This window comes from Trachurus japonicus, chromosome 3 (assembly GCF_045865225.1).
Source record: "Trachurus japonicus isolate A0001 chromosome 3, Traja_1.0".
Classification (NCBI taxonomy): Eukaryota; Metazoa; Chordata; class Actinopteri; order Carangiformes; family Carangidae; genus Trachurus; species Trachurus japonicus.
The window spans coordinates 23,912,564-24,056,742 of record NC_140909.1 but is presented as its reverse complement, the minus strand read 5'-3'; the positions used below and the strand labels follow the sequence as shown (position 1 = coordinate 24,056,742).

General features: G+C 41.0%; 1 protein-coding gene and 1 long non-coding RNA gene across 3 annotated transcripts; one reads left to right on the top strand and one right to left on the bottom strand.

The window, feature by feature from the left end:
• Positions 1-28,010: 28,010 nt before the first annotated feature.
• Positions 28,011-130,966, top strand: cdh8 (cadherin 8). Of its 2 annotated transcripts, none has more exons than XM_085767402.1 (12): positions 28,011-28,471; positions 30,571-31,086; positions 66,780-67,074; positions 99,037-99,156; positions 106,336-106,503; positions 106,766-106,953; positions 112,806-113,053; positions 120,933-121,069; positions 123,790-123,911; positions 124,648-124,765; positions 128,396-128,647; positions 128,803-130,966. In XM_085767402.1, the coding sequence occupies exons 2-12, from the start codon at positions 30,829-30,831 to the stop codon at positions 129,294-129,296; spliced, it is 2,400 nt and encodes a 799-aa protein (XP_085623528.1). In that variant the 5' UTR covers positions 28,011-28,471; positions 30,571-30,828; the 3' UTR covers positions 129,297-130,966. The 2 variants fall into 2 exon arrangements, with proteins under 2 accessions (XP_085623528.1, XP_085623536.1); XM_085767410.1 differs by having other exon boundaries at positions 28,023-28,471; positions 128,809-130,966.
• On the bottom strand, positions 68,421-75,897 carry LOC146990004 (uncharacterized). The gene is made up of 3 exons (XR_015034727.1): positions 75,791-75,897; positions 69,681-69,810; positions 68,421-68,736 (listed from the first exon to the last, which is right to left on the bottom strand). It is a non-coding gene; the product is annotated as an uncharacterized LOC146990004 (long non-coding RNA).
• Positions 130,967-144,179: the final 13,213 nt, after the last annotated feature.

Below are 144,179 nucleotides of genomic sequence, written 5' to 3'. Positions count from 1 at the left end.
AAGCTGCCACCCCTTCCTCCACTGATGTGCTGTGTTACAATTACAAGATTAATGGACAGGGTGGATTTTGGTTCACAGGAATTAATTGTGTCTCATTTTACTCCGTTGCCCCAACAGATGAAACAATCAGGGCAGTAAACCTGGTGGTGATTCTTGTCAACAAGAGTGCAGATGTAAATTAATAGATGTTCAACAGGCCATAACTTCCCAGAGAGGGCTGGGCCAGATCAGAATGGTGTATATGTACACAAAGCCCACTCAGCATACAGCATAAACACATTTTTCATTGGGTTTCTCCTTTACTTTTTCCCTTGCAATTAGGGCAATGTATATTATTACCTTCATTTAAATTAACAGCTTAAAGGACAATTCCGGGCAAATTCAACTCTGGGCTGTATTTTCCTAACATTTAGGTCTAAAAGAAGGAATGTGAAGATTTTCAGTTTAATTCCTCCTGTTTTGCGGTAGTTGTCTGTCCCCACATCGCCACGGCAGCTATGAATGGAGCAGATTGAAGTTCCACTGCTTAGGCTGTTTACATCCCTCAAAACCGCAATTCTTTTCCACAGACAGCATCAGATGGCTAGTGCACCGAGAAGTTTGTTTACTTCAAGCGAGTCAAGAGTTGATATTCCACGGGAGCTTCCGACTGCATGTAAACACACCGAGCGTGTCAACTTGGGTCTCGCGCAAGACTTAAAGCTAGTTTTACAAACATGTTGGCTTGCTTGAAGTTGGCCATTGTTGCCCTCATGTAGGCTATACAGAGCAAGAGGTTATAATACTCACAATGTCTAGGGCACTATCAGTCATCTCTATTTTCCTCCCTCTGCTGAGGGGGGAAGCCCCTCTCCCCAGCTTTATTTGTAGATTTACATAAGTCTATGAGCTGCCGGCAACACAAATAAAGTTTTGCTGCTAGGTTGTTCAAAACAGCAAAACAAACCACAATTGATTAACAGCTTGAAAATGTAGCTTTTCTACCTACTTAAAGCTTGTTTAACAGGTGGTGTGACGGAGGCTAATTGCTTTTTACTCACAAAGGTTGCAACTACACTCACAGGGCTATGACCACAGTTGTTGTTAACTCCAGTAAAAATGTAACTCCTCCGTGGCCTCCACCACTGCCTCCATGCTCTCCCTGGTGTGTTTGTGGGTGTGTGCGGGAGGCTCCAGCCTCACACTAAAACACAGCAGAATTTTTTTTTTCCTCAGGCTTCAGGTTCAGGCTTTTACGATATATTGCACATTTTCATATTTTGATGAAAATGAAAATACCAGTCACTCATGAAAATATAGTAACAAGTAAAGATTTGCCATCACAATTAGGTAGGCTCAGGGCGGCATTTGGTAGCCTCGTAAACCAGCCTCTCGCGGAAATGCATTTCATTTAATTCCGAGGGAGAGTCTGGCCTCATCCCCCCTGTAAGCGTTTGGGGTGGGCGGGAGCTGGGCGGGAGTAGTAGCAAAGACGGTTTACTAGGTGCGTTCGAGATGAGCCAGGCGTGCGCAGAATCGATCGCCGGTGACCAGCGCACAATGCATGCCGGTTAGATTTGTGTCCGACTTGATCCCAACTTGCTCTGACGTCATGCACGCGCCTGCAACGATAACCTCACGAGATCAAGGCGACCGCAGTTTTTAGAGCCAGGCGCCGCAGTTGCTCTCCACCGACTGCAACCGCCTGCAAGCCTCAGGGCATGATGGGAAACGCACCGGATCATGAGCTGATTGGCTCTTAGTTAGGACTGCAAACACTACGTGTTGTTGTATAATGCTAGATTATATGAATCTCATGTTGTAGGCCTATACTGCTTAAAAAAATATTCACACTGAATCAAACTTATATCCTGAGAAATATATTGGTTATTTATTGGACAATTGCAGTACAGCATAAGAAATATATACTTTGGTGACTTCCTGTTTGTATTGACGGCGGCTGGAAACTGTCCGACTTGACTGCAGCTTTCTGTCACCGCCCCCTGCTGCTGCCGCCTGCTCTCGCCGACCGTCCAGGCGAGGCGCAGTTCATCTCGAACGAGCCTAATATCTTTGGTAGTAGCGTTGACAGACAGCCCCATTCAGCCAATCAGCAAGTTGGTGTAGTGACGGGGCGTTGCACCAGTCGGTCCCTGATTGGCCAACGTGCTTTGTCAATCACAGCGGCGACGCTGATTGGCTCGGCCTTCTGAGGGTTTCAGGCCAAACGCTTACAGCGGGAATGAGGCCAGACTCTCCCTCGGAATGAAATGAAATGCATTTCCGTGAGAGGCTGGTTTACGAGGCTAGGCATTTGGCTCACTCGGTGGAGCTGCCGCCCCGTGTTGGGGCTGTGGTCCTCGCTGCAGGCGGCCCCGGTTCGGGTCCCGCATCGGGCAGCCCTTTCCTGCATGTCGTTCCCCCTCTCTGTCTCCCCGTTTACTGTCTCTCTCTCTCCACTGTGCTATCAATTAAAGGCATTAAAAGCCCAAAAAATATACTTAAAAAAAACAAAAAAACTATTAGGTAGGCTACATTTCCAGGATATAAGTGACAATAATGAAATTATATATTAAAAGGGAAATTTGATAAACTGTTGATGAAAGTCATGTCATAAGAAAATAAAGAAAAACTAAAGAAAAAACAAACACTAACCAGCCCTTCACGTAGAGGTGGGCAATATATATTTTGCCTATGATATTATCGTAAATGTTGACAATGTGCAATTTTCCATCGAGTATTTATACTATCTCAAAAAGAAAACCATAGACGGTAAAGGAAAGGTGCATGTCCTCATTCGCCAAATTCATGCCTCAGAAGCCAATCAGTGGGCAGGATTCAGTCACATGGTGGTAACGTGATCTCCCACAAACTTATCCCTGCTGCTTTTAAGCCTCTTGACATGAACACAGACAGGACCAAAAACATCACTAAAGCAACTGGCATCTAGCCGAAATTAACTGTGTAAACCAGCATTGATGTTAGTTTCTTGTTAGTTTTTTTTTATAATTGTTGCCAGTTGTCAAGCAATTTTTTTCCCCCTCTAGAATTAACGAATGTCATCATAACACTCCTAATGCACTTGTTTTATTTTTTATTCTTTTTTTTTTTTTAAACTTTTATAACAGAAGATGGTTTTTAGTTTTACATTCAATTAGTGTCTGTTGTACCAAACCATGACCCCCGAACTGAGGTACGTACAGAACCGTGACTTGTGTGTAGCCTACCGTTACACCCCTAGTGTCTATCCACAGATGTTTTGGTAAGCGAGTAGAGTTTTACAGCATTTTTTATAAAAAAAATAAAAGGATATGGTCAGATCACTGTTATCAGATAATTGAAAAAAATAATCGATATATATATGTATATTTTGCCAATATCGTCCACCCCTGCCTTCACGGCACACAGACCATAAAAACAGACCGTACAAGGCAGGGTAAAGCAAGAAAACCACACACTCTTGTATTGGTTTTGGATTTAATTTAGTGTTCTCATGGAACATTGTAAGACTGACCAAGACTACCTCACTGCTATAATTAGTTTCATATAATTTATTGGATCAAACCATCATGTTGACAAACCCACAAAAAACATCAGATAAAGTAGTTTGGCTCATTTTGACCAAAGGGGTGCCAGTGGTATCCAGCCTGACAACTCAAACTTCAAGTCATCCAAACAATAAAGTGAACATAAGAGCAATAAAACAAGCAGCAACACTGTAGCATCACAAAAGCATATTCAACAAGTTAAACTGGATTTCAACCCAAACTATTTTAGGATTCCCCCACACTCAAATCGCAGTTTAGTACATTCCACTTTCAAACGAACATTTGCCGGCGGGAAACCCAAAGAGGGTGACAGCTTCTGTTACTGCAGCTTGATTAATTACTTCGCTGTAATACAGCTAAACTAGAAGATTAGCCTACTCACCACTTGGCTACTTTTTCATGTTTGCTGTCGACCAGAGCTCCGCCATGTCTGGAAACTAAATGAAATAAACTCAGGAACCGTGGGTACATCCACTGGACTGGATTCTCCTGTTGACCCGGACGTATTTAATCCAGCACTGCCATGACGCCGACTTTACAACGCGGTCAGAAGCTGGTGTTCCTCAACCTGTGGACCACTGGGCCAGGGGGCTCTCAGACTGTAAGACAAGCTGAGGCTGCAGGTAGGATTGACTCTTCCTAGCTTTTTGAGAGCTGTGATTGGATTGTTGCTACATTGGGCGTGGTACTTCACTGTGGGATAGTAGGCCACAGTAAATAAACTCCACACAGACCTGTGTGCAATGGCGTCATTTTAGACAGCAGAAAAAGAAAAAAAGAGGTGGATACACAAATTACAAATGAATGTGAATGTTAATCTGTTAGGTGGGTAAATGAGTAAGCATGCACATTCTTTTTTTTTTTTGAGTACCACCTTTCCCAAATAATCAGAGTGATTTATGTTAAATATATATCTCGATTATTTTTTTCAAAAACAAAAAACAAAGCAATAGCAAGGAACAGTAGGCTACCAGTAGGCTACATGCCTATAGGCTAAAATCACAGCAAATAGACACCTAATCACAGAATGGCAGTAAAAGCTAATCAATACATTGATGCAGGTAGCCTATTTACAAGCTATCTAAAAGCTTGTCTGAATAAAAAATGTTTTCAGCTGCTTTAAAAAAAATAAATAAAAAAAAAGCCATACAAATCCCAATATTACAACAAGGAGAAGGTACTTTTTAAATTAGGTGTAACTTAAAAAGCCTGGTCACCTCAGGCTTTATTGTGGGTAGGTGGGGCAGCCAATATTTTTTTGATGGAGAGGTCGGCAATATCCTGGGGTGTTTGACCATGCAAGGCTTTAAAGGTTAGCTCCAGTATTTTAAAATGGATGCAGAATTCAGTTGGAAACCAGTGCAGAGAGAATTATTTGTGATCTCTATTGTATTTATTTCTAGCCAAGCAGGTGAAAGAAAAACAAATATTACCACATGAGTTGGTTGAATAAATGTCAACAGACAAATTGGTCAAAGATGATGCCTACATGTTGACACTTAAACCCTGCTGCTTAATGTTTGGAATTATATTAGTTTGCTGCCATTTGCTCCTCCATATCAAATTTTATCAATTACCGTATTTTGTCAATAATATGTCACACATTATTTAGAAAAAAATGCAGTGTTTTTTATGGCCTGCTCAGTATTGCCAAAATTCTACATTGGAATTTAAATAATAGAAATACAGCAAAAAATAAATAAATACATTTTTATGTTTTTAGAATAAAGTATATTTTTAAATCCACTGTAGGTGGATAAAATAATATATTATTATTCTTTTGTGGTTACACCATTTGACATTTTCAAATGACATGTCTTACTTTTGTTAAAAAATGGTTCATGAATACACAATCTACATTTTAACAAATCTGATGCATGCTTTAAAAATAGTTTTTTAAGATATTTCTGAATTGCTCATCTTGCCAACCCTTATCTGTTACCGACCCACCAAAGTGAATCCAACAGAAATACTTTGACTGATATTGTCATTATGGTCTTTTCGTTTTACTACAGTTGAAGGAGCAGTTAACCTTTGTAATCATCAAGAGCTGTGAAGAAATGCTGTGAGAACTGACCAGAAGTGGTCTCTGGTAGTGTAGAGTTACCCTCAGTCTGCTTCTTCTAATGCTATCACCTCTTTTCTTGGACTGAAGATTGCATACTAATCAGTTAGCCTTTATAGTTGTTGGACTCATCACCTTTTGATGTGGAATCATAATCTCAGTTTTGTTGTTCTCTTTGTGACTGACGGACCAGATTTGTGAATACTCTGTTTCTCTTATAAATTCAAACATAACTTGTGAAGAAATTACTTTTCTGTTTCACATGTGGTATCATTGAGCCTTCCTGCTTAGTCCCTGACAGAGTTAAAAGGTGACTTCATTGATTTTCACTGTTTGTTGTTTCTACTTTGAGGAGGCCATGTACTGTATATGGACGGTATTAAATTCCCCCTACCTTGTCTTCATTAAGATAAATCTCTGCCTGCAGCTGAAAAACTCCTTCAGATGACACCATCTGGTTCATTGGAGTTCTTCAACCTGCTCAGACTACATGCTTTACTTTTGTACTATCACCTCTAAGGATGGTCTTGGAGCACAAAATTAGGGACTAGAAGATGTCTCTGATATGTCATTCTCTCAGTGACACCAATGAAAAGCTAATACAAAATGATAAATGTTGATGATAAATGGTTGGACTCAGTACTCACTGTTAGTATGCAGGGTTTTTCCTGCATAGAGAATTTGGTTGTGCCCTAGCGTGTGTTCTGCGTGTAGGGATGGGCGGCTATGAGCTAACGTGTCCTTTTTAGTTCATGCTCTCCTCTCTTGTTGTCAATAATCACACATGGGGAAGGTGCTGCAACCAAACTACACAGCTGTTTGCCTGTCACTCATAGCATCCTGGATGTTAATGTCCCACATCCTTGAGTTTTACAGTTGCATCTCAATAAACTACAATATCATGGAAAACTCTATTTCCAGGTGCTCCAGGTACCACAACCACCTCAATTTCATCCAGGAAAAACCCTGACATGGCTTAATGTAGAACTGTGAATCAGATATGACAGTGTTGGGAAGCAGAGGCAGCTGCTGGAGCTTTGTTACAACTTTGTTGCAACTGCAGCTGTTACAACCCAGGCCTGTGGCCAGGGTGGGGCACTCCACTGCACCCATGCTCAGGGATGCCTGGTGCTTTTTTTGCATGTGGCAGATGTGCACTTATGATGACAAAACAGTGCAACAAATGTCACCGTGTTCCACTTCTTTTTCTTGTTTGTTTACTTCCTGATGTCACTGATTCCACTGAGGCTGAAGCTTCCCTGGTTTGATGAAGAATATAGATTAAGGGAATTTGAACCAACAGCATCTAGAAAGGGAAGGGGTTGAGAGATGGGCCTTAGCGACCATGGTGGCTCGCTGTGTGTCAGCAGTGGTGTCTGTTTCATTGTCTGCTTCACTGATATATACACACCAATAGAAACAAAACTTAAGTTGCCACACTGTATGTGCTTTGTCTCTTTTCTATTTATTACTCTTGGATGAAGTTGATGGATGAGCACAAAATCAACTTTTTGGTCTCATGTTATCAGCTGGAAATGTTTTTCTTTTTTTTTATCTCTATAAAGGGAGAAGCAGGAGTAAAAAAATTGTAACTCAATTGATATGATTTTATAAGCAAAATAGTTTTTAGGTTACAAATACAATTGTGGTTACATTAACACATTAACACCCTTGACTAGAATTACATGGAAATGCATTGAGACTGGTGATGTTCACTTACATAGTAGCTTCAATTAAAACCTAAGAGGCAGAACATTCTGAATATCAAAGGGACTTTGTACTATTTATTTCCATTTTCCATTTATTGCATGTCTCTCAGTTGCAAACACACTGTTGTGCTCTTATTGTCATGCATTTAAATGCTAATGAGTTGGTGTTTACTCTTGCTCTCTTCAGACAATATACGGACAGTATATATAGAGCTTTCCTGCAGTCAAACTGGACCAACGTTTTTTTGATCGTGATCGTTTTGTTGCCAGACTCCAGTTTGTACTGCTTCAGCACGGGGAAGATGATGAAAATGTGATTTGTTTTATTGAGTCATGTGCAAGGTTATAGTATTGGTTTAGGGTATCTTCATATTATAAGGCAGTCCTCCAAGGAAAAAAAACAAAAAAACAACTCAACTTCATCCATCTTATTCTTTGTAAATATAATGTGTTCATCTCTTGTATCAGCCTGGTGGGTTTTAAGTGGTGCATCTTTTTAAGTTATATTTATAGCTGATCTGACAGAGCTTTTGTCCTGTGACATTAATAATTTTAAGTCAGCATATACTGAAGTTCTACAGTTCAATATGATACCATACATCTTTAGCTGTCATTCAAGGAAAAACAGAATAGAAATTCTTAAATTGGACAGTCATAGATAACAAAATAACAAGTATCCTGCATAGTCTGCTTTATGTCCTTCTGCTAGGTGCAGCAGTCTTCATCATTCTCCTTTATTTATGTGCATGTCAGCTGCTGCAGGTAACACATACCAGAAGGACTCTCACCAGGTGACTGTGGAACTGCTCATGAAAACAGAACACAAGAATAAACAATCCCAATGATTCATTCCCACATTGTCTATATAAATACAAAACAAGTTTTTATTATGCAAATTGTCTTGAAAATATATCATAGTACTACAGTATTACAAACAAGATTGCGTAGGGTAAATTTAAAAAAAAAGTATATAATCATTAAAAAATCATTAACTTTGAATCATCTCAAAACTAGAATTACAGCCTTGCAGTTGTCCGCCTCTGCCAACCAGCCAAGCTGCAAGAAATATAGTGGGTCTCCCCTTCCTGAGTTTCAGTGCTGAATTATGGCCAGAAGTGTTACAGAACATTATGGTGTCAAATGAAGGTGACCTTTGACCTTTAACTCTTAAATGTCATGACATTGTTATATCTTTACACAGCTAAATTGTGTCATAATTACTAAATGGTTTTCTGAGACATAGGGCTGTAGTTTCGTAGACCAGATCACAACATAAACAAATACCATGTGTAACGGGGATGGAATCAGAATAGCCGTGTGAAAGGACGCATTGCTGAGCTCTGTGGCCGGCTCTTGTCGGCGAGCGTCTCTCTCTTTTTTTTTTCTTGAATTTTCTGAGATGAGAGATGCCGAATATAGACTCACGCTCTGATGTCTAGGCTGTTTGTGGTTGGCTGAGAGAGATGTGAACTCGTTAGTTTGCATCACGTTTTAATCTGTGTTAATTCAGTCAGGTTGAGTTTCCATTACGCATGCCAACCCCCTTTGATCTGACATCAGATGTGACAGGACAATCTATATAGATTTACGTGCTTATTAGTTGCATTAAGTAGTGGTTGTTATGATTGATTATTTATTGCATTGTATTGTGCCTTGTATTCTGGAAACCTGTCTGTGAGGTCTTGGTGATGTGTGCGCACTGTGTGCTGGTCAGCCAAACTTCCACTGCATGGCCTGCACTTCGCCTCGCGCCGAGAGTAGACCAGGTTGGAGCTGGCAAGCTTTCCGCGCACCTTCGGTGCAGCTTTTTGGCACGAAACTGTCACTTAAACTTATATAGCACTTTTCAGGTCACTTGGACCACTCAAAGCGCTTTACACTGTATTGTCACATTCACCTTTACATTCACCACACAAACATTCATACAGCTCTGTTCAAAGACAATCAATACCCACACATTCATACAGTACATCCAATGATACATCGGAGGGAAATGTGCATCACCAGTGTTGGGCAAGCTACTTGGAAAATGTGAGCTAAGCTAAGTTACTCTACATGAAATGAAGCTTCACTACACTGAAGCTACCCACCAGAGAAATGTAGCAAGCTATGCTACAAAAAAATGACAAAAGTAGCTTAGCTACATCAAAGCTTTTTTTTTTTTTTTTACATCAAACCAACTTCATTCCAAGTCATTGCTCTCTAGTGATCAAAAAAACTTTAAGACAAACAGATAGGCAAAAAATGTTCATTAGTTTAGGCTATTCAAAAAATAAATAAATAAAAAAATAATAATAATATTTGAGTAACAGCTTCTCCTCTTGTCATTTGTCCTACCTCTTCCTGCCTAAATGCCCTACACACACACACACACACACACACACACACACACACACACACACACACACATGTTTGATGTTTTCTGACTGAATTGTGAGCTTAGCTGGCGATTGTTGTGTTAGCTTCGGGAAAATACCTTAATGTGAATGTGTGTCCTCAAACCCCTATTTGATGTGTTGGACGTTGAGCGCAGCTTAATTTTTGGGTTGCAGAGGAAGCATGCGAACGTGTCGGTAATTGTTCTCTGAGGACTCGATGAGAAACATAAAGTTACGGCCCTGATTCACTCTCTCCCTCCTCCTCTGTCACCTGCTGCCCTGCTGCAGCAGATGGACATCAGCAGAAGGATACGCACATGACGTCACTTGGAAGCGGTGCGTTTAAGGTCTAGAAATACCTGGGGAAATGTAGCTTCTGTGGACGCTACCGCGCTACTGATCAATAAATTTATTAATTTATATTTAAAGGAAAAAATGAAAAGATGGTTGCACCAGATTTAGCTCCCAGCTAATTTCCATCTGTAGTCCCTACACATAACATGCAAGTAATAGGCTACAATACACAGAATACAAGCTATTATACAAAGATGAGGCAGATACAGACTGACAATGGATAACATTTAGACAACAACATGTATGAATGTCTTGCAGTGTCTTGCCTGAGGGGGGAGCCGGGAATTGAACCACCAACCTTAATGGATGACCCGCTCTACCTCCTGAGCCACAGCCTAGATTAATATTTATAGGATCAACACTCACTTGGCTATTGGTTATTCTCAACAGTCTTGCATACTGTAGGCCTACCTGTCTCAGGGGCCGTGTGTAAAGGGCACCGGTTTCTCTTCATTCACTTTCATGGGCAGGTGCCTCGAGCCAACCCTGCCTTGAAGATTATGTTTCTATCAGGCTTGTCATATGACTCATGACTGAATTTTTAAACTCAATCCTGATACCCAGGAAAATACTTTATACTTAGTATCATTTTCTATAACATGGGAGGAAAATTTTATTTTAAAAAAAGGCAATTATTTGATAACAATTAGAACAATAACATCAAAGACGGGCCGGCTGGGGCCCTTCTGTGTGGAGTTTGCATGTTCTCCCCGTGCATAAGTGGGTTCTCTCAGGGTACTCCGGCTTCCTCCCACAGACCAAAGACATGCAGGTTAGGTTAATTGGCAACTCTAAATTGTCCATAGGTGTGAATGAGAGTGTGAATGGTTGTCTGTCTATATATGTTAGCCCGGCGATAGACTGGCGACCTGTCCAGGGTGTACCCCGCCTCTCGCCCAAAGTCAACTGAGATAGGCTCCAGCTCACCCGTGACCCTAGTGCAGAATAAGCGGTATAGAAAATGAATGAATGAATGAACATCAAAGACAACACACATTAACAGGGTGTCACTGGGACCATATTCTTTGGAGGCTGCATTTGAGGAGTAAAGTGAAGTATCCTTCAAATGTGGCCGACAATTGCAGCCTTAACCTCCCAGCAACTGCTGGATATTTTGTAGCCAAATCTATCCCACAGTAATCTTTAATCCACTTGGGTTATTGCATAGAGATGGCAGAAATATTATCATAGTTGTACATTCTATCTCAGTGTCCTTTGTTGTTTGTTGGCGTTCTTTGTTTTTAAATTTGTTTATAAATTTGGCATATTTCCCACTCAGTATGGTTGCTAGGTAAGCGGAGCTGAGCTTCGGTAGGCCCAGAAACACAGCACATACTCCTTTTCGGAAGTATCCCACAAAGCTGTGTTACAGTGTCCACACAAAGCCTTTGTACACAATGTCCTCCAGGATGCAGCCCATGACTTGAGACGAAGCTCATTAATAAGCATTTTTCTTGTCATTTACCTCATGTAAAATACTTCCAAGTTCCAACTGCACTTCTGTGTTTCTATTTTGGAGGACCCTTCAGCAGGGCCGGAACTTGCCATGTTAACTTTATGTTTTATGCCAGCAACATCAGGCAGCTCAGTGCTGTAAACTTCAAGTAGTGTTCATGTGTTCAACTGCTAGTGAGGGGAGTGGTTGTGTGGCATTCAGGTTCTCTTCCTAGCAGAGACCGGACATTAAGCACCATTGTGTCACTATCCTTCGCTCATCTAGACACTTTTTACTGCCTCCCTGTGCACTGTAGTTTTAGTGCATCTGCCATAGCAGGCTGTACCTTCTGACACAAAATGAAGATCCCCTTCCCAGAACTGCACTGTCCTCAGTATGCAGGTAGTTGCTGGCTGCTGTATGTACTGTTCTATGACTGTCACAGCAGAGACTTGGATCCCCATCCAGGGCCACATCTGTGGTTATATCTTGGTGAGGGAAAGTGGTTTTGGTAAGGTGAATAAACGTACTGTGTCTGAAGTCACTGTGAACTTTCTCCTAAACCAGACCACAATTGTTACATAACCTAAACATAACCACAACAAGTTTAATCAGACTGTGTCACTACGAGTGGATATTGTACTGGAAAATATTTTGCCACTTGCCAGATACACAAATTAATGACTTGTCCTCATTATAGAAAATGTAATCTGGTAATTATGGTACACATGGAACACATTTGCTGTTGCAATCTAGTTGTACAGAAGCTTAATTTTCAGGCGACAGCATTGTGGGAGTGGTGGAGTAGATGGTGTTTTGGCTGGAGCAGCCATCTGGGCTCAAACAAGGGTTAAAGCTATGGTCTACGATTTGAAAGACGATGAGAAAGATTTAAAAATAAGGAACGCCCCCCCCCAGCTCGTACGTCCCTCCCCTCGGAGCCTCCTAACGACACCCCCCCTGCACAGCAGAAACCAAACACAACACCAGCTTTGAATGTGGAGTAACAATGTCGGAATCACAAGTCACAACTTCCACAAAAAAATACAAACATTACGTGTTCAACAAAAACTTTGCTGTTTCAGCATTGCTTCTCAGGCTCACATTATTGGCGGAACTTTCTCTCCATTGATCCAACATTAACCCGATGTTTACTTTAATTGTGTTGCATCTCCTTTTCCTCTCTGTCTTAAGTGGTTTTTCAACCTTAAAATAATGTTTCTGAACTCATTGAACTGGTAGAAAAATGACTAATAGGATGAATGGTGCCACCGCTGCAGCCTGAACTGAGTTGCGTTGGTGCAACTGCTGCACGCTGCAGCTCCGCTGAGCTCCAGAGCCCGAGTCTCCCAGCTCCTCTCACCCACACACCAGCGCCCCCCCACAGGGCGCTGGTGTGGGGGGGGTGGCGGCGGCAACGACCGTAACGTCTGACTGGGAGGGGGGTGCGCGATCGTAGCGGAAATAATGTAGTGGCAAACAAACACTGCATATCTCCAAAATCTGGCAGGTTTCCAGGATGCCTAGTAGCCTATTCATTGTAATGTAACAAGTGCCGATGAGAACCGGTGTCAAAACGGAAAAAAGGAAGAAGAAAAAGACAATCGATCACGGACTTCTTGATCAATTTTCCATGGCAACAAACGAAGCTTCGATTTTTTTTGGGTCAGCCCTACTCCCAATTGGGCTTAACTCTCAGCCATATTTAAGGGAGGGTCATTCAGCTCCCTGGAGGTCTGTTCTAGCCTGGTGTAAGCCTATGAGGTTGCCAGCTCTAGTGTTTGTTGTTAGTAGGGTTTCTTTCTTTTTTTTTTGAAAAAATGCCTTTTTCCGGCACCTGAAGCATCGTTGGCTCCTGTTTCCAACCTCCATCACCTGAATCTAGATTGCCCTGATCACATTTACTTGGAAAGGCTGCTCCGGTCCCTCGCAGTGCTGTAAATGTAAGCACAGGTACCTGCTTTGCAATTGTGCTGTCTTTGTGTATTCAGCTTCAGATGTAAAAACGGGGTGTCACACACACTGTGAATGATTTTTCTACACAGCATTCTGCTTTGTGTCTATACACAGATATTCACCTTTCTTCTCAATGTCTTTGAGTTGCATCATTGTTCACAGATTTTTTTTCTATATTTTTTCCCCCTTGTTCCACATACAGTTCTCTTCTACAAATATACAGACTTGAATTTCTACTGCAAACTTATTACATCTGTAAGGTTGATGTACAACTGCAAACTTTGGCACTTGGCATTATGTATGTCTGAACACAAGCTCTAAGTTTTTTAAGCTTAATTTGAGGCAGTGCAGCTGGATGCTACTGATAACATTTGAGTGAGGAGCTTACAGTGACACATATATCGATTGGCTTTGGTAAACTTGACTTAGTTTTCTTGACTGATGTTATATTATACTTTGCTTGTACTGAATACAAATACAGTTATAAACCCCCCAGTCCACCATTGTCTTCCAAACCAAGCTGAAATGAATGTTACAGACTTAGAGATTTTTCACAGACTGCCACAGTGTCCTTGCCGTTTTTGTTGTCAAATTTTGTTCATTTGCAATGATCTCCACAGCTCACCCCGTGCACCATTTGTTTGAACTCCCTTCACTGGTACAATCCAGTTGGGACCAGATGCATAAGTGGTGGACATGCACAAAAATCATGCGTAAGCAAGTTATTTATACAGATTACAAAGATGTTTCACCTCATGTATTCCTTTGACCGTACATATGATTTTCCAAAGCGATCCAATTAACTGTGAAGAGAAAATATAAGTAAGGAGAGACATACAGTAATATTACATCAGGAAAAAAGAAACACAGAGCTTGCATTCATTAGTGTAAGTTTTGATGCTTACACAGACATAAAAAGTTTACAATTCAGAGAGGGAAATAATTGTTATATGTTCAATATTTCCTTCAACATAATTCTATGTCCTTATTATTTATGATGAAATATTCCACAAACAGTTAATACTATATATAGTAATCACAATTTTAAACACCTGTCAGGTCTGTCAGCCTAACTAACTGAGACCTCAATTAAATCCCAATAAGTAAAGTAAAACAGGTCTTTATATTTGGAGAAATTGTATTAAAATCTACTGATTCCTTTTTTTATTCCGTTTCACCATCTGTGAAATGGTGTTTCTTCTCTGTGCTGATAACCTGTGCCAAGGAAAGTATTTTTTTAAGCAAACTGGTTGATTAAGGGAGTGTCTTCATCCATTTGTGGCTAATGGTGGTAGTGTAATGAAGCTCGTACACGTGTGCCCAATTTTTCAATGAGTGAGATGACACTTGCAAAGCAGAATCATACATATGCATGTGTCTTATAATTCTGGATAAAAAAATGTATATACATACAGTATATCTGTTTTAGCATGTAAGCATAGGTGTAGTTATGGATCTACACATATTGTTACAACTTGTTAATGAACAAAAGCCGATCAGCAACGAGACAGAAGGCTGGGCAGAGCAAACCTGTCAGATTAAGCTGTCGCTAGCCCAGGAAATAAAATCTGTACTTGTCTTCCATGAACACGTCATTACCAGCAAAAGCTGGCATCCAAACTGTCTGTAAAATAAGTTGCCTAGGACAGTCTGGTATGCAGGCCTACTGCATGCACTGTATTCTGGTTGTTTTAGGATTTTATCTTTCATAGTGATTTTCAGTATGATATTCAATATAGAAAAGAGGATATGTAGGTAGATAGCTGGGCCTTGAAATGTATCAAATATTAAAATTTATTTTTTGGGGAAAAATTATAAATCTATCTAAAAAGACACTGGCCTTGGGTTTACATCCACCATGAAGGATGTTTTACTGCCTTCCAGTCAGCGTAAGTCTTAACACAATCCCCCCCTCAAACAGAGAATCTCCTAACCTGGTCAGCCACTGGCTCTGCAGTGTTAGGGAATGTCAAGGATCCTTTGAGCCATTTTGAGTTTCCAGTGATGGATATTGGCAAACAGCTTGCCTCTGTGAGTAAGGATAACCTTCCATTTGATCAATCTTGCACCCGTCTCTAAGACTATACCCTCCAATAAATCAATAGCCTAGATGTGTTTGTCCTGGTGCTTTCCATTCTCCTCAAGCCCTTTCCATACGCTCCTTTCCTAAAGTACCTTTCTTTCCTTTTGCTACTTTTGACCTGTCGTCTTTGATATCCACATCCCTTTGTTCTTCTTTTACATCTTATTTTTTAAGCTTATTTGTTAGACATGATCTAAAAGCTGTTGCAAATTGCGCTTGTGTGCTAATTTGTCATGATACAGTATTTTGCAGTATTTCCCAGTGTTTGTCATCAAACAGTACTTCACACTTGGCTGTCTGTTTTGGTTAATTTTATAGAGAACAAAGGAAACTCTCTGTATGCAGCAGCAAGGGAGAAGCCTTTTTGGACTGTGAAAGCTACAAGATATAGAAAACCAAACACAGAGGGAATTTGATTGAGAGTTGGGACAAGTGGCAATTTATCATCAAACAATGTAGTAAGGCACTGAGAACATCAGGACTTAGGGCATTTTTTTCCATTAGGATTATTCCAGCCTGGAGATGAAAACATTTTTATTTTTAATTTCATGTTAGAACAGAGTCATTATTTTGTATTACTCATAGGAACAAGTCTGTAGATGCCACAATTAAATTTCCTGAACAAAACACTTTTAATATATCTTTACAATCCCTGCAGGATTGCTAGTCGCTTGTCTTTCTCTCCTAAGATTTAGTGGAAGGGGGTATTTTCTAATGACTTCAAATAATCTCATAGAGCGTCAGACCCATATACCAATTATTAATTAGAGACTGGCAATCCCTCTGAGATTTTGTCTTAGTACAAGGAAAAAAAGAAAAGAAAAAAGAATTAGGTAGTCCCATAGTGGCTAAGCTGCAAGCCATTCCTAGTCCATCTACAAATGGAGGGTGTATTGCCAAGTATTCACAGGAGATGTATAGATACACACATCAAAACATCTTTACTTAGATTATATATGTGTGTGTCAATACAGTGACACTGATGTGCCATTCAACTGCCTGTCTCTGCATCAATGCACAACTCAAATTCTTAAATGTCTGTTGGAAGCTGGCAGCACTTGGCATTGTACATTAAAGTAAGTAAGCGGAAGTAAGCGATCCGGTCGTTTTGGCTAATGCTGCGTTCCAGGCAGGCTTTTGAAACCGTAAATTACAGCTTCAAGTCACAACTTACGACTTTGTAGCGTTCCAGGCAACCCGTAACTCGTGTTTTTCCGACCTGTTGCCTGTGAAAGTGCACTATAACGGCCACTCGTAATTTCCGACCCGTGAACTCGTACCAGATCGAACTGGTACGACTTCACAGGTCGGAAAGACACAAGTTACGGGTTGCCTTGAACGCACCATAACGTCTAGTCGGCCGATGGAGTTAGCAGCCCCCGCCCTCGTCATGGATCTATTGGTCCTCGTCCCTACGTCACCACATTCACGCGCATCCCACACAGCCCTGCATGCCGTTCTCTCTCCTCATTGGATAAAACCTGTAGGATACGAGAAAAGTTTTCTCCTCGGCTCAGAGCAGAGCAGAGTGACTGACAGACCCGTGTTTCGGTCCTAACGCTGCTGTTCCTTTCTCTTCAGCCTGGTGTTTGGCTGCACTTTGTATAAAAACAGTTCAACATTGGACGATCTAACCTCCATATGAGCGCGATCAGCTGAGACAGAGCACAGTGGATGTGGCACTGATCGCACGTGTGTATTTAACGGCAAAAAAAACCAAATGGAGCAATCAATTTTTTTAATTATTTTTTTTTGCCGTTAAACACGTGCGCCGCCAGCGTCGTAATCTAATCTGTTAAAGGGACAATGAGGAGTTTTGGAAAAGCGAAGCGTTTTCATACTACATTTATGAGCCTCCGCGCGCACCGTAAAATTCTTTGACCGGCGCAAGACGGACTCATGTTTTCATTCATCAAGAATTAAAGTCAGAGGTTCAAAGAGGTTCACATACCGTCGTAGTTCCGACCATAAACGGCGATTCGGCTGCGTTATTCTCATGACTCGTTGCGAAACCGAAAGTAAGGAAACGCTGGTTGGCTCGACCAGCGTTTCCACCACCACTAATAATAACAAAATAATGATAGAGACAAAATTATATATTTATCGAAAATGGGCCCATTAACAAGTGTGGGTAGCGGAGATTCATCCACATTAACGTGAGACTTTTTTATAACCAATTAGAACACGGCTCTCTTGAATACTCGATTCTGATTGGTCAATCACCAATATTCTGCGGTGTTTATTTCTCGATAGACCACCGCTGAGCGGACCGTTGCTAGGGACTCCATAGCAACGGCCGACTCTGCATGTCCGGTCACGGCCGCTGTTTTGCTGAGCCTCCTCCCGTTCGTGCATTTGAAGCCTTTGATAATCAAACAGTGGATCGATGGATTACCATACACGTTACGATGTATTTTGTGTAGTCGTACCTGTCATGAACAAGAGATTATGGGGTGCGTTTGTGTCGCGGAGCTACAGAGAGGAGAGGAGCTGTGACACGGTCAGAAGTTCTGATGCAAGTTTACTTTTCAGCCACGATGTGGAAATAAGGAGCCTCCACTCTCCCTGTAACAGGTTACAAGTCGTTTATCTAACATCACTATTAGTCCGAAGCTATTTAATGACGGTAAAAATGAAACCCTTCAGGTTGTATGAAACCAACATACAACCTGTCGGGGTTTATTTCTCCATAACAACCTCCGAACTATACATTATCCCTTACATAGAAACTCCTCGTTGTCCCTTTAACAAGCGTCAGTTACGGTCAGTCTTTGGAACTTTGGCTCAAATGGTGCGCAATCTAGGCTCCTACAGCTGGCAAAGTGACAATATGAACCGTTTTGAAAACAAAAGTGAAACTGAAAAATGCGCTCGCAGCGCGATCCAGTAACAGGCTGTCTGTGTATCATTGGTATGGAGACAAGTCCCGATATAAACGTGTTGACCCGACCAAAACACATACTTAAAGGATAATTTCCGTTTTTTACAACCTGGACCTTATTTCTAGCATAAAATACAATCATTTACTCACCCAGTCAACTTTGGTGTCATTTGGAGTCGTTTTGATGAAATTAGCCCCAGTGGAGCGGCGCGTATATCCGTATAATGCGAGTACTCGGGGCACCCAAGCACAGCCTCTATATAACGCATTATCTGCGGCGAAACTCGTTCATTTCACCAATATTTTGTTATGATATGCTGGTGCTATTCCCCTCCGAGCCCGTGGTGGCATGTTGTTACATCCTGCGCCTGTAGGTTGACCTACTAACCTCCGACCTGGATGATGTCATCTCCGACTGCGGTGCAGTGTGGAGCGACTACCTTGCTACCGCTAATGCTATGGTTCGTTTCTGCATGTTTCTGACTTGTCAGAACAAAATGAGCAGCTGGATGAAGTTCAGCTTCCACAGGCTTCCTCTCCGCAGCCTGGACTCACTAAAGCTCCGGCTAGTTGAGCTAAAAATGGACCCAAATGCCGAAGCGGAATGATTATTATCAGAATCAGCCGGGCAGCGGTCGGAGAGATGACCATCCAGATCAGAGGTTAGTAGTCAACGCCGGATGTTAATAACATACCACCACAGGCTCGGAGGGGAATAGCACTAGTGTATCATAACAAAATATTGACGAAATGAACGAGTTTTGCGGCAGATAATGTGTTATTTAGAGGCTGCATTGTGTGCCCCGTGTTCTCGCATTATACGGATATGCGCCGCTCCACTGGGGCTAATTTCGTCAAAACGACTCCAAATGACACCAAAGCTGTCTGGGTGAGTAAATGATCGTATTTTATGCTAGAAATAAGGTCCAGGTTGTAAAAAACAGAAATTATCCTTTAAGAAATAACAGTTCGGGGGCCACAAATAGGTGGCAGTAGCGCTGGTATAGGTGAACAAGAGGTGACCCAGTTTGAAACTGAAAAAATTGTTATCACGTAAATCACATATCGTTATCAATAAATCATTCATCATTCAAAGGTATTATATTTATGGATGTGAAGCATGTAAGGGCCTTTTTTTAATTTGCTGATTGGATTTCTGAAACTTTCCAGACTTTCTCAGTCTACAGCTGCCTAATTTCAATGAAAAAGATACATAAATGCAACACTATTAACATTAGCTGCCACTGCAAGGCCCATAATGTTACTTGACATTGTGAAAAGCTGGAGGTTTACTATAAAAAACGACAACATAGCATATTTTTAATGTTATGTCTAGTCCATTACATTTTAGCATTGTCACCCATCAAATTTACTCACTAACATCTATATTGCTCTCTAGAAGTAGCCACTAGCCAATGACAAAACTGGCTAACTAGCAAACAACAACATATGATAGAAATGCAGTCAATGTATCATGCAATGAAAATGGATTAGTCCATCATTACAATGTTAGGCCTACAACTTTCCGTTAAGAATATATCATATTGGTATCTCTGATTAAAGCTTCAACTGAAGTTTATTGTTGCATAGAAGCAAATCTTTGAATTGAGTGTAAAACTCTCTTCCAAATGTGACCCTCTTGTTTGAGTGTGCATCCCCTTACAACCTCCTGCTTTAAAAACAATCCTCTTATCAGCAAGGAAATTCATAAGATCCTTCCCAGTCTACGACCTGACAGATGGCAGAGCTCATCTCTCATCCTCGTTAACCAAGTGGCCAGTCTTCTTAATGAGCACTATTAAAGGTAAATGCCATTACTGCAGCACTCTGTCTATTCATTACAACCATCAATGTGCATTGATGTCTGTCTTCATCTAATCATAGAACTCTTCTGCGAGCACTTGTCTTCACCTCCCTCTCACATTACACCGGATTAATGTCAGATTTCTTCCTTTTTTGCCACATTCACTTTTGCTATTGTGTCCCTGTGCACATGAAGCATCGCACCTTTCAGCTGATGGAGATGGAGATACTGTACAGCCATGACTCCAAGACCTGCCTTAAAAACACAATGCAGTTTACTGAAACACACTTGCCTCTAATCAAATCAATGTGTACAAATGGGTTTGTCAATTTCAACTTACAGTTTCTATCTTGATATGTACTTCAGAACTTTGAACAGGTTACTTGTGGATAAACATTATTGCCAAACATTGAGTGTCAAATGTATTTTCAAAAATGAGCCATGACAAAATTATACTCCTGGGCAACCATGGCAGAGGCTTGGGTGGTTGTTGTAGACTGTATCTAACTTTCTTGGTGCTCTGGTAGTCATCTTAAGACTGGCATCATCACTCTGCAGGAGTTTACTCCAAACCGAAACATCTCAACAAGATTGATTTTGTACAGATGTTCACGTCCATGGAGGAATAGTCCGATTTACTTTTGTGATCCCTTGACTTTTCTTTTTTGACCTCATCATCAGGTCAACATTTAACTTCTTGCTGCACAACATGACATAATTATGTCAGTCTCCATCATAAATAGTCATACTTCTTTAACTATGCTGTTTGCATTAACTAATGTATGGACTGTCAACACGTGATCAGCAGCACTACTGGGGGCATGTAGTCCTCCCACTAGGCACCCAAGGAAAAAGGAAAAATAAATTCACGACACAACGGCTGAATGAGAAACTCTTGCTAGTTGTTTTCATTGTCTGAATAATCCTAAGTGTTAAAGCAGAAGTAAGCATAATGTTTGTGTTAATATAAGTCTTACTGTAAATAGTTCTATCTTCTGACAGCAATCACTTACATAGAGTGTTTGGTCCGAAACACGGGTCTGTCAGTCACTCTGCTCTGCTGTAAGCCGAGGAGAAAACTTATTGTATACTTCTTTGTATCCTACAACCGTTATCCAATGAGGAGAGAGAACGGCATGAAGGGCTGTGTGTGCAGCCAAGGGATGTGCGTGAATGTGGTGACGTAGGGACGAGGACCAATAGATCCATGACGGGGGCGGGGGCTGCTAACTCCATCGGCTGACAAGAAGTTAGCCAAAACGACCGGATCGCTTACTTCTACTTTAAGTAAAAATCCTTATTCAACTCATGACCCCCCCTCAACACCACAAACAGAGTTTCAGAAGATCTTTGTTTTCCAACATCTGTTCTCTGTTCTGTTCCCTTTCAATTGAATGTTGTTAATGGATTAACTGAGCTTAAAGGGACAGTATGTAGCTTATTTCGCTTTTTTTTTTTTTTTAGCAAAAGTCAAATATTGCATTCATAAATACGTATTTAGTGAAGTCTAATCACAACCGCATACAAATGAATGCTGTCTCGTTGCTTAGAATAAGTTGTTTACAAATACATAGGTGGCCGGTGCACCCACCGGAGGCTGTCATGTTGCATCGCCATCTTTGAATACGGTACGCGAAAGCGGACAAACTTGGCTCAAACACTCTATTATTGAGTGTCTGTGACTAGGCTTGTGCCAGGAGGATGATCGACGTAGTTGTTTTTGTTTTTTTTCTGCCGTTATAAAACACACATGGTGCTAGCTGAGCAGCATTAGCAGCTACGTAGATCTTACAATGTTGAACTGCTCTTATACAAAGTGCAGCCAAACACCAGGCTGAAGAGACAGACAGCAGACAGCAGAGGCTCCTCCGATAGCAGCGCCGTTGTTACAGGTGATGCATAACGTTACCGTATGTGTCAGAGTATGTTTGTCCTCTGATCTTCCTTCATGGGACCGCACTACGTAACTGGCACATCCTGTAAGTCCTCCTGTGTAACTTTTTGCTGTGAAATATGACTGAAGGCACGAGTGGAAGTCTGCACGTGTGTTCGGCGGCCACTGTCACTTTGCCGATGGGAGGGGTGAGCAAGTGAGCGCTGCAATCTGAGTGCTGGATGTCACGGTTTAGCCCCAATACTACATACTGAGTCTTTAATGTTTCAGATATCCCAATTTAACATCTGCTGGTCCATCTTGTCATAATTAATTCAATTAGCATGTTCCATTCCCTGTACAGTATATTGCATGTTAAAATGACACATAAAGTTGTTTGTAATATGTAATATTTTGGGGCAAGTTTATTTAGACTTTAATGATCATTCCTGATGTTAGGGATTCTTGCTGCTCTTCAACCTTGGATACTCATTTGTCCCCCCATTCCCTCTGCATCTCATTACATGCATACCCTAATGAAGAAGGAATGGAATTACTGTTTGTTTTATCAGCAGGGGTCTGAGGACTGTCCTGTATAATTGGGAAGTAAGTGGAATAGATATGTGAATGTGAATAAATAAGCCAAATGTAATTAATGAGGACCAATGATTCGACCGGTGATAATTAAATCTGCTGTGTTTTTCAATTTGCATGATTAACATGTTAGTTAACATTATGTTGTACCCACACGTTACAGGTTGTTCATTCTCAAAATGTCAACATATCAGAATTCTCAACACTGCACTTAATTATCTTCAGGAGCTTTAAAACTATCAGCTAAATCAATTAACTTTAATCTGCAACCAATTAAAGTGTGACTTTTAGGAATGCTAATGTGCCACATGCTGCACTTATATCATGGCCTTCTCATACACAGACGTCACCAAAAATTCCTCAGGAACTTCAAGTGTGGGGGGGGATTGCTTGTGCACTCTGCATAATGTCTGAACAGGAAGTGTTTAGGCACCAGGGATATATTTTGCTTAATGTTTTCCTCATACTCAACTCAAGTTAAGTTTTATTTTATGCTGTGTTTTATGATTCAAAAGAGGTCAGGAATGATTTGCATATTTTGACATTTTAAACAATTCACAGCAGCTCAAAAAAGGATAAAAAAAAATAAAAAAAAACCTGCCTGAAATCAGCTACAGTGGGTTTTGAAGGAGCTGAATGGAAGGAACCAGTCTGGGTACTCAATTGTGCTGTTAATATTATACTGTCAAATGGAGAGGACAGCACTTGACAATGAAGAACAATGAGTATTTCCAAGCCTTTCATGTCCAGCAACCACTGGCATATTGAGGAGGGCACTTTTACCGATATGCTATTTTAGTGTTTTATTGACCAAGACAGGGGGATGAGGTAAAGTGAGGGAATAATAGGAGGAGGAGGAGGACGAGAGTCATTTTGGACACAGAGCTCTTCCCACCTCCTACCTACTCCTAACACCTCGACTGTATTCTAACTCACTGATACTGTGACGCTAACCTTTCTTGTGCCCTAATGATTGTGGCAGTAGCCCAAACATTAGTGAGACATGTTGGTGACTGGAGGGAAACTACATTAGTTTCAATCTCTGCACCGCCTGGGAAATCCAGGGAGCATTGGTCCCAACGGTTCCTTCAAAGCTGCAATGTGATTTTTTTTTTTAAGCATGGAAACGGCACCAGATGGTCGAGCTATATTGCACAGTTTTTTCTAAATGTGAACACTGACAACACCTCGATTGTTTGGAAGTTGTCGTCTAAAAAAAAGGCCATGACTTTTCTTTTTCTCACCTGTTATCTCTATGGCCTGAAGACTGATAAAGTTAAGGCAATTAAAAACACTTGGTTGACAAATCATGGTTAAAAGAAACCAGACTTTAAGAAGTTGACAGTGCTGACACTGCCTCATGGCATTAAGATAATATCATGTAAATCCCATCTCTGCCTTTGAGAGAGAGAAAAAAAAGTTTATGTTTGAGCTGCACCAATTAGTTGATTTAATGGATACATTCATGATTAATAGGTTGACAGAAAATGATTCAGCAACAAATCTGATGAATAATCAATAATTCCTCTCTTGCCCAAAATGTCTTTGTTTTTAGCTTCTCCAATGTGAGCATTTGCTGGCCTCTGTCTGTCGTGATTGATGAATTTAGACTAAAGAGGTTTAGGCATCTTTAGTCTTTCTTTTTTTCCTCCTTTTTTTCTATCTTTCTTTCCTTCTTCCTTTGCTATATTACTCCTATTATTAGAATTTGGTCAAACAAAATAACTGAGAACTAATAAATGAATTAAAGATCGCATATTACATAAGATGTCTTGGTTATCAAGCAGCCATAGAGTATAATACCAGTAAAGTATAAAGGTGCTCAGTCCAAAGACAAATGCACACAGTCACATTAAGAAACTGAGTCTTAGAACTACCTACTTGGACTTCTTTAACTTTGTGATGTCACAACAAAGTAGTCACCACTCTCAGACATGCCCCCCATGGGCCCACCATCTAACCTTACAGGATTTGGTTTCTCTGAGCATTTTGCAAGCCCACAGTATATATAATGTTCCAATAAGCAAGATTTACAAAGTGCTTCAGGTTATAAAAAGTAATGGATTCATATTTAGTTGGATCGGGGATACACTGATAAATGGTGGAGCCTAATGTGCTTCCAGATCATGGATTATCAATTCATTCTAAATTAGCAGAGCCAGTATTGTGGATAGTTGGATACTATATGAGAGACACTGTTAGTGTTCAGACATTGTTTTTAAGTAATGGAGGATGTGCTGAAACTTTTTTTTTTTGCTCCAAAATAAAAATAATCATTGAAAAAGTCAAAATATGTATCAGAGACAATAGTTGATTTGCTTTTGCTATTGGAGAGGTAAGAGGGGACCTTACTTGGCAATGTCTCTGAATTGAAAATAACAATGGCTGACTTGTATTTCTCAGCTGGGAATCCAAAATGATGTGGGGGTCCTGAAATCATTCATTATTCACCCGACCTCAAGAGGTTGGTTGTAGGGAGAATGTAAACATGCTGTCACTTTTCTGATTGGGGCATCTTCTCAGAGTTAAATCTCTTGCAGCATATATTGTGGATGGCTTTGGCCAGTCATGAGCCAATTGTAGCTGTCAAGATGAGGGTAGCAGTCACACAGCAGGGGGGGCTCAAAAGGAATGACAGCAATGAAGGACAGGCAAAGCAAACTAAAGAAGGAGCATCAAGCTAAAAACATAGTTTACGCTTGCTGCTTATCACAGCCTCAAGCTGGATGTTGTTTCAAGGTAGACTGCTCATCAAGATGAGTGATGCCTGGTGACTTGGAAACATGGCCAAATTAGGGTGCAGGGGTGGCAATAGTGCTCGTGGTGGTGAGGTTATTTGTGTACCTGCTTTACCAGACTTCTATACTCTACTGAGAACACTGGGGTTTGAATATCCGTAAATGTGGCCAAACTTGTGTTTTAAATGAAAAGTCAGCGAGAAATGAGACATAAGAAAATTAAAATCAAGCATTTCAAAGGAGGTTAAATCGAAAGCAACTGGACTTAGTTATTTGTCTAGGAAGACGTTTCACCTCTCATCCAAGAGGCTTCATCAGTTCATGTACGCAACTGACCAGGCTGGGACTGGTCCAACTATCTGGTGTGGAGACTCACTATTTAACCTCTTGTGTGGGCGTTCACAAGGGTGATGATGTCACTGGTTCCCTTTTGTGCTCCAAGTGCCAACGACAGTCGTTAAAATGACTGCCTTTGATGGAAAGTTTGTTTCGACTTCGTTAGTGCCCTATTGTGTTATAACGACAGTCGTTGGAGTCACTTGCCACTACAAGAGGTAAATAGTGAGTCTCCACACCAGATAGTTGGACCAGTCCCAGCCTGGTCAGTTGCGTACATGAACAGATGAAGCCTCTTGGATGAGAGGTGAAACGTCTTCCTAGACAAATAACTAAGTCCAGTTGCTTTCGATTTAACCTCCTTTGAAATACTATGACCTGGGCAAATGAGAATATGCACCGGCTTAAAATCAAGCATCAAAACATCTTGACGTGTTGTGCGGTGCTTAAGACACAGAAGTCTGTGGCACACACAGCAACAGCTCTGTGATTAATACCACTGACAAAGCAGTAACTAATGATCGATTGAGGATGCTTGGGTTCTAAAGACCATTTCCCCTTCACTTACTTTGCCTTTTTCAAAGCCATCTGATATTTTGATCACCGGCGGGGGCCATGTCAGTTAAATTAATTACTAATTTAAAGCTGGAACCTTCTCATTTGCACAAAACTCTGCTCATAGAGGGAGATTTTGAATGACTTGATATTTTCTGATTCTCCTGACATCTGTAAAGATTTCATCATACCATGTAAAGAGAGCGTCATGAATAGCAGTGACGCTGACACATCTTTAAAACAATATATATTCTTGTATTAAGCATAAATTAGTGCTTTGAAGTTTGACACTTCTGCTGTGTTGTGCTAGGTACAGCAGTGCATGTGTGTCAGACAGAGCTGGAGGATGATTAGACTGCATCTGAGAAAAATAATTACATCATGCCAACGGCTTCAGTTACTGTCATGTGCTCTTTGACTGTTTATTTATCTTTAACACGAAGTGATTTTAAATGAACGCCTCCCCCCCTGGGCGGTCCTCTTCATACATTTAACTCTATCTACAGTTTCCCAGCGTGCTCATAATGTCCGTCAATGAAATCTTCATTCATATCGAGCAAGAGAAACACAGCCTAACATTTACAGGCTGATGTATTATGCAGCAGAAGCTTTTAAAAAAGATGATTGGAGAATTCCCATCTGAAACGCAGCTGCAACATCAAAGCGTGAGTGGGAGGAAAAAATTAAATGGTACAGATATAAATAATGGTGGACTTGATGTCTTTGCTAATTGGGATCTCTGGCACTCAGGTCAAAAGGCCTCCGCCTGGCGAAGCCTAAGGGGAACTTTTCTGTTGTGTCAAGGTGCCGGGGTGCAACAACATGTCGTGCTCTCAGTCAAACTATTTCACTCTTTAACTGAGACTTGTTATCAGCGAATATGCACGCCGTGTGCACTTCAGCACTACGGTGGAGCCGGTGGGAGTGTGACGTCATCGCCGGAGCAGAGAAGACGCTGAGTGTGTGTTTCGATGCTCAACTGGAGAGATTCTCACAGCTGAGGGGAAAAGTCATGTGTCGAGTGTGTGTGTGTACATGCGTGCGAGTGTGTGTGTGTACATGCGTGCAAGTGTGTGTCAGACGATGCACGACCATCCTCTCCTGACCCACTCTTAGAGCCCCCCACCCCCTTCTCAAGGCCTGCCAGGCTGCTGCCAAGTAGCCTCACAAACACTAGAGGGCTCTCTCCATGGACAGCAACACGGGCACCCCCTCTGCTGTCACTCACACTCTGCTGCACTCACACACAAACACTCACATTCTGCTATGTAATGATGAGCATGACCTTTACGCTGACTATCTTAATAAGACCTGTGTAACACTCTCCCAGCTCCTTGTATTTCAATAGTCTGAGCTTTAGTGTTTCTTTTTTTTTTTCCCCACACATAACATTCCCTCCCTTGTAAATTCATGTGTCAAGAATACCAATCAACTGAAGCACAGAACTGTCAGTGGAAGAGAGAGGAAACCGAGTGAGCCTGAATGGATACAATAGTTCTTTACTTTCCATTGTGCCAGCAGGGCCACAGTGTGCGTGTCCATCTGTTCATTGCTTTAACCCTATCAAATGACAGTGTAAATGAGCAGCCTGGGCTTCGTTTCACTGATCGCTTGGCCCCCTTTCATTCCACTAATAACCGAGAGAACTTACGCGTCGCTGCCTCAACAAAAGGCAAGAGTTAGAGCGCGGAAAGGGAAACAGAGACGCGAGGAGAAGGACTTCACCTGCACGCACCTTATGTGATATATATCTCCAGCTTTGGCAATGTGAGACGATAACCTCTGCGGCGCGTCCGTGCCCGTGCGGAGCGGCGCGCGTTCATTTGTGCGCCTGTTGACCCGGCTCCTCATCAACCCAATGAGCGCCGTGGAGGGGAGGCTCTCTTCGCCACCGCGCATCTCTCCTCCATCTCCTCCTCACTTTCCCAGTCGGCCAGCAAGCCTGTCGGAGCTCTTAACTAACAACCCCAACACTGTCACTCCGCCTTGAGAAAACTGCAGGAAGGATTTCTAGCCTCACGCCTCTCCGCATTTTACCCCCCCTTCCTTTTGCTCATTGTGCCGCCACCACGAACGAAACGCTTTGGACTTTTTTTTTTTTTTTTTTGCGGGTTGTGAATGGGGGGTAAAAAAAATAAAGCCATGAAATGATGCAGCAGCGGAGAAGGATGCAAGTCTCACTAGTAAGTATTGCTCTCCATCATCATATATATAACCCTAACAGGTATCACTGTTGGGCAGCGGTGTTTTGTGGATGGGCTTTAATAGGACTTCCCTTTTTTAATCCATCGCGGGGCTGAAAGTGCATTCATTCCCCGGCGCATTTGCATGAGTGAGATGACACGGAGAGACAGACCAAGTCTACCGAGAGGTCTGCAACTTCGGTTACCTTCTTTATTCACGTTTCACTTGTCTCTGTCGCGCACATATGCTGTCAGTGTATGGTTTATTCTCTGGAAACTGGACTGCTTATGCGCTCCGGCTCCACGTTTGGCGCACCGAGATGGACTGACGTTAGTGTCATCAATGGGTATAAAACTTCAGAAGAGAGGGAGAAGGGAAGAGAGGGCGAATTTCGGGCATAGTCGGAGTATGTGCGGTGAACTGTCACCGAGCTACAAAAGGCGAACATGCCACAAACTTCATGGAATCATTTGCGGTTTCATATGTCTCGTCGGGTGGTTGTAGAAACTAAACCACGAATTGCTCCCCGTGTGCGGACTCCAACCTTGGACAGCTCCTCCGCTGCCGGCGCTCGGTTTGTCTGCAGAGCTTTCTGGACCGGCTGCTTTCTGGCGGGGAGCTGTCCTACCCCCGTGGTGCTGAAACCGCTTGCTTAGTCACGCACCACAGTGACTTGATAATAGACAAAAAGAAAAAAAAAAAAGAAAAGAAGGAAAAACATAAATATGTGTCAGATATTTAAGGGGGAAATGCAACATGGCCTTTAATTTTATATATTCACATTTATATTCTCCTCTTACTCATTTCCCCTAAATATTTTTTTTTATTTATTAACAGTGTCCTTTTAGGTCGGTGCCTGTAGTTGGAGAATGTCACAGTAACTCGGATCTCTCCACACTTTATGGTGTTGCAGTTGCCTTCAGGTGGAATACATTACAGTTTATTGTCCTTGGAATTGCACTGCTGGAATCATGTATTACTCCACACACCGGCATATGACCAGAGTGACAAACTGCGTGTAGTAAAAGTTATCAGAACTAACACTGACACTGTGCTGAAATCAAGCCATTCTGTGCAGCGATAGCATGTCCACCTGCATCAGTTTGAGCAGAGGACAGCTCAAAGCCAACCCTTTGTGTCTGCTTTTTTTTTTTTTTTATCCCTCTGGTTTTGCATTCTAGTGAGCAATGCAACATCAGTGTGTTGTACAACTCAAGTGACCAAGCTGAGTGAGATGGATGTTAAAGCTTAAACTGACTTTGATTAAAGGGCAAAATTTACATTTCATTGCATACTTTTGATTATATGTCACAGGAGTGTTGTATTTAATTTGACTGTTGTTTGATTAGTGTTGGAAAAAAAGTTTATGTGCAGCCTTCTAAGAAAGCAACAACTTAAGTCTGATTTAACACGTCTAATACAATGATTAGACTCTACGTACTTTCACAGTGATTTCATCAGTACAACTATGATATCAGTGAGCTGCAGCGCTGTTGACTTCATGGAGCTCACCTGCAACCAGCCTTTCTATTTAATACTGTCACTATCGCTTGAATACACGGGTTGTCTGAGGAATTTGATTGCAGCATAAAAGGATTTTTTACACTCGCAATGTATTGTCAAATATTAATCATAAGGAACATGTAATTTGCTCACAATCTTTCTAGGATAATCCTCAGAACAACAGATTAAAGCAATGCAATCTGATGTGGTGGGCTCAATAACCTCAGAATACGCACATACCAGTTTTGTTGTGCAATTGTAGCAGGATGATACTAAAATCAGACTGGAATAAAGGGTCATGGTTGCCACAGACAGATCATGTGTGATGATGAAGTGACATCTTAACTTCTTCTACTAAAATGAGAATTTCCCTTCTAGATTTTTATTATAGTCTTTTTTTCATTTTTTTTTTTTACCTTTCCGCTTGCCTGAGAAGCACATTTCTCCTCCTTCTATCATTCTGGCTTGTCTGATTTGTTCAAATGTTTGTTTGACTCCACTTTCTTATTCCTACCTCCCTCTTTCCTCCCCAACCTCCTGACAACTGCTCACAAGACTAAAAGACATCTAACAAACTGTGATTGCTCCCTTATAGGTCTCCCCCTCGGAATAACACCAAATGGATTCTGTGCTGAGCGCCTCAGCCCCTCGCCAACTGCTATGGAGGCATACCATGCAAGTGACCTTTATCACACCATGAATGCAAGCTCTGCCGTTCAAAGAGGACACAAGTAACCTTTTCTTATTATCTGAGGAGCTGTTGATCTAAAGAAAGTAGGGGGAGACGAGACACGGCGAGAGAAGAGTCTCGTAAAAACAAACAAACAAACAAAACAAAACACACAAGGACAGGATGCCAAAGCGGTCCGAGGAGATGCTCATGGATCTGTGGATGTCCTTGCTGCTGGTGTGGATTACTTGTGTTCCCTGCGTGTCTATGTCCCCTATCATAGGCCAGTCCAAAAGTACACAAACTGGTGGGTCCGCAGCAGTGGCGAGCGGTCTTGGCGAAGGACAAAGATTACTGAGCCGCGCCAAGAGAGGATGGGTTTGGAATCAAATGTTTGTGCTGGAGGAATTTTCTGGACGTGATCCAATTCTAGTTGGCAGGGTGAGTGTGCTGTGATTGTCAGCATTATATTAAGCTCGCTTATCGTGTGGAAACATTAATTTGGCCATTTGAATGCTCCCTCCATTTTTTTTTCATCCCATGGGCAGTGGGAGGGTTTTGCTTGTCAAGGGGAAGCAGAGATATGGGGACAAGAGAGAGGGTGAAGGGGGGAGGAGAGGGGTGTGTTCGTGTGTGTGTGTGTGGTGGTGATGGTGGTGTGTCTCAAAATGCTTTTGGAAATAATTAAACTCCCATCAAATATTGGTGGCAACATATTTTTTAGCTATTTTGGATGTCCTTGAAAACCAAGACACTGTAGCAGTCACGCATTTTGCTATGTTAGTTTTTACCAGTTACTCTCCACACTAAATACAGATGCATGCCCCCCCCCCCTTTAAAAAAAAAAAAAGAAAATCTCCCATTATGGCGCACATCCATTTTTTTTTCTGCCAAGGCATGATTTACAAATTGTGCATAGCCCGGATAAGAGAGGGCTATTTTAGTTAACGGTAGTTTTATCCATTGCGGCGCTGTAATGAACAGAACTGTGGGCTAATCCTGCGGCTAAGGGCCACCTGCTCCCTGGCCTGTGTTGAAGTGTCAGGCAGGTTTCGGGGAAGGGGAAGGCTGCTGGCCAGCCTGGCCAAAGCAGCTTGTTCACAGCTCATTGCTGGGAACTCACCTGGGGAGAGTCAGCCTGGCAGTCACGTTCGCCTCCCCCCACCCAGAATATCACCCAGCCACACTGGCATGGGCCAGAGTGCAAGCTATCAAGCATAATATTTGATCTTGTTCAGTAATAGCTTTTGCAAACAGTGTTTTGGTGCCTAATATTTGATAATTGGTGGGTATGCCTTTCTTGTTCATGGCATATTGCCATTGTGATACACTGGAATATTTTTTTTCAGCTCCAGACATGGCACCTGACAGCACTCTAGTGAAAAGAAAAAAGAAGTGTGTTGCATTTTTTGTTGCGTAAGAACAATAAGTTACATCTGATCCCAGTCAGGTTTTTAATTTGACTTTTGCGTCAGCCTTTTTTTTAAATCTTTTTTTTAATCTCTCTACATTGTCATATGGCTGCATCAATTAAACATTTGCCACCATGTGGGATTTGCACCTGTGTTTTCTAAATACCATACGAACACAAAAATGCTGTTAAGTGATGCATTAATTTTTCAGGCGAGTCAATTAGGCAGCCTCTGCTGGATTTGACAATGGCTGCTTGTCAGAATGCTGAAACAAACAAACACTCACCGGGGCCACAGTGACCATCCGTCATGAGCTTGAAATCTGGAGGTTGGATTGCAGCTGTGAGACACTGAGTATCAAAGATTTGACAGGTCCGCTGGCAAACTGTAGGCTGTGTAGATATTTCACTTGCAAAGATTTTCTTAAAAAAAAAAAAAAAAGGCCACACAGAACACAAGGTAACAGAAGATGCTCAAAGTTTCAGTCCATGATTCCAAGCTCACACTCAGTGCACTGTGTACCTCTGGTCTGAGTGTGAAATGATCTGCAGATTCTTGTTCTGCAACAGAGGATTTGGTGGCACAGAATCAAGCTATTCTCCAGTCATGAAGGATGCTCTCTCTCAAGGTCTCGGCTAATGTTTTACAACAAACTTGTCTCTAGGATAGGTTACTCATAGGTGTACGCATCTTCGTGTTGAAGGACAATGCAGGGATTGGGCACGAGGTAAGAGGAAGGGGGGGGCAGCTCCGGGGCAAAGAAGAAGAACGTGGCTTGCCTTTTTGCGAGGCGATGATGATGGGTTGCGTTCACTGCAAGGTTAAGTGCTCATGAGTATGCCTGGCAGAGCAAAGATAAGTCCTATGTTAAACCAAAATGGCACTGTATTGGTTTAAGAGTATAAATCTGCCCCCCCTCCCTTCAGTACCTCTGTCTCCTTTTTATTCTCCTTTCTCCGTGTTTCTCACACTTAATTAAAGAATGAATCAAATGGGTGGGAGGCGTGATTCAAATGGGTCATACAGCTCTGTGTGTATTTTGCACAATTTCCTCCACTGTGCGTGTGAGGCTGCCTGGTGTCTGTGGTTGTGGGCTGATTGTCAAGGAAAGTCCGGGCTAAGATTGCACTCTTTCCATCCCATGGTGTGTCTGTGTTTAATTTTTTTTTTTTTTTTGCACTCTGAGGCTTAATTATAAATGCATCCCCAATCTTTGTCAGAGACCGGGCTCCCCTCAACTACCCCGACACTGGGACTGAGAGTGAGATATGGCGTTTGTACGAGCGATGGGGAGAGATTGTGCCATCGATTTTTAACAGCGTGTCATTCTCTGTGTTCTCTCTCAACAGAGACTATTAGCATAAATGCAGGGTGGAAGTGGGTGAGGGGGAGACTGAGGTGTGGAAGAGTGAGAAGGACGGCCACGAGGTGTGACAGCACCCTTCCCTTTTTTTGCTGTTCTTCTTCGGTGCGTCGTTTCGTGACATTGTGATTCACCGAGTGCTGCGTTCGTCAGCCCCCATCAGTCCCATTGGCGTCGGGGAGGCAGACATGCAGTACCTGTTAAAGTGAAGCAGGGGAGACAGCTGTGAAAGCTTGTTGCTCGGCTGTAGCTTAAAACGAACACGGTGTTGGAAGGGATTTCGGGATTACTCATCATGAGTCGGGGACGGTTTAGAAATAACCCGTCATTAAGAATAGAAATAAGCAAATGGGGTGCAAAAGGTAGATAGGCTCTGAAATATCATTCACATGGACTGATTCAGGGGACACATTTGCTCATTGTTGACGGCGAGTGGGAGATGCCACTTGAGTGAGTAAAGACCACTGGAAGGCAAGGAGAGGGTAATTTTAGGCAAAGTAGCTCTTGATTTACTATTGCACGACCATAATGGAAAGGTGTAGCCTGGGCTTTGAAATGAAAAGTCCTGTAGTAAACAAGGTGGAGGAAATCGTGCAGAAAATATCTCCTCATTGTGGCATGAAGCCTATTTGAATAGTCATCCATGTTTCCACAAAAGTTTGCCCTTTTAATTAAAACTATTTCAATTATTCACACAAAATATCTATTAAAAAAAAACAAGCAACTAATTTACATCAGGCCATTAAAAGCAAAACAAGAAAAGACAAACAGTGAACAAATTGCTGTGTTTGCACCAAAGCAAAGCAGAATGTGTTTTCTTTGTAGTGCAAGGCAGATTGATGGTTAGCGCTGGAATCTCTCACAGCCTTGGACGTAACTTTTCCAGACTCCTTTACTTTCCTGGGGATCATTTAGCATGTGATATGTGTGTGTGTGTTAGGATTAATAATGATGGATTCACGTCAGAGGAATTGTAGTGCAGATGAGGTAAATTGACTGATCCCTCATCCCGTTGTCCAACACTTTTATCCGCCACAGCATTGTATGTGTTTTTCCACAAAGAGAATTGATAATCAACCATTAATATTCATCAATTCAGGCTGAACTGCAAGATTGCAAGGACTGACAGCGATACAGAAAGAATAAAGGCTTTGATTATTGATTCAGCAAAGACAACGGATATGTCCATAGGAGAAAGAAAAAAAGCTTTGTCTTTTTTCATGTATGTGCTGGGGGATGGAAGCACAAGCTTCATTCTTCCAAACAAGCTGTTTGACAGGATCCCCAACAAGAGGAGCCACAGTGGTATCAGATCGGTCGTGAAATATGAGTCTGCAGGGGTTTTTCTCTACAAGCAGCACAAGTGATTTTCTGTAACATGGGTGATGTCCCCCACCCCAAAAAAGGTCTTTTTCTAGTACCGACTTGTCTGAAAACCTTCAATCACTCCTTGTTTTCCCTGTACATGCAGGTGAAACTGATAGGAGGTCAAAGCTTACATTCCGAACGAAACAGTGTATTTGTGTTTATTTACTGAATTGTGTATCTGATGGCTTTCTATGTTCTAAGTTAAGATTGAAGTTTTGTTGTTGTGTGTGTACATATGTCTCTCTGTTTGTGCGTGTTTACCACAGTGATCTGGGCCTGACTATACCATCTTTATCTGGGATAGTTTTCCGAATTGAATCCAAACCTTTTTGTTGCTTTTGTTGCTTTTTGCACTTTGGACTGCTAGTACAAGATGTGGGACATCAGTCTATAAATACTGATGCAAGCCTCTTCTGCTCGGCTGGATTGCCTTTCTCTGTCTCTGCCCCCCCCCACCTCCACCTCTGCCTCTTTCCCTCTCTCTTTCTCTCATTCCCTCTCACTCTCTTTCTCCGCGATGGGGTGATTATGGAAAGAGTGACTCTTGAGCCCAAGTAAGCTTGCCTCCAGGGCTGATGGGGTGTGGTACAATGACATTGTTAAAATTTCTCCAAGTGTTTAGCTTTGGCGATGTGAGGCAGCGAGGCAAAGCTAAGACGAGATTGAGTCCTGAATGCAGCTGCCGGAGAGCAGCCTAAGACTCCCAGGTCCGGCTGGGGGCGTGAGGGGGTTCCATTGGTGGTTTACAACAGATCAAAGGTTGATCCCCCTTCTTGACTGAGTCGTGCCAACGTTGCCTCTGATTAGCGAGGATCCCCCAACTTAATCTGCACATACTCGGGGCTTCAGCAATTGAGCGGATATAAGACTACGCCTTTGACTGATGGATGAGGAGTGGGAGTTAATGAGAATATTAGCCGAATTATTGCCAGTGATTGATAGCCATTATGACACAAAAATTATACGCATTGGCTCGGATATAATAAATTCTCCAATATAGGCCAAATTAGGCACAGGTTCCTGAGCAGTAGTGAGAGGGTTGAATCAAAAAGCTGTCATTAAATTCAGGGAAGGAAAGCCCATCAATGTTTGCAAGACTTAATTTCATTCCATTTGGTTTCTCACACCCACAGCAGCTCCTGGAATGCAGCGCTGTGATCTCTTTTCAGGCAGCCCCACAAAGATCCATATTGAGCTGCAGTCTAGCAGCAGCTCCTCTGTCTCTCAGCCCTTAGATCTCCATTCCCTTCTCTTGTGTAATTTAGAAAAAAAAAAAGAAAAAATCATGCTAACATCTCTCTGTCCTCTGCTTCTTCCTGCCTTCCTCCTGCCCTGTTACTGCCCTCTTCTCTACCCCCAAGGCTCACCTGTACAGTATATCACTAATGCCGGCAGGACCATTATATCAATGGTCCATGGTCACAGTCTTTCTTTTCCTTTCCAATCTCTTCCTCTGTCTCTCCCTCCCGGTCTGTAATAAAACACTGGGCCCAGCGGTGGCTCTGATAGAGCTGTGGGATCGCATTAGTGCTGCCCTCGAAGAGCTTGACAGGTTGTCTATGGCTTTGTGTTGTCGTCCTGGTTCCCATTAACAAGCTGCGTATGTCTATGTCCGTCCGTGTGTGTGTGTGTGTGTGTGTGTGTGTGTGTGGGTGTCATACACTAGCCCATTCAGAAGTGTTATAGACTCGAATGAGAGGAGCACACACAGTTTTGGATGGCGCATATTTAGACATGAGGGTTATGTGTATAACGGTAAATACAGTGTGTCCAGGAAGCTTTATAGCTGCGGTATATTTTCAAACATTTGCAGAGGTGTCAGCGTGGACATATTTGTGAAATATTTATCACTGTGTTTTAGGCTGAAATTGCTGCCTTGAAATCTGAGGCATTTCAAAAATACAGGTGAACTCATCCTCACTGGCATTATTACATTTCCAGCAAACACATTGGCATTGCTCGTGTCTTGAATGTTATTGCCAAGTGATTTTGTTTTTACCAGTCTGTCAGTGATCATTTAATGGAAGCACTGTCGTGTCTACTGACAGTTTGCCATTGGCAGATGTGTCCTTTTATGGAAAAAAAAAAACAAACAAACAGAAAACGCTCATTCTGTTTCCTTCTTTATGTCTTTTTAAACACACCCACGTGCTATAACCATGGAGCATACACAGCTCTTTTCTTCCCCTTCACATGCACCTCGTAACTTCCTGTGCGTTAAATTGCATGCTGCATTTTCATAAGGGAGATGAAATCATGTTTCAGTTCAGTGTTCAGTGTATCGCAAGGAGGCACATGACGCGTCTTGTCCGTGATCCGGCGGAAGCTCTCTTGTGTACATGCATCAGCTGCAATAATAATTTAACAGGAAAGCACATCCATTCACATGACTTCGGAGTCCCCTCAGCAGAATAACAAGCTCGCCGCTATCGTTCACATCTGTGGCTCAGAATCATTAAATCCATGTTGTACAGTGAGCGGCTCACATGGGGGCCCCTTTCCTCAGCTTCTGCATCAGTGCTAATTCATAGCAAATGGCCCTTTTGTGGTTTCACCTTGAACCACGTCACTGTGATTAGCTCTTTCCCATGTCAGTGTTTGTCAGTCAATGGTGTCAAACTCTTTGGGGTGGAAATCCAGAAAAACCCCCGCCCCTAATTATCCTTGCACATACAGTACACACACACACACACACACACACACACACACACACACACACACTCACAACCTTTTAACTGCTTTCCCTCTCCTCTCATCTCCTCTGCTTCCCTCACTCCCTGGCTCACTGGGCTTGGCCTGGGCTGGCTGTGCGGAGGTGGAGCGCTTAGCAGGCTAAATTATCTGGCACTCCGCCTTGAACTTTGCTCTAACTAATTTATAGGAATTAAAGCGGTTCACCTCAAATGCTTGGCTTGGGCAAAGCTTTGGCTAAATTAGGCTGGTATCTTTTTTACCAAAAAAAAAAAAAAGAGGGAATTTTCTTTGCTTGGATTAGATCTTTTTCAAAGCATCAAGAGATGGATTTGCAATTTAACAAACTTAAACCTCTTGGCTTTTCTGCTGTGTTGAAGTTAAAATGATGTTTATTTCTCAGACAAAACATCAGCTTGTGTGTAATCATATTCTAAACAGGCAGCGATAGACAACTAAATTAAGGCAACATTAAAGAGTCTGATGTTGGACATTATGCTTACTTATGAATCCGGGCTGTGTTTTGCAGCCAGAACACTGGCCAAGCATCAGTAGCAGTAAATGAGGTTACAATTATTCAAATCTGATTATTCAAATCAAAAGATTATGATTATCTGAAACCTGCTAATTGGCCCTTGCCTCTGACATAGCGGTTGTGGGCACTAGCCACGACAGCAACAACAGCAGTGGTACCAGCTAAAGATTTCTGCTCCCTGTGCCAGTGTGCTCTTGTGGGCTCAATGTTTGGCTCAACTCCCTAGGCAGCTCCTCTCCTATGGATAGAGCCCAGCGTATGTGAAATGCTGCAGGCGGCTGCAGGCGGCTTATCCCTGCGCCTCTGCTCCCATACACGTCCCATCAGCCAAACTGGGACTGCCGGAGTAATCTTGTTAAGAATGGATGTTGTTATTGTGCGGCTGGATGTGCATTTGGCTTCATGGTTAGCTGAGAGCACACGTGGGCTGGAGCGGGAGAGACAATGGGGAGGGAGTTTTGGATCCGGGGCGGGGGGGTTGGTGATTGCAGAGAGGGAGGGAATGAGTGCCTATTTCTGGCACTTAAAAGATGACAGTCCTCAATCCTCTTTCTCTGCCTCTTTACTTTCCCTTCTCACTCCTCTCCTCCATCCTCCCCACCTTTCTCACCCGTCTCATACCACATAATAACAACAAAACGGCCTCTGTAAGCAGCGGACGTGACATTTACTTGAAGTTCGTGTCTTCACCTATAACAGGTATTAAAGATAATGATTATCATCACTGCTGGGTGGAAGGCAGTCACCTCAATCACTGAGATGACAATAAAAAAGAAAAAAAAAACCCACACACAAGATGAAGAATCAATGGCTCCATCCATGCTCCCTCTGCTCTCTCAATCCTAGCACTCCTAACACTGGTATCTGGGTGCCAACAGACTGTGGCTTTGACCTTTCTCACAAATGAATTATTTCAGTTTAATGATCCCTTCTGCAGAAAGAACAAAAAGATAGCTGAAATAATAGCCAAGGGAATAGAGGATAGATGTAAAAAGGGCAGCACCCACACACACCTTATACCTTATGATCCTACCTTGCTTCCACCTTTACCTGTCGAGACACCTGTATCCATCTAATAATGCTGATAAACTTTGTTTGTGCCTCCAAGGTGCATGTGCTACATCTAGCCTGAGATTTATAAATGAACTGACTTCAGGCGAAAAGAAAAAAAAATCTATATACCCTGGATGTAACAAGCAGGTGGTGAGGATGGAAATGCACACACACACACCCCTTTGTGTATGTGAAAGTGACACTTTCTTCTTTACTCCACCAATGTTTGATTAATTCTTCCTTTTTTTCCCTCCCCTGTCGGATCAGAAAAGGGGGTGGGATGTGGAGGGGGAAGGATGGGTAGATGCATGAAAAATTCAAAACGTTATAATATAAAATCCAGATGAATCATGAATGCTTAATGGGAATCAGGGCCGAGCGTGCAGGATGTTGAAATTGTTCTCAAAGAATCCCAGTGTATGCGCGTTGTCTGCCAGTGCAGCGTGCACAATGAGGGACACGGCATGTTACGTCTCCTCTCTCAGCTGCTCTCTCCTCTCTCGATGGCGACGAAATGAGGTGCTCAGGGAGACTGAATAGAGGACGCCAGAAACATGTGAAAAGCTTTTAGGGGGCTAGAGGCCGTCTGTTATCGAAGTCTGGCTAATTGCCTTTATCCTAGCCCCAACTGCTTGTTGTTCTGCTTGTGGATTGGACATGCACCACTGGTCTATCTGATGAAATATTAACAAATCTTTGCTAACACCCGGTCTTCTTTATTGTGTTTTAATGAAATGCAGAGTTTCAAGAAAAACTTCTGCTATTATGAATAATAGAAGATCCAATTAGTGGAACATCATCACAGATGAGTTTGATGAAAGGCTGGACTGGTGTAATGTCAGAGGAGTGTGAACATTTAGTTATCAAAGTATTTGAATTTAGCAGAGTTGTGTAGGTTGATCACTTTAAGGTTTGATGATGACAACCGGGAGATTAAACTTTGTGCAGCACTTTAATTACAAACAAAGATCTGAGCTTCAGCATAACTAAAAACCAAAACAAAGTTCCTCTCACTTTTTTTGAAAAGGAAACATATATAAGGACGATATTTTGTATTTTATTTATTTATTTATTTTTTCAGTTTGTCATTTCAGGATTTAACCATTTTAATACATATTTGTGGAAATGGCACCTAAACTCTAAGGCAGCATATGAGTGATATTTTAGAGCAAGCGTTGCTAAGAGACTCAAACCTACTGACTTAAACATCACACAAGACATGTTTCCCCCACTTTTTTTTTTTTTTTTTTAACGAGCACACAGCTTCTGTTAGTGCCATTAACAATTTAAGCTGACTGTACCTTTACAACATTAACCACTTGGAAAGGCCTATCGTATGCTGAAGTGTGTATTCCACACTGGATCAGAATCCCTATAGATGGTTGCTACAGTAAATGAACACCTGCTGAGTCACTGGCACCAATGCAGCAACACTGACAGAACCAACGCTAATGTAAAAGGCATAACTTAAAATAGCTTTTTGTAAACTTTGTTAGTAAACTTTAATCTAGAGGGAGTTCAGCATCAAACCTAATTTCTTTACTAACTAAAAGCTGACTCCTGAAGTTGGCACAGCAAGTAGCTAGCCTCATCACTTTCTGATAGAAACTCACTGTAACTTGCTCTCTGTACTGAAGAGGTACAGAATTATATTATTAATTATCCCTGTTTGTATTGTTTAAATGGATCAATGAGCAGTGCTCATGACAAGCAACGTGACCGCCGCCTGTTCACAGGAAGAGATCATTTTCAAAAATGCACAAATAGCCCCTCTGGGACTACATTTTATATTTTTTGGTCTTAACATACACAGATTTCTTGGCTAAACTGAATGTAAAGTAATTTCATAATTGGTGTGATGCACAAATAACTGTCATAAAAAAACAGCCATCCATTTCATCTATACTTATCCCCTTCAGGGTGACAGGCGGCTTGGATTCTGTCCCAGCATGCATTGGGCAAAAAGGCAGGGTACACCCTCACAGGCTGCCAATCTATCACAGGGCGAACACACTCACAGACCAACACATTCACACTCACATTCACACCTACAGGCAATTTAGAGTTTCCAGCTCACCTAACCAGTGACTCTGTGGGCAGAAACCAGGGCAGAATCAGTGAGGCCATACAAAACCCCCACAGTACCATTTATAAATATTATGTTTGTTTTGTCTTTTTTGGCAATATTTAAAAGAAAGATAAAAGCAGCTAAATGGCAGTTCAAATAAAATTAAAGCTTGATTCATCCGTTGCTTTTATGTGAACACAATTAGGAATCTTCAGAGTAAAGCATTGAAGTGAAAATCCAAGAATAACACATTGTCAACAATATTTTCCTTTGAGGAAATTCTCTTTAAATACTGAGCACTAAAAACAAGAAGTGTAAAGATACTTTCAATTCCACAAAAACAACGGCGCTGTGTCTTGGAGGGAAACCCCCGCCGAGTCTCATGAGATGACTCTCCTCGCCTCTAAGAAGAGGAGCACTGCCAAATGGCACAGTGCCCTTTTATGTTACTTTCTGTGCTTTATCTGCATCATGAAGCTCACGTCGCTGCTGTTAGCCCGCGAAGACGAAGAGCAGCTGTGGTGAGGCAGCAATATTTTAATGGCTCCACAGATCTTTGAATGGTTTGTCATCGGGGGGAGAACGACCTGGGCCAACCCCAGAACCATTGTAGCCTCCATCTGGATGGAAGCAGTCACACAGGTCCTCATTTCCCTCCATCTCAATCTGTGCTGCACTCCCAGTGTTTACAGAAGCCGGCGCCCGCTTGAATCACCACTTGCCAAGATGTGGCATGTTTATCAGTGTCTCTCTCCGCACACAGTAACACGCCGGCACATAAACACAGATGCACATGCAAACACAAACACACGTTGTCTATGTGTCTCGTTGAGTGGCCAGATAAGAAAACATGACATTATCTTTTTAGTGTGTCTGTGTACCTCTGCATGCACATACACACGTGTTTCTTGCCGTGCGTGTGCGTGTGCGTGTGTGCAGTCAAAATGCTAATGTCATATCTGTCTTGATGACCTTTTCTTCTTTGTTGATGCCCGGTGTTTTTATAAATACCATGCTGATATCCCGGGATGTGTAATTACCGCACCAAAGCAACACGCTACCTCTTTATTAGTTTTCTGACAATGGCTTTCCTTGTCACCGCTGAGTGCTGCGTGTGTGTGTGTGTGTGTGTGCGTTTTAGAGTGTGTGAGGCTCTTCTGTTGTCCTGTTTACACAGCTGAATCCTCGCCCTCTTGCTCCTATCTCTCTCTCTCTCTCCCTCTCTCTCTTTCTCACACACACACACACACACACAAACAAACACACACACGTCCGATAAAGACAATGGATCGAGAGTGTGATGTTGCTTCTATTTATACATGAGTTTAGCTGAATAGTAGTTATAATAACCATAATATCCCATCCCAGTTTTTCATCCAGAGGAGCTTCTTAGAAATGATCTCTAGGGATTCATAAATGGATCATATCCAGCCCAACACATAGATGAAATTAGGATGGAGGGATTTAACCGAGCAGATACCTGAGAGTGGTGTATTACTTCAACAAACACCACATCAGACGGAGGCAGCATTCAGATCAGATGTCTTGAGCAGGATTTCTTCACACGATGTGTGTGCTAACATTTACAATGCAAAAATAAGAGCGGGATTCCTGCCTTTGTTGCATCACCGGTGCGGAGGGAGAATGCATGTCAAAAAGGTCTCTGTGCATACGTAATTGGATTGTGCTCTGCACAGGCTCGGCGTTTGTCGATAAGGATCACACTCCCCAGGTTCGACTCCGGGGATTAGGGCAGAGGCCGTTTGATCTCGATGGTTTTGCATAAAAATCACAAGTCTCCTGAATCCTGTAGCAAAGGAGCTGAGTTAGCTAATTGGGAGGTGCTGCCGCATGCATGGACTTCCACTGTAGCTTCATGTAGTGTCCTCAAGATGCCTTTGACAACGCTGCAATTACAGTCAGAGTGCTTTGTTAATGATGCTTTCAGAGTAAGGAAGAATAGAGACGGGGATTTGAGTCATAGAGCAATTGATGCACTGTTACCATGCTTTCAATACAGCACACACACACATACAGTACAAACCCAATACTGTGTGCATGCATGTGAGTGCCAAAAGTATCTTATCCCAATCACAGCAGGCAATCAGACAAGAAACGAAACATATCCATCATCAAATAAGAGCTGTGGTTAGCCTCAGAATATGAAAGTGTATCCTGAAACACTCTGGAGCTGCATTCAGGGTCCCCTGCGTCCATACTGGGTCCACACGCGCCTAAGCAGCCAACGCAGCAAAAGCAGAAAGGGGTGTGCCAGTTACGGAACATAATTGCTACTAATGACCATTAGGAGTTTGGTTTTCATCCTCCAGGGGCTGTAGAAAAGGCCTTTCGTCTTATCAGTTGATTAGAAGCAAATAGACGGGGCCGGATCCTGCATATTAAGTAAACAGGGGGCTAAAATGGTGTTACTCTATCAGGGGAAAGCCTAATGGAGTGGCGGGCAGCTCATCCTCCGCTAATGCCCGGGCTGCAACAAATGGACAACTGCTCACAAACCTCCGCTCCACTTGTCAGATATTGGGAGCACTTTTTTCTTTCTACCACCAGCTGGGAAACAAAAACAACAACAAAAGAGTGTAGCATCAGTACAGAGCTTCAGTTTATTTTTCTGCCTCTGTTCAGAGCCGGCCAATAATAAGTGTCTTTACCACAGAGCAGCACAAAGATTCTGCAGAATTTAGTTAGACCTTTGTGTTACTCTGGAGTAAAGACACTTGTGCTTTTCCAGCAGCAGTGCTTGTATCCAACTGTCAGGGATGGCAGCAAAGTTTCTTTTTGTTTTTTTTTCCCTCTCCGTGAATTTGCATTATGCAAATGAACAATTGATATGGATCTTCTCCCCTCCGATGAACATTTTGCACAGCAATTTGCCAAGCAAGTAATTACTTATTGACAGAATGATATTACACAGGAAATGGCTGCATAAAATGGCAAACTCATCTCATTGAAATGGTGGCAAAAAAAATAAATATGAATAACAATAATAAAATTAGAAATCATCAGTTAAATGGACATGAGTTATGGTGGCTCGCAGTCATCACGGCTGTTCTCACTGCGCTCTCTTTACCACCACCTGTGGTTGCACTCTGGGCTCGTGGCTTTGCATTTTAATTAATTCCAAACATTATTAAGGATCCAAATTCACTGTCTCACTCCACTGCACTGTGCAATGTAGCTGAGCTGCAGGAATATCAGCAATTATACATATTGTGATGGAATATTTATGCTGTGTTTGTGTAACCTGCATGTCACATTGTGTCGTGACGAGTGATAAGGCCTTTATTTATTTATTTGTTTATACATTTATTTATTTAATTTCAACTGAGGAGTTGGAAAACATTTTGAGGTAATTTGTCAGAGACTTTCCTTATATAAAATCAATAAGCAGCAAAGCATGCATTTACAGTTTCTAGATTTATTTAGCTGGACATCATGATTTAGTTATTTAACACAAGATTCACTGAAATTATTAAATTATGAATTAAAGGCTGGATTCAAAAACTGTGTAAATGTTTTTTTGTTTGTTTGTTTGTTTTTTCAGTTTCCAGGCCTGTTTTCAGCACAGTGCTGTAAGGCAACACCAAAGCAACCAAAGACACAAAGCATGTCAACATTTTGACCTCTAGTAACCTTGAGGAAAAAAAAGTCACTCAGGTCAATAGGTAGAGCTCTCAATAGATCTGTCAGCAGTGGCAGAAAAATGTGCCTTATCTTTAAAACAACTGATTCATAGTGATTTATCTCATGGTTTTATTTCCCTTTTCTCTGTTTCCACCTTAATTGCAGAAAATAAATAATTTCCCAGCACATTGATGTTGGTGTGTTTGCGTCAGCGCCATTCCAGCTCTAATATTGAGCATCCCAAGAGATTGGCACCTGGAGGAAAGCAGAGAAGGGAAAAGGAAAAAAAAGAGCCAGTGTGCAGCTGCATTTTCTTTCTCAGTAATCGAATCCCTCAAAAGGGGTCCATTTTTCTTCATCTCCCCAGGTCCACAGGACCTTTAAACAGAGCAAGGCACCAAAAGAAGGCGCCATAGAACACAATTATAATTCCAATATAGTCTTGTAAAGAAAATGTAAACAGATAGCCAGGCTGCAAAGCTGCCCCCATTTTCCCAGAAGACTGGTAATAAAGTAGAAAAGATGTAATACTGGAAGAGGCTTTTTACCCCCTGTCCTTTTCTCACTCCAGAAATTGAAAAGTGTGGCTGTCTGCCGTGACAGTGGTGGAAGAAGGGGTGCTCTGAGATTTATGAGAGATTTAAGGGGAGGGGGGCAGAGGAGGGGTGGATTTGTTTTTTTTAACCAGAGGCATTAATGCTGTTTTCCAAATGAGCTCTAATACATGAGTATTGATAAGAATAAATGGTGCTGGCAGAACTGCTCTTTCCACTACAGTAGCTGTGTATGTTTTGCCACAGGCTTAATTTCAGAGTCCTCTAGACTCTGAGGGGGTGGGATGGTGGATGGCGGCGGTGGCGGTGGGGACACACAAACAAGCCACTGTCCCCTCCAGAAATCTAAACAAGAGCAAAATGGTGGCAAATTTTGATTTGTGCTTTCATATGTTGGTAAATTTTGAATTCCTTTAGCGAGACATTTCTATCCCCCATCCATAGTTTTCTGGTCTCTTGAATATTCCATTTGTTGTGTGCTGTCATGGGGGTACTTTTTTTTTCATGCCCGATTTTGTTTCTTCTCCTGTTTATTCTGCAATCATTGGAATGCATGAGAAAACAGCAGTAGGCTGCTTATGATAATTTCCTGCCAGTTGTTGCAACTGTCCCAATAATTACTGGTGGTGGAAGCTGCTCTCATGCACACACCACAGCTCAAGGGGAGCACATACAAGACTGAATGTCCTGTTTGTTGCACTCATTCACAGCAATCACTGCTCTTCAAATCAGCTGTCAATTATATTTTATAAACAAGCATAGCAGTCATGTAGGGTCAAGGGTGTTCAGCTTGTAAAACAAGTTTAGATGTTATTAAATGTACCATAAGTGTAGGTGCTTTATAAACCCAGTCTAGGTTCTTGATAAATGCTGTAAAAGTATCAAAGCTTCAGTCCACAGAGAAATACACACAAACTGCATTCAGAAACTGAGCCATTAAAACGAACCATCAAGACTTACGTAACTTTGTGATGTCACAACAAAGGAGGCACGAGGACCCACCACCCCAATTTTGCAGGATTTTTTTTTTTTTTGAGTAGTTATCTTAAATCTGCTATAAATAGTTATTACATCACACAGAAAGCAGTCAGCCTATCAGAAGAGAGGACCCAATCCTCTCCTCCTATCGGTTCACCGACCTGCTGTCACAGAGCAGAGAGAGCCAAAATGTGAAACTACACTGAGATGGTTTTTGGTCCCTAAAACCACTCTAAAAATTAAACACAGGAAAAGTTTAGAATGTAAGACCTTTACACAAAGACGTTTAGAATCCTACAATGCTATTTTTTTATGTACAGTTGAGTTGAGTCATATGGGCCTTTAGGGTAAGATCCAGTGCCTATGTCATTACAGTGTGGCTCCAGCCTGATAGACTTCCACTCTCAGCCTCTCTGGAGAAGAGGCTCCTGGATGATTGCAAGTGGCTGCGCAGTTTCCTGCGAAGCATAAATCACAGAGATGAAGAGAAACCCATGGATGCTTGTACTGGTATGTGCGTGTTCTGGTATGAATATGACTGTGTGTCTCTGTGTGGGTCTGTATGTGTGTGTGTGTGTGTGAGTGTGTGAGTGAATCTGAGGCCAAGAAACAGTAAGGCCCAGCAGGCCAGGAAGGCTTGGAGGAGAGGGTGTGGGGGGTGTGACAGTTTAGTGTGAGAAGGGGAAATGGCATGGTGCTACTGAGGCTAGTCATCCGTCTGCTGTGACACCCAGCGTGCATGGAAGATGTCCCCGGGACTCAGCAAGGCAGAGAGGAAGTGTGGTCGTGCAGAGGAGTGGGCGGCAGTGCGAGAGTGTCATCCTCTCTTTATGTGTGACTGTCTCTGCTCCCTTGTCTGTGTGTGTGTCTGTTGCACATGGACTTTTTGCTTCACACTTGCTGTCGTTCGTTCTGACACGCAATCACTTCATTCTCAACCTCCTTACACCTATACTTGTGAATGAAAGGACCAAAGCGTCTGGCTTTTGTGATTGTTGTACAGATTTACTGCAGAGAAGAGACCCAACGCTGAAAGTTCCAACCAATGATTACCTCTCGAGTGTATTTACATGCGCAGATACAAATCTGCCGCCACCAGTGATGGACTACCCATAGGGCAATATGGGCAAATGCCACAATGGCCACATAATGATGCGCGAAGATGCAGCCGTGCTGATGTGGCTGCAAAAAAAAAAAAAAAAAAGTCGGTCGGGGCCAGCTGATTTACAGCCGGGCAGCTCTGAAAGACTGAAGACACAATAATGTAGAAGATCGGGAGCAGGGTAATAGCTCACCTACAGGGCTGTTCCCCCTATAATCAGAACCTTGTTCCAGTCTGGGTTTAATTCCTCCTATTAGTGTGCAATTTTGGTAATCAATGCATTTATTCTTTTCTCATCGTCATTATGATCACTGTTATAAAACCACCATCACCATTTTTTTTTCTCTGCTGTGAAAATACTGCCTCACATTTAGTTTGCAGAACACATTATTTTTCCTTGACTTTGCTGCTGATCCCAAAACTTGCAAGTGTGATTTCTGCCTACCGAGGACTCACAACGCTTCTCGACCCTTACTGTGCATCACATTTTAAGAGGTACAATGTTTGCAGCATAGACCGGCACACGTATGCATAAAAGTAAACAAACAAAACAGCATTTCTAATATCATAGATTTTGTAGGCAGTGAGTCACTCGGAGGCAGAAAACACCACACAAAAAAAAACAGTGCCTGTGAAGGCCGAGATGCCTCGCTGAAAAGCTGTAAGATCTGTTTTCAGATTAGGTTTTTTAACTTTGACAGATGATCCCCCCCCACCTCACACACACACACACACACAAATCATGGGGAGGAGGACAAAAGTGCAACATGGCTCTTAACACAATTCAAAAAGTTTCAAGCACACATTGAATATTTCTACATTTCCACATGCATCAGGGACATAGCATTATGTGTGTACAGTGTAAGACCAAAAGGCAAAAAGTCTTTTTCTCTTACTATGTTTTATTGAGATTTTACACCCAGCTACCATCATGTTCCCATAATGCTTTAATTGGTGCTGGCCCGTCCTGGTCACAGTTTGCACTTGCACTGTGGATGCACAATGATTACAATTTGTTACTTTTAATGCTGGGGAAAATGTCAGAATGTGACAATTAGGGAGCAAAATATAATTTGTATTTAATCATTTAAGATGTGTTAGAGCCACTCAGATCACTCAACCCTTTTTAGTTTAGTAACAGGAGCATGAGTGTGAAAAAACTCACACTTTCTTGTACAAGTAAAAAGTCCCACATTTAAAATCAACACCTATAATTGGTCACACAGAAGTACTGGCAGAAAATATGCACTTATTTAATAATATGGACTTAATTTCCTCATTGAAGACGATCTATATCTAATATAGTGGAGAAGTGTGTAAAAAGACATGAACTGAAAATACTCAAGTAGAGCAAACACTTGAGTCTAATTCTTAAGTATATGTATTAAGTAACTTCACACCTACAGTAAGCAGACAGAGTGGTGCTGGTTCTGTGTGTGTGTGTGTGTGTGTGTGGGTTTGCAGGATAAATCATTCATTCTCTGTCACAGTATCTGATTACATTTTGTCACGCCCAACCTCACCTCTGACACCCCCACGCCCCCTACCCGTCATCCATTACACAATCTAGTTATTACTGGTGTTACCGTCTGCATCCAGTGTCTCGCAGTGGGCGAGCCATTTGGGAGAGAGAGGAGGATAGAGCGAGGCAGAGGGAGGCTGAGGGGGGAGCCAAAGTTGCTGGGATCATAATGGCTCCCGGTTGCCAAGAGTGTGGTCAACATGAGCCTCCAGCACGGAGACGAGGCCTAAACCTACACCGAGGGATATGAGCGATCAATCAAAGTGCATCTGCATACTGAGGGAACTTCCCCCAGCTTTTCTGATTCCCTTCACAACTATGATGAGTGCGGGAATGGAAACGCATGCTGTGATGATTTCTTCCTTCCCCTCCCTCTCGCTCCCTTTCTCTCCTTTTCCTTGCCCGTAAACAACATGAGCACGTCTCCCGTGTGCCTGTTATGTTTGTGTACATTGTTTCCAAACCCTTAGGTGGCCCGGTGGAGGAGGAGAGGGAGAATTAAAACAGGGGAGAGAGACAGAGCCCAGGGATGAAAATGTATTAAAGACACCGGGAGAGACGTCTGCTGAGAAGAAGACGGAGAGACTTAGAGAGCTGGATTTTCACACTATTACTGTTTTTAGAGCATTTTAGCGCCTTCAGTAACTACGCTTTGTAAAAAAAAAAGATGTACTGCTGCATCCAAACATCTTTGTGGGATGTAGCAGTGTGACCCACAGCAATAGCAGCTGACCGCACAATTATAAATACAACTCTGTGATGTCTCTTGCATATCCACATTGATGCCATTAGACTTATCTTCCGTCTCTATTTCTCTGCTATAAATATTTCATACTCATCAAAACATTTTTTTTTTCTTAGAGGGGTAGGAGGAAGAAGAAACTATCCAATAGGATAAAATGTATTTGTCAGGTTCATACTTTCTGTCTTCATTCCTCTCCCTCCCATTAGTGGATTGGCTACTCAAGTGCTGTTTCCTGTCGAGGGAACTGCAAAAGTCTGCATGAGCCAGAATGATGGAAATTACTTTTCTGGCTTCTCTTTGTGGCACTTGTATGAGGCCAGGAGTGTATTTCAAATGTAATTGAGTTTGGTGCGTTCACAAAGGCAAAATGATGTGTTTGTGACCAAAAAAAAAAACGATTCGCATTAATTTGGCTTTTGGTTATTGCAGCCAGAGTTTTTAACCTTCCAGTATTCACCTAGAGTTGCTCAGCAATGACATGTGATTTTTTTTTTTTTTTTGTCTGTTCTGTTGTTGTTGTTTTATATCAATCAAGGCTGCTCTGTTTGCTTCTGATGTTATTAAATAGAAAGACCTCAGGTTGCAGGACGCGTACTGGCACTTGCTCACAGCATCACACAGAGCAGCCACCTTGGGGAATTCAATTTCTTTTACTGCCAGCCTAATGACAGCGGCGACCTCACAGAGTGAATGCAAAGTTAAACTTTAGTTTGTCTCAGGACTCTTAGACATTATCCCCTGGCCTGTGACGTTCTTTGTTTGTTTTTTTTTGTTTTTTTTCCTTCCATCCCTGCCGACGGTGCAGGTCAATAGGTTTGGCCACCCGGTTTCTGTGTATGTAAGCATTTTTGCCAGCATCTGGAGCGACTAAATGGATATTGGAAGCTGTTGCTGGAGCCGAAAGAATGTTGGACAATGGTTGAGATTGATGAGTATTTGGGCGCTTTCCCTGTGACCCCACCGCATCTGGCAGGAACAAAGTCAGGCAGGTGTGACAGCCAGCATCCATCTACTACTCAGCTGTAATAGGGAGGGGGCATTTGTACAGGGACACGCACACACGCGCCGCACACACATACACACACACGCAAACAGACACAAACACAGAAAAACGTACACACACCGGAGCCTCTGTGTTTACTATACAAAAAGGTGCACACAGATTTCTGTCACACACACACGCACGCACGCACGCACGCAAGCAAGCAAGCCGGCAAGCGAGGCGGGTATGTACACATTCATTCAGACACACACACATACACACTCTGGCTGCCTTCCTGGCAAGCTTCACTGTGTGTCTTTCCAGGAAGGAGTCGTTTTGAGATGCTGACTTCCTTCAGATGTCTGCGAGCTCTCATGTCTCATTATGGGAGACAAATGGCATGTCGTACCAACGCTGTGTCCCGACTTGTTAGCTCCGGACATGACAACCACCGCAACACGGTTTCACTTAACGGCGTTGTCCTCTGTTGGTTTGACATGTGGAACACCCACAGAGGACGCATGCTGGGAGTTTATATGTAATCATCGATACATGAGGATGATTCTGGGTTTCAATTAGTTTGTATTCGAAGAGAGAAATAGCCAATATTACAAAAACACTATTTGTTAAAGTTTTAATGTGGAATATACTGTATATTTTTTATTAAATCTCGTCTTAGAACCACATCTAATCTCAGCATTTAGGGTTCGGTTAGGAGTTTATTGTGACCAAAATCAGTGACTACAAGATTAATGAGAAAGGTTAGTGCAGTTATCTGCTGTTTGTCAGCTTGTAACTTGCAGGAGTTTTCTGTTATGACTAGAATCAGAGATATATCAGGTAAACACAGCTAAAATGTATTTGTTTGTGGTTTCTTAGCTTGCAACCAGCAGTTGCTGACACAGTGTAAGTGGTTGTGCTCAACCCTGGCTGTTTGAGTCTGTTTTTTTTATGAGGCTGTCGTTGGTTTACGACAGTTTCAAGGTGAAAAAAGCAATGGTGTTGACATCTTATTTTGCTTATGACATGTCTTATAGGCACTTACAGTATAGGTGTGTGTGTGTGTGTTTTCATGTTTTCTATATGTTAGCATTTACAAACAAAACTGATCCTGATGTTTCCTGACAAACCTATCACTGAGATCTTAGCTACATAAGGTGAATAGATTTTGTGTAAGGCTGCACAGCGCTGTGAAGTTGGACATTAAAAATAAATAATAATATTAAAAAAAGAACAGCAGCATCTCAGTAAAGAAAAGTCCTATTGTTGCTGTGTTTAATTCACAGAGCAACCTGTCAGCAGTTTTTTGTTTTTTTGTAAATGTAATTGTGTTCATTACTGTACAGTGTTCACAAACACAAAAAAATGTATTCCTTTTCAAATCTCAGAGAGCGAAAAGCAAATCAAAGCAAACGGGTCTGTGTGGAGAAAAGTGACTGCAGTTATGAGAAAATATATCATTTATCTAGCTCATGTTTTTATTAAAGTTTGGAGATTTAACAATCAATACGTATCCATCCAGCTTGAAATGCATGCAGAGCCACGCTGCACGTCTTAATCAGCTCAGTACAGACAAAAACACAGCAGCTAAACACTCTAAACTCTGGTCAGGAGGGGGTTCACAGTGTCTCTGAGAGGTTAGTATTCCCAACACACCCTTATCTCAATCTGTCACTGAAGTCACATCTTTAGAAATATAACCTAAGAGTGACACAGAACAATTCATGTTGCATTACATTACAAGCAAATCTATACATCATATTCATAAAGGAGGCAGTGACTCTGAATCACCCCCAATCTAAGTAACTTCTCCATCTTTCACTAAAAATAACAAAATAAAACACATTGATCTTAATTTTAACACAACTTGGTCTCTGTGACTAAGGATTAAGAGGGTGCTGTCCTTCGCAAGGCCTGTAGTTCGATTCCTGGCTGCGCCAGTTGGCATTTCAAAGTCGGCGGGATACTTAACCCAACACTGTCCCTGATGTACAGCTACTGTATGTGAATGCATGTACTAGAATGCTCTATATGTGAAGGGAAAAAGTGCTGTATTAATGCATGTGTGAATGGGCGAATGTGGCTATTTGTGAAGCTCTCTGAGTGGTAGATGAGACGAGAAAGCGCAGTCACAAGTGCAGTGCATTTACCATTTAGTCTACAATTTTTGAAGATCCACTTATCATCTCATTTTAGTGGGGTGGTTTTGCCTTATTTTTTGGTGTTGTCTCAGGGGTTACTGTATGTAGGGAGAGAATCACCAGATATTACCTGGAGGGAAAGTAGCCTCTGTCACAATGAACACACACAAGGCAACACAAAATCAATAAATAATGCAATAAAGTGACAGTACTGTACATGTAATTGTCATACTTGAAATATAAGTGATATTCAGTGAATTCCCTTTATTCTCATAATGTCTATTGTTAGGTTTTTTTTTTTCTATCTATTCTTAATTTGTTATTGGGATAAAACCTTCTTTGGTCTAAATAGTGTACATGTAAACATGAAAGTCGGCCTGCACAAATGCATGCACTCTAGTTCCAAACCATTCAGGAAATAACTCAGTCAGACCTACGTGCTGCTGTGTAAGCAGGATGGTGACATTTAAGGAGCCGGGCCTGAATGCAGTCATGCAGGTTCTCTTTGCAGTAAAAGCATCTCTCAGCCGGGTGGTCTACGCCACCATTGTTAGAGTGCCTTACTGTGTCAAGCCCCAGGGTACTGGCTCCATCCTCTCCCCCTGCCCCCCTCCCTACGCACTCATCATCACCTCCACCACCATCACTGCCACCACTCCCCTCCCTCCGTTGGCATGGAAAATCCCCCATGAGCCTTTTCTCTGATGTAAATCGCAGGTAGGGGAAATGTGAGCCCGGCCAATGCACCGGCACTGTGCCGTGAAATCTCTGTTGACATTACCGACGGGCGATTCCAGAAAAAGACGCAGAGTGAGAGCGTGAGAGGAGGAAAGAGAGTGAGATGTGAGGAGACGTGAGCGTTTCAGGAAGTCACTTTTGACTTTTTCTTTTTGACTCACTGTCTTGTCTTTGTCTCCAGGTTGATGGACTGAACTCTGTGGGTTGCATGCTTTCAAACCAAGACTCTTATTGAGATTTCGCATTTTTAATGATTTTTTTTTCCTTATCTCCCCCGTTTTACAAGCCGACACAGAGAAACTACCTGCTTTTTATTGGTCTTTAAAAAAAAAGCTTCTTTAGTTCAACTGCTGGATCTTATAGCTGTAATACCCCCTAGGCCTAACCTGTTTTCTTACTTTTCTTTAGGTAACCTTTTAACAGACAAAGATTGATTTTTTTTTCCCTTATTCCACGTTCTGGCAAGCTTTGTTTTGTGATAGCAAGAGAGTAGAGAGATGAGGATAACTTGAAAATGAAATAGAGGTAACAAGGGGATTAGGGAAATAGGTGAGAGGCAATTCCCATGTTTGTAGCACAAAAGAGAAGAGTTAACGACTTTTACATTAATGTATAAAAATATTTTGTGTGGCGCTCCATTATAGGGTTTTGATGTGATTAATCTCGCTGCTCCTTGGGTTTGTGTTGTTGGAGTGGTGCAACGGGCTGTAAAGGTTGGCACTTTTTTAGCCCAAAGGATATGATTATGTAAGTGAGAGAGGATATTTGTGTAATGTGGCAGAGGCAGGCTGGGGGACTTTGTCTCTGAGCGACGTGGTAATGCACTCGATGGTAGAAAGGGGCGAGGGAAGGGATAAAGGAACATGTCATTGCCTGAGACAACAGAAATGACTCTTATGTCCTCTCCCCTTGTCTACTTTTTCTCTGCTTCCTGTTCCTTTGTTCTCCCTCCTTCCCTCCCTCCCTCACCTCTCCTCTCCATCCCACCCTCCCTAACCCTCCATCTACTGGTCTGTGTTCCAGACAAAGTGTGAAACACGTATAGTGGCATCATGACACACAGAAGGAGTGCTTGTGCTTGTAGCAGCCATCCACTCCAAGGTGATCTGACATCTTAAAGCGATGCTTTGCGCAATTGCACATTTACTCAGACAAGCGTGTTGACGTCGCTGCCTAGCCAACGGACCCCTCCTGTCCCCCCTTACCAGTTTGAAGCTGGCTGCCAAGTGCTTCCGCGAAGAGGATGGCTTAATTGTTTCTGCCACAGCCATGCCTCTTCTTCATTTTTCTCTCTTTCCTTCCTAATCCCAGGGACGGGAAAATGGAGCTGTTATTTGCATGTCTAATGATACTCGATATCACAGGCCTCTCAAAGGAGAAGGCACAGATGATTATTAATATAGCCAATGAAGCCCTCATTTATACTGCCTTTTGTTCTTAGGCCTGAACAAATACTGCTTTCCAATACCTGCCTATTAAAAGCTGCATCCCCACAGAGGGAGACGTTGGCTTTGAATGTGGAGAAACTACAGCAGATACATGCAAAGCCTTTTGTTTGTGATGCTCTTTGTTAGTTTGGATGCTGGCAGAATCTCCTGATGTACAAAATAGATACTTAGTCAAAATAACGTCGCTGGGATATTGATCCCACTGCAGATGAGATTCTTAGATGTTTTACACATACAGGTCATCATCCTGTTTTCTCTTGTTTTCATTTCGCAGCAACTGGTCTCGCTCCATAAGCTGCTAATGAATCTGATGCTGTGACTCTGTCTTTGTATGGTGACTGACTTCATCACTTGCATTCACTGAACTTCATTAATTAATATAATAGTACTAGACCCTGCTGCTCTGAAAGGCCCCCACAGTGGAGCCTTGGTATTAGACAAAACAAAAGAGCTAAGCCAAAGGCGTCAGAGCCCATTTTTCAAGACACGATGCAGGAAACTTAGTACATACCTGCAGGATTTTTCAACAGCAACAATGCATGCCTTTCCAGCAGTGGCAGTTGACATTGAAACTGGCTAATTTTCAAGGCTTCTCGGGTTGAGAACAATGACTGTGACAGCTCGAACAGGCACTGTGGAGCACATCTGCATTTTTCTGCAGGAATAAGCCCGAAATGATGGCTCCAACACTGCATGTCTTCCAATTATGGAAATTTCTGCTCGGCTATGTATAAGATATATGAAACACCTCTTGAAACACACTGATTGGTAATCCAATGAAAATTAGACTTCATTTTTGACTACCTGCAGGTTTGTTGACAGTATTTTCTAATGATACATACTGAAGTTTCATATATCACAGAGTCGCCGTTGGTATATGTATGTTACTGCCAAAAAGAAAGTTGGAAAATATGCTTGAGAAAAGTTTTTGTCTCATTTCTACTTTACCTATGTCATGAATGAACCAATGACCAATGATATGACATAATGGAGCCCATGTTGTCAAATTACTTGTCATGTTATTGGTCACAATCAAACATTCAAGACTGAACTGAAAGATTGAGACCCATGAGAAAGGCTAAACAATATTATATACAAACTTTTGGTGTGAGATAGCAAACAAGTATGTGATGTGATCCAGCAGCAACTTTAAGACATGTGCAGAAATAATAGAAGAAAAGAAGAAGCAGCACTGGCTTACACAACAACCTATCCATCCATTAGCTTGGCTGGAGCCAATCCTAGCTGACACTGAGTGAGGGTAGGGTACACCCTGAACAGGTCACCAGTCTATCACGGGGCTGACGTATACATTATGTCAGCTTACACAACACACTTCCAATGAATTAAACAGCACATACTGTAACAGCTCAAATTAAGTCGTTTTTTTTTCCAGAGAGGGGCCATATTTTTTTTTATTGATGGAGTAATTTTATTTTTATTTTAATGTGGTATTGCTGCTCCTGTACAGAATATTTTTGGGTGATGTAGGACACTTAAGTTAACACCCTCCAAAAAATGAAACACCACCCACAATCTATGAAAATCACTAAATATAATATCACTACATACAAGTATTACATTGGTACAATTTGTTTAATTGTTTACCCCAATTTAAGCCATAATATTTTATTGTAGCTTTTAGTGTGTACCACTATTGTGCACATGAATAAACCATTCAAGCAGAGTCAGAATTGGTCCCTTCTGTTTATGATGGATTGCAAATAAAAGAGAACACGATCTGAGCACTTCTTCCAGAGATGCTGCTTTCAAGTACTGTAGTAATCATGTTCTCTGCAAGCTGGGACTCTCCTGTTCTGCTTTACGTTCCCAAACATAAGCTCCAACAGCTCGACCATGAAACTCTCCGTCAGCATGTGTCGTTGGTGACATTTAACAAGATCACAGAATCACGTGTTTGACAGATGAGACTGTTGATACTTAGCCACGTCTACGCTCATTCGGTCACTTGTTAAGACCTTGTGGGCGGGAAAAAAAGGAAAAAGCAAAAGAGTGAAAGAAAGAGGGCAGAAAGAAGGGAGGGGAGGGGTGGAGAGGAGTGAGAGGGGGGCTGTGGGGGGTAAAATGTTGAAATATGAATTACAAACCCGAGCAGCACCATCTGGACCGAGAAAACACACATCATAGTGGAGAGCCGGCACACTGAATTAGACTTGCTACGGGATCCATCTGCACCTCGTGAAATCAATCTCATTCCTTGATTTGATTAGGTCAGCCGCACAGAAGAAAGAGAAAACTGTTGTGCTCCTTGATTAAGCTTGTTTTCTTTTCGTGATCCCCCCCCCACCCCTCCTCCACACCCACACACCTTAGGCATGCTGTGTATACCGATGAGTTTCAGGGCCCACAGGTAGGGTAATGACAGTAGTCGAGGTTAATGCTAAGAAATCTCCCTCTATTTAACACGCAGCATGTGCACCGCAGCCCCCGTAGCTGAGCTCATTTACACTTTTCCACGGCTGTCTTCTTATTGTTTACAACATTTCAGTTTTTCTTTTTTCTTTTCTTTCCTTTTTCTTTTTCTTTTTTTCTTCTTTTGTTTGCTTTGCTCAAATCACAGGGTTTTTCCTTGCGAAAACAGCTTAATTCTGGCTTCAGAGCTCCACATGTAAAGCTGCCATGACTTGGAAACATGTTCCACCTGAAGTCTTAATTTATTTATCTATCTTTTTTCATGTGTTTTTTGGAGTTGAGGGTTGTATCAGGCACACACCAGTGAGCAGGGGGAACGTCTGAGGCGATCTTGTTTTAGCAACAACACACAATAGGTCACTCTCGAAGTGGGAGCCGATGTAGCCAGCAGCCTGGATGTATTATGCTGAATTGTTTTAGTCCTCATTCTTCCTCCACAGTGACATTGTACCCTCCTATGATTAAAATTGCATTCTCCCGTGCATCTGCACTCGCAAACAAAAGGCTTTTCATGGGTGGCTAAATCTAATTGTGTTGCCCTCTTGTACTAAAGGTAGCTGCTTTGACTTATTCTCCAGACGCAATAAATGTGCCGGTGGCTGTGAATGCAACACATGTGCCATTGCTCAAAGTGCAAGAGGATGGACACAATGCACATTAGCCCTGATTGACCTTGGTACAAATAGCACACAAATCCAGTACAAACGGTCTTGTTCTTTTGTTTGTCTCATTAATTTATGATTGTCCAAGAGGAAAATGAAACAGAATGAAAGCAGAAGGCGAAAGCTTCGCAGATAATTCACCTCCCTGTGAAACAGAAGAAAGAAAAAAAACAAAAAACTAGCTGTGTGGAGAAGGTACAACACTGTGTCTGTGCTGATTGTAATTACTGCACCTTTTCAGAGCAGAGCTGCCTTCAATTACAAACCATCACCTTTGCTTGTATGTGGGTCATGACACCATCTCTTTCCAAGTGTCTGCAGTGATAACAAATGAACAGGAAAACATGCAAGGCACTCTTTCCCCTTTTTGGCCCTGCATGAAAGCCATGTCTGACCTCTCAGGAGAGCAATATTGATTATTGTTCTTTTGTAACGAATACCCACAAATCCCCATGGACTGAAATCCTTTGAGGCCAGTGCAGGACAACAACAGTGGATAAAGAGTATTATTCTAACCATTTGTGACGAACCTGCGTTTGTTTGTTAGTGAAAAAAGAAAAATCATGAATCTATATATATTTACACAAAATGGTTAATTACTCGCATGAAAAAACATTAAAACGTAATAAAGTGACAAATAACAGCGCAAACCGCTTCCCAAAATGCGGTTAGTTTATCCAAATGACGCCTGTTTGGAAGTTTGCTCCGACATTTTGGGAGAGCTCCACTTGTGGGGGCAGCGACCAGGACCAGCGGGTCATATCAGAGGCAGCAGCCTGTTCTCCTGATGTGATAGGCCAGTCAACCTGCGTTGTCATCCTGGGTTAAGAAAGAGAGTCGATTACCTTACCCGTAGGTCTTTAGAGGTTTACCTTGTCATGGGAATAACATTGCCGGAACAGTTGGTATCGTTTATGGTCAGAACTACAACAGTATCTGATCGTCTTCGAACCTCCGATTTTCGTTCTTGATTAATGAAAACATTCTTGGCAAATGCTATTACTTTCATCGGTCTTGCGCTGGTCCAAGAATTTCACCGCATGCGTGGAGGCTAGTGGGAAATGTAGTGTGAAAACACAATTCGCTTTCTGAAAGTCCTCGTAAAGCGAAGCGTTTTCACACTACATTTATGAGCCTCCGCGCGCACCGTAAAATTATTTGACTGGCGCAGGACAGACTCATGTTTTCATTCATCAATAATTAAAGTCAGAGGTTCAAAGAGGTTCACATACCATCGTAGTTCCGACCATAAACGGCAATTCAGCTGCGTTATTCTCACGAAACCGAAAGTAAGGAAACGCTAGTCGGCTCGACCAGCATTTCCGCCATCACTAATAATAACAAAATAACGATAGAGACAGAACGATATATTTATCGAAAATGGAGCCATTAACAAGTGTGGGTAGCGTAGATTCATCCACATTAACACTAGAACCGCCAACATTCTAATCCCCCTTAAAACGCCACAGCGGTCTCCCAGACCGTCACGTGTAATTACATTGTTTCCAGTCGCAAACAGTTCTGTAAGTGGAAAAAATAAGATTTAATTTTTAGTAGTGTTAGTCCTTCTTCATATTATGTTGTGTTGGGGTCTTGATTGGATGTGGTTGGGGGGTTAGACTGAGTGATGTTACAGCAATGCTTGTTGCACCTACACACGTCTGCCTACAGCTGAAAATGACGCATCTGGACACGTGTGCTGCTCTCATGTCAAGAGGTGATGTCGCTGTTCACTGGATTTTTATTTTTTCTAGGTCAGTTTGTTATCAACTCCAGTGTTTTACAGTTATTCTACCTGGATATTACGTAGTTTAGGCTCCACGCCCACAGAAACCCGTTATTACCGGACTGGACAGCAGCCGAGATAATTAGGCTAGCCTATTATTAGGCTACGTTATAATTCAATAATCACTATAAACGAGAGTGAGTAGGCTATATATATGGCGCTTTATATCTAACACAGACTGTTAGGTCTGTGAGACCGTCTTGGCGGTTCTAGTGTTAACGTGAGACTTTTTTATAACCGAATAGAAACTCCTCGTTGTCCCTTTAATTCTTTTTAGGCGATAAATATTGGTCTCATTGATTAGTTGTTGAGAGAAACTGTGTTCAAAGTTTAAAGAAAGCCATTAAATTATGCTTTAAATGTAACTTTCTTTGTGTTTATTCTACATTAATTTGGTGATTTAATATAAATTACTATTCATTATAAGCTTCAGTCTTAAACGGATAAATGCAATTTATTTGTTGATTGTGACTGATTTGTTATGATATCACAGAGTTACAGAAGTCCTGACAGCTTGCGTTAAAGCCTAAGTTTCTGAATGCAAGCTGTGTGCATTTCTTTCTTCCCTGAGTACCCTGTTACATTTACAACATTGATACAGAATCTGGGCCTGTATTTCCTTTAAATTTGATGCTACAATATTTCTGAATTAAACTTTTCCAATGTTCACTCCATGATTTCCTCCAATGAAAAGTCTGTTTTGGTTCACACCAGAAGGGAACTTTTCTGTCTAATTTGATAAAACACTACGTGCCATGAGACAGACTGGAGGGAAAATGTTCCCAAGAATAGCTAAGTGTATCATATATCATGCATCGCACCATCTGTTCCGTACATTCAAAATGTTATTGCAATATTTAGAATTACAGATTATTCATGTAGGTGTAATTAACATAGTCAAAATCCAACAAATGGGAGGAAACTACAATTAATTTGCAGATATGTTTGAGCAGAATCTGTCTAGAGTAACTATTTAGGCTACGGTTGCCTCAGGGTGTACAGATGGAAAAAAGAAGAAAAAATGGTAGCTCTAATTTTACCACTTTGGACATAAATTACCCCTTGTTGATCCTTCATTGCTGTGCGACACTCTCTTGAATGAATTCCTCAGATTTGCTCTGTGGGACTGGGTCACGATGACCAGATGAGGAGGAGAAGTGGGCCATTAAAAACAACAAAAAAACAACTATAGTGAATGGAAAAAGGTCAACATCTGGCTGTTACAAAAGGTGCTATGTAAACTAGTCCACGCAGCACATGGCCTTGGGGTTCCCATACATTTTACATAACAACATGCAGTCTGCTGCATATTTAATGTTTAACATGACATTTCCCCCACCACTATGATTGCCTGGTCTGGTCATGCAACCTCAGCTAAACAAGCCTGTCATCTCCACCACATCAGGATCGCACTAAACATGACATTTGGAGTCAACATAGTGATGCATTATACAGCACGTTTTCATGCTGCTCTGTGCCTTTGCCAGTTTACATCATTTGCTACATTAAATAACACTGAGTCTTATGCATTGTAAGACACAGTGGTGAAAAGGAGCTACGCACTCTACTGTACATGTTCAAAGTCAAGACACTTGTACTTTGACTTACTTTTTACACTTTATTTGAAATGAATGAACAATGGTGGTTACACATTCTTGCATCAGTATTAACAATCTAATAATGTCATACATAATAACTTCTCAGTTACAAAGGCCATTTTTTTCTCCTGTAGAACAAGTACTTTTACTTTTAATAGTTCACTTTTGCACATTTTGCATTGTGGAATTTAGAAAATACCTTGATGTATTCGTACACTGTGGTACTGATATTGTACTTTACCTGAAATTCACCATCTTAGTACTTATAGGATTTAGATTTATATAAAAAAAGAAGTAATCTCTGACCCAGAGTAAATGTACTGTGCAGAGCAGACTGCTGCTATGTCTGTTGTAGCAGACATGAGTTGACAAGCTGCATCATTGTGACAACATCTCCTCCCTCTCGCTTGAGTCTCCTTTTCCTTCTCCAGTCCTACTGGTGCACATAGGAGGAGCAAATGTCCCATCTAACCATTGGGACAAGCAGCAAAAATATCATAAGTTCTCTCTATAGGGCTGCACTTAAGCATGCACACCCTGGGCCTGATTGGGGAATCTGAACACTCTTCCTCATTAGGACACAGTGATTGTTCAAGTGATTGCCATGAAAGCTCATCTTGAGCAGGGACTGACATATTTCCTCCTACGCTGACAGGATAAGTCGTCCCATGCAGCCCCTGATTGGAGGTTGTGGTTAGAAATCGGAGGTGTGTGTGTGTGTGCTTGTGCGTGGGGGCATGCACAGTAGTACTGGCACAAAGTGAGACTGCAAAATACCGCCATGGGATAATTTTTATTCCTGTGAGCCCAGGCTTTCTTCATCATCCTGAACTGCAGCTTCGGAATATATGGATGTCTTTTCTTCTCAACAGCCAGAGTGCAGCGACTCAAGCGAGAGTCGGAATAACTCTCACAGCCCGTATATACACGCTGCACTCACTGATGGCATTATGGCTTCTTTATGGTAGTTTGTTTTCACATTCATACAGTAATGCAATCACTGTATACACTGGTGACAAGCACAATGGAACCACACCTGCCAATTGTCATACATTCCAGCTTTATTCAAGGTGTCACCAGAACCACTATTACTAGACGAGTTCAGAATAAACACAGGCTGGGCAATGATGCGTGTGTCTAAACAACACCCACCCTGTGCTCAGAATATTCTATCAGTGTTTTGTGACTCAAATCTGCATTTTGTGCTACACACAAAATCATCATGTATGCGTGTATCTGTCCCGTTTTCTAAATGATAGTAGTCGCCCAGGCAACTTTGGTAACAGCACAGACTTTTGACAATCCCCACCCCACCCACACACACACATTGTCCTCGTAGATGACCATTTGTGCGTTCCACCGTATGATAATATAAAGGGCGTCCAGGCTGTTTAGAGGAGACGTCAGTGTTGCAGTTGGTTACAGCTCACCTTAACTATCAGGGCATTCAGAGTTGAAGTGGAAGTTTCTAGCCAAGTGATGATTGAATGCATGACTTTTCTTCTTGAAAAGCACTCAGTGTGCCTTTTTTTCTTTTCTCTTTATAAAGTGGAACATTTATTCACCCACCCACAATTTTTTATTAACCTGTCAGCCAGACTGCACTATAGCCTAGACAGCTATATAATTTGGTAACCTAATAAAAAGTTAAATGTTACAACTGTCCAGAAAAAGAGGCATCAAGAAAATGCACTTGGTAGAGCACAGACCTCCACCAGGGCCAATGTCAAACAATTTACGGTAAACTTCAGAGGATAAAAATTGAAATTCATAGTAAATGATGTGGATCTGCCCCCAAATGTAATGGGTTCTTCTCTGGGCCATGTCCCATCCATTCACAGAGTTCAGTGCAAATCGGTCCAGTACTTTTTGTGTAATCCTGCTGAGAGACAAACAAACAAACCAACCAACAAACAGACGCGGTCAAAAGCATAACCTCCTGGGTGGAGGTAAAAATTCAAGGCACGGTGAGAGTCCTTTGTGCACTTTGTATCCGTCTCTGTCAGGGTCAGGAAACACTTTGTCCGCCTCTGTTTATCCTCTCAGTTAAATGTTTCAATTTCAAGATTGAGTGTAGTGATGCAGCATCAGTTATTGAGGCCTATATCGTATCTTATCTTTTTTTAAGTTATTTTTTATGGGCATTTTGGCCTTATTGTGACAGGACAGAGGAGAGAGATAATTAGGGAGAGAGAGAGAGAGAAGATGACATACATGTCCATGGCTGCCGCAGCTAGGACAAAACATGTGCGGTACGTGCTCAGGTGAGCCACCAAGTCAGCCCAGTTTCCCAAATCAAATCTAAACCAGACCTTCTAACTAACATTTCTACCTCCAAATATTTAACCTCTCAGTTATTGGCCCATTTTTTTTTTGAAAAACCTACTAAAGGTTTGGATTAAGGATTAAGGATACTAATGAGGGGATTTCAGGTGAATTAAGGACAAAAAGGTTAGATAGGAACAAAGAATGCTCTGTCAATGGCCAGGTTACAGTAGGATCAGGGTTTACTGTAGTGTATTGAGTTTAAAGTCATCCATCCGCTGCACAACCAAGACCAAACTGAAGAGAGGTGTTCCTTCCGTCCCTCCAACCTGTGATAAGTGTAAGTCAACTGACATGATCCTAGGTCTTGTTTTTTTTGAGAGAGAGAGATAGATATTTTGGGAGTATTTTTCATTTGTACAGTGACATATACGGCAGACAGTAATCCCTGACAGTGTCAGCACACAATGAAAAAAGCTCAGCGGTGTACTATTTATAACATTCTTATTACATACTATGATTGTTTCTCTGGCATTTGTGGTCTTGTAATAGACTTTAAATGAGGAGGTAACAGACTGTGAGTCACAGCTGAGCTGACAGCCGCACTCTGACTGAGGCTCAAGTTAGTGGAGCTCTGCTTCTGCCACAGTGTCAATGCATTATATTGCGAGTTACTTGATAAATAATAGTTCATACATTGCTTTTGACAGTGCATGATTACTTTTAGTTAATTATTCTATACTTTGATATTTTATTCTTGTTTTAAATGCTTGTTTGCCTTTTACCTGTTTTACTTTTTGGCTATTTGATAAGTTATGTTTCACTTTTATCATTTTTTAACTTTTTTTGTATTAGTTGTCAATCTTATTTTTTTTGTGTTTATAATTGTGTGGTCTTATCAGCTATGGAAGCAGTATAAAAGGTTAACTTTGATTTATGGGTTGGTTTTTTAAAATAGAGAAGGGCAAAACATTGTGCTCTCATTGTGCAACCAAATTAGTATTTTATTCTATAACAAGACATAGTAAATGCAGTGAAATAATCTGAATCCAAGTTTTCTATCTAAGGTTTCATTTTAAACTCTCTTTATTTGTCTTGTGGTTTGGCAACTTAATCAACAAAAATATGTGTCTGATGTTCATTGCTGACATAGGTCATACAGCTATAAGGTTGTATAAGTTCTCATTCGTAATTAGTTTGGTCACTTGTCATGGAATTATTCGTTTTTCATCTCATGATTAAAGTTGAGCCTTTTGGTGTGTGCTGACCTTGAAAGAAGAGCCTGAGACATATTTTTGACATATTTTAAGACCATGGCATTAAATGGTGACCTCACTTAATAAGTATTAGTGCCTAGTGAAGCAGTGCAGTGTCATTGCCAAGCACACCCAGGATTAAATTGTTGCTGCCATATTATAAATCTCCTCTGTATGATACATGGCACAAATCAAACTGAACATGCAAGCCCAAATACTCAAATTGCCAGCCTGCGAGAGAAACACAGACATATGCAGTCAAACCAGTGCTGAACTAGGCGTACAGCTGCACATGAGTCTCACATAGGATAAAAAAAAAAAAGTCAATGACAGACCATCATTAATTTCAGCTCATTTAAAGAGTTTCTCAGTGTGCAGGATGTTGTGAGGCATTTGTGTTAATGAGCTACATCATTCATGTGAAATGATGGCACAATTAGGAAAACAAAAGTGCAAGGTGTGACAATTTAAGTGAATGTGCTTTGTCAGTGTCTGCAAACAACACCTCAGAGACGGTATATGCATAAAAGGCGGCTTATAAAGACATTGCGGGGGGTTGCGAGGTCGGGATTTTCACCGACAGATTTTTACCTTGCTATTCCGTACCCTAACCGCGTTCCCACAGGAGCCTCTGTTGAAACACTGTGGCAGGAAATGAAATTAAAGCTGCTGAATACAGATGTTTTGATGAGCTGCCCGTGTGCTCAACTGTGTGCATGTGTGTGTTTTTGAGAGGGATGCGCATTAACAAAAATACAAACTGAGAAGCTGAGGGCTGCCAGTTGTGTCACAGCTACAGCGAACACTGTGGCAGTTGTAAACGCTGTGCTCGGTGTCTCTCTCCTCCCCCTTTGAAAGTGACTCACCTTGGGGATCAAGAGGCTTACATGAAAGGTGACTTATGGTTAGAGGAGTGCTTTCTCTGTTTATGTAAAATAATGAAAAATTTAAAATTAAATAAAAAAGTTCTCTGCTTCCCTAATGTCAAAGCTTGTTGTGTTCGTTCTGACCTCTTTCTTTCCACACCACTGTATCTCCTGCTCTTCCAATTTACCTTTTTAACTTGAAATAGCAGAAGGTTTCACCCGCTCTTCTGTCCACAGATGTTTCAACGGCCTTATGTAGCATTGTCAGACTCATTAGTTATACTCAGCTCGTCCGGCGTTTGGGAGCCGACCACTCAGCCTAGCACGTAATGCAGCTTTAGTGAACTAATGAAACTGTAATTACAAAAATAATGAGGAACATGTTGTATCGTCCAGTAACTTTGGGGCTAGTTATTTGTGAGCATGAATCATCATGTGCAGAGTTTCCTCTTTAATTTTTTATGAATCCTGATACTTTTCTGCTTCTACAGTGTTATGGAATGCACAGCCAGGCCACTTCGCTAGCTTTTTCTGTGAATTTCAGACTGTAGGGAGTCATATCCCCCCACAATGTGTGTTTGTATGATGTATTTGCGATGTATAACGAGGAACAATGTAGGCTAAGGTCCATTTCCTGTGCTACTTATGAAGTTATTGTCCCCAGCGGGCCTCATTTAGCAAAGTGTAGACTACGTTGAGCCATGTTTAGTATCCCTGCTACACTCAGTCGATTCAAAGCACTACAACAAAAACAGCACATTATAGTCGTACTGCACACTTATCTGCATTTACATGGAAAGAACTTGTAGAATGTGCTGAGCCTAACAACTTGCATTCATTAAAGCTCCCCATCTGTTTACACAGTGGAATGAAGCTGGAACTTTTAAATTTGTGACCTTTTTTTTTTCTGTGCCTTTTGATTGCAGCTACACACGGACTTGGATGTGGGTGGCAAGAGCATCAAGTATGTCCTAGCGGGTGAAGGAGCGGGCACCATCTTCGCCATCAATGAGTTAACAGGTGACATCCACGCCATGAAGAGGCTGGACCGCGAGGAGAAGGCCGAGTACACGCTAACGGCCCAGGTCATTAATGCCGAAACGGACGAGCCCTTGGAGCCGCCATCCGAGTTCATCATCAAAGTCCAGGACATAAATGACAATCCGCCGCAGTTCATTGAGGGCCCATACCGAGCTTCTGTTCCAGAAATGTCCGCTGTTGGTGAGTCACAATGGACAAGACTTAATTTCTGGTCTGTGCCGCACACAGCCGCCTAATCAGTGTGTGAGATTTCTAAGACGGCTGATCTCTAATGGACTATTGCATAAAAAATAATGAGTGAATAAGAGCGAGAGGAAATGAGTATGCCTATTTACAAGCCTGCCCGCTATGAGTATCGCGGCATATGAAAATACAAGAATGATAAATCACATCAAATTGCTAGAACTTCACCCGTAGCTCAGTGCTGTGACTTAACAACTGGCATCAGTGTTAACACACACCAAATAAGGCGGCCTAATGCTAATGTCACATCCTCTTCAAACAGCCCACTCACAAAGAAGTCCAACTAACAATATGTAAAACATGTGCCAAGCAGCCTTATGTTGTGAATTTAACAAAAACTCTCACAACAGTGGGAAAGCAGGAAATGCTAAACTAAAACACTTTCACACACAATCTGAGTTCTGCAGAAGGTGAAATAGCACCATTAGCACATTTCTTTAAATGCTATCGTAACATCAGTACAGTAGGTACATCATTCACTTACTGTTCCGGTAGGGATTTTAAAAGAAAATTGCTATATTTCACTTTAAGGGCTGTGCTGTCTTATAATGTGGACCATTAGGGGATATGTTGAATTCCTAATGCTTTCTTTAACATTTTCATGTGTGCAGTCAGTTAAGTGATAGAAGGCGGTGATCACTTTACAATCAAATATTTATGGAAAGATTAGAAGACTCAGACTATAATATTTCATAAATGACAAAAAAATAAAAAATAAAACTGTAGACAAGGGACTGACAGTAGGTACCATTGCATATTAACATATTATAGAGAACTAGGAATTTAATGTATGTTTTTGCTTTTTTTCTGAGAGCAAAAATCTGCTCATAGATGGTGTCTTAATTCCAGATTCAAGCATTTTGCTGTAATCATAAACAAAGCAGATGAAAGCAAACAAAAGCATATAAAGGTTTTTTTTTTTTTTTTTGCATTTAGACTCACAAATTGTTAGCACCACACTGTCACTTAGTTTGACAGCGCTGACTGATGCTAATTGCCATGAGCTACCATTCTACAAGCCCCCACAAAACTGGTACACAAACCACTGCAAACACTTTCCATTTCACTGTATGCTAATGTATTCATATATTCACACTCTTATTGCATCCATGCATTTAAACGACCGCGGCGTGATGATCACATCATTCACATGTATAGCTCATCTAGGCCGGGTAGCGAGGCCTGCATGTGGATCAGCACACTGTGTTTTTTTTTTGTGTTTTTTTTCCTTCTTCTTCTTCAAGGAAACCTTTGCCACTGACCCCAGAGCAGCAGGAGTCATGTAGAAAATGTAGCAGGAAGGAGATCAGAGTGTGTCTTTATGCCGTTTTGACATTGGTGGAGTTCAGCGGGGGTGCTGAGGTCTGTTGTTGGGCGGTATGCGCGTGTTATTGTGTTTTCTCATCGAGCTTCCTCTTGTTACCTGTCATGAAGCTGACATAACATGCCAGGGCAGATGGTGTTAGGTATGTAATGGAATCTGTTTCGTAAATCCCATCTGTACGTTGCAGCCTCTCATTTGGCTCTTTGAGGTAACAGTGATTTCAGAGCATCATGATTCCTATGATCATTGCGGCTGATTCCTATTAGCTGCTGCTGCTGCGGCGGAAACAAAAAGGAACAAAACACAATGCAAAAGTATCCATGTAAACACAAAATTACAGTGAACTTTCGCTGTCTGAACTCCGTTACTTGATCCCTGCTGCTCATTGTTTTGGATCTCAGTCGAAATGTACTGTAGCTCTCCAAGGGTTTTGTCAGTGCAGTGCGGGGACAGCCAATAGTGATGGGGGTAGAGAGGAAAGTGGTAGTTGACAGCACTCTGTGATTTGCCAGTGGGAATAATGCATAAGAAATAAGCGTCTCTTTGTTGACTGTTGTTCCCTTTTGTCACTACTGATTAATTAAACATTCAGGAAAGCTCAGTTGTTTGCTTGAAAGGCTTTTCTTCAGCAGCTAGTTTTCCTCTTGTTAAGTTTTCATGTGCTGCGGCATTATTGGGAACAATCGGAGGCTCTGGACAAACCAACAATAAGTCATTCATCTCTCTTGCCTTCGTATTCATAAATCACCCGTGTCTCCACAGTGGTGTTTCTTCTTTATCGCACTGAAATAAGAATTTTGTGCAGGACTCAGTGGATTACTGGAAGTGTGCTGAGCAGTGGTTAACTAATAAAGTCTGCAGGAAAGGAAGCCTAAAATAAACGGATGTTGTTGAGAGTTGGGTTGTGTACGACCAAATCTCCAAGACAACAAGGAGAAATGGGGGAAGCACATGGAAGAGATGATGCATCATGTATGACGGTGAATATGCTCATGTTTCTGCTTCTTCTTCTTCTCCTTCTTCTTCTAAGCATGAATTCCCCTGCATCAAATAATCAAAAAATTGAATCCAGGCTGTAACAGGCTGCCTCACCTGACAATGTTATCCACTTGCTTGTCAGTTCCACTCCAGACTTTATCAATGTCTCACCAGGTCCTCCGCTTAACAAGAATGTATCCGCTTGCTATCCCCGAGACCACGGACAAATATCAACACCCACCTTTTATCTGTCAAGGACTATACGGCAAGATAGAAAACCCCTCCTCATTGAATGTCACCATCCCCCATAGGAAACGCTCCCCACAGCCGGATGAGATATGTGACATGGGCCGCTGAGGTCACCATGTTTCCTGTGTGCGGAGGAGCATAGAGGTTAATGGGAAATGAAGGAGAAAGACCTTTTGTTCTTCTTTTAAAAGGGCCAGTCGGATAAGACTTGTGGCTTTCTGTGACTTTTCTCTGACTTTCATTTCACTGAATGGCTGAGAATGGAGGTGACTACCATTTTAATTGTTTAGTGGACTGTCTCTGAAAGTACAGTGCAACAATGAGAGGAGGTGGAGAGCAGAGGTGGTGGCCGTACTGTAGCAGAGAAGGACAGTCAGACTAGAGTTTGATCTCATTAGTGATCCATTATAACACTGTTTTCACTTGAAATTGTGTGACCGCTTTGCTCAGAGAGGTGCTGCTATGTCGTGCTGTAGTCAAGGAGAAAAAAAACAACAACACAGAGTGCATGTGATATAGCAAGTTAACAAGCTGGGCTAGTGAGCCGGGTATGTTGAAAACATTCAATGATTCATGCTAATTACTGCAAACATAGAAGTAAAATAACACAATGTTTCTCCCACCTTGAAAAGACACGAGCTAAAACTTTGTTATTCAATGCAAAACATATTTTTAGTCCTACATGATAAACTTTCAGCCTTAATAAAGTTTGTGTGAGATATATAAAAATCCACCCAGTTGTCTTTTCGCTTTGCACCAGGCTGTAAACATGTTTATTTCTGTTGTAAATACAGCCCATTTCATAGGTGAGGCTACGGGGATTGACTCACTCCTCTAGTGGTCATTTGAGGAACTGCAGTCTTGGATGTGACTTTCGGGTTCAACGTTTGCACCTTTTTGGTAACTATTAGAGAAACAAATATGTTCTAAAGCTGCAGACCTTGATTGCTATTTTCATGAGTCAGAGGAACAAAGTAACATGTTAAGATTATGAAGAATAAAGTTGTGTGGTGAATGTGTTATCATTCAGCAGACACAGACCAACCTTTAGCATTAATTTGGAGTCATGAGTCAGGATAAATTCTCACTTATTTTCATGATTTGCTAGTGTCTGAGCACTAAAAGAAATAAAAATAACATTGTCTGTCCGCCAATTTGGAAAAAGAAAGAAAAGGCTGGAAAGGAGCTTGTGGGTTAGGAACCAAGGGCTTAATTATAAAATCTGGACATAGAATTAACAGAATTTAAAGTCCAGTGGCAAGAGAGCTGAGACACTGCAACTAAATGGCTTTGCTGCCCAGGCTGCTGTCACTGTACTCTGGGTAATCTGCAGCAGGACTTGGCACCATAGTTTCTGCACTCTCTGCTACAGGCAGCAAACTATATGAAGTAATGATTTCAAGTCAAAACTATCTTGTAAGATAAGGGTCATCCTGTTATCTGTAAATGTCAATGGAGTAGCATCTTGGTTATTCAGTTTTTTGCATAATTTGATAATAAAGCACCTCAATCAATTCACGGGAATCCCTCTAGATAAACTGTGGATATACTATATATATAGTGGATATACTATATATATAGTATATAATAATAATAATAATAATAATAATAATAATAATTATTATTATTATTATTATTATTATTATTATTATTATTGTTATTATGATCTAGTATTTACATAATAGAGGTGGACTCTGATAGTAACCACAAAGAGGAATGAGTTAACAAAGCACAAACTACAAGAGAAAGGAGATGGCGAGTTAGGAAGATAAATTAATGAGACATGAATTTGTACAGATGGAGAGACAAGCTCAGTGCATCATGGGAAGCCCCCTGGCATTGTAGGCTTATAGCTGCATTGCAAGGAGATGGTTCAAGGCAAACCTAAGCCCAGCCTAACTACTGGCAAAGAGGGAAGTTTTATCATGGCTGCCTCTGCAGAAGTATGCTTCCACAGTAGAGGAACCAGGCACCTGAAGACTCTACACAGGTCCGCCTGCAATCTGGGAGCACAGAGGGGTGCCAGGACACTAGGAACACTTTAGGATATGATGGTGCCTGACCGTTAAAAGCTTTGTGGGTGAGGATGGTGATTTGAAATTATATTTAGCCAGTGCATAGAAGCTAATATGGGAGAGATTTGAACTCTTAGTTCTTGTAAGTACCAAAGCATCATCACTTTGCATCAGCTGGAGAGCCTGTAGAGACTTGTTGAGTTCAGCCTGCTGATGAGGGATTCCACTTGTCCAGCCTAGAATAACAAATGCATGGATCTCATCAGTATGTTCTATATATGATGAGAACATACTGTATGCTGTTGGTAGATTTACTCCAGTTCCTCTGAGCAGCCTGTGAAGATCCAGAGGTGCAGTGCAGCATCTGCAGTTTTTAGGCCTATAATAAAAATGTATTAATGCAGAATAATCAGCCTAAAATGAGCTAAAATTAGGGAATTATGACCTTTCTATTTATCTATGGCCTGCCTGAGAACCCATATTTATATCCTTATTACTACAAATTTTAAATGTGTTTGTGTTACTGCATTTTCAACTAGCAGGTTTGTCCCATTGTGTATGAGTTGTCACGTTATCTTATTATTAAAAGCATTTTCTCTCCCAATGTGCCTCACGTGCCCTCAAAATGATTGAAATTTAGTTCATTTTCTTTCATTTTCTATAACAACATTAGTTTCAATCTTCATTCACTGTAGTAAAAAGTGCTGCAGTACAAACCTATTTCCTATAAATTACATTTATCGCCTGCAATATTTGTTGTCCATTTTATGTTCTAATGAACAACATCATTATTGCCTGGTATTTTTCAAATGAATGAGGTACTACACATTCAGTATGTATCACACAAGTGCAGGGCTTTAACGCCACAGATCAGGGTTTGCATCCTGAGTGCTGTCATGGTTAGGTTTAGCCAACAGAAGCACTTTGATTAATGGCATATATAAATTGTGTTTTCTGTTAAGCTAGTGAACTCGTGTCTTGAGCTGAAAGTCTTTCTCTCATCTTCACTAAAAAAGTGTCTGAAAATATCCATGAAAAGTTCAATCATGATTTGGTTGGAAGTTTGATGAAAGTGAAATATGTTTTGAAGATTTTACTGATACATTCCCTGTCAGCAATTCATGACTTGCATAATGCAATATATCCCCCTTTATAATAAAAAATATATATATATATAGTAAGCCAGTCAGCTTTATTTCCCTTCAAAAATATATGTGCTGGTGTGATGTACAATAGGAGACAGGGCAGGAACCGCAGAGCCAATACGAGCAGCCCTTTCCACACTCCACAGACTCATCAGATCCATTGTTGATAACAATATCAATTAGCACAGCTTTAGTCAAATGTAGCATTTTCTTGATTTTTGTTTTTTTTTACGTGTTGCAAAAATTCAGCGGTTGTGTAATTTTTCTTTTAATTTTAATCTTCAGGCAAGTAATGTGATTTGTCTTTTAATTGAGGGATAAAAATTCAAATCATTATCAATCCATTTAATAAAATGAATATTTGATATACTCTACCTTTCTTCATCTCCCTTATGCTCTCAGTTTCACAAGTATATTCATTAGATAATTATATTTCACTGTCACTTCAATTAAAAGGGAATTTGTTACTTATTTGTGCCCCACCATGATTCAAATTAAAATTAATTTCCATGGATTGCACAGATCTCACAGGATTAGTAGATCCTGTTTTGCTGTTAATGGGGGTCTTTGACTTTAAGGCCAGTACAAGCTGACAAATTCCCCCCGTATGTCTGTCGACCATATGCTGGAATTATGAGGCTCTGCTACCCTTCTGCAGCTAACAAGGGGGTTGCAATGTAGTTGGAAATTACAAAGTCCTGAAGTGACGCTTCAGGTAATTAGGAGGAGGTGACTAGACCCTCCTCCCCGCACTAAGTGGGGTGCAAATGACAATAATTGCTACACTGTGAAACAAACTTGCTGAACGTTGTTTTGCCAGGATCGGAGCTCGTGTGAGAGATGCCCCAGGAGTGTTGGGCTGCGAGTGTGCTTCATTATCAGGGCGATTAATAAATGGGCACGCAGACAGATGGCCCGTCTCCTCTTCGCATGGACCGTGCTCTCAGAAACCCCACCACCAAAATGAATACCTGTACGGGAGCACGGATCCTCGCCAAAATGTGTCAAGATCTGCTAAATTGGAGCGTAGACATAAAATTGAAGTGACATTAATAGATTACCTGGAGTTGATTTGCATTTTCAGAGTTATTATGGGTGTGGGTAACAGGACTAACAGGCACAGCCGTCGATGTAGGGGCCTTAATGATGTATCTGATTACGCTCTCATCACCACCGGCAGCTGGGAAAATATGTAAAGGCTTGTCATCACAGATTTGGACGATAAATGAGCAGACTTGATCAAGGGGAGACGTATGAAAATGAGCAAGATGCAGACCTTTATCAGAGCTAACCGTCTCATACTTCCAAGACCCAAGACACTGCAACAGTAGAAATCTCACTGTGATCATGCATGATTTAATAACGACCAACCAACACAAAGTCTAATATTATTTTTTACTCTATCTATCTATCTATCTATCTATCTATCTATCTATCTATCTATCTATCTATCTATCTATCTATCTATCTATCTATCTATCTATCTATCTATCTATCTATCTATCTATCTATCTATCTATCTATCTATCTATCTATCTATCTATCTATCTATCTATCTATCTATCTATCTATCTATCTATCTATCTATCTATCTAGTTTTACTGCTTACTTCTTCTACACATTTCCATCTTTGAGATCAATGAAGGGAAAGCTGGGCTATTTTGAGAGCATTTCATGCTCCACTTGGGCCAGATGTTCTATAAAAAATCCCCTTCCCAGATATACCTAAAAAATATTATTGTACTCTGCTGATCTTGCAGTAAATCTTGAGCATATCGTGGCCTTGGAAAATCTGAGTCTAAATGCATTAAATGCAGTTTAATTTGTATAAACCCTAGCAGTATTTCAGGGTCATAGCAACCCACATAAGTAAAAGGAAGCACATTTATAGTGCATCTTTTATCTGGCATTTCTCTGTTGAGCTTTGAGCAAAGAGCTGAGAGCGAGAGTGTCTGGTGTTTGTGTCTCTCTCCTCTCTGATCCTAGACTCTGGTCTGCAGCTTGGCAGATGGACTGAGTGGCAGGGGGCCCTTGGCCCTTTAACATAGTGGGCAGCTGGGCCAGTGCTGGGCTGGGGCACATCTGACGAGCGGTATCCTGGGCTGGGCAGGGACGCGGCAAACCGGCACTGTGGTGATGGTGGTGGGCGGCTCACAGGCTGAGCTAGGGTGAGAGGAGGTCAGAGCAGTGAACCTGGCCAAGGCTCTGACTCTCTCAGGCCTGTCTAACTGCCAGCCAGCGTGCACGCCAGCCTGCCCTTTTCTGTGGCCATGCTAAATGGGGATAGGACAGGCCTCCAAGGCAGAAAGGATTTAACTGACATGCAGGAGTTTCTCTGTAAATAACCTGCTACTCCTATCTATCTCACCTCATTTGGCAATGGCATCTGCACTTGTGTATCTGTGTGTGCGTGCATGTATGTGTGTGTGTGTGTGGATGTTTTGGTGGGCTTGCTTTTTTTCCACCTCATTTTGTGTCTTTGATACTTGTCACCTGTCAGTAACCTTGTGACTTTTTCTTCACTGCTCTTATCTTCACCCAGCAACTGAAAGCAAGTCATCAGCATCTTTTTGTTTTACATTTAACCACTATATAGAAAAAAAAGTAAGTCAGGTGTTCCCCTAAGCCTAAAACATGTTGTTCAGGACAGAAAAAAACAAACAAACAAGCAAATAGAAAATTATAAAAATAGCAACGTACACACCAGTGTCAGGTGTTCAATAGCACATACAAATGTGTATTAGTAATTCATCAAGTGTTATTTATTCTCCATTGTACCCTTGCAATATGTGTGGAGCATCATCAGTCATATACTGTAAGCCCTTTAGATCCTCCAGGGGCGTTATTTCTTTTCTAGAGGATGCAGGCAGATATACATCAGATGCACACACTTTACACATGCACAAGTGCATATAAGCCCATGTGTGTACTAAAACGCATACCATCTCTGTGTTAGCATAAAGCCTCCATACGGTTGTAAAGATGCTGTTGTTCAGGTGTAATTTGTCCCTGTTCCCTTGTGTAACCCGCAGAGACGCACTCTCTTTGTAACCCATTCCCTCTCTCCCTCTTTCTCTCTCTCTTTTGCACACTTTATTTCTGTTTCTCTGAACTTCATCCCTCCCTTTCTCTTTTGCTCACCATCTCTCTCTTTTGCTAAGCTAATGCTCTCTCTCACTCTTCCCTTGAGGGAGAACAAAAAGTAGCTGGCTTCTAGGTAATGAAGCCCTTCAATGTGATCTGCATAAGATTGCCTCCCTCGCTGGCCTGGCTGCCTTGCCCCGATGAATAGCAAAAGACTCTCAATGAGACTAAGGACAAAAAGCAACCATTTTCTGTAGCCACGGTGTCGTTTCTCAAACAAATTTGCCCTTTTTTTTTTGCTGTGCCCATGAAGTAGAAAGAGAAGGAAAATGAAAAGGACGAATGTGAATAACCAACAAAGTTCATGAAAGCAAAGGTGAATGAGAGAGGGTGTGCATATGTGCGTTTGTGTTACGATGTGTGCAAACTGTTGTGTGTCTCTTTTTTTGCAGTGATAAGGGGGATGCAAAAAGCTGAGGCTGTCAGAGATGCCACCCTCTGTGCTGCCGCGCTGAGTGGATGTGATTAAATAGATTTCATGTAACAGGGTCAACAGTAGTACAATGGGTGAAGGAAGCAAAGGTTGAAAATAAAAATCATTTGGCTACATAATATTTTATTTATTATTTATTATTATTTTTTTAAAGCAGTGGTCTTACAATTTACACACGGAGAGACATTTACTCAAAAACACATAATCCTTCATATCCCAGGTTACTGTCCTGTTTAATTAAGTGTGTGTAATGAAGGTTTTTACAGCCTTGAAACGCGTGTAAGCCTCTTCTTGTGGTGTCATGCTGTCATACACCACTAATCACTGCATCAAGGTCAGTTAATCAGTTTGAGAGTGAAAACAAGGACAACCACATCCTCACTTCAGCAGCACTGCAGGAGGAGAGGAACTGCTCCTGTTTTAGTGTGGCTGAAGACACTGCCATGTCCTCTGGTGGCCACTGGTGGGCAGAGGGCTAACTCTGACTGATTGACTGACTGACTGACTGACTGACTGACTGACTGACTGACTGAGTGACTGACTCAGTGAGTGATTCACCTTCTGAAAATAAAAGCGTAAAGAGTGTGGTAGGAAAATCTCACAGTGTCTCACTGAAAGAGAACTGTTCACTCTTATTTGACGGAACATCATATAGTAGCTGATGTGATATTCATTATTGTGGTTTTCAAGCAACAAATATGAAACATTTCAATTCCAGCTTCTCATTTGTAAAATATGCTGCTTTTTCTAACTAAAAAAAACCAAACGTATTTAAACCTTGTTCTTGTCCATGAATTGCAATGGACATTTATCACAATGTTATGAGTTTTACTGACCAAATCATTCATGGATCATTTGAGAGAGTAGAAACAGCAGGTTGAACAATGATTAAACTGATGGTAAGTCACAGCTCTAATTGTAACGTGTTTGATACTGGGACAGAACAGGTGACAAAGCCTTTGTTATCTATTGGCATTGGATTTGAATCTGCACATGTCTGATCAGCCACTAATGGCAGTATTAGAGACAGCTTGTGCACAATGAAAATTTCACACAGCCTATTATGATGACTAAATTTAAAAGCCCACTGCAGTGATGTGGTGTTGCATCATGATAAAGTTGGAGACTTGTAATAGAAAGACAGAAAATCAATGCGGGATAGACTGAGATATCCCATTTTTTAGGTCCTAATTTGGTTCAGCTTCAAAAGACAGATTCCACGGATGTTAAAATAAACTCTTGTTAGCCTATACACCTGTGTGACTGCATGGTGAATGCCAATGTCTGTTGAACACCACACTCACTATAATACAGGCTTTCCATTAGTCTCCAAGCTCATAGGTAGAGAATCTTCAGGCACCACAAAACCCTCATACACTCAAAAAACTGACCCAGGGCATGTGTTCAATTAACAAACCAGAAATATGTTCACATTAAATGAATTAATCATGTTTATGTTCATTAAATGATTTGTTCTTGTTGGTTTAACATGAATCAAGGAAAAGTTAGATGAATTAGATTCATTCATTTCAGTCCAATGAGACTGAGGTCCTTCAAATCAATGACTCTGATAGGGACAGCTACTGCGCATGCGCCACACCCACCGGAAGCAGAGAAATTTCAAAAGAAGAAAAAAAAGTCGGAGTGGAAAGTTTGATGTACGTTTGCCACAAGTGATATTGGTAAGTAATTTAGATGTATATATACAAGAGTGTATTGAATTAAACAGCGTGAGTGATGTATTGTACACATTAGACATTTGTGAGACATATTTTAGTCACTCGTTTTTCTCAGTTAATGCTAACTTGCTATGGCTAACAAAAACGAGTGGAGAAGAGGGGAAAAAGCGCATCATGTTTATGGTTTCTGAGTCCGTTTAGCATGTTAGTCGGTGTCCGTTCGTGTGTGTGTGTGTGTGTGTGTGTGTGTGTGTGTGTGTGTGTGTGTGTGTGTGTGTGTGTGTGTGTGTGTGTGTGTGTGTGTGTGTGTGTGCGCGCGCTCGTGCGTGCGCGTGTGTACGCGTGTGCTCGTGCTCGCCTCGGTTGTGTGCTCTGGTTAAACAGCGTGTGACGTGCCAGGATGTAGTCATAGCCACACACAGTTACAGCGCTGCTCGACTACCGGCGTTTATGATGTCTCGTCATTTTTCAGCTAAGAGCAGGCTAAATAACTGATGGACGACCATGAGTTGGAGCTGCAGTTCTGGGAAGGTAGCAAACGGTCTAAATCTGTTGATGCTCTATGATGCTATGAAAGCTGTGGTGCAGTAACTTAGGCTATGTGTCATCTCGATGAAGACATGTCATGTCTTCAATGTATGTAACTGCAAGTATTGTAATACTTGCTATAGATTATATCTATAGATTATTCACTATAGAAACATTATGTTGTATTAACCTTTTTTAAACAATTTCTCTTTTTACCAGAAATACATCCCAAAATAAAGGAGTGTCCCCATGCCAAGTTGTTAATATTTTTGTCTGTGTGTATTCATTTATCATTTGTTAATGTTTTTGATTTTCTTTCTTTTCTTTCAGTGACGTGTATGTGGCAGTGCAAGTCTTGTGTCGCCAGAGAGAGTAGTAGGTAATTACTTAAACATTATAAACTACATCATCATTATTATTCTGTCTCCTCCTCCCTCGTCTGTCTTCCTTCCTTTTCTCTATCCTCCTCCCTCGTCTCTGTCCTCCTTCCTTTTCTCTATCCTCCTCCCTCGTCTCTGTCCTCCTTCCTTTTCTCTATCCTCCTCCCTCGTCTCTGTCCTCCTTCCTTTTCTCTATCCTCCTCCCTCGTCTCTGTCCTCCTTCCTTTTCTCTATCCTCCTCCCTTTTCTCTATCCTCCTCCCTTGTCTCTGTCCTCCTACCTGTTCTCTGTCCTCAGACGGACAGCTGATACTATTGTGATAGTATTGTGAATCGATTTTTTTCCTTCCACCCATAATATCATGACGGTACAGCTACAGTAGTAATAATGATAAGTGTATTGTTGATGTTTTTCAGATCGACAACGAGTTCATACGCATATGAACTGTACCTCTGCTATCAACATTTTGCTGAGCTCGACCAACACTCTCCACGCATGATGGAGCTCTTTCGAGGGAAAGGTGGAGCGGCACAGGAAAAAATTAGAACTATGGTGGCCATTTCCAAGGTTTGTATTTAGTTTTTCAAAAGTTGTGCAAAAGTTCAGAGAGTCCGTTAATACTGTGGAGTTTCTTTTTGGAACTGCTGCCTAAAATGCAGAATATTGTTAAAATGGGTTCCTTTTTTTTCCAGGATGACACTACATACAAGATGAGCATGCATCCTCAAGTCCTTGCGACTACCTGAACGCAGACCATGAGAAATCCGTGAAAGAATATATGGTGAGTTACATGCACGAGGTGTGACAAAGTAGCCAGTCAGAGAAAGCACATATTTACTTGTTGGATGTGTTAAATTTGAAGCAAAGGGTGGTAAATATTGCATATTAAAACGTGATACCCTGTATAACTAACCCTGTATAACTAAAGTACATTTTGCTTTGCCCTTGTTTTTCATCATGTGCTATTTCTCATATTTCTGCAAGGTTGAAAACTAGAGATATAATTGGCTGAATGTATGTTTTAAATGTCCTAAAACAATATTATTAACCATTTTAATATATTTAGTACAAATCCTGGCCAGAATTGAGCCTGTTTGTTGTGTAACATTATCATTTTACATCCCTCAAACATAAATGACATCTGTTGTTTGATGCTAAGTACTGTTACTTTGAAAGCATAAATTAGAAAAAAAAAATTCATAAAATTAACGTTTATGCAGTGTTCTTGCTGAGGTTGAAGCCTATTTCCACATTTTGTCTAGACTCATATCAAATGTATTTATTGTCATATTTTACTCCATAGAGCGCAAACACGGAGGCCAAGACTTCAATGGAGCAATCTGTGATGGGAGTGTACGTCATACAGGAGGGTGCAGAGCCTGGAGATGATCCAGAGGACATCGGCGTCCTGATTGAAGGTGTGGGGATCCTCAGTGGTTTGGGGGACACTGCGATTGCCTGTGCTCTGTTATTTGGACTGTCTGAACCTGAGCTACCCACGCTCCAATGCACTTTGGATGGGTGGAGGTTGTCATCCAAGGCACAGCTCCTGAAAAACAAGCTTTTGAATAAGCTTGATCAAGACTGATTCAAGGGTGGCATTTGCCCACATATCTGCCAATGCAGATTTTTGTTTTTGAAAGTTCAAGATTAGAAGAAAAATGTTTCAACAGGCAATTTAGGTTGCACAGTGGACTGAGATTAAGATTGTTGTCTCCTATGTTGAAAAGTATCGTGTGTGTGTGTGTTTTTGTGTTTGACAAAGGTTGAAAAAATGTTGCATGTTAAACTTTAAATGCACATATTTTGCAAGACTGTACTGTATATGCTGAACTCTGAATACAGCATTCCCAAATGCATCATATGGTTAATGGAATACTTCACCCAAAATTCAAATTTTACTCATTATCTACTCACCCCCATGTGGACTCAGGGCTGGGAGAAGTTTCAGAGTCCTCCGTGGCTTCTCTGAGTTACAGGGGGTCTCGGCGTAGCAGTGCATGTCCATATAACGGTTGCAAATGGATACCAACTGTCTTCATAACAAAAAGACACACCAAAAAACATCCAAATACCTCCATGCTGCTCGTATGTAATGTCCGTCTTGTATTGAAGCCCCGAAATGCGAAATTGTTCTGAAAAGAATTAAATAAGTCTATATTTCAAGTTTGTTTGTAGCGGAAGCTCCTCTTCCCGGTTCGTCAAATTTGGACAGACCAGGAAGAGGAGCTTTTCGGGGCTTCAATACAAGACGGACATTACATACGAGCAGCATGGAGGTATTTGGATGTTTTTTGGTGTGTCTTTTTGGACGAAGACAGTTGGTATCCATTTGCAACCGTGATATGGACATGCACTGCTACGCCGAGACCCCCTGTAACTCAGAGAAGCCACGGAGGACTCTGAAACTTCTCCCAGCCCTTAGTCGACATGAGGGGGAGGAGATAATGAGTGCAATTTGAATTTTGGGTGAACTATCCCTTTAATATTTGACACAAACAACATGAGTTTTGGAGAAAATGTGCTTTTCATTGAGTGCTGGAAGGATTTAAGACACTGTTAAGTCTGCAGTTAAGTTGTACTGTGGCATATTGTGGAGATGCATCAAAGACAATAAGACAATGGTAAGGTGTCAATTCTATGTTGCACCCAAATGTTAAATAAAAATTGTAAACGTTTATGCTTGTTGTTTATGTATGTTAGTTAAACATAATGCTTACACCAGCAGTGAAAACAACACTAAGACAATATATTAGTATAACAGACAAAACCTATATTAGTTAATCCAACATGATTTACATTAGTTTAACAGACAAAACCTATTTTAGTTCATCCAACAAGATTTATACTAGTATAGCAGACAAAACCTATATTAGTTCATCCAACATGATTTACATTAGTTTAACAGACAAAACCTGTATTAGTTCATCCAACACGATTAAATTGTGTTGCACTAACGTAATTTAATTAAATCAGACCAACACAATCAAGATAGACTGACTAAACATGATTTGTTTAGATGGGATATATGTGGCATGATTAAATTACGTTCATCCAATGAATTATTTTTTTGAGTGTAGAGCCACAGAAGGCATCATTTTCACTCTGTTTTAGCCTTCACGTCACATGACTTGTAAATGCCTCTGTTGCATGAAGCTTCAGTGCAGACCTACTGGTAATGAAGGGCTGTCAATTGTGCTTTTGATACCTTAGCTAATGACTTGAGCAGCCTTCGTTTTTCACCCCTAACGTGAGCCAGCTGTCAAAAGGCACATTCTTGTGTGTGCGCTGACCACAGCCTGCAGTCAGCCTCTGTTCACTGCCCTTCTGATGCCGCAGTGTGAGAGTGCACAAAATTGTAAGCTGACACAGAGCAGAACACTCTGACTACTGTTGTGGCCAGGACATGATGGAAGATTTTTTCGTATTCATCTTTATGTATTTGACATCATTTAGTAAAGTTTGTTGGTTATGTAGTGTATAAAAAATAAGAATATTAGTAAGACAGGTGTGGTATAGTAGCACTGATATACAGCAGCTTCTCTTCAGACCATGACCTTCTGACCCTCAGCACACAAATACCGAACAGCATAGAATGGCCTTGAATATGTTATTGCTTCATACAATGTACAACAATTCACCACCTTTCATATCCTACATGTACAGTAATTCTTTGCTCAACAATACATTGCACACACATTTATATTCCTAAGACATTATTATACATTTGATTATAGTGTCTATTTTTTTATTTTACATTTGGACAGAAAAGTCAAAGTATTAATATGACTGAGAAGCTATGTTAGCTCAAAACGTATTAGTAAAACTTATTATTGCGAAAACCTTCCCTAAATAGGCAAAGTTGTTTTGCAATCAAAAGTTAGTAAACTTTTGATGCAGGGATCTCTGTCTCTGCTTTAAAGAAATAAACATGAACACCACTTGGCGATGAATGAGGATTTAATGGCAGATAAATGTCTATAAGCAATTTAATAAATGAGGCATTAATAATGAACTCCCACTGTCAAAGAGGTCAGAATACAACAGATAAAGTTGATTTTAAATGACAAAATGAACTGATCACCCAATCTGACACTGAAATAAAGGATGTGGCTCAGTGTCATGTCTGGAGGCTAGAGGTGCAGTCAACAAGTCTGGGAAATAAGATTAAATATTTAAAGCACTATCCGACATCAAGTAAAGTTTTGCCTTCTTTTGCAGTGTTGTCGCAGTTTCTGTTTCACCTTAGACCAAAGTGGTTGCTAAGCAATGAGGGTCAGATGATGGGGCTGTGCAGCTGATCAGGTGACCTAACTCGAGGGTTGATGGAGCAGACTTTTAAAGCTGGGAGTTTTGTGAGCAGGAACACGATGGTGGGCTATACAGGTCATGTCTGACTTCTTGGTCCATTGTTGTAGAAAATAACAGAACTCTTGATATTTTCATTTTACTTACAGTAAATAGACTTGTGTTGTAAAAGTAATTTTGTTGGCCCTATCCAAACTTTTGAAAACCTTTGAAGGAAGACTTACTGAAGTCCAAACCTACCTCCTTCAGTTTGACATTGCTTTGGCCTTTGCTATTAAAAAAAGGAAAACAAAATTGAGAAAGGGCTTAGAAAACATTTAAAATAAAATCTTGATGGATTGAGAGATAAGAAAAAGAAAGAATGAAGAACCTAAAAGCCAAGAGACATCATGATATGCTGTATATGTGAACATACAAAAGGAAAGAAAAAAAAGTGCTGTTATATCTTGCATTGCTAGCGATGGTGCTGCCATCATGCAGGGCTATAACCTGTTAGATCATGGGGGTTGTTTGGCTTCAGACTAAAGCTTGAAGTTGCTCCATCTGTTTTCAATTTCACCACCTATAAAGTGTGCTCCACTGACCACCGCAACATACTCTGACAACAGTGGTACACAGGCATCAATCTGCTGCAGGGAAAGGGCACTAAAATGTGCCAGCCACACAGGGAAGAGATGGCATTCAACAACCCACACAAGTTGGCAGGTACTAAGACAGCATGTATGCCCATACCAAAAAAGCAACATCTGTCACAGAGTCTATGAGGGTCTCCCCTCATTGGACACATCTTACTTCAAGTAGCTGCACTGATGACCACCTGTTGCTCCCTGGTGCAGCACATGGCCTGACTGCCAAATAGAAGGAAAAAAAAGAGAGAGAGAGACAAAAAGAGAGAGAGAGAGACATGTTACAGTACAGGACAGGTGTCAAGTGGTGAATAAACATCATCTTTTAGTCATCAGTGTCCAATGTAAGACACATCATTTGGACAACTATGTAATTTCTTCAACTGCAAGTGCTCATCATCTGACTGACTGTCCAGTAAATACTACACAATTAGATAATATGCAAATGGAGTGGAGCTTCCTATTGGCCCTGCGCTGCAAAAACATACAGTACAACTTCCACTTCATGACAGATATTATCAGTTGATAATCTAAGTCTAAAAAATTCCAGTAGCAATTTCATACTGCAGAAAACAGAGAGATGTCAAATAAGACCAGGTGACCAGAATAACAGCAGCCATTTGACATAAATCAACAACAACAAAAATAGAAGGGTAGATTAAGGGCAGCCAAGACAATAAAAGGTTTAATTATCTCCATTTAAGGACTTACTTAAATAGTTTTAAAAAAATAGACTGCAGATATTACCATATATTCAATATCCCATCCAGTTCAATGAGGTTACACACTCCATAAATCAGTCCAGGTAAAGTGCATGATTACACATTCAATTCAATTCAATTCAATTCACTTTATTAATCCCGAAAGAGGGAAATTTGTTTGTCCTAGCAGCACAATAAAAGCAAATACACAATATAAAAATAGACAGATAAATACTACCGACACACACGCACAACAGTCATTCATTAAAAATATGGTCAGCTAGACTGCCCAGACATTGTTTCCATGTAAAGATTTCACAAACAAGTTTGCGTTCAACCTGTTTGCTTTACTTTTTTTTTTTTTTAAATATCTGTGCTTTTTCCTACTTGATCACATTTTAGTCAAGCCAATTTTCATTTATATGTTGCCATTTCACAACCGAAGTTATCTCAAGGATCCTTTCAAATAGAGCAGGTCTAGACCTTCCCTTCATAATAGAATTTACAGAGACTCCACAATTCCCAACAAGTGCAAGCACTCGGTGACAGTGGTGAGCAAAAGCTTCTACTTTAGCAGAACCAGACTCAGTGTTGATGGGGTCAGGATCATATGAGAGGAAGGTGGTTTGCCGCTCCAGATCTGTATTCAGTTTGCCACTGCCAGATTCAAAACATGCATGTTCCACGTCTGGCCAGTGTTAATCCTGACATTTGTATCACGAGAGGTAAAAAAAAAAAAAAAATCCATGCGGTGATCAGAGAGCTCCTGAAGAGGGCTGTTCAAAACCCACCCCGTTATCTCTTTGAGGGATTCGACAGATGGAGAGGTGTCCTCACTACACACACCACATCTTGCTGGAGATAGATGTGGCGTGGCTCTGCTGAAAGAGTCATTTTCTCACTCAGTCAGTCATACACTTACTCATTAATTGCCTATCTGCCCCCTGTTCCACAGATGACACACTGAGCTGAGATCTTTCTCTCTGCAATGCTGCTGAACTGTACAACATGTTCTTGTTTACAATGTGAGACAGAGGACACTTTTAAAAATGTTGTTGTTGATGCTCCTTCATTTATTCATGCGCGCACACAACACAGTTCCATAATTTCAAAGCTTTAGTCATCAGCTCTGGGAGGAATTTCGTCGCTGATTATTACAGTAAAGGACAGGATTTCTTTTTTTTTTGTTTCTTTTTTTTTTTTTTACAGGACTTCATGAAATTCTGCTGGTGATTCCTCAAATATGACACTTGAGAAGTTCTATTTCCATGGTTTGTGGAAGTAATCTAACTTTTCCTGTGTGTGACTCTGACTGTGTGTGTGTGTGTGTGTGTCCTTATCAGCTGTGTTACATATCAGCCAGAAGTGACAAGGGATGGTTTGAAGTCATGCTGGTGAGTGGGAGGTCCGCTCTGCATCATCGCTATAGCAGGCAAAATGAGGAGGGCTCCAGTTCGCACCTCCAACTTGGCAAATGCTTACTCATATCTGCTAAGATGCCAGGATGCTTTCTCATACGCATTCTTCAGGCTGCAGCCGTGGCTCACCTATTAATTATTCACGAGGAGAGTTGTGGATATTTAATGTTGTTGCAGGGCCTTTTTTGATACACTTTTCCTTCTCTGCATTCATCGTTCTTTGCTCCTTTGCATTTCTTTCCTGCTGTGTCTTGTATTGTGCAGAATGTCATTCCCACTTATTATTGAACAAAAAAAAGCAGGAAAAAAACGAAAAATAAAAACAAGAACTTTTTTCCCCGTGGCTCTGCAACCAAAAAGTCAACGAGAGTGTGGGTGTGTGTTTTGGAGGCTGTGCACTCTTGTCATGCTTCAGGTGATTTTAGAACGTGGAGCAGCACGAACAGGATCTCCTGTTCTCTCATCCCTCCATGTCTGCATTATTAATTGTCTGAGGTACCAACCATAGTTATTTGGACCCTGCGGGCACCTGGCACTCAGTACTTAAAATTAAAAGCTGTGATTGCATCCCATTGAAAGAGATAATAGCTCTTTTTAAAATTACATGTGGCTCCCACAAAAGACTATGTAGATTTAATTTAACAGTAAGAGGAACAAAGAAAAAATGACATAAAGAGAAAAAAGAGAGGTATTAGAAATATCTTTATTTAATTTGTATGTGTGGTTTGTGTTAGTGAGTCTCTCTCTCTCCCTCTGTGTGTGTGTGTGTGTGTGTGTGTGCGTGCAAGTACACTTTCAAGTGGCTACAGACAAGATTCATGTGGCATTCTGTAGCCGGTAGTGGAGTGGGATTGGTCAGTGCAACATAAATGGGGGTGGAACACATTCATCAAGGTGGCAGAGATTTGAGACTAGAGAGGCCCATCCAATCACCTGCAGAGAATAAAGGGGAGAGGCATAAAAGTCTGTACAGCAAGGTCATTTGAAAAAGAAGCTGATAAGACGAAAGGATCAAATCTCCAGCGAGGGCGAGGCCCTCCTCTTGATGACTGTCCCCATTAACTAAAGCCCTCGCCCGGCTTGTACAGTTGTTACCATGCCTCAGCTGTCTGATACAATGAAGGGGAGAAAAAAAAGAGAAAAAGAAAGAAGACTCGCCGGCTTTTACTGCTTTCGTGCCATCAAAATGTTACTGCCTCTTTTGTAATTTAATTTGTAACCTTTCCCTTTTTTTTACATCTCTAGTTCAGGTCCTACTTTCAATTTTTCAGTATTGTTGTGTTTTATTGCAAACCAGTACTTTATTCAGGTGTTGTTAGCCTGTGTTTTACCCTCCTGTCTTGCTGTCATGCAGCCGGCTGATTTGTGGCATCACACAGACTTCTCCTGCTCTGACTGTTTGTGTGTTGGAGCATCGGTAGCTGTATTGCTCTCGACGCTGCACTATGGATTTAGTCAGTTTGTGGTTTTACCACAGTCACAGTCTGATGTCCACACACACACAAACACAAAGACACACACACAGACACAACACAGTCAATCCTACAGCAGGTTTACTATGTCACACTGGGGGCTGCTGTGTAATTGGGTGAATCTGCTCTCCAGCACACTACAGAGATAACCCTTTAAAATTTCACTTCACTTCTGGTGTAAACAAACCTTGGGATTACTAGGGGTGTAAATCCACATTCCACTATTTCTGTCGTGCTCCTCTTCTGTCATTTATTATTTTTCTTCTGTTGGCCACCTACTTTGGGAGTTTAGAGGTGTGTTAGGTGTTTTGACTCCAGCTGTCTCCCTGTTTTTATGACTGTTTTCATGTTAACAAGAGCATGAATGTGTGTCTGCCTCCATCATGGATATAGGTGTGAGTGTGTGTGCCGTAGGCGTGTGTTTGAGCACGTCTGTCGTGGACACTTTATATGTCGGCATGCAGCTTTCTGTCTGTGTGTTCTCTGTGATGGATTGCTTGTCAGACAGCAGCATAGCACCGCTCTCACCAGCTGACGGAGACATTAAGTCACCAGTCACGTAGACGTACTACGTTTCAGCATTCCTCCGGGACAACGTTTTAACCCTTCTCGCTCCAGGACAGCTGTCAGATGACAGAGTATATTAGTTAGACACAGCTCACCACTAAAACCCACAGCAGTACTGGATTCAGAGGAGTTCAGTGTCTTAATGCAGGTTGTGTGGGAGGTGAGGGACCTCTGTCACACGCTGATTTTAGATGGGCCAATTGCTGGAGTTATGGGCCACAGACCGCGTGCTACCACTGTCATGGAGAGGCTTTGGGTTTTATTTGACTTCTGCAGGCTGCAAAAGCAGAAAATATGGAACTGGCTGTGAGAACATCTCTGTGCACTGCAGCAGCCTGGGGAGTCGTTGTTGAGGGAGCGACCGCAAAGCTTCCCTCCAAGTCTGTCCTTTGTTTTTAATGAAATATCATCCTTAGTACTGCTGCAGCTGCTGCTGCCCGCAGAATATGAAAATAACCCACTCTGAAAGCATGTGAATGCTCACATTTACACCTAAAGCAAATAGACTTCTTTCTGTAAACCCTTGAGTGTTACTTCTGCGCTCCCTCCATATATCTGGTAGTGTTAGATTTTGCTTTTTTTTTTCTCTCTCTCTCTCTCAAGGCAACAGCGTGTGTCCAATCTACCTAATGGCTCCCACACACAAGAAAACGACTCAAGTCTGACGTCTAAAGATGGACGGAAGATTTGGGGGCTCTGGTACTGAAAGGGTGAATTATAAACCCCTCACCAGGCAGCTGATGTGTGATGTACTTGGATGGATACGAGCAGCGTTTGGACATTATGTTACAAGAATACATGTCCAATATTATAGATGTATGCAAGAACTGATGTTGCCCTTTACCCTTTAGTATTTTTTTTAACCTCAAGTATTAAGGGCAAAATAATTATGTATAATCAGTCACGGTGTATTTTGTTAAGACTGCTGATCCTGCAGGGTCTGGAAGAAAAAACTTTTTTGTTTTTTTTACAGACTTTCTCTTTGAGATTATGCATCATTCTGCCTCCCTATAACACCACCAGCCTCACACCAAATGACTCACTCAGTCCATGCTCTCTATCAAGTCAGTTAAGGGCCACTATTTGCATAAACCCAGACTTAAAGAGCCATTCAATGATCAAACAATCTAGATTATTTTAAATAGTGTGGGTTTCCCCCAACTGTAACAAATTTTTTTTTATTTGGATTTAGCTTTATAAATCATTATTTCAAGTCAAATTTCAGTCACCTACTTTGTTAGAATTTGTTAGATTTCTGTCCCAATAACATTACCACTGAAAATCTCAGCTCATCTGGTTCATTGGGTGTATAGTTGTAGTTCAAGCAAATAAGCCACCAACCGTCCTAAAAATCTAATTGAAATAATGTTTTGAAAATGCTTGTTATTTTTTTTTAAATTGAAACATGACATCAGTCTTTTCCCCCCCTTTTTTTTAAATAGATGAGCCATAGTTTCGTTATGATAAGACAAAAGACAAAAAAATGTAATTCAGAAATCTCTCATCTCTTGTGAACCAATGCTTACCGATTATTTTGTGTTCATCTACGACTCCATTGCTCCTAGTGGGAAGCTGATTGAGAAAATGGGCTCTTAAAAAATAATCACAAACTATGATCAACATTGTAATTGAAAATTGATTGACTTAACTCACTGTGGCAAAAAAAGATATTCAAGTAGATAATTTGGTTGCCCCCCCCCCCTCCCCATCTTAAATTGGCAAGGTCTCTTCTGTGTCTGCACAGTGCTGTCTGTTTCTTCCCTTTTGTCTGGGCTTCAAGGGGAGTTTTCTGAGATGTTCTTTCTGTTCTACTTATGTGGCCTAATGGTTGGCAGGAGGATCGGATTCTGAGGACATTTGCTGCTAACTTGCTGTGAGAACTTGATAGACCAGTGGGGAAACTGTGCAGTTTGTGGTTAAGCAAGAATCATCAAACATGAGGTTTAAGTGGGTTTTGCTGGATATCAGTCCTTTCATTCTAATCCCATCCTTTATTATCACTACAGTATATTGTTATAAGCAGGTCTAGGTTATGGTTTAGTCCAAAACTTAAGTATAATGCACACAGTCAATATTCAGAGACAGCCTTAAAATGAGCTGTCAGGACTCATTTAATTTGTGATGTTACAAGTGAGGTTTGGCTTTTAAAACCACAAACATACCATTTGATGGATATCAAGACTTAAAAATAAAACACCTAAAAAGTGTAAAATGCAGAAACTTAGATAATATGTTCTTCTGTAAAATGCACCGCAAGCAAAATAATACAGTATAGTACTGACTTCAGTAACACATAAATAGACACAGACATTGTTATATTAATGTGCTTACTCTCATTTATTGGCGTGACCATAATCTTGCCCTGTTTCCTACTGTATAATGCTGCCTGTGGCCTGCATTCCCACCAACACACACTGCAATATAACAACACACACACACATACACACACTGGGTAGTCATCTACTGTTGGCTTCTGAGCTGCTCAGCTGGAACTGTATTGGGCTACACGCCTTATTAAGGGCATTTTGGCAATGTGTATACATAACTAATTCATTTCTGGTATTAAGTAATAACTTTGATCTCTGGTTGGTTTCTACTCTCAGGAGCTAGTGCTGATGTAGTAAATATTAACCGCAAGTTCATTTCCCACCACAGCTTTGCATTATGCTGAAACTTGGTTTTCTTCTCCCGTTTTTTTTTATTGGGGAAGCATAATTCACATTAAACACCCATGCCCCCGTGGCAGAGCTCTCAAATTAAGCAACATTTTGTTCATTTACCCATGATAAAGTTGTTCATTAGAAAATATACTTTGCCTTATTCTTTGTTATTACCTTGCCATTGTAAATGCCCTGGGAGCAATTAAACATGTGAAGTGCCCAATTTTCCGTCCTCGACTTTCAGTCCTGAACTCTATCTGCATGTTGCACACATTTCCTATGAACTAATTAAAGTGAATCAATGACACAACCCTTTAAAATGGCGACATATGTCACGGCCATCAGTGGGGAACAAAGGACCCTCTTAATTATTTTGTTCCTGCCGTTCCTGTAAACGGCTTGTCAAGGCAGCAGAGTCAGTAGCCAACTCCTTGAAAAAGGATTGTCATGTACAGTACGCACACACACACATAGACGAGCACACAAACGCAGACACACGCTGTCCCCTGTTTCTCTGTGACGGCTCCCTCTCTGTCTTATGAAAGACTAGTAATTGTACTACAACAATGACAATGTAAGTGCTTAAGTGTGACGGTCCCCTTGCTCTTCAAAAGCGCAGCATCCCTTATCCATCATTGGCTCTGGGGAGCAATTTCTTGGATGCTGACAACCATATCTTATCTTCAAGATATTTTTTTTTCTTTTGTAAGCCCTCCTCTGGCCCACATTGGCCAAGTCTAATTTTGAAGATGGCCTGTTATAAACATGTACAGTACAGTATATCCTGATCTCTTAGGCATCCGCAGGGTGTTCCTCATTCATTTGCCCTGCTCCTCTGCATCCTGCGGCCCTGCTGAAACACACAGTTTAGCATGAGTATGTATTAAGTCCTCTTATGAAGACTGATAAACCGAGGAAGACCATGTTTTCCCCTGCATTGCAATTATTTACTGTGCCTCCCTGTAAGCTGAAATACTTACATCCCCCTGATATAAATATAAAACATGACGGTACAGTAGAGCATCCACTTTGAGTCACAGCCTGGGCTGTGGATCATATGAGTGCTTGGCGGAAATGGTGACAAATGAAGGGGTGGGAGGTTTGAGGGTACTCTGGCAAATGACAAAAAGTTTGCACATGCCAGTTGTTTATGAGCAAGCTTATTTGTTTAAGGGTTTCCCTTAATGCCCATCTGCAGTGTTGCCATAAATGCCCATCTGCAGCCCAGGAATCTAAAACTGGCTTTGAAAATGGACTGGCGGTCCTCCAAGTGTGTCATCTTCTCCTCTGAGAGAATAGATGAATGAGAATGGATGGATGGATGGATGCATGGATGGATAAAAGGATGCCTCAACATGCTTGTTTTCTCTACATCGTTACAACCATTTCTGTGTTATCAACAGCTTTGGCCTGCTACAACAGCAAAACAGCACCACACTTTGTATTTGACAAAACTCTGGCTCATGGTGCTAATCACCTCTTAATTCTTCCATTACTCCACATCCGTGCACATGCATTTCAATCAAATAGGTGCTACTGTCCAGAAATAAAACTGGTGGCTCTGCCTGGAGAGATGTGCTGTCAGTCTCCCTGTCTGATCATGAGCTATTATCCTCTCTGCCCACAGACAGGAGAGAGAGCTACACCAGTGTCTATGTGATCATGATCAATACATAATCACTTTCCTGTCACCGCAATGGCACTATCAGGGGACAGTCCAGCTCCACGGACCAGCCATTTTAGAAAAAAAGGTTTGGCTCGCCATCTTTCTGACCTAGAAATTGGGAGGGGGGGTGAACTATGGCAAAGCGAAGGCTGGACTAATTTAAACAGTCATTGCCATGGGATGCATTATTACGCACTAAGCTTGGGTTCATTACATTAACTTGCAATGTGAAAGATAGCTATGAGATCAGATAAAAACCATTTTCCAACTGAGCAAAAAAAACCAGACTATCTCCTGGTTAATAGTAAATGACAACAGAGCAGCTACAGTAAGCACGAGTTAACATCATTTATTACAGGGCTTCAGTGAACAATTGTCTAATTGGCAAATGAATGCATACTGTGGTTTGCAATTTCTGAATAATAGACGGCTTTTTCACATTTAATCATGTCACTCCACAATCAAGAAGTCTAATTATTGATAGTAATCAAATTATCACTGACTGCAAGTGGGAAAAAAGTAATTAACTGTGAAGACACAATGTCACAAACTTACCTAAGTGCAAACATTATGATGCCAGGGAGATGTTTAACAGTTTATGCATTTCTGACACTGTAAGCAACCTGAGACAATAGGAATGCTTGACATATACGGCCAGTGCAGCATCACTTGGTGTATCATGGTTTTCTACAGTGTCTATTTCATAGACACATATAAAACCATGATACACTGTCAGTAAAAAGATGTGTGAAAAATATGTTGGGACCACAAAACATCATGCTTGACACAACATTATAATTGATCGGTTTTTAGCACTGAACAAGTAAACAAAGATCTAATGCTTGTTTGGTGTCAGGTAATTTTTTCTTTCTTTCTTTCTTTCTTCTTGTTTTGGCAATGACAGCCTACCTATAATGTGACCTTTTGTGAACAAATTATGGGAAGGTGGGATTGATTGATGCATTGTTAAAAAGACGGTTGTAAGAATATGAAATAGCTCTTTGAATGAAAGGTCAGTTTTTGGTTTGTAGCTTGTTGTTGTGTGTTTTCCTTTTAAACCTGCATGAACCTGGGCTCTGGAGCTCTGAACAGTACGGTATTACATGAATTGAAATGGCAAACCTAAAAAAAGAAAAAAAAAAAACTTCAGAAACAGCAGGCATGCAGCAGTATTGGTAGCATTCTCCCACTTACATGGTGAATGTAAACCTAAGTCTAATTTCTTACCTTCTAAATAATCAATAGCTTGTATGATGACATTGTCAATCATTTTTTCTTAGCTCATTTCCTAAGGCAATCCTCACAGTCGTTAGCTGGTAATGAAAATAGTGACCAGAAAAGTTGGATGTGATCCATTCATAATCAAACTGAATGAATGAATGAGCTGCTCAGCAATACAACCCTGAAAAATAGCTGTTAGACAGCTCTGCTAACGAGGCGAATGTAGCTAAACAGCCAGTGTTGACATGTTGGCACTAGTTGGTAGCTTTTACCAGCTTGGATTGTCTGTAATTTAGTTAGGATGAAGGAGCTTGTTGCTAACAAGGTGACAATTCTTACAAATTTCAAAAGTGACTGACTCAAAAGTGAGTTCTCAGAAATTATCCAAAACGAATCCCTATCTGTTCAGCTCTCATGAAACAACATTTTTTATGTTTTATTAGCTGCTCACTTTGTCCACTAATAGCTGTAGTCTTGGTGAGCTCACTTTCATTTCTTTTTTTTCTTCTAAAAAAAACTTTGCATTGCAATAATATTGTGCATATAGGCCTACAGTGGAAATAAAAATATTCACTATTTTGTACAGTTAGGCACACGTCTGCCGCTTTGTCCCTCTCTCCCTGTGCCCCCCACCCCCCCCTCTCTCTCTCTCTCTCTCTCTCTCTCTCTCTCTCTCTCTCTCTCTCTCTCTCTCTCTCTCAACCCCTGCAGTTTAAAGCCAGTCAGACATAAACAGTATTGTTTTACCCGGGTAGGGCTCACAGCAGGGCACTGTTAGCCCCACGCTTCATGCAGCCCACAGCTCTCCCCATGCCTCAGTGATATCCCTTCTCTATGGCTCAGTGCCTGCATACATATGAATGCCCCCTGTCTTCTACCCTTCACGCCTCTGAGCTGGTCCGAGCTGAGCAGAGCTGGGATGTTACACAGCTGCCACGCTTGCTGGACGTAGGGATATTGTGGAGAATCTAGCATTCCAGCAAAAGTAAATGAACTGTAATGACACATTCTTTTGAGTGATTATAGGTATGATGGTGCTTGAGCTGATAGTGCTTCCCTGTGGTGTGGTTGGCTGAGTTGTACTAAGGGTGTTTTCTGAGCAATTGGGATATAGAAAAAAAAAAGTAGCTCATGTTCTTGTTAGATCAACTGGAAAATAGAACCTGTGTGCATGCAATATAATGAATACTTGGTAATAGTTTTGTGCAATGCTGTGTTTTGCATTTTGGTGAGTCTCATAATGTGAGCCATATATTTGCTGAAGATTTTTGTACTGTAATATAATGTTCCATGTGATCCAGTTTTTCCACTTTTAATGAAAAAATAGTTCTGGCAAGTTTGAAAAAAGCCAATTTGTAACTAAAGTTATAGACAATTTTCAAATTAATTTCTTTTTCAAACCGACATCTTCATGACCTTCCACTATGTGATTATCCTTGCAATACTTTTATGGGAAAAAAACAGGCTATCAAAATTAGTTGCAATGTCCTTCCGCTGCCATTGTGTGTCACATTGGGCTGCATCCCCTAATTTATCCCCTCTCTGGTTCAAGGGGAGATTCATATTGATTTCCTATCACTGAGCCAGCATACAGAGTAAATAGGAAGTGTGTGCCCTATTATTCGTATCGGTTGATAAAATGGAAGGCTAGACCTCCATGTCTTTATTTCAAGGCCCATTCAGGAAAAAAACTAACCCTCCAACCAGGGGGGACAACTACTGTATAAAGTTGCTGTGAATGCCTCACATACAGTAATGGCAATGATAATTTTGAAATGATGTTTGTTGAAATTATTGGCATTATAATAAAACCTGTGAACTTGAGGACGTGATTAATGAGATTACACTCGGTGTGGGAAAACGACCGTGAATGAAGGGCTGTTTTTGTACATGCTTAATGTGTGTCACCCTGTGGGTTACTGCCCAAACCAACAGAGGGAGATTTTCTTTCCCAAGAGAAGGTTACATGCAATCTCTCAGTGTCTGAGCATCTGCTAGACAGCAGGAGAAGCCTGGGACAAATCCAGTTAGACCAGAAATAGCATGATACCACCTACTTCCACATTTCTAACAGGTTTGACCAAGAATTGCGTGTACAGTAAGTAACACATCTTAAGTGCAGAACAGCTGCCAAAGCAGTGCAGCGTACAGGCCTGCGTGTGCATCTTATGTTAACAGTTTCCATTGTAGGTTTTTTTTACATAGCTAATTCCTCCCCGCACTGCTTTTGTTTTTAGCAGCCATTCAGCTCTTTCATCCACGGAAGTTTAAAGGTGTTGTGTTGCTATTATTGTAATTGCCACAATGCTACAGGCTTCAAATAAAAGCCAGAGACAATGTCCCTCCTACAATTGAGTTTCTGTGCCCATCGCCTGGCCTACAGCTGCATCCATCTCTGCAGTGTCCCCGAAATTTCTGCGCATTATCAAGGGGAAGGATGAACTAATCTGCAGTGATTTGAAATAGGACCAAAACACTGGCTTTCCTAATCCTTCATTTTTTTTATCAGGGGTGGTGAGGAGCATTTTACCCCTGTGGGAGGGAAAGAAAGAGGGAGCTATTTCATGCTTCACCAGTTCCACTGTTTTTATGAAGATTTTTTCCTACCCTCTACTACCCCCGCTTCAATCCATAGTGTAACTGAATTTATAAAGCCTGTTTGCAATAGTCAGACACCTTTTAGAAGTACGAAGGTACTTTTCATAATTAGGGATGTGTAGATGGCTGCCTTCTCCGTCTGTAGTGGTAGTAATTTAACTTTAAGGCAGATAAGGCACTGTATCTCTGGGAAAAAAGAGGTGCAATTTCCTTAGCTGTCCTTCATTTTATTCATTTGACAATTGGCAAACACCTATGGCACACAGGATGTAATTTGCTTCCTAGCATTACTGCATGTGTGCACCAATTTGGATTATTGCACACATCAGTGAAATATAATTCAAGTAATTACGTTTTCTTACCTTATGTCAACCAATTTGTTTGATATTTTATTTACTTATCTAACACGTTTGCGGAAATTTGTGCATGCTGCCAGGTTTCAGGGTAAAATTGAAAAAGCAGATGTGGTTAAAGTCTTACAAAGAGGCATTGTGTTGTGACAACAGTCAGTGTAATTATGCACAGTGTCAATACAGTACATACCGTGAAATCACTGGAATTATTTTTCTTTAATTTATTATTATCCCATGTAAACTGAGAGTAACTGGTCTAGGCAGAGAAAATTCAGAGTGTATCAGCAGCTGACATCCAGTAATAATGTGCTCTTTTTTTGTTGAGACACAGTAGAAACACAGAAACAAAAGCAGCCCATTGATCTGCGGTGATCTAAACACCGTAAAAGGCACAGCATATAACAAGCAGTAAGAAATTTACAAGGTAAGCTTTGGCAACACAACAGCATAGGTCATGATAAGACTATGAATTACTAGAACACCTCTGTCTCAGAGGACCACTTGAGGCTCTCTCACTGTGAAATAATTGGGTTGCAACAGTGAAACTCCTACTCCAGTTAGAGTGTAAAGGTGGCATTTGCTTTGTTTTGCTGTTTGCAGGACCACAGACACAGCAGCGACTATTAATCAATGGCGGACACGTGTAGCTGACGGCATAAAGAGGGAGCTGAATTCAGAAACGGTGGCATGTGGATCTGAAAAGAAAATCATCTTTGGTGAATTGTTGATTATGAAAGGCCATTGCTGTTTTGCTGTGGTGGAAATGTTTTCTTTTTTTTGACATGTGTTTTGAACTTGGTATATCTCAAATCATTGCTGTGCATCACATTGGTCAGCAGGTCAGTTGGGGGTTCAGAATAACAGCAGAAGACGGATGTAATTTGTGGTCGACACGATTCAAACTTTGCAGGGAATTTCAGATGTGTTTCCATCACATCTGCCACTCGTTTTTAAAAAAAGAAATGTTTAAATTCAAGACCGAAGCCTGTGAATCACAGCATCAGAGCCAAAACTCACACTTGGCGCAGCTCTTTACTACAAGCCTTTTTTTGTCTACGGTGGACAGACTTCGACGCCTGTGGCAGGACCTGGGCTTGTCTGTGACTGGGGGACATCTCCCTTTGTTGTCAGAACACCTCCAAACATCTTTCACAGAAACAATTACCATACCATCTGTAGCTTCCTGCTAGCGCGTTGCTCGCCCCCCCCCCAAAACAACCACTCCCTCACGCGGAGACTGATGAGGAGCAGGGTCACTGTAATTTCAACGTTTAATTGCGTTAATAGTCACTTTGTATTCAGTCTTTTTTCTCAGCAACACATAATGGAGCTGTCAATGCTGGATTGAATTCTCATTCAATTCACTATTTTCTGATTTGCCTTGAGCGTTTGGCAGAGCCAGTGTATTGATGAAGGTCCCTGCATACATTGCCCACAAACCTTCAATAAAGCACTTAATTTCTGTTACTGAATATTATTGCTGTGAAGGTAATGGCTGATTGCACTTGTGTTAAAGGAATAGTGGTGTTAGATATGACTTCATTTGCCAAACCTTTCAATCTTTTCAGAAGTATTTTTCTTCAGTGCTTAGGCCTATTGGTATTATGCTTTATGTGATTAGGCTCAGAGACCTACACTATCTTATTACTTTCAATGCAGTATTTTGGTGCTGCAACTCACCTGTTAGTGTGCATACTCAAAATGTCTTGAAAACCAGCAGCTGTGGGAAAAAAAAATTACCAATGTATATTTGTAGATACTCTTTTTGCGGTGTAATATCCCATCCATCACGTCTGTGTTGATTTGCGCACCGGCTAGTATTAGGAGAGGCTATAGGTGACTAATCAGCACAGACATCACTCGTTTGCTCAGGTAGGATAAACCACCAGTGTACCATATGTTATCTGAAGCTATGTCACATTTTGCTGTAAGTAATTGACACTTTGAGGCCAGAACTGTGCAAACACATGACAAAAGACATATACAGACGTACAGTTTTGGCCTTCAGTTTGGGACAGGCCATTTAGGCCTTTCTTAAATATAATAATAAAAAATCAGTCAAGAAACTTTTAGTAAAATAAAAAACATAAATAATTAAAATAATGACTTTTTGCCATGAATTCTAAAGTGGAATTTGGTGAATAAAGTTATTGTTGCATTACATTTAAGACAGAAAATCACTCTGAATTATTTATGCAAGTTTTTTTTTATTGTGAAACAAGCCATACTAGTTCACATATTAGGGGGAGAGGTGATGGCAGTGCATTTCAAATGCAAGTCTGACACAGATGAGACAGGACTTTTTAAATCACACACGGTCAAATAGTCTCATTATGATTGTACTATGCTGATTGGTTCGGCACTTTGAAAGTGTAGTTCACAGAAATGTAGAGCCGATTCCCTTTACTCATAGCTCTCTTTGTCTGCCCCACAGGTACCCCAGTTACCCGGGTAACAGCTACAGATGCTGATGATCCAGTGTATGGGAACAGCGCCAAGCTGGTCTACAGTATACTGGAGGGACAACCATATTTTTCTGTTGACCCTAACTCAGGTATGTACAGTGGTTGTTTACTTGTTGTTTCTTGCTGAGATTGAAGACAGAGGACACGACATGTCAAACAACACAATAACAGACAAGACCAATATAATCTCAATGACTTGAAAAAAAATACACACAAAAGGATGACACCTCTATAGGGCGGCCTAACAACGGAGCTCTTTGTGCTGTTACTCATTGTTTGCCTGACAAAGCCTGAAGAAGATCTGTGTGAGATCGAAACGTTGCTTCATTAAATTTAATGGGAGCTATTAATACAGTGTGCAAATCCTTTGTCTGTTTCTAACCAATGGAGAGCATAATGTAATACAAAATGTAATGAGTTAACGCCACGCCCATGATGGGACAAAAAGGAAAGAAATAGGCTTTACAGTAAGACACCGATTACATCTCAGGATTATTTCAATGGTTTCTTTCTTCTAGACAAGACCAGGAACATTAGGCCAGAACCTTTTAGTATTTAAACATTGTCCTTTTTCATTACTGTCTTTGACTTAAATAAATGAGCTTACAAAGTCACCTCAGGTCAAATAGCATGCTATCAGTGTTTGACCAAGCCTTTAGGCAAGTACATCTAAACAACACTAACTTTACTTTAGAAGGGCCTAACCTACAGTACTGTGTCTGGATCCAACCTTACTCTAACTGTTATGCCTTCTTTAATGCTTTCAGGAGCCAGCTGTGCATCACATCCCAGGAAAACAGATGGGTGTACACACTGTATTTGGCTATAAGTGCACACAGTGTACAGTAGATAATTATGAAGTTTTAAGATTTTCAAAGTTTAAAAAAGGAATGTTGATGATGATGAATGTTTTGACAATCGATCAGCAACTCTGTATCAGACAATAACTATATTGCAGCAGATAATTTACCAATGTTACAATTGCTGACAATGCCGTCCAAATGTTTTCTAGCTGTCCATTTTTTTCTAAAAAGAAAATACATAGACAAACGCACACATGCACACACACACACACACACACACACACACACACACACACACACACACACACACACACACACAGTATGATCCGAAGGAAACATCATTTGATTTAATTTAATTTGATTTAATTTGGTTTGATTAACTTTATCGCCCACCTCAGTGGAAAATTATCTTTGTCTTCTCCAAATACAGTAAATATAAATATAATCTGCATAACACACAACACACCATTAAAACCTGACAAGATGTACGACATGCAATAGTGCAAATGAGCAGGTAGCAGCAGATAAGAAAAACAAACAATAGTGCCGCTGTTGACAGCAAAACAGCACAAATGCACAGAGAAAAGCTAAGGGTCAGCAGCCAAGCCGTGTCCTCAGCATCAGAACGCTGACTGGATTAGGTTTTAGAGGAAGGAAATGTATTTAATTAACATATTGGCTTGTGGCCTTCATCAGGCTCATTGACCTAATAATGAAATTCTTGCCATAATAAGTGTTGCTGGAGATCTGACCTCTCCAGACTTTTTCTTTTCCCCATGCGCCTTAATAGGGGGTGAAGTTGGGGCGTTGTGTGATGCAGTTAGTAGAGCAGGTGCCCTAAATAGAGAGGTTACAGTCCTTGCTGCAGTCGACCCCTGTTTGAATCCTGCATCGGGCGGCCCTTTATTGCATGTCACTCTCGCTCTCAGCCTCCCTATTTCCTGTCTCTCTATTCTATACTATCCAATGAAGGCAAAAATGCCCCCCAAAAATATACTTAAGAAAAAAAACAATATGCACAAGACTACCTGCCACCTGTGAGATTTGTAATATTCTTGTAAAAAAAAAAAAAAGAGTGGGTGAAGTTGTGCCAGAATCCTCGAAAAATAGAGCAAAAAGGAAAAAAAAGTTAAATACATTAGTTAAACATCCAAAAAACAATGCATTTACTCATCAGAATATCCAATCTTTCAGTACAATAGGAAGTGTAAGCACTGCAGATCGATGTCTGGGTATACAGAAAACGTTTATTTACAGTTTATCAAAGTTATGATATTTTCCTGGTGAGCTCCGGGCTCAGGTGTGACGCTAGAATAACAACCATCTTTTAGTGACACAGATTCAAATAATAAATGCAATGTGTCATTCATTTAAGAAATGATGTTGCCTCTAAATATAATCCAGACAATTACGTTGTCATCACATCATAATTGGCAAAGCATGATTTCTAGGAGATGGCTCTCAGAGGATGGGTCTATGAGGAAATCAGGCTTTGGCTACTTGGTAAACTGTGACACCTAAATATCAACAAGACATCTACATCCTGATTACATGAATATACATGAACACTCAGTTGTGTATCAACAGAAATTCCTCTATGACGACATTTAGGGTGGTGGATCTTCCTATACCTGCAGCACCTTGATTTTACCAACAATTAATCAACATTAGATTCACTTTAGTTTCTATTGATTTCTAATGTTGTCTGAGTTTTGGCAGTATAAGTCTCTGTGCTGCCAATACTGTGGATTTCAATGAAAAGGAAGAGAGACAGAGAGAATGAGATGACAGCAGTGAGTGAGAGGGTGGCTTTTCAATATGCATGTGCACTGCCTGCAGGTGCTACAAGTTGCACAGGTTCCAGCAGGTGGAGATGCAACAGCTTTCACACCTGCTGGCCCACCTGAGATAATCTTACTCTGTTGTGGTACACAAAAAAAAAAAAAACAGACGACCACGCAGCAGATCTGTTAATGTGTGTAACTACTATATGTACTGTGTATGTTGATGCTGTTTGATAACCTCACCCCTTTTTAGCAAGCCCAGAAGGGACAGCATTACCAAATGCGTGCTAAAAGGGAGCTGACCGTGTTGGTTATAGCTTTAAAAAAAAAGTTGTGTAACAACAACAGGACTGCAGGTAACTCAGCCCATCTGTTTTTTGAGATGCTTGTGGATTATCGCTGCATGAGGCTGCTGTTCAGTTTGGCTCCCAGGCCCGCTCTGTTCTCTACCTCCTTCCTTCTGCAGCTGCACACTTATGTTTCAAAACACAAACACTACACTGGGGCAAAAAAACAAAAAAACACATGTTACTAGCGTCTACATAGCTAAATTGAGGAGTGTATAGCTTTAATTAAAATATGAACTAGCATAGCCATTTGGTGGGAGAAAAATGTTGTAAAATCTGTTGAATAAGAACAAAACAGCTGCTGAGGGAAATGGAAATAACCAACCCCATACACAGCGGCTTCCAATAGATCTAATAATGTAACATTTGATCTTACAGAGATCTTCGTCAGGCTTCGTCAGACAACGGTTAATGACACAACAAATGAAAAGAATCATATACACACACAATATTACCAACCGATTGGAATCTACATAATAAATTCACCACAGCTACAGTCAACCAGGAAGGTGCTGAGTTAGTAGCTACTGATGCACATGGAGCCTCTCCCAGCTCAAAGTGTGGGCTACACACCACATGTAGGTGGCTGGGGACACTGAGACAAACATGGTGGTTTCTCTATTGTATTTGTCCTGGTTTAACCAGGTCATCTGATGGTTTGAATGCCACAGCCCTGCATTTGATTATGATGTACTCAATATTATCATGATTCAACAAAGGGTCACATGGAATTCATTATTAAAGAAGATGATTCATATAAATGGAGCTTTGCATCACTGAGTTGCGCATTTTCCATCAGCTGATTGGTCGTCCTAAATGCTAAATGGGCCAGCACTCGTACGCTGCTGTGTAACATGACTGTGTTATGAATTCAAAATAATGATGATAATAATAATAATGATAATAATTGCATCTTCCTTTCACAAGGCAAACTCTTCAGCAGCGTCATGATGCATAAAGTTATCTCAAAACAGATTCCAGATTGGATCTTTAATTGCTTTTTCAGCTGACTTTTTAACATGTGTCTGTAAGCAATATGATTAAATAATGGTGAAATTACATTAATAAGAAATGAGATGGAAATCGACGACTCACAATTTGGAAAACAGCACACAATAAACAAGCCGAAAGAAAGGCAGGCTCAAAATTTATGTGCATAATTAGGATGAATGCTCGCTTCAACACATAGAAATTTGGGCTCGTCCTCGCTGTTATAGGCATCCTGACATTCAAGGCATCAGCACCAGTAGCATGGCTATAGAAAACACACTAAACGGCCAGTTTAAGGATTAGCATTCATGCTCTGTGCGACTGCGGGAGCACGCGCAGATGGCTCATTCAAGTGAGCCAGATGTTTTAATGAATGTTAATGAAAAATAAAAGGTAAGAGGAAAACAACCATTAGAATGCATTTGACACTTATAACACCACATTGGAAATGAAAAGCATTCAATAAATAAATAAACATCATGCCCCAATTCATCACTTGGTTAATGGTCGGTGAAGAAAAAAAAAAGTTGTGGCAAATATCTATGGAAATGAGTGTTTGTCTATCCTCCCTTTTCAGTGATTAGGAATTAATTTGAATAATTAACGATGATCAACAGAGATGAGAGTGTTGCTCCTAGCAGGATAACTGAAGTATGTTCAAGTGTGTGTGTGTGTGTGTGTGTGTGTGTATGAGCAAGAGAAGACTCCAAATTTGTGTTGCTGTTTTTATTTATGGATCCATTTATGTGACTGAAAGCAAGGTAGGTTTACCACATTGATGCCAGTCAGAGCTCACACTAAAATTACACCAATAATATTTTTTTACTGCTCAAACGGCAGTGGGATAATATATATAATAATATATTTCTGCACACTCACCTCCAGAAATGTATCCTATCTATATTTACAAGGTCATGTGAGAAAATGCACTGTGTATGCTCTGTAAGCAGCATTGCACATGCTCATGTCGTCACTGCATATACAGCCAGTTCTGTATTTTCTACAACAGTAACCAGGACTTCTACTTACCTCATCTGCTCAGGGTAATTTCTGATTCCCTTGTTTAATAATCGATCATTCCAGGGTCTACATTTTCTCCTATTAGGACCATTGAAGTTACTGCTTTATATTTAAACAGGAAATAAGTGGCTAGGTACACTTTGCAAAGTGGTACATATTTAACAGTGACATTTTAATAGCATTTAGAGTTTTGTGCTGATGTGTAAAATGGTATCCATGTGGCACCAGTGCAATGTATAAAATCCTGCAGCCACAGCTCAGGAGCTTCACTTAATGTTCACATCAGAATTTGGGAAAAACTGTGATCTCAGTGACTTTGACAGTGGCGTGATTGTTGGTGGCAGGCGAGACAGAGTACTTCTGAAACTGATGATCTCCTGGGATTTTCACACACAACAGTCTCCGGAGTTATTCTTTTTCTTTTTTTTTATTTACTCAGAATGGTGTGAAAAAGCAAAAAACATCCAGTGAGCAGCAGTTCTGTGGGCAGAAATGCTGTGTTGATGAGAGAGGTCAGGGGAGAATGGCCAGACTGGTTGGAGCTGACAGAAAGGCTACTGTAACTCAGATAACCACTCAGAATGCACAACACATCCAACCTTGAGGCGAATGCGCTACAACAGCAGGAGACCAAGTCAGGTTCCACTCCTGTCAGCCAAGAACAGAAATCTTGGGATGCTGTGAGCACAGACCCACCGAAAGTGGACAGCTGAGGACTGGAAAAACATAGCCTGCTCTGATGGGTCGGGATTTCTGCTGAGGTGTGCAGATGGAACAAAGCAAGGACAGTGTCTATGTAGGATTAAACACTCACTACATTCCTTTGTTAATTGCAATTTAAACTGTTTTTCATCCTTTTGTGGTGTGACCACAAAGACATAAAAGGTCCCTTTTATCAAAAAAAAGAAAAAAAAAAGTTTTTAAATGATAAAACTGATCTAGGTTCTACATTAATACTGTGATTGTATCACTCCACCGAGAAATGCACACAGCATAGGCTAATAGAAACCTAGCCTCAAAACAAGTAGTCAGGACTTTGCGAAGTCACAAAACAGAGGCTCTGAGCTGATTGGATCAATGACCTGTTGTCACTCCTGAGAGAAGCCTGAGAGACACATATATCTCTCCCTAAAAAAACATTGAATGAAAAGCAGGAAAAGTTTAGAGTGAATGAATTACAAGCTCCCAAATAATATGACATGTGCAAGTCAACTTATGGTCTTTGGTGTGAGAGTTGTGGTTTCTGGCACTAGTGTCACAGAGTGGTCCAAAGTAATTTGTTGTCCCACGGTGACCGAACACACCATTGTTTTGTAAGAAAGTTGCTTGTTTGGTCATTACTGTGCAGATGTGAATGATGCATGGAGCTACTGTATATTGAAAATGCTGGCAACAGCAAGATGAAATGCTAGAGGAGGATAAAAAAAATGTCAATGAAACATAGTAAAAGCAACAACAACAAAAAATGCTTCTTGTACTTTATTATTTAAGTTTTCTGAACAAGGTTAAAGCTTGTTCCCCAAGCAGTCTTGTTGATGAGGTAATTATTTTGTTTTATTCAACTCTTGTCCTTCACGTCCTCTAGTTGTTAGATCATCAGTGTTGCCCTTCGAAAACAAAAACTGACCCTGGAATTGTGCTACATCTCGTAGGAGTATATATCTCAAGAATAGAAAATGGAGGCACGGACAACATCCTAACCCCTCCCATGTTTTTCATCATAGCTAAGCATATTCTCATTGTCTGAGGCAGCTCAGGACCGAGGCAGGGTGTCATGCCAAAGCCTGGCTTTTATGAGGGGTTTTATATTCATTTGATGATCCTGCGGGCCTCTGTTTCCTGAGTGGATTATCCGTATATGCCGGTGCTGAGCCCTTTTTATATTCAGCGCTGTGGCAGAGTCAATAAGGTCCATTCTGCATACAATATTCAAGATTATACAAGACAGACAGCATAATTCACACTCAATCAGAATACAAATGACTGCAGACAGCGAAACAACGCATTTGAAAACAAACACAGCTGATTCTCAGTGATGGGGCTGCCTCAGCCATGACCACCTTTCTCACAGAGACTTGCTTTTTCAGAGAATAAACTTGCAGGGGATTCTTCTCCCCTGCTTGGTATGGAGCCATTGGTTTGTAAGGTCATGGTCTAAAATAATAACCTGAGTGTAAGGTGTGGATGAAGGTTACTGTATGACTTGTATTTTTTTCTAACGCTTGCCTGTGCATAGCCTCATGAGCATCATTAAAAAGATGTGCAGAGTATATCACTCATGTTTATAATTGCATTAATGTGCGATGAACTGTTTCCACCTCCAGCGACCATAAAAATTGCTCTCCATGGGATGGATCGGGAGATGAGAGAGGAGTACCTGGTGGTCATTCAGGCTAAGGACATGGGAGGACACATGGGGGGCTTGTCTGGAACGACAACAGTCACCGTCACACTCACAGACATAAACGACAATCCGCCAAAGTTTTCTAAAAGTGAGTAACTTCATGTCCTTTAATGTCACAAATCGAATTACGACGTGAGGCAAATTACTGCTGCTCTAAATGAGTATTTCTTTGATTGGTCATAATTGGGAAAAAATAAATGTTATCTTCTAAATTTCATCAAACAACCTCCTCAGAAGCTAATTCCTCTATAGCCGCTGCTATGTCTAATGATGATACAGAGCTCTAATATGCTTCCACAATTTTCTTTAATTTGATCAACATTTTTAGAGCTATGTCTTGTCCTCCACAGGTCTGTACGAGTTTATAATACCTGAAGACCTGCCATTAGGGAAAACAGGCGGCAAGGTGAAAGCAAATGATAGAGACATTGGTGACAACGCCAAGTCGACATACAACATCATCGACGGAGATGATCAAGGCATATTTGAGATTGTCACAGATGGACAGACGCAGGAGGGGATTCTCCGTCTGAAAAAGGTAAGATTTAGAAACTCCACTGGAAATGGCTGAAGTCACCCCTTAACGCTTTCTTTCTTTATGAGTCACTGACTGACTGACTGTCAAACACACCAAGGCTGTGAGTTGCAGTGGCGACAAGGTGCAGCTTCCGATGTTGGCTAGAAAGGTAGCAGCTATGTGAAGTTGCTACAGGTAATCACTCGAACACATTAGCAAATACTCCATTGAATAGAATCATGAATATCATGCTAGATAGCATGCTAACATTAGGCCAGATTGCCCAGTCTTTTCACCACCTCTCCCTTAGCATTCAGGCAGGCTTCACTCAAAAGTGTAGCATTAAATATTAATACACAAGGAGCTGAGTTGCTTAGGAGCTAAAGGAGCATTTGCTTTTCTGTGTATATTCTAAAACCTTTTTTTGTGTGTGCGTGTATGAATTCAAATTATGGCTGAGAAAAACATGACATTCAGATGGTGTATGCTTGAAATAAAGGATGAATATTTTAGCAGGCGTAGGTACTAGACAAATACTGTAAGAAGTTTGAATCGCTTTTTTCATACATTATACACTTATTTTCTCATTGCAGTCTGTTGAGATACAGTTTATACTGAACCACTACTTATTGTAAATGTGTTCAGCTCTCATTTAAATGTTGGTTAAAGTCTGTTTTGCCAACACCCACATCATGATCGCCATAAGAGCAGATGGACTCGACTTTTTTCTACACATCCACATGTAAGAGATGCATTTTTCCACCACTGCGCTCAGCTAAGCAACTTATTCAGTGCAGTTGCTGGGTAACTGCCTCACTCAAGGGTACATTGGCAGTGTTTGTTCCAAGAAGAAAAGACAATGGACATTAAATTTGTTCATCTAGATATTCCCAGGTGTGTGGTCCCGAGGCAAAGAAGCGGCATTCCTGTCATAAAACCTGATTTTGTTTCACCTTGAGGCAAACACATTAGCACGTAATGACATGGTGCAATGTGTTGTTGGTGAAGCGCTGTATTGAATTAGCAGCATTGTTTTCATCAGGTAATTTCAAAAGGCTAAGACATGTGGGCTCTCAGTCGTCTTCGCACAATTTCACTCATTGTGATGAGTCTCTATACCTGCAGCACGGTATGAAGCAAGAAAATTTCTGCCTAGATTTAAGCTGTAGAAGTTTTAACCTGAACACCATCTGCTGCCTGCAGACATTTACTGCATGCAAACCTATGTTTGGCTCAATGCTGAAATTTACATTTGAAAACCACAATGCATTTTAATAACACTGCGACCGGCAAGCAAAGTTGAGACGAAACTACGTCTCAAGGACATCTCTGGAAAATCAAATTGTGCTTTGAGCACATGGTATCAAAGATGCCAAAGAACATGTTATTTATATATGTATTCTGTATTCCAAGTCTATAGAAGCTCTGCATGGGAGGGGATGTCTACATATATTGAATCATATGCATGATTGATGGATGGGCGTTCTCAAGTCTTGAGTCATGGTTGGTTCAGTGTCTGGAGAAAACAGCTATACATCACTCAAACATGGAATGCCATTGTGTTGTGATGTAAAATGACATTACCCCAAGGACATGTGGTGTGACTTTGTCAAAGTGTGAACAATGAACTGTGTGGGAGGTGGCATGTATACGAGCTAAGGCAGTCTGGCGAGACTACAATTCACTGCCACTAAAGAAAACATCAGTGCTCCAGAACAAACTTGACACAAAGTCATAAAATCTCTTAGTGTTGACAAAGCAAATGTCAAATGTGTTAGTCTTTTAGGCAACCTCCACTTCCGTGTCCCGCAGAGAGGCTCCCCATGTCTCCTCGGTTTTCTCTCCGTGGCCTGAGTCTGTTGCCTACATCGCTAAAGCAAGATAGACGATAATGTGTTGGGAGAGTAGCAAGGCATTTGCACACTTAAGTGTTTTCTTTTTGCACCCCTGCAGGGAGCAGGGTCTCAAGTTTGGGTGAGTTAAAAGAAGCAATTGTAATGCTGTCACTTTTTTTGTTTTTGTTCTATATCCACCACCACTGTTATCCTCCAGCCGGGGTAACAGAAGAAAAGATTAATCGTGAGCGTGGCTCTTTTTCCAACACGCCCTGTCCCTGTCAACAGCTGTACGGGTCTATAAACTGCCATCTAATGCGGAATTCAAATTATTAAAGATCCTTTGCGGCAAGGTTAAAACATATTGATCTAACTGAGGCTGGAGAGGCACAAACCAGGGCAGAGATTCTTTGCTGTTTGGGTTTTTAAGCTTTTTATCTCCCAGCCCCCAGGCCTGTCGAGGGATGTTAGTGGGATGCTGAGCTTTCACCCCTGCAGCCAACGCTGAACTTTGAAGTCTCTAAATGGCCTGTGTACATACTGATTTGATGCTAACGCTTGAGAGAGACCGAAGAATGACACAGCAGGGTTGTGGTGTGGGACACAGCGGCAGGGGGTGTCTACTCAGGAGAAACAAGAACGGGTTTGTTGCTGCCACTGTTGAGAAATGTAACCTCATTCAGCTAAGCCATGTAGTTTACCAACATTATGCAAGAATGTTAACCAGATATACAACCTTAACTCCCCAAAACCTGCTACATGCAGTAGTTTAATTGCTTTTTTTTACCTTATGAAACTCTTTAATAGTCAACAGTAGTTGTACAACAGTATCACCGTGCATACTAATAACAATCAAAGTGGCTCTCTCTGGATTACTCATTCAAAGCTCTCTGTGTGTTTATTGAATTAATAATTTGAATGGGTCAAAAATGACTTGCATCCTGATTCCAAGGCCAGGATAACATACATTATTTAAAAGAGTGGCTTGCATAGATGCTTTATTTGATTCTGTAATGAATACTGAAAAATAATTTAAATCAAACTCTACTCAGCTAATCAAAGGAGCTGTTTTCTGCCATGTTTTCCTTAAACCATTTAAGTGGATTTGGTGTAATTAAATTCAGCTCTTTGTTAGGACACTGGGAACAAATATAATGACTTGTTCTCAATGGTGTCAAGTGGGAATAACACTGAAATATTTTGATAAGGGAGAAGCAAAATAACGTAAGCCTTTTTTGGATGCATTCAATGTCAAGTAATTTGCTACATTAGCTGAAACACATCTCACAAGGAAATATTCTTCAATCTCAGGCTGCACTATTCAATATTTTTATATTGACAATAGATCAGGTTATTATGATGCAATATGAAAATTGGTCACTTAAAGGGATCAACCCACAGGGATTAATCATCAGCTATGGGTTGTTTCAACATCCTTTTTGCCCTTGGTTTTGGTTTTACAGCCCACAACCATCCATTTAACAGCTGAATAAAGCAAAACAGAGCTAAAAACGAATACTGAATGTTGTGTTTACAGCTTGCTCTGGTAAATGGCAAAATACAAACAAAAAGCAGCTATAATGTTCCAGCTTTGCTGCTTTAATTTTCCTTGGATGATGCAGCTTTAATTTTGACAAAAATCACTTCCATTTTGCACAGTATCCAGTGTGTTCATATCAATGGCACAAATGAATGGCAAAAAAATAAAAATACTCACAGGAAAGAAAGAAATTAAACAACAGAGAATTACCAGATAGCAAGACCTCAGCTGGGTGTCAGCCAGCCACACTAAAAAAATCACTTTCAAATGATAATAATTAATATTAAAAACCTATGCCTTCCTCCTCTCACCATTTCCACATAATGGTTTAGACTATCCAGCCACAACCTTATAGTCTCATACTCTCCACTACTCCCTGAATTAATCCATTGGCTTGAGGTCCAGCCACACTCTGAATTTTCTCAGCACAGACGGCAGGATCAGAGCGCAAGAGAGAAAAGAAACAGAGGGCGGGTTGGGTGTCAGGAGTGAGGAGGAGAGGGAGGAGGAGAGGAAGGGGAGGTTAATAATGAAAGTGTTCCAAATAGCTTCTCTGACTGTGGAGGAGTGGGGCTTGGAGAGGCTTCAGGGGCTTAGGTCTGTCTACTAGTGTCCTGATGCCAGGAGTGTAGGAGTGTGGAAGTCAAAGCCCTGGGTCGCCTCTTCCGTCCCCCCGGCTGCTGCTACTGTCTCGCAGCTGGACCAGACACCCCTCCACCCACATGCCCCCTTCTGCCCCCAGAGCACTCAGCGCTGGCCTCGTCTGACCTCAGGGACAATTCCTCTTGGTCTCGTCCTCTTTTTTCTATCTGAATACATTTCTCGTTTTGTTCATCTCCTTCCTCTTAGTCCTCGCCTTCTCCCCAAGCCAGCTTCTATCCCCTCAAGCGGCAAGGCCCAGTTTTGATTTCCCTATAAATCCTGGTTATGGAGCGTGGAAGTGACTTGATCCCATTATTCTAGTAGTATGAGAGCGACCAGAGGTGATTCAGAATGAAATTGTGACAGTCTGGGGTGTCCTCGGAGATGCCGGAGGAGTAAAATTTTGACTCTCCTCTTCCTCTTAAATGTTAATGAAGAGCCATCTTTAAAAGAAACATGGTATAGCAATGGAAAACATAGATCACACAGATGTGTCAGTCACACAATCACATGTCCTGCACTAAGCACCTGTTTATTTATTTGATGTGAGCTGGTTTTGATAGGACTATAAAATAATCTGCTGTCACAGACACTGTTAGCAGGGAGATTTTATGTTTTCTTGTCCCATAAAAGCTGGAAAACATTTTCAGCGCTAAAAAAAATAGAAATATTGCAACTGATTGATCAAAAGCGATCAAATTAAAATAGATATCTGCTGCATAATGCAATACAAAACTCTTGTGAGGAAGGCAGTGTGGATAAGGTGCAAAATTAGGTAGACTGTCATACATTGCCGGCTGTCTTGTGAAAGTGCTGAAAAAAAGAAAAAAAGAAAAAAAAAACATAATCTTGCTAAAAGGCTAACCCCGAGCGTTGGCTGCTAGCTAATATGATGTTATGACCTGTTGAGAGTGTGCCTTGGGAAAAAGTTATTAATAAATGCAGCATTTTTTTTGTCTGTGATTTTAGCTTTTTAAAGTTATTCTTGATCATGTTTTTTTTCTTTTCTTTTTAGAAGAGAAATCAGAAAATATCTGAATTATTCTTAATGATACATAAATGTACTCTGCACAGGTTACTTTATTGGTAGATATGATTCCCAGGTCTTTAATTTTTCTCATCAGGACTACAGTAGGTTCTGTATGAAAACTGTGAAAGTATCAAAGTGTCAGTCCACAGAGAAATGTACAGCCTGCATTCGGACACTGAGCCTAAAAACCAGCTGCTAGGACTTCTGTAAATTTGTGATATCACAACACGAGACTCTCTGAGCCTTAGAGAGGAGATGTAATACTACAGTGGGATGTTTGAGGATACCAAAGCTTTGATATAAAACACAGAAAAATGTAAAATATAGGACCTTTAAATTAAAGTCTAAAAGCAATGTCAAAAGTACTCATTATGCAGAGTGGCCCTCTTTTATATCGTTAGAGTGTTTCTAATCTAATCTGGTAGCTGGTTGAGGTGGAAGTAAATTTAACTGCTTTATGATGGGTGGCTTAAAATGGTGGCAGTGGCTTAACAGTCACAGAAAAAAAGCATAATTTCAATCAGGCAGCAGACATTCAGCTCCCTTCCCTACTTGTGGTTCCTGGTATGAGTCAGGCTCCAAAACCTCTGGATACACTTCCTATAATGAAACTTGATAGTGTCATTCATTAGATCCTTCCTGATGAGTGAAAAACCCTTTTACTAATCTGCAATAATACATTGTATTTCATGAGCTGATTATATGTTTCCTTGATTTGATAGGGACATCTATCAGATAAATGCTGTGGAGTGAGTGTGAGTGCTTTTACATCCCAGGTGCACATTGAAACAGTTTTTGATCATTCCTTCCTCTGCCTCCCTCACAGCCATTAGACTACGAGAGCAAGAGAGCCTTCACACTGAAAGTCGAGGCCACCAACATGCGCTCAGAGCCCAGCAGCAACGGGCCCTTCAAAGACACAGCCACAGTGAAGATTGTTGTCGAAGACTCAGATGAACCTCCGGTTTTCTCCAAACCCACGTACTTCCTGGAAGTGAATGAGAATTCCCCGATCAACACGGTCATAGGGACGGTCACTGCCAGGGATCCCGATTCTACTGGGAGTCTCGTCAGGTATGAGAATAAACGCAGTTCACAATAACCTGCTAAAAAAATAATAACAAAAAAAAGAAGAAGTCCACTTTACTAGTTAACCATCTGCTATTCATTGAACTCATTAATACAAATCTAGAAAAAGAGAAAAGCCTTTTAGTGCAGCTACAAGAAGTGATGGAAAGAATAGGTTAACAAATGACTCTTTTCAGGCTGTAATGACTTGTTTTAATAAAAGGGTCGACTCTGAGGCACGCAATTAAATCTCTTCATGCCTGCCTGTGACCTTTGGAGACTGCTCTAGTGTCTTTGGCAGTGAGGAAGAGCCTCAATGATCACTCTCATTTCCACAGATGTATAAAAAGAAAAAAAGAAAAAAGCTTGTAACAAGTAGATTATGAGTTGAAGGCTGCACAACTTTTCTCTTTCACTGTATTACTAGCCCTGCTATATTCTCATCTTGTGTGACTTATTCTTGGAAATACCACAAGGGCACCTTGAGGATAGGTTATACAGGCAATTTCTCTCCCTCCATCTTGGCATTTCATTAATTCTCCAGCGACTTGCTGACCACATTCCCGGGACAACACTCAACAGGTTGTGTGTAATTGCATGGCGAGCAGAGAGCAGGCTGGGTTTCATAGATTGGCTGAAGCTATAGAGCAGAGCCGTTTCTTTTTTTCTTTTTTTTTCCTTTTCTGGTGGCATCCTCATGTTTAGTGATGAGATTGCCAGGAGGAATTGAGCCCTGAGGTTGCACGATGTCCCTCCCCTGGTAAAAGGAGAAGTATATTTCATGTATAATGACATATTTTACCTCTCTCTGTCCTTATTCTATGTCACAGTGCTTCTAAGTCTGTTGATGCAAGACTGGATTTTTAGAGAGAAACAAGCAGGAAAAAACACAGCGTACAAAAGTCCAGTGTATCATTAAACTGAATCATCTGAAAACAGCATATTCTTTTGAATTATCTGCTGTATGAACAACTAGTTATATTTGCCTTACTGCCTTGTTTTTCCCTCCTTCACTGTTATTGAAAGAAAAACTAGTTGAATAATGAATGAGCATGCATGCAGATGGCAGCACCCTCCTGACACGATCTCACACATTTGCTGCCATGAAACTGTCCAGATATCAACATCCTGTCTTGGCACTTGTTAAATGTTTTCAGCACACTGAGTCAGAGGCTGCCATCTAAGTGCAGGAGGCTATTTGCCTTTTTGCAGTCTGTTTCTCTTGATTGTTCATATTTTCATATTTCCCTAGGTCATTCAGTTGCTGTTAATCACCAATTGAATGATTTCTGCGAGTTGTTTTTTGTTTGTTGTTGTTTTTTTTCCCCAGAATGGATTAGTGCTCAAGGACTTTATGTGAGTGTCAGGCCAATAAAAAAGAAACTGCAGTCAGACAAACAGAAAGGACCCTTCTAAACATCTTCTCAAGAGCTGTTACATTTGTTTTAATTGAACTCATTCTCAAACTTCCAATTCTATTCTCCAGGAGAAAGAGGAGGGGGGAGTGAGTGGCTGACAGAAGTGCTGCATTAATCATCTGCCAACTCCTGTAAAACCACTGATCAACAGGGAAAATAAGTGCTCAAAGATTACACACACAACCAGACATTTACTTGCCAGTTTGCATTTTGTCACAACAAATTGCTTTATCTCTGAGATTTTCCTTGAAGTCCAAAATGTACATTTCTTTTTTTTTTACCCTGGCTGCAAATCTTCAAGATGAGCGTGATCTATCACAGATGTCAAGTGTTTTCTTTGTGGGGGGATGAGATGAAACAAACTATTGTCATGGAGGGCTTAATATGATGAATCACCCTCACCAAAGACCATTTGATTTTACTTCTAGCCAGGGTTTGTATTAGCCTAACTCTGAGCTTTCGGCTGATAAAATGATTGCAGTCTGGAAGATTTTAATCCTCCACATATACTGGCTGACAGAAAGCTGTAGCCTCAATAATTCCCCTTACGAGAACAGATACATTCCAAATACTGGAAAATCTGGACAAGAGCTCCATCATCAATAACCCAAATATTTACACTTTTTTTTCAGTGCATTACGTTTATTATTATATGGATTATTAAGTAATCTCCCAGTTATATTTCTTGGAGTAATGATTAAAAAAACACATTTACCCAGAACCCAATGTTACTGAGACATCAAACATAATTTAGTGAATAAACAATATGGACAGCAAAAAACAAGACAAACTAACAACAACAACAACAGTGACCAAGAGAAAATAAACAGTGGTTATAAAGCCACAGAAACCTCGTCAAAGGCCCCACTTTGTATTAATCCAAGACTCATTGCAGATCTACAGTATGTTTAGGTGATATACTTCAGAATAGTGAAGCAAGCAGACTTGGAAAGGAGCTATTTTTTTATATTTAAAGAACATATTTCTCAGCTGTTAAACTTTTTTTTAAAAGACGTAAGCAGTAATAATAGGAACCATGGCCGTTTTATTTGTTTTTCAAGATTTGAGAAAAGCGAGAAAAAAGCTGAAAAACAAAGCAGATTTAAAAGTGAATATATCAGCTGAAGTACATGTTGGTTTTTACACTTGGATTAATCGTAATTTATACTTATCAGCCTCCAATTGTCCTCCTCACCCCTCTTTTTCTTACAGTCTCTTATTCTCTAACTTAGTGTTTTGAAAATTAGAAAAAAAAGAAGAGGCCCCAAAAACAAAGGCTATAGTTGGAGAGGGTGGATCTTTAGTGCTGGAGTGGCAGAGCGGTAATGGCAGTGTTACTGCAAACGCTCATCTGATCACCATCTGAACCAGCTCTCAAGTCGAGTGACTCTGATTAGAATCGTTCTTTGTCTCTGCCCTCCAACCCCCCCACCTCCACCTCCACCTCCACCACCACCCCCATCCCTCCGAGCTGGACCAGACCAAACCAGTCTGCGTCTAAACCACTCGGGGCGAGTGCTCTGGTGGGCTGCCATGTCCTCTGCACTCTGGAGACAAACAACCCCTTAGCTGTACTTAATGCATCCAACCAACAACGTTTCAGGTGCACTCCATGAAATACTCCCCCAGTATTGCCTCTCTCTGGAGCCTGTGCTCTGTCGTTTTCTACCTGACTGATCACAAATAAAAAGCAATGTGACATCTGGCAGTCACTATAGCTGTCTGACACGAACTGCTGGATTTCATGCAATAGCTGGGACTGTATTCCAAAATATTGATACTGTGACAAGCATTGCCAGAATCTGCTGCTGCTTTGGATTTTAAACATATTTGGCGTGCATCTTAGTCTGTATTATCTCTCTCTCTCTCTCTCTTTCTGTTTTATCTTCATTTATTGTTGCAGGGAATTGCAGGAATGCAATAGTGCTTGGTAAAGCTTGTTTCAGGGTGCTTTCTTATGCTGTTATAGCACAGCTGACAGCTGACATGCTGCATATGGTAATACAAGCAGTCATGTGAAGGAGATGTCTTTGAAATGAATGGAAATCTAATGTCAACATACTGATCTTTTTTTCTTTTTCTTTTTTTTTGATTATGTAGATTTTGTTATTGATATTTAACTTTGGACTCTCGAGAAAATAAATAAATAAGTAAAAGATGCCTGGGATCCAACCTGAATAGAGAAGTGGTGTTAAACACAACTGGTCAGCATTCAGTGGACGGTAAAAAAAAAAAAAATTAGTTCTACATCTGTGATCCTCCCAGTGGAATAACTGACCTAATAACAAGCAGGAATGTCGCAGAGGCGTTTTGTTCTCTGTGGGGGAAAAAAAAACAAAAAAAACATTTGTTCTTGATCTTCTCACCTCTTCTTTCCCAAATGTGTACAGGCACTCAGTCACTCAGATGCACACATTCACACTCTAATGGAGATAAAAACCCGGCAGCCACTGTCACACATGCACAGGTGTGAAAAAGCAGAAACACAAATGTCCATAGAAACCTTTCCAAGGCAGCTTAACCTTTACAGCTTGCTAAATAGAGCCTGACCAATATACTGTACTGACATGGCGCATATTGTTTAGTATGTTTTAGTATACATGTACATTTTCTGGCTAATTAAGGTTCATTCCTTTCCCTATGGAAATAAAGTGTAAAGCTAAATTTAATAGGGTAAGGAGTTTTGCTGATACGGTCTAGCTTGGTCCAGTATGACCAATGTCTTATGGTGGCTAACAGCAACATTTGTGTTTTTGTATTACTAAGTCAGTTTCCTGGCTGAATAACTTTACCTCTGTGACAGGATGCTACTGATAAATTATATTTAGCATTTATTAATAACACTTGCTGCCACAGTCGTTGATGTTGATTTAACTCAATTTCAAGGAATTTCTGAGAAAGGTTGTTTCGAAAATATTATTCACTGAGAGACCCCAAATATTTACCAGATTGATAGTGGCAAATGTTTGAATTGCTATGGCATTGTGTGGTTGTATCTCTATTATATAATTCAATTAAAGATGAAAGACTGTTACATCAATATAAAACGGCCCTGAGTTGGAAGTATGATTCACTAATTATAGCAGCACTGTAGCAGTTAAACTCTTATTGCACATTTAGTTCCACTTGCTGCCCAGTGTCTGATTTGTCTTTGGTGTAAATAACCATTTCGTCCCCTTGTAATTATAAGGTCCTATCTGCATTCTGACCAGATTGTATAGAAAACCAAGATAGAGTTTGAGTTTGTACAGTAGATAGAACCTTTTTTTTTCCAGATTGAATGACCAAAAATACATAAAACTTGAAAAAACACCTCCTGTTGTGTTAATAAGTAGTACCAGAGCTGGAATGTGAATAACTCAATTTTGACAATGTCAGAAAATGTCAGATAGAACCTTATAATTCCAAGGGGAAGATTTCACACTCATTATGTATTGGAAAAGAAAGTCAAGGGGTGATGTACGAGCTACGATAGCCACCGTGTCTAAAGAGACAAAAGATTGATGGAGAAGCTCAAATGGACAAGAGTTTCTGGCCATAATGTTTGATTGACAAGTGATCTTTGACAAATGCAGTGCAAAACTCAGCAGGAATCATAAATGAGTGTGGGAAAAGAGAGACAATATCACTGAGTGTGTTTACATGCACAGTTTGATGTCTCATTGGAATTCTGTCCTTGTCCCAGTTCACATGCAACGGGGGAAAATCAAATACTTGATGGAAACATGTCAGCCTCCTCAGCATAGGTGGGGATATGCATCGCTATACGGACCCTGTCCAGTTAACCTATTCCGTCACCTAGTAAGTAATTTGAGAGCCCGAATGAGCACAGGGCAAAAATACATACTACAAATGACTTGGGTCGGGTCGGGCCTTGGGCTTCCACATCGTCTTGCTGGTTATACTGTACTTTGTGTTGTTTATTATGAAATGCACTGAATCGGCGGTGACGCATCACACTCTTTTTTTTGGGTCAGGTTCGGGCCGGTTTCTATGATACACATATCACTTGTTGTGAAGCATGCACACATACATTGTCCAGTTTCAGTCAGATTAAAGTGTATACATAGAGAAGAAAATTGGTTTCCAATTGCATTATCTGGGCGTTTTGGTTTGATCTCGAGCAGTCTGGTATTAGTCATGCACTTTAGTTGTCCAGTTATTGACCGATTAAGGCCATGATTCCTTTTTTCAAGTGTCAAACGTTTACAGCTTGTACTTACTTTTTTCATTCATGGAGCAGCGTCTGTCACACCGATGCATTTGTTATCATGTTTGTTTTATATTGAGGCTGGATATTTCTGGACGTGTGTCGCATCAGTTGTAAGAGAACTACTCTACTGTGAAATATTTGGCACAAACATCCTCTAACGTTATATTTGACTGTTAGGCTGAGGTCAGTCCAATGCTGTTTCAAAGCTTGTGAATAAGTGCAGCAAAGGTAAAATGAGATGATGACACACACATACACACATACAGAGGCACACATTTGCACACACTCTCCACATCACACTCAAGAAAACTGCGCACGTATTACGCTCAGATATCATTTTTTATTTGCTTTTAATTCTTTTCACATCACGTTGTCAGTTTGAGTGACAGGTGGCAGAACATTTCAGGGTCTGTCTCCTCGCTTCCACGTGAGGCTGTCAGCGTTTGACTGGGATCCACTCAGTCTGCAGGAGAGAGGCTGCTCCCAGGTGGTTTGCTGCTGTCTGCCTGTCTTAAAAGTGCTCTGCGTCTGCAGGGCAAGAGAAAAAGAGAGGGAGGGTGGGTGGAAAGAGGGGGGGAGAAGAGTCCTCATGGACCTCTCCCAGCCTGGCGTCTAGAGGATTTTACACCATTTCATCTCAAAAATGGAAATGTCACGGCTCGGTACATCTCCCCAACAATTGGAATCTGGGCCAGTGGTTTATTTATTTCATTTCTTGCCATTCTTGTATAAGCAGCGCTCTCCTTCATATAAATTGTTGTTGTTGTGACTTTGTCTTTGGCTTTTTCTGCTGCTCTTTCTCGATTTCTCTTTTCATCCCTTCCTGCTTCCACCCCCTCTCTCTCTCCTTCCTCTCATATAAATACTGCAGGGTTTCTGCCAACAGGTCTGCACTGATAGGGATGAGCGGTTACGCTGCGAGATGGTGGGAGACCCAGGGTTAGCAAGGAAGAGAGACGGGGTCAGCAGGGCGTCTGGTGGCTGAGTGATGCCTGTGTGGAGAAGAGGGTCTGAGGGAGTGGAAAAAAATGGATAGAGGGATTGGATTAGGGAGAGCTTGAGACCCAGCTGGATGGAAAAGAGGGGAAAAAGAACTTTCTGTTGGTGAGAAAGAGGGGGAAAAGATTGTGTAGTAATGTAGGAGTGAGCCAGTGAGAGAGAGAGAGAGGAACAGGGACAGTTTGTCCTGGAGGTATGAAAACACTTGTGCACGGTACACGTTGTAATTAGCTCACGTGAATCACTGTGGCCTTGTGTTTTGGGTGAGTAGGATGTTTATGAAAGTCACATATAATGGCTAATGAAATGTGTGAAACCAAAGATGACCCATAATGACAGATTCTTTTTTAGTCAGTTTTGTGTGGGCTCGTCCCAAGAATTGGCGCGGCGCGTGTTGCAACATGAAAGAGCGATTTCACAACTTCAAATGGCATCGGAAAATTCTCTTTTATGTGCATTCCAATTTCATACCCGCTGCTGGAGTTCTTCCTTTTTTTCTGGGGAGTTTTATGTCTTGCCACTGTATTTTTTTTTCTTTTCTTATTTTTTCAAGACTCTACAAGTCTCAAAACGTCAGCGTGTCACAGGGAAAGGGTCGCCGAGAAACAGTTTGTCAAATGCTTCCTTTGAAACCATGTTTGATTCACTCTGACATGAGCTGCTTTATTGACACAAAAGTCACTCTGTGGTTTGAAACAACAATGAAAAAAAAAAAGAAAAACCTCTCCCCTAAGACAATACAAGGTCACACATAACAGACCGGTCAGTGGTTCATTTCCATTACATCCATTATCCCCTCTCTCACCCTCCCCCACCCTGTGTTGTTTGAGCCCCTGTGTGACACAGTGCTGTCCTAACTCATTAATGCAAAGCCTCCGGGAGCCATTGAGTGTTGACAGAGCCCAAACAGGGTTACCAACACCCCATCTCTTACCCTGACATAACATTTACTAATGGTCTTTTTTTTTTTTTGTGCAGGAGGGTGGGGGTGTCACCCGTGATTGCGAGGGAGGGGGGCTTCTTGGGCCTTATCAGGTTTTAATGCCTCCTGCTGCTCATGTGAAGCCTGTAATTACTCCTCAGATGATAATTATTGATTTCCTGCTGGTTTTAATATGCATTAATCTACAGGTTTCTCTTAATGGGTAAGGTCCCATTAGCCGCAACACCCAAAGGAGCCCCTAAAGACACTTTTGCGCTGCCATTCAGGAACTCTTTTAGCTCAAATTTCTGACAATCGGTTGTCTCTCTGCAGATACTTCATCGATCGGCATACGGACCTGGAGAGGCAGTTCAACATCAACGTGGACGATGGAAAGATTACACTTGCTAAACCTCTGGACCGGGAGACAGACATGTGGCACAACATAACAGTAACCGCCACAGAAGTCAGTAAGTAAAATGTGCTTCTCCCCCCGGTGCGCACAAATCCTCTCTCATGAATTACAATTTCCTATTTTGAGAATCAGTGTAATTCCAGACACTCATTTGCACGCAAATTTTGAAGAAAAAAAAAAAAAAAGGAGAACTGCAGGAGGTTCACGTACAAGATCTTTTTTTTCCTCTGAGCGACTTCTGTCAAAAGGAATCACAGACCTGCTGCACACAATCCTCTGGTTCGACAGTATGGCGCTCTGTAAACCATCTCTCTTTAATCGCTTCAATAGTATGGCACAAACAATTAGCATTTGAATCCACAGAGGCATTAAATAAGTTAATTTGCTGAGTTTTGATTGAATTAAACAGCTCAGTAGTCAATTTGTGGGAATGCAAGAACATTAAGACGTATCAAATAAACAGTTTTAAAGTCACGCTCCAGAGTGGATTGCTCCAATGCCAGCATCCATTACAGATTAAAGAACATCTGCGAACCGCAAAACTCACTGACTACGTAGAAAATCTTGCCGGCAGAGCTACAAACAGCTCAGACCATATGTAAGGCTTTATTTGCATACAGATTGTTTCAGGGGGGCTGTATGTTGTGATAAAGCTTAATGTAGCCCTTAAGGCTATTGGAATAGAAATTTACACAGCTTGTAACTTTTTTTCCCCCTGTCCTCTGCTGCTCTATCTCTCTTCTTCTCCCTCTCTGTCTCATTCTCTATCTGTCCCTTTCTTTCCTTAATCAAAGGAAAAGCACATTAATTGTCAGAATAAATGAAAGCTCAAACACTGTCATAATGTTTTGGCCGTGCAGCACAGACAAATCCCACCACCGTAGCAGCAGCCCTGTTGGAGGAATTGAGAGTGTCTCATTTGATAAGCTGGTTGCCTTGTCAAGTCTTGCACCCATACATTTAAAGTGCGTTTTCATGCCTCTTGGCAAAGTAACTGTGGCTGGAGATAGTGGCATCTCTGAGAACACCTAATAGGAATTTGCCAAAATAAATATGGCAGTTTTGCTATTCTTCACAGACGGGGAGGGGATAGCGGTGTCTTCTCTGGCGTGAAGAGGAATAGATGTGTTCCCAGTTCTATCCCGATGCCATTTGCCACCCAAACGGAGACACGTTCTGCCGCCTCGCACCAGTTGACATCTGACTAATCAGATTCTATTCCCTGTCTGCTGCTGGGGGAAAGTCACTTTTGCAAGGAGGAGGGACGCTGTCTCCCGCTCTCCCTCTGCCCTAATCCATCTTACGTTGTCTATCAGACTGTCAATTGCCTCTCTCCTCACTGCTTACCTCTTTTTCAACTCATCCGCTGGTCCGCTGGAGACCTTGAATATGTGGGGCATCCTGTCCACTGTTTCATGTTGTTATTTTTATTATTAAATGGAGAGGATGATGAAATAAAGAAAAATAAAACACCAATATTTTTGTGGCTCCAACAGTGAGTCAACCTCCATAGACTCTCATTTTAAAATGTCCAAACTAACAACATAAATGAATATGTTTGCAGTCGGGTACACAAAACAGCAACAAAACTCTCTCTGGCTGCTTTCATGACAACTAGTCAGCAACAGCAAATGTAGAATTGTTTAAAGACTCACCTGTTTCACTTCGATCAAGGTTTTAAGTTCTGCAAAATTGAGGGCTTGTTGCATTGGGCAACAACTGGATGAGTATTTACTAGCTTCCACTCTTCAACAACATCCATCTTTATACAGTTTATGAGTCCAGCACAACCTGCTGCTTATGGTAACATTAGAAAATGTTGATTGTAGATACATGTTGTTTAACTGACACCGTTCGGTAAAATAACACAATGTGACTTAAAAAAAGAAGATCTATAGCTACTGAGCAGTGGACACAGTCCAGATCAATATGTTGCAGTATTTTGTGAAAAGGAAAAACTCACCAAGAGCCCTCACTGTGTAACACCTTACTCCTCAGAGAATCTTAGGTTTATGTCTAAAATGACGAGACGCCGCATTTATTGCCGTTAACAGAACATCAGACCTCTTCTAAAGTGGCTGAGTGGCTTTAAATAGATAAATGAATGAGATAAAAAAAAGAAAATAAAAAGGCCCAAATCGACTCGTCCTTCTTAGGGCCACATTTACAGATAATTGCTCTAAAAGTTGGCATTTGCACCACAAATTAATAAATACAACAGTTTACGTGGACTCTCGAAAGGGACTGTCAATTACCAGCGATGAATAATTCCAATCAAAATCTAATCTAATTAAACTGCCTTTTATTGTCTTTTTAGACTTCAGTTACCAGTGACTCATTAATATGCATGTTTTAACCCTCATGTTTTAAACATTACAGTGTACAGGGGATTTTCAAAAGCACTTTGAATGATGTTTTTTTTTTTTTCCTGCTGCCTAGAATCCTGTTTTGCATCACTGATACTAGCTGAAATGTAGATTGATGTGGCGTATCATCTGTCCTCCCATCAGCTCAGGAAATGAAGGGAGAAATAAAGATTGAAAATAAAGGAAATTAAAACTAGGTCACAGAATTTATTTGGCATTTCATGTGTAACCTTGTTTTTTTCCACACAGTTTTCACACATTTTGCTCATTGTCTTTTTCAACTTTGTCATCTATCTATCTATCTATCTATCTATCTATCTATCTATCTATCTATCTATCTATCTATCTATCTATCTATCTATCTATCTATCTATCTATCTATCTATCTATCTATCTATCTATCTATTAGGAAACCACAGTCAGATATCGAGGGCGATTGTGGCCATCAGGGTAATGGACGTAAACGACAATGCCCCCTACTTTGCAGACTCATACGAGACCTTTTTGTGTGAAAATGGAAAACCTGGACAGGTAAAGAAAGAGGTGGCTCATTCATCAAACAAGCAATCTATCATTTTCTTTTTCTCTCTTGCTTTCTTTCTCTTTCTTTCCTCCCCTCTAATGATTGGCCACAGTGAATTATAGCCTATTTATTTCACTGGGAAACTAGAGGTGGGAGTGTAGCCTTTTTTCCCCCCCTGCAACAGTTCTCCCGTGACACAGTGTCAGCGGAGCAAAGGGGAAATGAGAGCAGTCAGGATTGATCAGAGTGGATCATAATTCAAGACTGTCTTTCATGTCCTGCTCCAGATGGCACAATGCTTCCCCCAGCCAAAAATCCTGGACGAGTATTTAGCATTCTCCATCTCATCAATCGACCTCTTTCAGGGGACCTGTGTATGTACAATAGGGAGCTTTATTGAAAGGGGAGAAAAAAAGAGAAGTGAAAAAGGGGAAGCTGTCCTGCAGGGCCTGAATTCTAATTTCCAATCAATCATAAAGACGTACAGCACGATAAGACCTATGATGACAGATTAACAGATAGAGCCAGGAGCCTGAAAGTGTGCCAGACGAGACAGGACCTCATTGATTATAATCTCAAACTCCAGGAATGAATAGAGCATATATTTCATCAGGTGTGATCCAGCCAGTATTACAACGAGGAAATCTCGGGTGGCAAAAAACAGGGTAATAAATAGGCCGCCTCCTCTAATGGCTTTGAGCCCTTTTTTGGTATTATCTTATCATCTCTCTGTTTTCAACGCAGGTGATCCAGACCATCAAGGCAACGGACAAAGACGATCCAATCCAGGGCCACTACTTTGACTTCCGCCTGGTCCCTGAGATGCTTAACAACCCCAATTTCACCATCAAAAACAACCCAGGTGAAAGAAAAAAGAAAACACAGAGAAAAGCAACTCTTCTTGTGGCAGAATGAGTGAAGGTTCTGTAGATTTCTCCAATGGCTTTCCAGTCTAATCTCTAACCCGCGGCATGTTAGCCGTTCTGGAGATGAAATCTGGTGGATCAGTGTAGCTCACAATTAGCAGATGTGAAATTGTCTGGACACCAGCTTCTTTTTACTCCCCAGTGCGTTTTGAGGGAAACTAAATGAATGGGATCCAAATGGCTTTTCCTGGTAGTCTTGCAGCTCAATGTAGGATGACTTCCCAGGAGCTGTTGCAGTGTGGCAGATGGTGCTAAATTTATTTGCTAAATACTCTTGATTGGTTTATTTGCCATCTTTCTCCTGTCTTTATTCAATTCCTCTTCTGCTGCAATCCCCTCCATGCCCGACTCTGAACAGGCTGTGTTCCTGATGACGTTGTGTAATGTTTTCGGCTCGGGGCAAAAAAAAATCTTCATATGGTACTATCCTTCTGTTTCAACGTAGAGCCTGCAGGCTAATTTACTGCAGCCACTCTCTGATGGAGGAAAGAGTCCATAAAAATTAGGTCATCAAATGGACGATCCATTTTGACAAAAATAAAAAACCCTTTTACTTTTTAAACAGGTACATTTACCAGACAGGAAGAAATGAGACACCAGTGTAATAATCACAAGCAATGCAAAAAACAAATAAATAAATAAAAGCACTTCATTTGCACAGCACAGCAAAAACAGCTGCATTTTACATCACTTGCCTGTAACCGAAATAAATATAGGTTGTGGTTCAGCTCTCGCTACAGTATGTAATACATACAGCACCGACCACTTGTCTATTGCTAATTCCGTGCAGAGGAAAGAAGCCCATCATTCCGCATGCCCCCAAAACACTTCAGTGGCTGAATCGGCAGCTGTGGGAGACACTTCAATGAAGAGCGTCAGGCTCCTGTGAGCCTGTGTGTGCTGCTTTTGTTTGCGATGATGAGTGTAATTGTAGGGATTGCACAGTGAAGAGGTTAGGGGTTGCCCACAGTGGGGAAAATGGCTGAGATTCTGACCAGCTGTATACAAGATATCAAGCACTCTGACAAGGCTGCGTTCGGGGGGCGGGCCTGCAGCAGAACATTGTAGGGCCTATACCATCCTCAGTTACTGAGACAACATGCTAACCAGGAGGCCTGAAACACACTTCAGTTGATAGAAGCTTATTTTACACTTGGTGCTTAAATAATGAAAGAAAAGAAAATCTTCCTTCCTCAAAATATAAAGTTGAGCTCACAACCATCTCAACACCCTGGCTCAGCTTAATCATGCAAGAGAACTGCAGCCACAGTCTACCTTGATTTCATATGACTGGAACCTTTTAGATATTACTTTGTAACTGATAAGTTTACTGACTTACTACTGACTTTCTCTGCTTATGCCAATGTTTTAGCCACAAGCATCATTGGCACTTATTGTTGGTTTCCTGTCATAGCATCTGTAAGGGAGAAATTCCTATTTTGGATGTAGTATTGGTTTTATGATGGTACCACTTTACTGTGCACACAGTGGACCAGTCATTCATACCAATGATAAGTCAATGGCAGCTTGCTAATCTAATTTATTTGGTAACTAGCTGGTCAGCTATAGTGCACTGAGCTGCTCAAGAACTCAAATGCAAATAGCAACAGTCAATTTAGACAGTGTAGTCTGTAGTCTGTAACGCCATCCACATAACCTTTAAGCTACAAGATTGTGTTTACTGGTGTCCCAAAACAATAAAGGGTTGTCAGTCAAACTGTCACCCAATTCTCTCAATCAGAGGCTTAAAAGACAAATAGGATACTTTAAAAGCTAATCTGCTAATTATTTTTGACTCGACTTTTAAGATATCACGTGGACTCCAAGCTGGTTGGACACAACAGTGGTTCAGAACATTTTCCAACTCATGGACTGCCTTACAAATATTTCAACCACATACAAATTGTATCATCATAATGTAATACAAACAGGAGAAGTGTTTGCAATATCTCTGCAGCCCACCAGTAGGCCCCGGCTCACAGGTTGAGAACCACTGTGTTATGGTAAATACGTACACACTTTATTATTTCATGTTTGTGTTTATTTTGTCAGCACATACACATAGTGGAATAGTTAATCACTTCCAGCTTCACATTAAACGGACAATAAAGCTGCAGATATTAACATATCCATATATTCAGTAAAGCAATCATGCTCATTTGTTCCTGTAAGAAAGAAGTGGTACAAAGTGTCACCTTTGTACCACTTCAAAAAAGAAGTATTTATTTCCGTCTAGACAAAATCAGACCTTCCCACATTACCTCTTTTGCTTCTTCCTATCCTTTGATATTATGTTATTAAAAAGCATTTAAGTCCTGCTGGTTTGACATTCATGAACGCACCATGTGTAGCTGCTCAAAAAATCTTCAGAGAGTTCAGAAAGTTGACAGCAGAAGTTACCGTTAGTGTCACTTCTGCTGTCGCTACTGTCATTTAGAGCCTCCCACATATTAAGTTATTAATAGCAGAAAAAAAATATTCAAATGAGCCTTTGCTTTTCTTATGGTGATTATTAATGTTTCAGTGTTCATAGGGTTTTAATTAGATTAGATGTAACACTTAAAGTGCCCTAATGTATAAAACAAAACCATAAAAGAAAAAAAAAGGAAAACCTTTTATCTATCTGCAAAGATGTTTTCAATTTGATTGGCAGGAAATTTGTGATTCTATTTTTACCATCAAAAATTGCCAAGAAAAAGAAACTGACCTGTATACCAGGACACGCTCTGACGCTGTAGTACGGCATAGTAGATAGTTGCACACTCGCTACGCACTGCAGAGTGATCCAAATGAAATAGGACATGTCAGTGCTCACAAGGCAGAGCGTACCACTTTGTGGCAGCAGTCGTAAGGAAATAAATCTGAGCATATGTTCACATCAATTACAGATTGTGCAAAGCAAATAATTCTATCATGAAGCATTGCATCTTTTGATTAAGTCTGCTCTGTCAATGCAGATGTTTCAACTTGGCTGTTTCTTTACACCACCAGATCTACCCCAACCCCACCCCCCCACCCCTCTTCTCAGTGCACCCTCAAGCAGAGAGGCAAAGGTTAGACTATCAGAAATCTTGTACATTTTCCATAAGATCAGCAGGAGTATATTCTTATGGGGATGCAAGTGTTTGATAATGTGAGCAGGGGTAAGGAGAGCCAGCTAATGAGCAGACAGCTTCACAGAAGTGTCATCAAAGAGCAGCTGGCACCTTTCTGGGTCGACATGTGCCATGTTCTAAGCCAGTGTCGCCTGCCGTAGCCCCTTCATTTCTTCAGCTTTCAAAGGGCACAGCAAACTGGGGCTCGCCTTCCTTCAGAATTCCCAAATTGGACTGTCGAGCCAAAAGGGAAGGTGTCTGAAACTCATCTACGGTGTTGGAATGTGAGAATGTTAAAAAAGCCCATAGTGACGATTGATGCGAAATTAGTTTATCCTCATGCTGCACTGATATTCACACAATTTAATAATAGAACTTCAATCTGTCACCACTATGAATAATAATAACGTTTTTACACATCCGCACCAACAATTACAAATAATAATATCTGGCTTCACCTCTCTCTGACAGACAATTCAATCAGTGTTCTAGCCAAGCACGACACCTTCAGACGACAAAAACAGGAGATGTACTTCCTGCCAATCATTGTGACGGACAATGGGAACCCTCCGATGAGCAGCACCAACACTCTGACCATCCGAGTGTGCAGCTGTAACGCGGATGGCACTGTCCTGTCCTGCAACGTGGAGGCCTACGTCTTACCCATCGGCCTCAGTATGGGGGCTCTCATCGCCATCCTGGCCTGCATCATACTGCTGTTAGGTGAGGTGTTTTTACTGTTGTAATATTACAACCATGAGGGGGAAAAACATGAATAATGTAACTGAAAATCAACTTATCAAAGCTGATCCAGTTTCTTTCTTCCTTTCTTCCTGTCTTTCTTTCTTTCCTCCATGTTTTGTCTTTCTTTCCGACAGTAATAGTAGTACTATTTGTCACCTTGAGAAGACACAAGAATGAACCCCTGATCATCAAGGATGACGAGGATGTGAGAGAGAATATTATCCGTTACGATGACGAAGGGGGAGGCGAGGAGGACACGGAGGCGTTCGACATCGCCACGCTGCAGAACCCAGACGGCATCAACGGTTACTTACCACGCAAGGACATCAAGCCGGACCTGCAGTTCATGCCCAGGGCGGGCCAGCACTCGGGTCCCAACGGCGTGGACGTGGACGAATTCATCAACGTGCGTCTCCACGAGGCAGACAATGATCCCACAGCGCCGCCGTATGACTCCATACAGATCTATGGATACGAGGGTCGTGGGTCCATTGCTGGCTCCCTCAGCTCACTGGAGACGGCGTCATCAGACTCGGACCAGAACTATGACTATCTCAGAGAGTGGGGCCCACGCTTCAGAAGACTTGGGGAGCTCTACTCTGTGGGCGAGAGCGACCGCGAGACCTGACCTTTGGTTTGTTAGAGGAAAAAAAAAGACCTTTCAGATTTTTTTTTCTGTCCACATACTTGTGTGTTAAACGCTAGGGGGTTTGCTGGCTTTTAAAAACAGGTGTTTAAAAAAAAGAAAAAAAAAACAGTTAATAAACAAGAGAGGCCACCTTTTGTATTCTTCTTAGAGTGAGGTATAGCAGTCGTCATCCACTACGTCAAGCGCATTGTAATTGTTGAGCCAAACAATGTCTTTATTAGGAGATCTATGATTCTTGTGGAGTGTAACTTAGATTCCGTTGTGGAGTGTCTAGCAGTATTTTGGGTGTTAGTCATTTGCTGTGACTGCCAGTAGCAGATAAAACCCTGGGTTTGCTGGTAGTTGCCCAATGAAAGGAAATAATAGGATGTTGTTGGGTTCTCTGAAGCTTGAGCGGACACACATATACTCCATGCTCCATGGACAGCAAGCTGGACTACAGAAGCTGCAGCAGGACTCTTTGTTTCATGTCTGCCAGCTGACCGGTGATCTGAGACAAAATGACGAAGAAAAAGCAATATATGGTCTACATTACAATGATGAATGTATGTATGATTTGAAAAAAGCAAAAAGACAAACCAGTATTGGCTTTAAGGTGAATTTGTTATCATTTGATATGTTCTCTGGTGGCCACATTTATAAACTATCTAAAGCCCGGAAAGGCTTGCTTTATACAACTCTTTGTATTTACATGCTACAGGTGTGGGTCGCAAGTGTTACTAGCCTATAAAACACTGAAGTGAAGACAAAAAAGAGAAATGTAGAAACTCTGAGGCCTTCTTTTTACAGAAGCAACATTAAATACAATTGTAATCTACTGTTTTTTGACAAGAGACGTGTTGATTCTTCATTAATGTTCTATGAGTTTTTGTATATCTGTTCTTAAATCATTTATTTTGTGTGCTGACAATTTCAAGTGAGTGTGTTTAGATTATTTCACATCCAGCTGTTTTTTTCAAACACTCTAACACTATTTCATTACGGACAAATCTTTATCATGAATTTACTGCAGTTGATGACGTAGATTAGATGTAAGCAGGAAAAACAAGAGCACTAATGACTACAGATGATCTAACTAATTGGGAATGCAGGAATGGGACCTTTTCTGACACATGCTAATTCTGTGTAAAATATGTCTCATAATATTTCCTGGGGTACAGCCAGTGACCGTCCGAGCACAATAGTCTAATTAATACTTACGTGTAGTACGTGACTCCCTCCAAACATCTGATCTCATTTAGGAAAGACTGCATTAGCCCAAGAAAAGTGAAAACACAAATCCAGACCATGTGCATATTGTGCTTACACTGTATGATATCAATAAAAAAGACTTGTACTGTACATAGAGTTACTGCTAACGTCATTAGCTTTCAATGAGGTGGTAGGTTTTGTCTCTGCACGTTAGCTCTTGCACATAATGAGAATCTCAATGGCACTACAGCTGCGTGCGTACTCAGTTTGTACTGATACAGTATTATGGCAGTTCTCGGTAGACTAAACAATATATATGGAATAGTCCTACATGCAGATCATATTTTCTACTGTGCTTTAATGCTTATAAATGTGTATGTTCAATTATTTACTCTCTGTACTGTAATCTAAGATACCCTGTATTGTTTCCTACTTTGTGAAATATATTTTTATAAATATTGCTGAATGGGTGTGGTTTTCTTATGCAGCCAAGATGCGACAATAAAATCACAAATACAGCATCAGTGACGTTTGAGCGCCACCTCAAAATTTTCCAAAGGTTCAGTTTGCTCATAATAAGCAGTGCCACTCACGTTGTGTGTAAAACTTTGGTGGCTCTAAAAATGACCCGGATAATGCTGTAGTGATGTCATCAGTATTGTCTATTTTTGGCCATAAATGGGTAGAATGACGAGGAACAAAACATAAGGCAACGTCAGCTGCTGCAGCTTTGATTTTGACTGCTTTTGCTTTAAAGCTCTGTCACAGCCAAGTCTCCCAACTTCTCGGACAAACAATACTACTGTGAATTGCCCTAAGAGTACCCCCTCTAAAAATATATCATGTAATGGTAATAAATTTCTTCTGATGGCCTTTTTCTTATGACCTTTTCAAATATAGCTCCTGAAAAGCCTTGAAACATCACAGAATAATACCCAACAACAGAGCCTGAGAGCAGGAAGCACAACTGGACCCATCCTCGCAGCAGCAGGACGGCTGTGCTGAATCTCTCAAAGTGCTTCTGGCAGGCTTATGCGTCATAAAACAGTGTGATAAAGACAAAAGCAGCCCTGTAGCATTATATTTCTCAGACTGTTCCTCACTTAGTCACCTAGCATAGTCTGGCCCTGCACTCCATGAATGCTATAAAAGTCAGTTTCCCGTTTCTCGTGATGTGGTAGAGGAGAAAAAGAAATGGACTTTCAACCCACTTGACTCAACATTATTACAGCTTTAGTCTAAACCCGCACCCCAAAAGAGCAACAACCTCCCACCAGCTTTTCTTCGGCTTGGAATTGTCTCTGATGTTGAAGGCAACATTTCATCCCCTAAAGTTTCTGTTTTGCTTGCTCAGAAAATATACTGTCTTAAGGATGTGCTTTATCAGTTTGACATTAAGAACATGACATTATGAAGTTGTGACAATTCAACTTTCAGAAGGCTATAGTCGATCACACTGTTTAAATGACTTCAGAGGGAATCAGAGATGGCATCAGCACACGCTATACTCTCATCTCTTTGTATGTCACCAGCCAAGAAGGAATATCTTTTAACACACACTATAATATAGTCTTATTAGATTGATGCAGCCTTATCTGTTCTCTCATAAAGTGAGAGATATGGCTTGGAGACCATTGTGTTTTAATCCTAATTTGATATTTAAATCTCCCAAAAACTGTGTACACAGGGAGAAACTGACTTTACACAAGTAAATACATTGCAATAGATAAAACAGAATATAAATATAAATTGTGATGTTATTTTATAGTAAAACTTGTGTGCCACTGTTGTTTTTGTTCTTTTAAGCAAAGATTAGATGTCATGTAATTTCCTGTTGTCTTGTTTCTTTCATCTTGTTTATTACTCTTTTCCTTTTTTAAATCTCTTTGAAAATGGTCTCATCTTCATGTTAATCCTGAAAGATGAGACTTTTGTTTGAATGTCGCTCATATTGATGTTGTTTTGGTTGTTTGTTTTTTGACAAATAACAAGTTTTTGATCATATCAATTATTGACTATTCAGAAGTTAGCTCAAAGGCTTAAAATCACACTACACTCTACAATGCATACATCTAGAGTACCGTAGTATACACACACCATGCACACACACACACACTGAAGACAGGAAATAGTATTTGTGGAATGAAAACAACATTAGACACATACTGTAGATACTGTTAAAGGAGCTGTTTACGTTTTTCCTATTCCTATAGGCTATAGTCAGTGTTAGCGTTAGCAGTTTATTTCCCTGTAGTATTGACTAAAACTTGAACTACTGCTGCATTTGCAACACAGGGTGTTGTTACATTCTCTGAGCAGCTCTTCTTCTTCAGGGCAGACTGGACACTGCACAGATTGCATCACAAAGGGAAAAGACAGACTTGGCATGCTAACTTCAGTAGAAAAGAAGACATAAACAGAGGCAAACACAAGCGCAAGCACCGCTGGTGTTTGCAAGCTAGAAAATACCTACTTCCTTTAACCCTGTTTGATGGTTAGAGGAAAAATTGCAGTCTGATTACCTATTACAGACATTTACCTTTTCCAAACTTGCTGGAATGGCATTGGTATTTCAGATTTGCCCTCTGGGATTGGAAGTGATGTTGCACCTAGAAGCTGCTATCTTTATGCACCTGATCCATTAGCTAGCCATGGAACACATTTCACCCACCAATATCTTCCAGTAAATGATAGAACAAATTGTTTTCTGGAATGTGTGACCTCGGCAGGTCAGCAGACTCATTTGTAGTCAATCTTCATGCTCCCCAACTGCTGTGTACGGCTGCAGGTCTGACAGAGGTTGCCTAACTAAACAGTGAATCAAATTATCTTCTCACTTTTGTCACGTAATGGAAGTGTCCCTCAGGTGACAACCTTGCACTTGTTGTACCCTGCTGATATATGCCAGATTTTATAAGGCAGGCCTGTGGCTCTGGCTCGCGTGGTGAAGAAACTGTAATTACTGTTGCCTGGCAGAGATGCCCTCAATTACAAATAAACTTGGTGCATACAAATTAAGAAAAATTGTTTCTCCTCTGGATTCGATTGATTGACATGTCTCACCCAACATTTTTTCTTTTTCTTTATTTCATATTAAACATTGTAATGTTGTAATGGCTGGATTAACCCTTTGCGGGAACCTTGAGCAAAAATGAGTGATTCAAGCACTCTGATATGCTCTTGAAGTGATCCAGATACATGTGTAATACAAATACACTGGAGACTGCACACAGCAGATTAATTATACTTTGCCTTTAGGTGGATTCTACATGGCCGCAGGTTTACTGTGCACCAATTAGTTTTTTTTTTTTGCAATTTGATTAAACACTAACTTATTTAGCAACATGCACCTTGTAGAGCATCGAGTATTAAAGATTTTAAAACCAGAACGATCTCACATACACTTCCAGTTTTTACATGTATTTGAGGAAAAAGTGACTTTCATTTGTAAAAGTATTTAAAATTACATTTGCAAATATAGCAAAGAACAAATCTAATCCATAAACAATATGGCAATTAATCCATAACCTCCCTGTTCACTGATTTATCAAGGACACGTGACAGTTGTGGAATTGATTATTTGATCAGGGCACCAAAAGTATGTTGTGCCTCCGTTGTGTTATGAGCATTTGGTTGCTGTGTTTCTGAAAGGGTTGTTACCAGGCAGTTAGCTCAGCATCAGACAGGATATAAAGCAGCATGGTAATCAAGCAAGTGAATATTACATTTTCTAAAATAAGACTAATACAGAGTAAGATATTGGCATTTTATAAAACAGCAGTTATAAATCAGTGTAATAAAAAAAAAAAAAAAAAAAAAAAAGATATTACAGTAACTGACAGGTGAGGGGTTTTTACAAGAGAATGTGGTCATGTGTACCACGTACAGACAAAAATATGACAAAATAAAACATATTGCAAAGAGCTTTTTAGCATGATGTGTCCAAACTCATGGCTTTAGAAGACACTAAATAATCTGAATCAACATCATCCTCTTTTGTGTTTTTCTCAGGTTTCAGTTCAATAAACAATCAAACAATACAGGATTTTTTAAATATTCAGAAAATAAAATTCAAACTTGTGTGACACCGCAAGTGAGCAGGACAATATATACATTTTTGATTTATGATAACTGTCCATTTAAGGCCTAATGGGGTCATATGGACATTCTTTGGAAAATCCCGCCTTAGTCTTCCACTTGCACCAACATGAAGGTTACAACTTATCTATGTTGTTCTAGGTTTTGGAAATGACTATGAATAAATATATATATCTGATTGTAATTCAAAGCACTGCACAGAGAGATTTTGTACTAATTAAAACTAGTTCATTAGCCTCTACAAACATATGTGTTATTAAAAAAGAAGCCCTGTGAAATTTCCCTTAGACAAATAGTTCTCTTACCTTTCCTCTCAATAACAAAGTCCCAGCAGAATTCACAAACAAACCCATTTCTTTATGATATGAAATTATTCCCTCATTATGATTGAACATATTCAGGAAGAATAACCTTAAGTGTAACTTTTTAATTAAGTTCCATCAAACAATGTTTACATGTCTAATTTAGTCCACTTTGATCTTCGGAGGTTACCGCGAGAAATATTCCACAACACGACTACAAAAGAAAATCAAAGTAAACAGTGTGATCAGGTGCAGCTATATCTAGTCATAAGTGGACCTGTCTAAACAAAAGATAATGAAAGTCATGAGAGATTAAAGGCAACAGAGTCTCAAAGTTTGTTTCCCGAGTGGACAGTGAATTTTGGGGCCCATTAAATGTTCTGTACTGAAAAAGAATCACTCTAATGGTCCAACCAATCTTGTGTTTTCACCATTGGTCACTGAACCGCCAAACCACGTAAACACCATATGGTCCCAGCTGCTGGTCTAATTCATTCTGCTAGCAGTTTTCAAAGATTCGTTGACATGAAAGTCTATGTGGCCAGAGCTTATTCTGCAAACTCTCACTCCACAGTTCAGCTAAACTTTTATCCTTTCACTCATGGCCTGTTCTCTGTGGTGACATGGAATTACAACGACCATGAAGTCACATTTTTGTAATATAATATTACATACTATATAATGTAGATAAGAAACCAAACCAGCCACACTGGAATTTTTTATGAAGACAATAAAAAGACATTTTATCTGCATGCTGAATCTTTGTTTGTTCCAGCATCCTCAGCTGCTGAGCAGGTGGGACTGCAGGTGGGTGGAGGCCAGTAAGAACTTCATTGTCTTGGCGTTGTAGTGGGTGTAAAGTTATTGTTCCAAACCAGTTTTGAAAGCCAAAAATCTGTGCACAATCCAAGTAATTGTTAAATTATTGGTTTTGTATTACAACTCTGTTCTTCCCCTGGAGAAACATTATGAACATTTTGCGCTGAAGGGAACAGAAAATCAATCTTATTACACCTGTAATTCAACACCTGTATGTTTTTGTGTCGTGGTTTAAGGGAAGTAGAAGATAGCTGTTGTTTTGATTCATTGCTTGCTAACATGGTGGTCCTATTCATGCACCATGGAGTGTATAATTGACCCCCTCTTGCAATTAGCATTAATTAACACCTCTGCTGGTACATAGCGCAGCCAGCAGAATTGCACCATAACCATCCTGCCGTTTCTATGGTGCACCGCTGTCTCCGATTCAGCCAAATAACAGCTGGAACCTAAATCAGTTCCTGAGCCGGCCATTCCCTGCACAGCTGCTCATGGGATGAAGGAAGCTCCACCCTGTTGGACTACAGTGCCAGTCTCATGAGCAGATGCATGGGACTGCACATGGATTATCTTTGCTTGACACCTACTCTGTTGGAAGTTATTACAGCTGGTTACTTCACAGCAACATCATGGCATCATGGGTCTCCTTTTTTATTTTCTTTTTAGAATAAACACCATGACTAGGTGAGCCTTTTTATTGTGATTATATTTTCAACCTTTTCATCCGTAACAAAACTGTCCAAAGCTTTATAAATAGGCAATAATATTTCTTCTGTGCCACCCCCCTTCTACTTTCAGCTCAAACTTTTGGATTTCAGCCCCCAACTTTTCCATTTGGGTTCACTCTCACTGCTCTCACAGCATGCTTCTCAGCCGCTGCAGGCAGCTTTGAGAGAAAAAAAAAAAACCTGTATGCTACTTGCCCAGCACAGTGCAGCAGACAGACGGCTAGCAAGAGCATCTGAACGAATGCCAATGAATGTTGCTCTGCTGGAGGTGGACTGTACTGTACCATACTGTACTGTATGCTGGCAAGTTTGCTATATCAAGATAGGAGATGATGCAATTGTGTTTTGCTTTTTGCATTACACCATGAAGAAACCTCTGGTGAATGTTAATTATAACAGTCAAAAATCCCTACACAACCCATAGGTGTCTTTTAGGCCTATAAAACATCATGGTAACAATAATTTATACATTAATGATGAATATTCATGTTTGTGTAAGGTTTAGGGAAACTATTTTGTTAGCTACATGTAAATATGCTATTGCTGCAATGCCAGTTGTTACAGTCTAGAAAAAAACATTGCATAAGCCATAATTATCTACCAAGACCTATACCCAATGGAGGAAAGCAACACCATCTCTTCTTCTTAAGGCAGCTCACTAACCAGGAAGCCACAGCCTATTATATCACTTAACAGTAGCGACTCACTGTAGCCTCCAATCTGCCCTGAACACATACAAGGGAGTGTTACAACATCTTGTCTTGTAATTGTCACAGTGGCCAATGCTTTTGGCAAGACAGGTAACAACTTCTAATGCTAACGCTAACCCACTACCATCCACTAATGGCAAGAAACCCTATTCAGTTACGAAGACAACAGTTTTCTGTAAAGTCAGAGGACTTTTGTTTGCATGCTAATAAACATTAGCTACGGTTGAGGAGCTGTCATGGATAAAATAAACTTATCAATACTTATGTATTGACATATTTGTCTATGGGTCTCCTTCCTGTTGATATGTGGCTTTAGGCCACATACTGTAATCAGTCAGGTTCTTTCATGCCTATCTTATTTGAATGTAATCCATGTTTTGTTTTACGTATGATGACCCTGATCAAAGCCACAAATCAAAATGCTTCAGGTTAAAGGTAGGGTAGGATTTTAGGAGTGCAAGCCCCTTTCCTCAGACTTCTCTCTGAAGCCACACCTCCAGAGCGCAGGAACACGCTACACTTGCTCAGCCTTGGGTTCACATCAAGGTGAAGCCGTGAAGGTATCGCACTCGCGGTGCGACCTAATGTAAACCCAATGTGAGCGCGCTGCCTTTTGTGATACTGGCGCATGTCACTCGCTAACTTTCCGCCAGCTTTTTCTCATGGCTCATTCATGTGAAAGAAAACACCTGACATCACAATAAACCATCCAGCATCAAGCTCAGAGCTACAGTACATTGCCAACTACCAGATTTCAGTAGTAGTAGTAGTAATTTGTGACACTCTTCTTCAGGGAAAGTAGAAGAAACATTGTAAGTAATGGTAAGGTAATCATAAAGTAATAATGTGTTCCCAGTACAGTTCAGTAGGCTATGATGCACCACTTTCCTTGAGGCAACCTCAAAAAAAGTAACTAATCTGTACAGAATAAGGAAGTAATGATTAGTTATTGGATATGTGCCATTTAGCAGCTGATTCAGAGGTAATGAGGAACGATTAACTAAGCTACTGGTCAGCATGTAGACACATATCAGCTAATCACTAGAGACTTGTTCATTAGCATAGTATGTTGCAGTCTGTTCCTCAGTAGCACATCAGTCCTGTATAAGCAACATGCCATTGTTATGTTCATGTATCTGAGGTTGGCGCCAACATTCGTATTATGTGGAAGAACGTTGATCAGGTCAAAATTACATTGGCTCACATTTTCACTTCACATTGTGATGTTCATAGTGACCGTTTGTGCAGGGATCTTTGCCAGAAAGCTATTTAGAAGTGCCTTTTGCTTTTAGTTTAATTTACTTATGTGACAGATGGGTGCTGTTTGGTCTTTGGGACAACACTTCTGGAGTGAGGAAGTTTTAGACAAGGGGAAGTAAATCAAAAAGGCTTTTAATTTGTCTTTTAACAACTCAACAGTCAAGACCCATGCACCAGTGATTGTAATGGGTCTGTTGGGGGTGACTTGATCTTTTTCAGCCACAATAGCAGCATGGTGTTTTTATTACTGTAAACCTCACTACACTAACAGCCAGTCACTATGTTACGTATTTCGTTTATTAAAGGGATAGTTCACCCAAAATTCAAATTTATCTACTTACCCTCATGTCGACTAAGAGCTGTGAGAATTTTCAGAGTCCTCCGTGCCTTCTCTGAGTTAGGGGGGGGGGGGGTCCACGCAGCAGTATTTGTCCATATAATGGATGTCAATGGATACTAACTTTCTTCGTCCAAAAAGACACACCAAAAATCATCCAAGTACCTCCATAATGATCGTCTGTAATGTCCCTCTGGTATTGAAGCCCCGACATGAGAAATTGTTCCGCCGGTCCGTGTGATTTGCACTGAAGGAAGAGCAGTGAACTGAGACACTGGGAGCTTCCGCTACAAACAAGCTTAAAATATAGACTTATTTAATTTTTTTCGGAACAATTTCTCATGTTGAGGATTCAATACAAGAGGGACATTACAGACGAGCAGTATTGAGGTATCTGGATGTTTTTTTGGTGTGTCTTTTTGGACAAAGAAAGTTGGTATCCATTGACAACCATTATATGGACAAATACTGCTGCGCTGACCCCCCCGTAACTCAGAGAAGGAACGGACTCTGAAAATTCTCACAGCTCTTAGTTGACATGAGGGTGAGTAGATAATGAGTGAAATTTGAATTTTGGGTGAACTATCACTTTAATAGGAACCCCATTGGGGTCCGAGTATTGTACGACGGAATGCTGGGTGAGCCGACCACTAAATAATATTATCAAAATAACTATAAAGACAGAACGATATATTTATCGAAAATTGACCCATTAAAGGGACAACAAGGAGTTTCTATTCGGTTATAAAAAAGTCTCACGTTAAAGCAGAAGTAAGTGGTTCGGTCGTTTTCGCTAATGCTGCGTTCCAAGCAGGCTTTTGAAATCGTAAATTACAGCTTCAAGTCACAACTTACGACTTTGTAGCGTTCCAGGCAACCCACTCGTGTTTTTCCGACCTGTTTTACCGGTGAAAGTCACTATAACGGCCACTCGTAACTTCCGACCGGTGAATTCGTACCAGATTGAACTGGTACGACTTCACGGTCGGAAAAATACGAGTTTCCTTGAACACACCATAACAGTCCTCGTCCCTACGTCACCACATTCACGGCGTCCCTTGGCTGCACACACAGCCCTGCATGCCGTTCTCTCTCCTCATTGGATAAAAACTGTAGGATACGATAAATGTTTTCTCTTCGGCTCAGAGCAGAGCAGAGGGACTGAGAGACCCGTGTTTCAGTCCAAACACTCTATGTGAGTGATTGCTGTCGGAAGATATAACTATTTAAGACTTATATTAACACAAATATATCACTTACTTCTGCTTTAATGTGGATGAATCTCTGCTACCCACACTTGTTAATGGGCCCATTTTCGATAAATATATCGTTCTGTCTCTATCGTTATTTTGTCATTATTAGTGGTGGCGGAAATGCTGGTCGAGCCGACCAGCGTTTCCTTCGTGGCGAGTCATGAGAATAACGCAGCCGAATCGCCGTTTATGGTCAGAACTACGACGGTATGTGAACCTCTTTGAACCTCTGACTTTAATTATTGATGAATGAAAACATGAGTCCGTCTTGCGCCTGATCAAAGTAATGTACGGTGCGCGCGGAGGCTCATAAATGTAGTGTGAAAACGCGTTGCTTTTCCAAAACTCCTCGTTGTCCCTTTAACAATAAGTGGGTAACATAGATTCATCCAGGCTCTTTTATAACCAAAAGCAACTCCTTGGGGTCTCTTTAAAGAAAACCATATGATATTATAATACAGTAATACAATCAATATCAATACAATCGATCACTCAAACAATCAGTGGTTGATTGGGCAAACAAAACATGATTTTTTTGGATGTGCATGCACTTTCCTTAATTGCCAAACAAAACATATCTCTGTTTAATAGAAGCTATTTTACAAGTAATTTAGATGTAGTTTTATTGTTCTCTTGTTTGATGTTGGCTGGGTTAATTTGATGTTAGTTGATGATAGTTTGATGTTGGCTGGGTTAATTTGATGTTAGTTGATGATAGTTTGATGTTGGATGGGTTAATGATACTCGTGTAAGGTGAGGGGTGGTGTGGATCTCTTCTGGATAAAGAAAACAACTACCTGTAGATGGAGACAGACAACTTTTGAGCAGCTTTTACTTCAATTCGCACTTCATCAATTCACATCAACTTCCTCTTCTAGTCACATGTCACTCACCCGACCAACAACAGGCAGGGAGGACCTAAGCACAGGTAAATATAGGAACTCACCTGTATACATGTCACTTAATGAGTATTTAGACAATAAATGTACAAACATAACTATAAACACAAGTCTACAAAATAATCAACTGCAAACCATGAGGTGGGGTGGGTGTGTAGAGCAAAGAGTGAGGTGCATGCTGGTATATTGCAAGCATGCGCTCCTCACCTGCCACTCAAAATGGTCACACCCTCATACAGGAACATTCACCCTCTGTACAGTTGTCACAGTTTTGTCTACCAGGCTGTACATGTGTTTATTTCTGCTGTAACATGGGAGACTGTGCGTATTGACCCACTTCTGAAGCCAAACTCCAGTGGCCATCATATCCATCTGACAACATGAAGAGCATATTTACTGTAATATTATTTATGACTTGTGAATGAAAGCATTTTAGTAGACCTTACTTAAAGAGAAAATACTGCACTAACCCACATGGAACTGACTTTAGACTCTTGTTCTTTAATGTTTTAACTCTCATCTTAACAGTCGGTTAGGGATAGATAGATACAGTAGATAGATAGATAGATAGATAGATAGATAGATAGATAGATAGATAGATAGATAGATAGATAGATAGATAGATAGATAGATAGATAGATAGATAGATAGATAGATAGATAGATAGAATGACAGACACACAGACAGATAGACAGGCGTTTACATTACAATTGCAGAAACTATTTTCACAGGATTTATGTATATATTGATGTTCCCTGCCTTGTAATCCTGTTGGTTTAAACCTAATATTCTCCCACCCCAAATGTATTATTCATCCTGGGAGATGTTTTGATGTGGGGAATGAAAGAGTTGGCAATCTTCTCTATCCAAAGCCTCAGGTAAAAAAAACAAAACAAAAAGATGACTGCTACTACATCCAACTGGGCTCTGTTATAAACGATCAATACCATTAAATTCAAATCAAATTCAAAGTGTCCAAATCAAAGTATTCCGTGCACATGTATGGGAAATAGATAAATTTGTTCGATCGTTCTCTCTCTCTCCCTCTCTCTCTACCTCTCTCTCACACACACACACACACAGACAGATTCATCCACTCACATTGTGTTTTATTTAAGTAATTAATTTTGTAACATCTCAGGTTTGCACAATGTGATCCACTGACGCTTATGGTTTCAATGAGCACATCAACTCCAGGTTTTGAGCTCTTGTAGCGATGCCATCTCTCTTGCTATCACCTTTGATCGTGATATGCATATTTCATGACCAATGTAATGTCAATGAGGCCTAGACTAATCCACCTCAGAGCCAGGGGGAGCACACCCAATGATAAGGGTGAGTGAACTCAAACAGACTGAGATAAATATTGTATTTTACGAGAAGGAGAGTGAAAGATGTGGCGGGGTCGAGGGACAGGGAGTCACCAGGAGGTGAGATAGTGAGAAAGATAACCAGAAAGAGAAGTATTTGTAGAGCAAGAGGCAGAGGCAGCCATGGCAGGGAAAAAGGGAAGAGGTTACCACAGGCCAGATGTTACCTTCCAGACACATGTTAAGCTGGTTTTGGATACATTTCTGAGAGCAGTATTCAGGTCAACAGCAGCTTCTTTCAAACACTTTTCTTGACTCATCTCAAAATCCATGCATCATTAAAATCAATTACTGTCCTAAAACAACATGAATTGATGAAACAGATTGAAAGTTCAAAAATTTCATTTAAATCTTTCATAAATGCACCATGTTTTAATCATCACAAAATATGTTCTCACCCCTAGATCATTTATTTTCCAATATGGCCACCGGGGGACAGATCTAAACGCACCCCGGTGAGCTGGCAAATGGCGTATACCTACCACGCAACCGAGCAGCGGGGGAGCACAGGAAGCGAGCCAGAGAGAGACAACTCATTCATAGGAAGACGGAGCATATGAGGCCTGTTAATTTGCCAGACGTATAGAACCCCGCTCCCCTCCCCTCCTCTCCTCTCCCCTCTTTCTCACACTTTCTCTGTCTTTTCCTCCCACCCTCCTGTAATAACCGGAGCTATTAGAGAGGAGGAGGAGGGCGAGGGGGACGAGGAGGAAGAAGAAAGGAAGGAGCACTTCAGTTAGTCGTTCCATTGAAATGCGTTTGATTCATGAAAGCTTTTGATGCAGATGATTTTTTGCCTCCAACCGCCTTGTCCCAGCACTCCGTACAGGTTCTGTGGAAGTGATATGACACCGGATAAATGATTATGGGGTCCTCCACACCCCTCCGGCAGTGAAGGGAAGAGGTTATGTGTTAATACAGGAAGAGAGGTTGTATTTTATGTCCAATGATTAGCCTTCTTGGACCTAATTATGTCCCTGGGGACAACGGCAGTCCTCTCCTCCTCTCCGCTCCAATCCTTTTTTTTTCCTTTTTCTCCCCTCTCCTCTCTCTCTTTACTGCTCCATTCCTCCTCCTCCTCCTCCTCCTCCTCCTCCTCCTCCTCCTCCTCCTCCTCCTCCTCCTTCTCCTCCTCCTCCTCCATCCTCTCTTCCTCTATTTTACCACACATCCCCCAGCCCCTTTTCTCTCCCTCCCTTTCTCAGGTAACACACACTCCAGATTCTGTTTCAACATGAGCAGCGTGCACTCACAGACCCTTTTCCCCAAGTAACCCTAGTCAGCCTTAACCGTCTACAGTGCTGTGAGGGAGAGAGAGAGAAAGAAGAGTATAATAGGGGCAGACAAGCAGTGAATATTGCTTATTTTTGGGAGCAACAGAGATAGAGGAAAGAAAAAGAAGAAAGAGGGAATGAGAGGCCGAAGGAGAGAGAGAGAGAGAGAGTGAAATCATTTTCACTACACTGAAACCGTCCCCCCTTAACTGTGCATCAATCCCTGGCTATCTCTCGGCTGCAGATGGAAGTGAAGGGAACCCGATTCCACCTCAGTCTGAAATCTGAATAAAACATGCTCTCTGCTTTACAGTTCAAGGCTTCAATAAAGGCACACAGGCGCCTCTAAACTTCTAGAAGTGGGGCCCACGCTCGACAGATGCCAATTTGACACACTGGTCATCGCGTATATAAGTATAACACCCGTGGCTTGGTAAACTGTAACACATTCTCATCTTCACTCAGATCCTGGAGGCCAAAAAGACTTGAATCCAAGTTTGCTTAAGTTAAGTTTCTTAAGTTAAGTTGCTTAAGTTTTATAGGAGCAGCTTGTTGACCTAACCAGCAAAATACTGGACTGATGTTAACTGTTTATACTAATTATTTACACTAAAAAACGGG

Excerpts from the sequence above, each read along its gene's own strand:
- cdh8 (XM_085767402.1), top strand. The coding sequence starts at position 30,829 with ATGCCAAAGCGGTCCGAGGAGATGCTCATGGATCTGTGGATGTCCTTG. Across the intron at positions 99,157-106,335 it reads TTCTGTTGACCCTAACTCAG|CGACCATAAAAATTGCTCTC; the intron begins GTATGTACAGTG and ends TTCCACCTCCAG. Across the intron at positions 113,054-120,932 it reads TCTACTGGGAGTCTCGTCAG|ATACTTCATCGATCGGCATA; the intron begins GTATGAGAATAA and ends GTCTCTCTGCAG.